Source organism: Oncorhynchus nerka, linkage group LG13 (genome assembly GCF_034236695.1).
Source record: "Oncorhynchus nerka isolate Pitt River linkage group LG13, Oner_Uvic_2.0, whole genome shotgun sequence".
Lineage (NCBI taxonomy): Eukaryota > Metazoa > Chordata > Actinopteri > Salmoniformes > Salmonidae > Oncorhynchus > Oncorhynchus nerka.
The window spans coordinates 93,388,993-93,533,171 of NC_088408.1; the positions used below are offsets into that span (position 1 = coordinate 93,388,993).

At 45.7% G+C, this 144,179-nt stretch overlaps 3 protein-coding genes across 3 annotated transcripts; 2 read left to right on the top strand and 1 right to left on the bottom strand.

Moving 5' to 3' along the window:
- Positions 1-39,128: 39,128 nt before the first annotated feature.
- Positions 39,129-76,905, top strand: LOC135574812 (uncharacterized). The gene is made up of 3 exons (XM_065027012.1): positions 39,129-40,939; positions 41,123-41,161; positions 76,749-76,905. Exons 1-3 carry the CDS (start codon positions 39,129-39,131, stop codon positions 76,903-76,905), a joined length of 2,007 nt encoding a protein of 668 aa, XP_064883084.1.
- Positions 76,906-80,099: 3,194 nt separating this feature from the next.
- Positions 80,100-107,054, bottom strand: LOC115140343 (protein prenyltransferase alpha subunit repeat-containing protein 1). The gene is made up of 7 exons (XM_029678684.2): positions 106,960-107,054; positions 102,350-102,519; positions 100,102-100,168; positions 94,277-94,381; positions 88,373-88,613; positions 84,691-85,061; positions 80,100-83,062 (listed from the first exon to the last, which is right to left on the bottom strand). The coding sequence occupies exons 1-7, from the start codon at positions 107,043-107,045 to the stop codon at positions 82,672-82,674; spliced, it is 1,431 nt and encodes a 476-aa protein (XP_029534544.2). The 5' UTR covers positions 107,046-107,054; the 3' UTR covers positions 80,100-82,671.
- Positions 107,055-107,166: 112 nt separating this feature from the next.
- LOC115140344 (cilia- and flagella-associated protein 95) lies at positions 107,167-118,634 on the top strand. The gene is made up of 6 exons (XM_029678685.2): positions 107,167-107,530; positions 107,626-107,737; positions 107,980-108,113; positions 110,568-110,639; positions 116,363-116,423; positions 118,257-118,634. Exons 1-6 carry the CDS (start codon positions 107,364-107,366, stop codon positions 118,440-118,442), a joined length of 732 nt encoding a protein of 243 aa, XP_029534545.1. The 5' UTR covers positions 107,167-107,363; the 3' UTR covers positions 118,443-118,634.
- Positions 118,635-144,179: the final 25,545 nt, after the last annotated feature.

The window sequence follows — 144,179 nt, forward strand, 5'->3', positions numbered from 1 at the left end:
GGTTAACTGGCCTAGGAACAGTGGGTTAACTGGCCTAGGAACAGTGGGTTAACTGGCCTAGGGACAGTGGGTTAACTGGTCTAGGGACAGTGGGTTAACTGGCCTAGGGACAGTGGGTTAACTGGCCTAGGGACAGTGGGTTAACTGGCCTAGGGACAGTGGGTTAACTGGCCTAGGGACAGTGGGTTAACTGGTCTAGGAACAGTGGGTTAACTGGCCTAGGGACAGTGGGTTAACTGGTCTAGGGACAGTGGGTTAACTGGTCTAGGAACAGTGGGTTAACTGGCCTAGGAACAGTGGGTTAACTGGTCTAGGAACAGTGGGTTAACTGGCCTAGGGACAGTGGGTTAACTGGTCTAGGAACAGTGGGTTAACTGGCCTAGGGACAGTGGGTTAACTGGTCTAGGAACAGTGGGTTAACTGGCCTTGGAACAGTGGGTTAACTGGCCTAGGGACAGTGGGTTAACTGGCCTAGGGACAGTGGGTTAACTGGTCTAGGAACAGTGGGTTAACTGGCCTAGGGACAGTGGGTTAACTGGTCTAGGGACAGTGGGTTAACTGGTCTAGGAACAGTGGGTTAACTGGCCTAGGAACAGTGGGTTAACTGGTCTAGGAACAGTGGGTTAACTGGCCTAGGGACAGTGGGTTAACTGGTCTAGGAACAGTGGGTTAACTGGCCTTGGAACAGTGGGTTAACTGGTCTAGGAACAGTGGGTTAACTGGTCTAGGGACAGTGGGTAAACTGGTCTAGGAACAGTGGGTTAACTGGCCTAGGAACAGTGGGTTAACTGGCCTAGGAACAGTGGGTTAACTGGCCTAGGAACAGTGGGTTAACTGGCCTAGGAACAGTGGGTTAACTGGCCTAGGAACAGTGGGTTAACTGGCCTAGGAACAGTGGGTTAACTGGTCTAGGAACAGTGGGTTAACTGGCCTTGGAACAGTGGGTTAACTGGCCTAGGAACAGTGGATTAACTGGCCTAGGAACAGTGGGTTAACTGGCCTAGGAACAGTGGGTTTACTGGTCTAGGAACGGTGGGTTAACTGGTCTAGGAACGGTGGGTTAACTGGCCTAGGAACAGTGGGTTAACTGGTCTAGGGACAGTGGGTTAACTGGCCTAGGGACAGTGGGTTAACTGGCCTAGGGACAGTGGGTTAACTGGCCTAGGGACAGTGGGTTAACTGGTCTAGGGACAGTGGGTTAACTGGTCTAGGAACAGTGGGTTAACTGGCCTAGGGACAGTGGGTTAACTGGTCTAGGGACAGTGGGTTAACTGGCCTTGGAACAGTGGGTTAACTGGTCTAGGAACAGTGGGTTAACTGGCCTTGGAACAGTGGGTTAACTGGCCTAGGGACAGTGGGTTAACTGGTCTAGGAACAGTGGGTAAACTGGTCTAGGAACAGTGGGTTAACTGGCCTAGGAACAGTGGGTTAACTGGCCTAGGAACAGTGGGTTAACTGGCCTAGGAACAGTGGGTTAACTGGCCTAGGAACAGTGGGTTAACTGGCCTAGGAACAGTGGGTTAACTGGTCTAGGAACAGTGGGTTAACTGGCCTTGGAACAGTGGGTTAACTGGCCTAGGAACAGTGGATTAACTGGCCTAGGAACAGTGGGTTAACTGGCCTAGGAACAGTGGGTTTACTGGTCTAGGAACGGTGGGTTAACTGGTCTAGGAACGGTGGGTTAACTGGCCTAGGAACAGTGGGTTAACTGGTCTAGGGACAGTGGGTTAACTGGCCTAGGGACAGTGGGTTAACTGGCCTAGGGACAGTGGGTTAACTGGCCTAGGGACAGTGGGTTAACTGGCCTAGGGACAGTGGGTTAACTGGTCTAGGGACAGTGGGTTAACTGGTCTAGGAACAGTGGGTTAACTGGCCTAGGGACAGTGGGTTAACTGGTCTAGGGACAGTGGGTTAACTGGTCTAGGAACAGTGGGTTAACTGGCCTAGGAACAGTGTTAACTGGTCTAGGAACAGTGGGTTAACTGGCCTAGGGACAGTGGGTTAACTGGTCTAGGAACAGTGGGTTAACTGGCCTAGGGACAGTGGGTTAACTGGTCTAGGAACAGTGGGTTAACTGGCCTTGGAACAGTGGGTTAACTGGTCTAGGAACAGTGGGTTAACTGGCCTTGGAACAGTGGGTTAACTGGCCTAGGGACAGTGGGTTAACTGGTCTAGGAACAGTGGGTTAACTGGCCTAGGGACAGTGGGTTAACTGGTCTAGGAACAGTGGGTTAACTGGCCTTGGAACAGTGGGTTAACTGGTCTAGGAACAGTGGGTTAACTGGCCTTGGAACAGTGGGTTAACTGGCCTAGGGACAGTGGGTTAACTGGTCTAGGAACAGTGGGTTAACTGGTCTAGGAACAGTGGGTTAACTGGCCTAGGGACAGTGGGTTAACTGGTCTAGGAACAGTGGGTTAACTGGCCTAGGAACAGTGGGTTAACTGGCCTAGGGACAGTGGGTTAACTGGCCTAGGAACAGTGGGTTAACTGGCCTAGGAACAGTGGGTTAACTGGCCTAGGAACAGTGGGTTAACTGGTCTAGGAACAGTGGGTTAACTGGCCTTGGAACAGTGGGTTAACTGGCCTAGGAACAGTGGGTTAACTGGCCTAGGAACAGTGGGTTAACTGGCCTAGGAACAGTGGGTTAACTGGCCTTGGAACAGTGGGTTAACTGGCCTAGGAACAGTGGGTTAACTGGCCTAGGAACAGTGGGTTAACTGGCCTAGGGACAGTGGGTTAACTGGCCTAGGAACAGTGGGTTAACTGGCCTAGGAACAGTGGGTTAACTGGCCTAGGAACAGTGGGTTAACTGGTCTAGGAACAGTGGGTTAACTGGCCTTGGAACAGTGGGTTAACTGGCCTAGGAACAGTGGGTTAACTGGCCTAGGAACAGTGGGTTAACTGGCCTAGGAACAGTGGGTTAACTGGCCTTGGAACAGTGGGTTAACTGGCCTAGGAACAGTGGGTTAACTGTCTTGTTCAGGGGCAGAACGACAGATTGTTACCTTGTCAGCTCGGGGATTCGATCTTGCAACCTTTCGGTTACAAATCCAACGCTCTAATCACTAGGCTATAGACTTATAGATTTATAGACTCTTTACTGTGTCCAGCATGATAAGTTAATTATAGTCTCTTTACTGTGTCCTGCTTGATAACAGTCATTATTTATAGTCTCTTTACTGTGTCCTGCTTGATAACAGTCATTATTTATAGTCTCTTTACTGTGTCCTGCTTGATAACAGTCATTATTTATAGTCTCTTTACTGTGTCCTGCTTGATAACAGTCATTATTTATAACAGTCATTATTTATAGTCTCTTTACTGTGTCCTGCTTGATAACAGTCATCGAAACGAAATTTAGACAGCCAGGGAGGATCGAAATTCCAAAAGCGATGGATAGAAGACAGTTTTTTGACGGCGAGGAAAGATAATACGACCCCTCCGGACCTCGATGAAGACCGAATGACCTCTGGGCAAAATTAGTTTGACACCCCTGTCCTAGAGGAAGGCAGGACTAAAGACATGTCACAGACACACACACACACACACCCCTAGAGGCACTTAGCTCAGGTTATATTCATGTCAACAGCTGGGATCAGATCTGAGGTGACTGATGACAGTAACACAGTGCTCTGCTCTGCCCTGCCACAACACACACTACCTATTAACAGTTTCAACTGTTCTGCCTTATTATTATACGACCATGCTGGTCATTTATGAACATTTGAACATCTTGGCCATGTTCTGTTATAATCTCCACCCGGCACAGCCAGAAGAGGACTGGCCATTTGATTTAACATCATTATCTTAGAGAAGCAGTTCCACAACTAGGGGTCGTGACCCCATGTGGGTCACCTGATATGAAAATGGGCTCCCCTCCAACCCCCCAAAATATATATTCAAAATATATATATATGTGTATATATGTACAGTGGGGAGAACAAGTATTTGATACACTGCTGATTTTGCAGGTTTTTCTACTTACAAAGCAAGTAGAGGTCTGTCATTTTTATCATAGGTACACTTCAACTGTGAGAGGCAGAATCTAAAACACATTTCTAGAAAATCACATTGTATGATTTTTAAGTACACAGCTCAAAAAAATAAAGGGAACACTTAAACAACACAATGTAACTCCAAGTCAATCACACTTCTGTGAAATCAAACTGTCCACTTAGGAAGCAACACTGATTGACAATAAATTTCACATGCTGTTGTGCAAATGGAATAGACAAAAGGTGGAAATGATAGGCAATTAGCAAGACACCCCCAATAAAGGAGTGGTTCTGCAGGTGGTGACCACAGACCACTTCTCAGTTCCTATGCTTCCTGGCTGATGTTTTGGTCACTTTTGAATGCTGGCGGTGCTTTCACTCTAGTGGTAGCATGAGACGGAGTCTACAACCCACACAAGTGGCTCAGGTAGTGCAGCTCATCCAGGATGGCACATCAATGTGAGCTGTGGCAAGAAGGTTTGCTGTGTCTGTCAGCGTAGTGTCCAGAGCATGGAGGCACTACCAGGCGACAGGCCAGTACATCAGAAGACGTGGAGGAGGCCGTAGGAGGGCAACAACCCAGCAGCAGGACCACTATCTCCGCCTTTGTGCAAGGAGGAGCAGGAGGAGCACTGCCAGAGCCCTGCAAAATGACCTCCAGCAGGCCACAAATGTGCATGTGTCTGCTCAAAAGGTCAGAAACAGACTCCATGAGGGTGGTATGAGGGCCCGACGTCCACAGGTGGGGGTTGTGCTTACAGCCCAACACTGTGCAGAATGTTTGGCATTTGCCAGAGAACACCAAGATTGGCAAATTCGCCACTGGCGCCCTGTGCTCTTCACAGATGAAAGCAGGTTCACACTGAGCACGTGACAGAGTCTGAAGATGCCGTGGAGAACGTTCTGCTGCCAACATCCTCCAGAATGACCGGCTTGGCGGTGGGTCAGTCATGGTGTGGGGTGGCATTTCTTTGGGGGGCCTCCATGTGCTCGCCAGAGGTAGCCTGACTGCCATTAGGTACCGAGATGAAATTCTCAGACCCCTTTGTGAGACCATATGCTGGTGCGGTTGGCCCTGGGTTCCTCCTAATGCAAGACAATGCTAGACCTCATGTGGCTGGAGTGTGTAAGCAGTTCCTGCAAGAGGAAGGCATTGATGCTATGGACTGGCCCACCCGTTCCCCAGACCTGAATCCAATTGAGCACATCTGGGACATCATGTCTCGCTCCATCCACCAACGCCACGTTGCACCACAGACTGTCCAGGAGTTGGCGGATGCTTTAGTCCAGGTCTGGGAGGAGATCCCTCAGGAGACCATCCACCACCTCATCAGGAGCATGCCCAGGCGTTGTAGGGAGGTCATACAGGCACGTGGAGGCCACACACACTACTGAGCCTCATTTTGACTTGTTTTAAGTGGGAGAACTTGCACAATTGGTGGCTGACTAAATACTTTTTTGCCCCACTGTATATGTGTGTATGTATGTATGTATGTATGTATGTATGTATGTATGTATGTATGTATGTATGTATGTATATATATGTGTATGTATATCAGCCATCTCACGTTTGTGTGGTAGGGGAGATCTGCATGACCTGACTCTGTCTCTTCCAACAGTGAGACAAACTGCCTGTGGTTTAAAGATTTTGCTCTTATGAAGTTAACCACTTTAGTGACTGTATCCACAAAATGGCTCATTTTCAGAACACATTTACAGAGCACCTCCTGATGCAACGCAGGAAAATGATTTTCTGTTCTGTATTCAGCCCAGCTACATGATCTTGTATCCTTTTCAAAAGGCCAATGTTTTTTCCTGTCTAGTTTGGGGACCATCAGTGTTCCCACTGGATAACTTCTCAAAACTCAGTCCCAGCTTTGCTACACACTTACTAACCTCCTCCAATAAATCTTTCCCTGCGGTTGTGCTCTTCATTGACTACACTGAAGCAAGCTCCTCTGTAATGTCATAGTCTGCGGTTATGCCTGGTAAGAATATCAACAACTGCACCGTGTCACATCACTGCTCTCATCCAGGGCCAAGGAGTAATAGGTGAAATCCTTTACCTTGTCTTTCAACTGTTGATCCATATTCTCTGCGGTGTCCTCAACACGCCATGTTACTGTTCGTCTTGACAGGGAAACATTTTCAAACAGCTCTTTCTTGTTGGGGCAAAGTATTGATGCAGAGTCAATTAAACATTCTTTAATGAATTCGCCCTCAGCGAATGGCTTGCTATGTTTTGCAATTTTGTGGGACAGTACATGGCTAGCTCTCGCAATTCTGTAGTTTGCTGAATACAGTTTTGTGAAAGGTCCAAGCTGCTTTTGGAACTGAGAACTCTTTCAATGCACTTGCCCTCTGCTCAGAATACATATTCCTGCTTCGCCTGGAAGTGTCGGGACAAGTTGTATTCTTTCAAGACAATTCTGCAGACAACGTAGTCACAGGTCACTACGGAATAGTGAGGGGGGCGACTAGCTCCAACTAGGACAAATCGTTTTGAATGGTCATCCTCTTTCTAGAGCTCCGACTTTCTAACCTTAAGATCGTTGATATCATGATTTGACGTCGTATTTTTCAGAGTTCCCAGTTGTCTTGAAAGCACCATAAAACGCATGGTAACCTTCGCCAGCTCATATCTATGTGAAGCTGTATTCAGTGCTCTTGTCTGCATTAAAAAAAAATATATATATATATATATATATTGATCCAGATTAGATGTGATCGCAGAGATGAGGTGCGCACTGTTGACCACACCCCTGACTTTGAGAAGCTCCTACACGACATGCATCAAGCCACGCCGATCTCATTAGTGGTGGTGAGATAAGAGACAATATGTCAGACTAATGGACTCACGTAGCCCCCAATTAAAAAAACAACAACATTGGGGTCTGCCAGAATTTTCAGATATCAGAATGGGGTCGTGGGCCAAACAACTTTGGGAACCCGTGTCGTTGAGTCTCCTACACACACACACACACACACACACACACAACAAACAATCTCAGAGAAACACACACACAGAGCATTTTGATGAAGAAGATTCTCCATTCTTCCTAATCTCCCAGCTCATAGTAAACCGGCTGTTCAGCTGTGCCCACTTTGACAGGATGACATCTTTGATTGAATACTTCTTCTAATGGGATTAGTGCTAGAGGATTTGTGTGTGTCGCTACAAACGAGGAGCATTACGTAAGGATAACACAAAACACAACAGATCATACACAGCTTTCCCCCGCTCAGCCAGGTCACTCCAGATCCAAGGTGATCTCTCTCTCTCTCTCTCTCGTGTCATGGATGGACACACAATTGTGTTGAATTTGGTCTCCTGCTACATTGACTATCGTGTATGTGTCATGTCTGACTGATGTACCCTGGTGTCCCAATCACTCAGCCATGACACACTCATATATAGATCTTCCCTACACAGACACACACACACATACACTCAAATAGATCTTCGCTCCTTCCTACACCCCTCCCCTCTCCAAGTCATTCTCCCGTGGACCAATCAAATCTGACCGGCATTTTATCATTCTAGGATTAGATTGGACAACACAGTCACACTTACACAAAGAATACTAAGTCAGGTCTAAGGACATTCTGTAGAAAAACAACTATTCCATTAGTGTAGAATATGAAAAATATGTAAATATGACACATAGGCATACAGCATAAAATACAGACATCAACCAATCAAATGTATTTTATAAAGCCGTTTTTACATCCGGAGGTGTCACAAAGTGCTTTACAGATACCCTGCCTAAAACCCCAAAGAGCAAGCAATGCAGGTGCAGTGGTATCTGTGGCTAGGAAAAACTCCCTAGAAAGGCTGGAACCTGGGAAGAAACCTAGAGAGGAACCAGGCTCCAAGGGGTGGAGATACTGACTATGTCATGTTTATAGCCACTTCATACACAAATATAAACATTCATTTCAACCTCTTACTGACAGTTGTGGCTGCTTTACGTGATGTATTGTTGTCTCTACCTTCTTGCTGTTGTCTGTGCCCAATAATGCTTGTACCATGTTTTGTGCTGCTACCATGTTGTGCTGGTGCCCTGTTGTGTTGCTACCATGTTGTGCTGCTGCCCTGTTGTGTTGCTACCATGTTGTTGTCATTTGTTGCTGCCTTGCTATGTTGTTGTCTTAGGTCTCTCTTTATGTAGTCTCTCTTTTCGTGATGTTTTGTCCTATATTTGTATTTATCCCATCTCCCCCGTCCAGGCAGGAGGTCTTTTGCCTTTTGGTAGGCCGTCATTGTAAATAAGAATTTGTTCCTAACTGACTTTCCATTCCAGTTTTGTCTAAAAATTAATAATTGATCTGATTTGATTTAGTCCTATTGTTGAACTCTGATATTTGGTGGAGAGTAGAATTGAATCCAACATATGGGGCGGCAGGGTAGCCTAGTGGTTAGAGCGTTGGACTAGTAACCGGAAGGTTGCAAGTTCAAACCCCCGAGCTGACAAGGTACAAATCTGTCGTTCTGCCCCTGAGCAGGCCTGTTCCTAGGCCGTCATTGAAAATAAGAATTTGTTCTTAACTGACATGCCTAGTTAAAAAAATATATATTTATAGACAAACTGTAATTAAATCCAGATTAAATATCCTGACTTTTTAAATCAACCGGAGCTGGAAACCTTAGGCCTACCTGTATGGTCTGTTTTTAGACAACAGCTGTTGATGACTTTGCAAATGGTAAATAGGCCTAAATAGCATAAATTGAAGATTTTTTAGTACCTTTATTTAAGCAGGCAAGTCAGTTAAGAACAAATTCTTATTTTCAATGACGGCCTAGGAACAGTGGGTTAACTGCCTGTTCAGGGGCAGAACGAAAGATTTGTACCTTGTCAGCTGGGGGGTTTGAACTTGCAACCTTCCGGTCACTAGTCCAACGCTCTAACCACTAGGCTACCCTGCCGCCCCATAAAGTATGGTTACATTTCAATGAATTCGATACCAACAGTGAATCTATTTAGTTGTTAAGCGGAGATCTCTCAATCATTCTCACGGTAGTACTTGGTAATAGTCAGTAACAAATAGTTCAGCAGAGCTGGATGGGAGAACAAAAGGTACCTGTAGATAGGTCAACTCTCCAGTAGGAGGTGCTGCCCAGACTAGGATACAAACATAGAAAAAATTGGACTATTTGAAATGTAGTGACATGATTTCAGGTACAGACAACATAGCTAGGGCTAAGTTTTTTATTTTCTTAAAAAAAAAATGTTTAAATACATTTTAAACCAAAAAACTTCTGTTAATTCCATCTTTGTTGGGGACATCCTCTTGCTAACGGATTAGCCAGGAAAGCTAAAGAAAAACCTGAATATGTCAGAACATAATGACGAACACATGGCAGTCCAACAGAAGCAGGAGAACATTTTCTCCATTTTCAGAAGCCGAATGCAGCAGCAGGACGGACGGTTTATTTGACTTGTGTAAGACTCCCTCTAGGCTCTACTAATTATTTCAACTGTTGTGAGAGCCGCTAGCAAAGGCTGTGTTTATCTGCCTTTAGGGCTTTTTCATTCAGCTTTTCTCACACAGCAGAGCACACTGCTAACCTCTGGGAATACTCTCTTCTTCTCACAGGGCTCTGTTCGCTGGTCTCTGTCTGAGGGAGATAGAGGCACCCAAACACACAGATCCATACTTCACTGCGTTCAGGAAGAAAAGTAAATGAAAACTCAACTTTCCTCAAGGGTGTGTTTGTTTGTGTGTGTGTGTGTGTGTGTGTGTGTACGTGTGTGTGTGCGTGCACATGCTTGCGTGTTTAAATGGAACATGCTATTAAGATATGCCTTTGTCTTTTTCTCTAACTAAACAACACAGTCAATATACCCTGAAGGAAAGTCAAATAACTCACTGACATTATCTGGTTATGTCAATAGCAGCCAGATTGTGGGATTGAGTCATCTGTACTAGGGGTTAATATTTTTCTGGCATTTTACAAATGTTCCATCCCGAGAATAAATCACTTTTCTCCCGGGTAACCTGGTATTTCCCTCCAAAACCGGAAGTGTCATTTCAAAAGAGTTATAATGCATTATAAAGTGTTATAAAGCATATTAATATGTCTAGATTTGATTAGAGCTTTGATCAGCATGAAAACTCCAAACTGATGCTACCTGAGCCTGATGAGACATATATTAAATACAATTAATGAGACATATATTAAATACATTTAATGACACATCTATCAAATACATTTAATGACATCTATTAAATTAATTTAATGAGACATATATTAAATTAATTTAATGACACATCTATTAAATACATTTAATGACATCTATCAAATACATTTAATGACATCTATTAAATACAATTAATGACACATATATTAAATTAATTTAATGAGACATATATTAAATGAATTTCATGAGACGTATATTAAATATATTTCATTAATCATTAATTAATGAATTGATGTCCATTAATCACGGTACTCCATTCTGTTTGTTTATTTATATATATATTTTTTTAAATCTGTCGGCCCCAGCCGCGAACTCAGGCTCTGTGTGTAGTTAACTGACCCTCTCTGCTCAGTCATCGCCATTTTACCTGTTGTTGTTTTAGCTGATCAGCTGTTGTTGTGTTAGTTAGCTCTCCAAATCAACACCTGTGATTACTTTATGCCTCGTTGTATGTCTCTCTCATATGTCAATATGCCTTGTATACTGTTGGTTAGGTTAGTTATCATTGTTTTAGTTTACTGCGGAGCCCCTAGTTCCACTCATTATTCCTCTGATACCTCCTTTGTCCCACCTCTCACACATGTGGTGACTTCACCCATTATAACCAGCTTATCCAGAGATACAACCTCTCTTATCATCACTCAGTGCCTGGGCTTACCTCTGCTGTACCCGCACCCCACCATACCCCTTGTCTGCACATTATGCCCAGAATCTACTCTACCACGCCCAGAAATCTGCTCCTTTTATTCTTTGTCTACAACGTTCTAGGCGACCAGTTTTGATAGCCTTTAGCCATACCCTCATCCTACTCCTCCTCTGTTCCTCGTATGATGTGGAGGTAAACCCAGGCCCTGCATGTCCCCAGGCACCTTCATTTGTTGACTTCTGTGATCGAAAAAGCCTTGGTTTCATGCATGTGAACATCAGAAGCCTCCTCCCTAAGTTTGTTTTACTCACTGCTTTAGCACACTCCGCCAACACTGATGTCCTAGCCGTGTATGAATCCTGGCTTAGAAAGGCCACCAACAATTCTGAGATTTCCATCCCCAACTACAACATATTCCGTCAAGATAGAACTGCCAAAGGGGGAGGAGTTTCAATCTACTGCAGAGATAGCCTGCAAAGTTCTGTCATACTTTCCAGGTCTATTCCCAATCAGTTTGAACTTCTAATTTTAAAAATGAACCTCTCCAGAAATAAGTCTCTCACTGTTGCCGCCTGCTATCGACCCCCCTCCGCTCCCAGCTGTGCCCTGGACACCATTTGTGAATTGATCGCCCCCCATCTAGCTTCAGAGTTTGTTCTGTTAAGTGATCTAAACTGGGATATGCTTAACACCCCGGCAGTCCTACAATCTAAGCTAGATACCCCCAATCTCACACAAATCATCAAGGAACCCACCAGGTACAACCCTAAATCCGTTAACATGGGCACCCTCATAGACATTATCCTGACCAACTTGCCCTCCAAATACACCTCCGCTGTTTTCAATCAAAATCCATCAATCGCTATGATGACACTGGCTCTCATGAGGACCGCCACAGGAAAGTAAGACCCAGAGTTACCACTGCTGCAGATGATAAGTTCATTATGGTTACCAGCCTCAGAAATTGCAGCCCAAATAAATGCTTCACAGAGTTCAAGTAACGGACACATCTCAACATCAACTGTTCAGGGGAGACTGTGTGAATCAGGCCTTCATGGTCGATTTGCTGCAAAGAAACCATTACTAAAGGACACCAATAAGAAGAAGAGACTTGCTTGGGCCAAGACACATAGCCAATGGACATTAGACCGGTGGAAATCTGTTCTTTGGTCTGGAGTCGAAATTTGAGATTTTTGGTTTCAACCACTGTCTTTGAGACGCGGTGTGTGTAAACGGATGATCTCTGCATGTGCGGTTCCCACCGTGAAGCATGGAGGAGGAGGTGCTATGGTGTGGGTGTGCTTTGCTGGTGACACGGTCTGTGATTTATTTAGAATTCAAGACACACTTAACCAGCATGTCTACCACAGCATTCTGCAGCGATGCTCCTTCCCCTCTGGTTTGGGCTTAGTGGGACTATCATTTGTTTTTCAACAGAACAATGACCCAACATACCTCCAGGCTGTGTAAGGGCTATTTTACCAAGTAGGAGAGTTATGGAGTGCTGCATCAGATGACCCGTCCTCCACAATCCCCTGACCTCAACCAAATTAAGATGGTTTGGGATGAGTCGGACCGCAGAGTGAAGGAGAAGCAGCCAACAAGTGCTCAGCATATGTGGGAACTCCTTCAAGAGTGTTGGAAAATCATTCCAGGTGAAGCTGGTTGAGAGAATGCCAATAGTGTGTAAAGCTGTCATCATGACAAAGGGTGGCTATTTTGAATCTCAAATATAAAATATATTTTGATTTGTTTTAGCCTTAGTCCCACCCATCTCTTTAATAATTAATGTGAGGCCATGTGGTAAACACGCTATATAAAGTAAAATCTACGTTTATTTGTCACATGCACAGCATACAGAAGCTGTAAACGGTACAGTGATAGTACTTGCATAGCAATACCAAAAACAGAAAAAGTGTCCAGATAAAGATATTTTATTAATATTTGATCGTTATTAGATGATGCTTACCCGAAACAGCCACATCTAGCTGAGTGGATGGGTCACTATTGTCTAGACATGTACACATGTTCATGAAATACAATCGATGTCCGTAATCACCCTGCTAATTTGATGGGTCATGCAATAATCCATCTGAAGTGGAATTCTTTGTTTAGACAGGTAGCTAGCTAGCTAAATAATGAACCGGCATAACCCCAACTCATACTACTACCAATACAAATATTGTCATAGCTGCAGGTAGCTAAAGCTAACAAAATAGAAAATGCCAATAACAAGCAATGCAAATGGATTTCTGATTCAAATAATATAACTACACAGATCATACATGTAGTGTTAGCTAGTGAGCCAGCCATCTAACGTTTTCTAGCTATCTAACAGTACACTTTAAATGACTTTCTGACTAAATTAGAAACTTACACTACCGGTCAAAAGTTTTAGAACACCTGCTCATTCCAGGGTTTTTCTTTACTTTACTATTTTCAACATTGTAGAATAATAGTGAAGACATCAAAACTATGAAATAACACATATGGAATCATATAGTAACCACAAAAGTGTTAAGACGGTGTGAACGATGCTGAATGGGTGTAGACAAAGAAGAGCTCTCCAGTAGGTGTACCAAAACATTCAAAGACCATTTTCTCAAAAGTGAGTTTACAAGTTTATCAACTTTCAAAGCAGAATTACTTTCCCATTGTTCTTCAACTGCAGTGTCTGATATAAAATGTTCTAGCTCTGATTCTCTAATTTTATCCAATGTAAAAAATAAAACAAAATTTTTAAATGTTGCTACATAAGACCGAATCGAGGCAGTCGGTCACATATAGGTCTATATATCAGTCTAGAACAGGATGCAATTTGAATGGAGTTGATGCAGAAAGAGAGACTGAGAGAGTGTTAGCGCCATGCACTGCTTTAAAGCAACAATATTTGTGCGATAGGCTGTTTCAAAACTCTGCTGCTGCAAATAAAACAATATCAATCTTTACCATTAAAAAAACAAGGTGAAGCAAGATGGAAATGGGTCAATTAGACGTGCATTCTGTCTTTATATTAGAATAAACTATGTTGTAGCAAATATAGACCTACCTGTCACAAGAAAAAAAGGTCTACATGTATTGTGAACTGCTCTCCATACTGAGATGGGCTGTCTGTCCCCACCCTGAGCGTTGATGAGTCATCATGCAGAGGCCGTAGAGAAGACAGATTTAGACATTGCATATAATTTAACAGTTCCATTTCACGCCATCTTGTTTATAAATAATGTATTATAATTTACTGGTTTCTTGCAGTTATTTATCCGGGGAAAAGGGAGTGGTTTTGGGCTGTAAATCTTGGGTTCCCGCAATTCAACTATAATCTGTATAAAAGCCTCTCGGCTTTTCTACTTTGGATGTTAAAAAGTAACTGGAGCATTGTGCTAAAATAGATCCAACCTCCACAAACACACTCAGACAGGAAACACACCATCAGCTCTTATGAAAGAATTTTGCACAATTTCATTAGTTAAAGATGTTCACTGTCTCGAATCCAAGCTGTGTGTACCGCTAAAGTACAACTCTGTCCACTGCACACATGATACACGGTGAATCAAACATTAATAAAAAATTACATTATTTTGGTATATCTTTTATGATTATTTATTTCCTATAACGCCAGGCAGGCTCTAGTGACTCAGACCCGCTGCTATCTCCTCACAGGATGATTCCCAGCATGCATTGCAAAAACAAATTGACTGCAGAGGCAAGAGAGATTGAGAATCAATATTTCACAACATCCATTCCTTATTCCTCCCCATGGCCACCAGGACAGATATGTCTCCTCTTGAGATGGACAAACTGGTGCATATTGTTTCCTCTCTCTTCCCTCTTGGTTTCCTCTCTCGGTTTCCTCTCTCTTTCTACTCGGTTTCCTCTCTCTTCCCATTCGGTTTCCTCTCTCTTTCTACTCGGTTTCCTCTCTCGGTTTCCTCTCTCTTCCCATTCGGTTTCCTCTCTCTTCCTACTCGGTTTCCTCTCTCTTTCTACTCGGTTTCCTCTCTCTTCCCATTCGGTTTCCTCTCCCTTTCTACTCGGTTTCCTCTCTCGGTTTCCTCTCTCTTCCCATTCAGTTTCCTCTCTCGGTTTCCTCTCTCTTCCCACTCGGTTTCCTCTCTCTTTCTACTCGGTTTCCTCCCTCGGTTTCCTCTATTTTCCCACTCAGTTTCCTCTCTCTTCCCATTTGGTTCCCTCTCTCGGTTTCCTCTCTCTTCCCATTCGGTTTCCTCTATTTTCCCACTCGGTTTCCTCTCTCTTCCCATTTGGTTTCCTCTCTCGGTTTCCTCTCTCTTCCCATTCGGTTTCCTCTCTCTTCCCACTCGGTTTCCTCTCTTTTTCTACTCTGTTTCCTCTCTCGGTTTCCTCTCTCTTCCCATTCGGTTTCCTCTCTCTTCCCATTCGGTTTCCTCTCTCGGTTTCCTCTCTCTTCCCATTCGGTTTCCTCTCTCGGTTTCCTCTCTCTTTCTACTCGGTTTCCTCTCTCGGTTTCCTCTCTCTTCCCATTCGGTTTCCTCTCTCTTCCCATTCGGTTTCCTCTCTTGGTTTCCTCTCTCTTCCCATTCGGTTTCCTCTCTCGGTTTCCTCTCTCTTTCTACTCGGTTTCCTCTCTCGGTTTCCTCTCTCTTCCCATTCGGTTTCCTCTCTCGATTTCCTCTCTCCTCCCACTCGGTTTCCTCTCTCTTTCTACTCGGTTTCCTCCCTCGGTTTCCTCTCTCTTCCCATTCGGTTTCCTCTCTCGGTTTCCTCTATTTTCCCACTCGGTTTCCTCTCTCTTCCCATTTGGTTTCCTCTCTCGGTTTCCTCTCTCTTCCCATTTGGTTTCCTCTCTCGGTTTCCTCTCTCTTCCCATTCGGTTTCCTCTCTCGGTTTCCTCTCTTTTCCCATTCGGTTTCCTCTCTCGGTTTCCTCTCTCGGTTTCCTCTCTCTTCCCATTCGGTTTCCTCTCTCTTCCCACTCGGTTTCCTCTCCCTTTCTACCCAGTTTCCTTTTGGTTTCCTCTCTCTTTCGCTCTGTTTCCTCTCTTTTTCTACTCTGTTTCCTCTCTTGGTTTCCTCTCTCGGTTTCCTCTCTCTTCCCACTCGGTTTCCTCCCTCGGTTTCCTCTCCCTTTCTACCCAGTTTCCTCTCTGTTTCCTCTCTGCAGATCAAATCAGATTAGGGGTCGTATGTATCAAACATCTCAGAGTCGGAGTGCTGATCTAGGACCAGGGCCCCCCTGTCCATGTAATATTAATCCATGTGTGATTTAAAAGTCAGCAATCGTAATATGAGATGCTTATTAAATACACCACCTGAAAAGCAGCTCAACCTCTCTGGATCAGAAGGAATATCCTACAATTCCATCTGTATTTATTTGGACAGTGAAGCTAAAACATTTAATTTGTCTCTATACTCCCGCATTTTGGATTTGAGATTAAATGTTTTATTTGAGGTGAGGTGACAGTCACATTCTGTTTCCTCCAGCATCTTCACAAGGTCCTCTGCTGTTGCTCTGGGATTGATTCGCACCAAAGTACGTTCATCTCTAGGAGACATAACGCGTCTCCTTCCTGAGCGGTATGACGGCTGCGTGGTCCCATGGTGTTTATACTTGTGTACTATTGTTTGTACAGATTAACATGGTACCTTCAGGTGTTTGGAAATTGCTCCCAAGGATGAACCAGACTTGTGGAGGTCTACAATTTATTTTCTGAGGTCTTGGCTGATTTCTTCTGATTTTCCTATGATGTCAAGCAGAGGCAATGAGTTGGAAGGTAGGCATTGAAATACATCCACAGGTACACCTCCAATTAACTCAAATGATGTCAATTAGCCTATCAGAAGCTTCTAAAGCCATGACATCATTTTCTGGAATTTTACAAGCTGTTTAAAGGCACAGTCAACTTAGTGTATGTAAACTTCTGACCCACTGGAATTTTGAGACAGTGAATTATAAGTGAAATAATCTGTCTGCAAACAATTGTTGGAAAAATTACTTGTGTCATGGACAAATTAGATGTCCTAACCGACTTGCCAAAACTATAGTTTGTTAACAAGAAATGTGTTGATGTCACGAGTCCCACTGAAGGTGTCTCCCCTGCCTGTTCAGGTGGCGCTCGGCGGTCGTCGTTGCCGGTCTACGAGCCGCCACCGATCCCTTTTTCCTTTTCTGTTCGTTTGGTTGCACCTGTTCCTTAGTTTGTTTCTTGATATATGTCTATTTATGCCTGTTAGGCCCACCTAGGTTTGTGCGGGATTGTTCCTCTGTTGGTTTGTGGATGTGTATTTTGTAAAGTATTTTTTTCCGGACTGTTTGGGTCCTGTGTTTGGGCCGGTCAGTTTTATGCGGCCAGTAGTTTGGCGTGACCGTTTGTACCAGAATAAAATACTTTTTTCCCGAACCCTCTGCTCTCTGCGCCTGACTCCAAACCCACTACTCCTAGAAGACTCTGACAGAATCCTGCACTGTTTTGGAATGGAGTCAGCAGGAGCAGCTGCACTTCCTCTCCCATCGATGGAGGAGCGAGTCCTCCATCATACGGCCATTCTCCACCGGATCGGGTCGGCAATGGACCGCTGGGAGAGGAGTGGCCTCCCTACCTCACCCCCAGCTCCTCTTCCACCAGCACCACCTACCCCTCCTCCGGCATCCGGATCCGGTGCCCTCCGTCTGGCGCTCCCCAGGGAGTACGATGGAACGGCGGCTGGGTGCCAGGGTTTCTTACTACAGCTTGAGCTGTACCTGGCTACCATTCGCCCGACTCCCTCAGGGGAGGAGAGCGTGAGCGTCCTCGTCTCCTGTCTGACATGTCGAGCCCTGGAGTGGACCAACGCAGTGTGGAATGGCCCAGTGTGGAATGGCCCGAGTTCACCCGCCGGTTCCGGGCCGTGTTCGACCACACACTGGAGGGCCGAGCGGCAGGTGAACGGCTGTTTCACCTGCGACAGGAGACGACGAGACGAGGAGCAAGCAGGATTTTACGCTGGAGTTCCGGACCTTGGCCGCCGGGGCGGGGGTGATGGACCACTATCGCTGTAGCCTCCAGGAGGACGTCCGCAGGGAGCTAGCTTGTCGGGGCGCCATCCTCTCCCTTGACGAACTGATCGACATGTCCATCCGACTGAACAACCTGCTGGCTGCCCACGGGCGTCCAGAACGGGCCCTGTTGGTTCCATCTCTAGGCCCTCCCGCTCCAATCCCCAAGGAGTTAGGGGGGCCGCATCGGGGGGACCGGAGGAAGAGGCTCCTCCTGCATCAGGTGTGGTCGGAGAAGACACACTGCCGATCGGTGCTGGAGGAGCTTGTCTGGGAGTCGGGATGGCAGGCAGAGCACTCCTCGTTCACCCCAGGTGAGTCAGCACCAGACTCACCCAGAGCTCCCTGTGGGTCATATGTTCTTACTCATTTATTTTTCTGAGTTTTCTCCCTCTCTACAGGCGCTAGTCGATTCAGGCGCAGCTGGGAACTTTATGGATCGTGGGCTCGCGTTAAGGCTAGGGATTCCCCTGGTGTTGTTAGACCAACCTTTCCCCGTGCACTCCTTAGATAGCCGACCATTAGGGTCAGGGCTGGTCGGGGAGGTCACGGTACCACTGGACATGGTGACGCAGGGGGATCATAAGGAGCGGATTAGTCTCTTCCATATTGATTCACCTGCATTTCCAGTGGTGCTGGGGGTTCCCTGGCTGGCTAATCACAATCCTGGATTTCATGGAGACAGGGGGCTCTTCGAGGGTGGTCAGAGGAGTGTTCAGGTAGGTGCATAGGAGTTTCCATCGGTGCGACGACGGTGGAGAGTCCAGACCAGGTTTCCACTGTGCACATTCCCTCGTTGAGTGGTTGAAAACTGAGTTTTAATGACTCCAACCTAAGTCTATGTAACCCTCCGACTTCAACTGTAGATGGGCAGATACTATAGGATGTTCAGTATGAGGCAGTAGAGTATGAGGCAGTAGAGGCTGCAGATGGCACCAACAGCAGGACTACAGAAAACACATTACTCTATAACATACTAAAACACTACGGCCAAGTACCATCTGTCCACTGAGTTAGAGCCAGAGCTAACGCTATAGGTGTGTGTGTTCCTGCGTGTGTGTGTGTGTGTGTGTGTGTGTGTGTGTGTGTGGTGTGTGTGTGTGTGTGTGTGTGTGTGTGTGTGTGTGTGTGTGTGTGTGTGTGTGTGGTGTGTGTGTGTGTGTGTGTGTGTGTGTGTGTGTGTGTGTGTGTGTGTGTGTGTGTGTGTGTGTGTGTGTGTGTGTGTGTGTGTGTGTGTGTGTGTGTGTGTGTGTGTGTGTGTGTGTGTGTGTGTGTGTGTGTGTGTGTGTGTGTGTGTGTGTGTGTGTGTGTGTGTGTGTGTGTGTGTGTGTGAGATCCCTTGACCAGTCATTTAACAGTTTATTAACTCTGAGGCTAGTTTGTCTCTAGTACCTCTAGTACACGTGAGTGTGTTGACCCTCCACAGTCAAGTTAATGAGGCATCACAGACACACACACACATTTACAGTATCTCTAGCTAAACATTTCTCTCTATCCAATCATTGGCTGGTGGAATTCCCTGGGTAAAGGGAAAAGTCTACATTATCATTGTTTCTATCTGGCAGAAAGTCCAACCAAGCTGTTTGATTGGAAGAACAAATTGAACGTGCAAGATATTTTCAGGACTATAAAGAGGTCAATAAAATATTTGTGCTTATTATTATTTTAAGTATTATTACTAAGTCCTTTGATGAAGGCTTTCATGTTGTTATTTGTTATTTTTTTTTAAATATAGAACCTCTATTTCCTTCCAGTAAACTCTCAGTAGGTAGCAGAGAAAAAGGTTTACGTTTTGTTCGTCGTATGTGCAGGATAAATACAGTACACGTCATCCAACGAAATGCTTACTTGCATGTTCATTCTCGACAATACGATCTAGAAGAAAAAGAAACGCACACCTATTAAGACGAGGTGCTGGCTAGCGGAGTAGAAACTTGAAAATAAAAGAGAGCCGCACACTCTAGGAGCTCAGATGCAAAAATGTAATACCAACGTTTCGACAGCCAAGCTGTCTTCATCAGGATATAATCACAAACACTGCGGGATGACTCGTTTATATAGTGTCAAAAGACACTTCTCGACAATACAACAGTAAATAATAATCAACTATTATAATACGAATATAAAGTAAATGGCTCAGTAGAATAGAATAAACATTTTAGTATAGTTATAATACAGGAGGGCACAATTTATAGTCCAATATTTACACATGTTTCGGGGAAGGGGGGGATTTGTGGGGAAAGTGTTTAAATTGTGCAGTATTCATCAATCATATTATGAAGAATAAGAGGAAGGAAGGAGGGAATTAGGGAAATAAGGAAGTAGGGAAATAAGGAAGAAAGGAAGGCAGGAAGGCATCTTCAGAGTATACCAACGGGAATGAGGTGGAAGACAGAGACTCACCTTCTAGAACCATCAATGGGTGTGGAGAGCGGTTAGGTGGCTCCTTGGAGCAGAGGCCAGGGTTGGACCCTATGGTTCTGTGGTAATGTGGAGATGGTGTGGTTGAAAGCAACTACTGGAGTCCTTAGACTGGTACAGGCATGTAGGGACAGTGCCTCAGATCACAGCAGCTCCAGCCTACAACACAGACAAGAGGACAACAGATTAGAGGAGAGAGGAAAGAGGATCTATTGAAAGAGAAGAGTGGATGGAAAAACAGATAAACAGATGAAAATGGGTGTACACACACACACACACACACGAAAGCACGACAATACAAACAATTGAAACAAGCTATACTGTATATCCCATCGGCAGAGACACACACAGAGAACAGCTCAAGTTTGTCTCTTAGATGTCCAATCTGCAGTAATCCTAGCAGAGCCATGGAACAGCAGTGAGAGGCAGAGAGGCCGGCGAGAATCAGCCTCTTCTGTTGTTGTTAAATCTCAGGCTTGATGATGTGACTTCTGTGGCTTTTTGACAGATGAAACAGTGTGACTCTGAACTAGAATTCACACACGCACACACACGCACACACACTCTCATCCAATTTGTCAAGGCAATATGTGATGTCTGTGACTCAATAGAGAGCCGTAACCTAGATTTCCACGGATAACAACAGAAAGAGACTAGTCTGGGCTTTGATAAAGTTCCCATCAATTAGATGAGTTGAGCATTCTTTAGATGAGTTGAGACCGAGAGGAGAGCATTCTTTAGATGAGTTGAGACCGAGAGCAGAGCATTCTTTAGATGAGTTGAGACCGAGAGCAGAGCATTCTTTAGATGCGTTGAGACCGAGAGCAGAGCATTCTTTAGATGCGTTGAGACCGAAAGCAGAGCATTCTTTAGATGAGTTGAGACCGAAAGCAGAGCGTTCTTTAGATGAGTTGAGACCGAAAGCAGAGCGTTCTTTAGATGAGTTGAGACCGAAAGCAGAGCGTTCTTTAGATGAGTTGAGACCGAAAGCAGAGCGTTCTTTAGATGAGTTGAGACCGAAAGCAGAGCGTTCTTTAGATGAGTTGAGACCGAGAGCAGAGCATTCTTTAGATGCGTTGAGACCGAGAGCATTCTTTAGATGAGTTGAGACCGAGAGCATTCTTTAGATGAGTTGAGACCGAGAGCAGAGCATTCTTTAGATGAGTTGAGACCGAGAGCAGAGCATTCTTTAGATGCGTTGAGACCGAGAGAAGAGCATTCTTTAGATGAGTTGAGACCGAAAGCAGAGCGTTCTTTAGATGAGTTGAGACCGAGAGCATTCTTTAGATGAGTTGAGACCGAGAGCAGAGAATTCTTTAGATGAGTTGAGACCGAGAGCAGAGCATTCTTTAGATGCGTTGAGACCGAGAGAAGAGCATTCTTTAGATGAGTTGAGACCGAAAGCAGAGCGTTCTTTAGATGCGTTGAGACCGAGAGAAGAGCATTCTTTAGATGAGTTGAGACCGAGAGCAGAGCATTCTTTAGATGAGTTGAGACCGAGAGCAGAGCATTCTTTAGATGAGTTGAGACCGAGAGCAGAGCATTCTTTAGATGAGTTGAGACCGAGAGCAGAGCATTCTTTAGATGAGTTGAGACCGAGAGAAGAGCATTCTTTAGATGAGTTGAGACCGAGAGCAGAGCATTCTTTAGATGCGTTGAGACCGAAAGCAGAGAATTCTTTAGATGCGTTGAGACCGAGAGAAGAGCATTCTTTAGATGAGTTGAGACCGAGAGCAGAGCATTCTTTAGATGCGTTGAGACCGAGAGTAGAGCATTCTTTAGATGAGTTGAGACCGAAAGCAGAATATTGTGAATCACTAACCACTTTGCCATCCACGTTTTTTATGCGAGTAAAGTCATACCGTATAAAACAAAAATCACAACATCTGTGATGGAAACAGGAAGTTTTGGTACAATTTTATGAATGCCGACAGAACAATTGTAAGTTTGACATGGTGGTATGTTTTCTTGGCAATAAAATGCAATGTGCAATAAATGGCGTTGGAAATGCCTTTATGTTAAAATATTGATATATTTGAGTCACGCGATGCTATGGTGTGTGGTCCTCCCACTACGACTCTGGAAACCATGCTGTTTATTAGGCTACAGATAAGTTGTGATGAATTTCACAGGGTTGTGAAAGTGCAAGATGACGCGCTTGATGCTCTTTTCCAATAAATATCGAGGGTCTTATTCTGGTGACATGATGATCGATGCTTGACTGCCGTTTGACAAAAAGCAAAGCGTCAGTACAGGACTAAGATTGAATCCTACTACGCCGGCTCTGACGCTCGTCGGACGTGGCAGGGCTTGCAAAATATTACGGACTACAAACAAAAGCCCAGCAGCGAGCTGCCCAGTGACACGAGCATACCAGACGAGCTAAATGACGTGTATGCGTGCTTCGAGGCAAGTAACACTGAAGCATGCATGAGAGCACCAGCTATTCCGGACGACTTTGTGATCATGTTCTCTGTAGCCTATGTGAGTAAGACCTTTAAAAAGGTCAACATTCACAAGGCCGCAGGGCCAAACGGATTACCAGGACGTGTACTAAAAGCATGCGCTGACCAACTGGCAAGTGTATTCACTGACATTTTCCTCCTGTCCCTGACCAAGTCTGTAATACCCACATGTTTCAAGCTGACCACCATAGTCCCTGTGCCCAAGAACGCCAAGTTAACGTGTCTAAATGACTACTGACCCGTAGCACTCATGTCTGTAGCCATGAAGTGCTTTGAAAGGCTGGTCATGGTTCACATCAACACCATCATCCCAGGAACACCCATGTGGGAATGCTGTTCGTTGACAACAGCTCAGTGTTCAACACCATAGTGCCCACGAAGCTCATTATTAAGTTAAAGACTATAGGACTAAAAACCTCCCTCTGCAACTGGATCTTGGACTTCTTGACAAGCCGCCCCCAGGTGGTAAGGGTAGACAACAACACATCCGCCTTGCTCAGGGGTGTGTGCTTAGTCCTCTCCTGTACTTCCTGTTCACCTATGACTGCATGGCCAAGCATGACTCCAACACAACAATTAAGTTTGCAGATGACACACCGGTGGTAGGCCTGATCACCGACAACGATGAGACAGCCTATAAGGAGGAGGTCAGAGACCTGGAAGTGTGGAGCCAAGACAACAACCTCTTCCTCAATGTGATCAAGACAAAGGAGATGATTGTGGACTACAGGAAAAGGAGAGAGCGAGTTCGTTGGTCCACATCACCAACAAACTACCATGGTCCAAACACACCAAGACAGTCGTGAAGATGGCACAACAAAGCCTATTCCCCCTCAGGAGACTGAAAAGATTTGGCATGGGTCCTCAGATCCTAAAAAAATTCTACAGCTGCACCATCGAGAGCATCCTGTCTGGTTATATCACCACCTGGTATGGCAACTGCTCGACATCGGACCGCAAGGCGCTACAGAGGGTAGTGTGTACAGCCCAGTACATCACTGGGGCCAAGCAGAGTAGCAGAGCACTCCACTTCACAGTAAAGAGTAGCAGAGCACTCCACTTCACAGTAAAGAGTAGCAGAGCACTCCACTTCACAGTAAAGAGTAGCAGAGCACTCCACTTCACAGCAAAGAGTAGCAGAGCACTCCACTTCACAGTAAAGAGTAGCAGAGCACTCCACTTCACAGTAAAGAGTAGCAGAGCACTCCACTTCACAGTAAAGAGTAGCAGAGCACTCCACTTCACAGCAAAGAGTAGCAGAGCACTCCACTTCACAGTAAAGAGTAGCAGAGCACTCCACTTCACAGCAAAGAGTAGCAGAGCACTCCACTTCACAGCAAAGAGTAGCAGAGCACTCCACTTCACAGCAAAGAGTAGCAGAGCACTCCACTTCACAGCAAAGAGTAGCAGAGCACTCCACTTCACAGCAAAGAGTAGCAGAGCACTCCACTTCACAGCAAAGAGTAGCAGAGCACTCCACTTCACAGTAAAGAGTAGCAGAGCACTCCACTTCACAGTAAAGAGTAGCAGAGCACTCCACTTCACAGTAAAGAGTAGCAGAGCACTCCACTTCACAGTAAAGAGTAGCAGAGCACTCCACTTCACAGTAAAGAGTAGCAGAGCACTCCACTTATCGCATGTTAACGTTTATTGTCATGAATCTTGTCCTGGAGGTAGAACTGAGCGATTTCAGCGAGATGGGTCAAAATTGGCTACATCGTAAAAATGTATGAAAACAAAACTGAGTTTTTTGGTCTTCATTTAAGGTTAGGGTTAGGTTTACTTTGTGACAAAGTAAACCTTTGTGATGATTTGATGACTTTGTGATGACCAATGAAGTGCTGCCTCCAAGGCAACATTCATGACAATAAATGCCAACCTGCCCTCTCCTCTCTGTCTCTTTCTGTCCCTACCAGTCCATGTTCCACCAGGCTGTGTATCAAATCATATCAAAGTTTGTCACATGCGCTGAATACAACAGGTGTAGACCTTACAGTGAAATGCTTACTTACAGTCTCTAACCAATAGCGCAAAAAAGGTATTAGGTGAACAATAGGTAGGTAAAGAAATAAAACAACAGTAAAAAGACAGGCTATATACAGTAGCGAGGATATAAAAGTAGCGAAGCTACATACAGACACCGGTTAGTCAGGCTGATTGAGGTAGTATGTACAGTGAGGGAAAAAAGTATTTGATCCCCTGCTGATTTTGTATGTTTGCCCACTGACAAAGAAATTATCAGTCTATAATTTTAATGGTAGGTTTATTTGAACAGTGAGAGACAGAATAACAACAACAAAAATCCAGAAAAACACGTCAAAAATGTTATAAATTGATTTGCATTTTAATGAGGGAAATAGGTATTTGACCCCCTCTCAATCAGAAAGATTTCTGGCTCCCAGGTGTCTTTTATACAGGTAACAAGCTGAGATTAGGAGCACACTCTTAAAGGAAGTGCTCCTAATCTCAGTTTGTTACCTGTATAAAAGACACCTGTCCACAGAAGCAATCAATCAATCAGATTCCAAACTCTCCACCATGACCAAGACCAAAGAGCTCTCCAAGGATGTCAGGGACAAGATTGTAGACCTACACAAGGCTGGAATGGGCTACAAGACCATCGCCAAGCAGCTTGGTGAGAAGGTGACAACAGTTGGTGGGATTATTCGCAAATGGAAGAAACACAAAAGAACTGTCAATCTCAGTCAAAAGTCAGAAGTTTACATACACCTTAGCCAAATACATTTAAACTAAGTTTTTCACAATTCCTGACATTAAATCCTAGTAACAATTCCCTGTCTTTAGGTCAGTTAGGACTACCACCATTTTAAGATTGTGAAATGTCAGAATAATAGTAGAGAATGATTTATTTCAGCTTTTATTTATTTCATCACATTCCCAGTGGGTCAGAAGTTTACATACACTCAGTTAGTATTTGGTAGCATTGCCTTTAAATTGTTTAACTTGGGTCAAATGTTTTGGGTAGCCTTCCACAAGCCTCCCCAATAAGGTGAATTTTGGCCCATTCCTCCTGACAGAGCTGGTGTACTGAGTCAGGTTTGTAGGTCTCCTTGCTCGCACATGCTTTTTCAGTTCTCCCTACAAATTTCCTATAGGATTGAGGTCAGGGATTTGTGATGGCCACTCCAATACCTGGACTTTGTTGTCCTGAAGCCATTTTGCCACAATTTTGGAAGTATGCTTGGGGTCATTGTCCATTTGGAAGACCCATTTGCAACCAAGCTTTAACTTCCTGACTGATGTCTTGAGATGTTGCTTCGATATTTCCATATAATTTCCCTACCTCATGAAGCCATCTATTTTGTGAAGTGCACCAGTCCATCCTGCAGTAAAGCAGTCCCTCCTGCAGCAAAGCATGGCCAAACAGTTCCATTTTTGTTTCATCAGACCAGAGGATATTTCTCCAAAAAGTACAATCTGGCTGTTTTATGGCAGTTTTGGAGCAGTGTCTTCTTCCTTGCTGAGTGGCCTTTCAGGTTATGTCGATATAGGACTCGTTTTACTGTGGATATAGATACTTTTGTACCTGTCTCCTCCAGCATCTTCACAAGGTCCTTTGCTGTTGTTCTGGGATTGATTTGCACTTTCCGCACCAAAGTACGTTCATCTCTAGGAGACAGAATGCGTCACCTTCCTGAGTGGTATGATGTCTGCGTGGTCCCATGGGGTTTATACTTGCGTACTCTATTGTTTGTACAGATGAACGTAGTACCTTCGGGCGTTTGGAAATTGCTCCCAAGGATGAACCAGACTTGTGGAGGTCTACAATTTATTTTCTGATGTCTTGGCTGATTTCTTTTGATTTTCCCATGATGTCAAGCAAAGAGGCACTGAATTTGAAGGTAGGCCTTGACATACATCCACAGGTACACCTCCAATTGACTCAAAATGTCAATTAGTCTATCAGAAGCATCTAAAGCTATGACACCATTTTCTGGAATTTTCCAAGTTGTTTAAAGGCACAGTCAACTTAATGTATGTAAACTTCTGACCCACTGGAATTGTGATACAGTGAATTATAAGTGAAATAATCTGTCTGTAAACAATTGTTGCGAAAATGACTTATGTCAAGCACAAAGTAGATGTCCTAACCGACCGATTTGTTAACAAGAACTTTGTGGAGTGGCTGAAAAAAACGAGTTTTAATGACTCCAACCTAAGTGTATGTATGTAAACTTCCGACTTCAACTGTCTCTTTAGAGTTTAAGTCGGGAGATGGTAACTCGGTAAACAACATCAGATTAGTGTCGTATCACGACAGGACTGATCGGAGGTCTAGTCTGAAGGCAGGGACTGAGTTAGAGCTGGGTCACTGGGCTGTACGGTAAGTCATTTAACCACATCCATCTACAGTGCTGCTCAGACTGGAGCCCTGAGTCAGGCAATGGGCAAAAACATTATGTCTCTCTGGTCGAAACAGTGTCACATAAGATAAGGTTGACGTTTTAAAGTGTCTTTAAGACACATATAGACTGTAAGATACTGTACTGACAAAGCAGAAAAAACATTTTATGGTGGGTTTGAGATTTCTGATTTCTATTGGATTCATATCTGCTTGAAGATAGTTGCATTCATGACATGTTGGACATAAAGGACCTAAAATACCTATATATTTTGTTTACTGTATACTGACCGTAACACTTCAGTGCCAATGTTTCCTTAATTTCCTATTTGTCTAAAAGAGTCAGTCGGGGTGAAAGAGAGAGAGAGTGTGTTATTGTTATCACTGATCCGGCCTGGCTAAATCTCCCCATGCAGGGCGAGCTGCTGCTGGGTTGTCATGGCGTTGTCATGGCATGCCGCTGGGTTGTCATGGAGACGCCTCAGTAATGACTCCCTCTGCGACGGCAGGTGAAGGAAGTGACCTTTACACGGGACGGATCTTAATAGTCTAAAATGGCCTCCTCTCCTTGTCTCCTCTACTTCCATCTCAATAGTCTACCAAGGCTTCCTCCTCATTTCAGGGATCTCAAGGAAAGGAGATGAGGTGTGGACTTTGAGATGCACCCATGAAGTCGAACACAGTCTGTCCACCAATGGGAATAAAGCACCTACTGTCTTCTCGACCAATGAAAAAGCAACCAAAGCAGAGGGCCATGTCTCTGAAGACAGACACCTCTGTCCACCAATGGGAATAAAGCACCTACTGTCTTCTCGACCAATGAAAAAGCAACCAAAGCAGAGGGCCATGTCTCTGAAGACAGACACCGTACAGATACTCCAGTCATTGTAAAAAAACAAACAACACTTACTGCTCACAAAAAGCCATTTAAATAGAGACTAGGTAGAACTGTGTTTCTTATCCTATTATATTATATATTATTATACACCCAATGGGATGAACATTCTGCCTTTGCAATACACACACAGCTTGATGATGAGAATCAGTGGTGTATTGCTAAGGCAAAATGTAAAATGTGCACCCTTTGGTTCCCCAGGATCAGTTTAACAGACAGTGACAGAGGATGAGAGGAATATAAAATGACAGAGTGATGTTTGTTCATCACATAGAGTATAGACCCATCCCAGTGGTATATATAATATGACTACTATACCTACTCTAGCTACTATCACTACTATAACTACTATAGCTACTATCGTTACTATAGCTACTATTGCTTCTATAGTTACTATCGCTTCTACCATTACTATAGCTACTATCATTACTATAGCTACTATCGTTACTATAGTTACTATAACTACTATAGTTACTATAACTACTACAGTTACTATAACTACTATAGTTACTATAACTACTATAGCTACTATCATTACTATAGCTACTATCGTTACTATAGCTACTATCGTTCCTATAGTTACAATAGTTACTATAACTACTATAACTACTATAGCTACCATAGCTAATACAACTGCTAGAGCTAATATAACTGCTATAGCTACTATAACTGCTTTAGCTACTATAACTGCTATAGCTACTATAGCTAATATAACTGCTATAGCTAATATAACTTCTATAGCTACTATAACTGCTTTAGCTACTATAACTGCTATAGCTACTATAACTACTATAGTTACTATAGCTACTATAACTACTAACTACTATAGTTACTATAACTACTATAGTTACTATAACTACTATAGTTACTATAGCTACCATAAATACTATAACTACTATAGTTACTAAAACTACTATGGTTACTAGAATTACTAGAACTACTATAGTTACTAGAACTACTATAGTTACTAGAACTACTAAAGTTACCCTAACTACTAGAACTACTAAAGTTACCATAACTACTATAGCTACCATAGTTACCATAACTACTATAGATACTATAACTACTAACGACTATAGCTACTATAGCTACTAAAGTTACCATAACTACTATAGATACTAACTACTATAGTTACTATAACTACTATAGTTTCTATAGCTACCATAACTACTATAGCTACTATAACTACTAAAGTTACCATAACTACTATAACTACTATAGTTACAAATACTACAACTACTTCTAAAGCTACTATAGCTACCAAAGCTACTAAAGTTACCATAACTACAATAGCTACTATAGCTAGTATAACTACTATAACTATTATAGCTACTATAGTTACTGTAACTACTATAGTTACTATAGCTACTATAGTTACTATAGCTACTATAACTTCTATAGTTACCATAGCTACTATAACTACTAAAGTTACCATAACTACTATAACTACCATAGCTACTATAGTTACCATAACGACTATAGCTACTAAAGTTACCATAACTACTGTAGCTGCTCACAGCAGGGCATGAATACTGTATAGAAAAACCCCCTCGGCATCTTCTAAGTACTATAAATACAGACGTGTAATCACACAGCGTAAACAGTGTGTGAAGGAGAAGATGACCTAAAGAGAGTGGCCTTGGGGACAAAGATATTCTGCCATTCTGCACTCGGTCCGCAGGTAGTATTACATTTCATTACATTTCATTACATTTCATTATAGTACAACGGTTTGATTTGTCTAATCTTATCAATTTCTTCTTAGCTAGCTACACAGCCGTCTTTGTATCATAGATAATTGCGTAATTATCGTATTTCGTCGTCCTAACGCAGTCTACACTGCCCTGCAGCTAGCCAGCTAGCTAACGTCCACCGTTAGCTAGTCCACCGTCTACCGATTAGCAGCACAACTATTACACTCAACTGAACGACTTGATTAGTGTAGTGTTAGCTAGCTACATAGTTGTCTTTGCTGTCTTCGTACCCAAGATAATTGTGTAGTTTAGAGTGTGTAGTTTTATGTCGTCCTTAACATAGGAGACTCTGCTAGCTAGCCAACAGCTAGCCAACGTCTACCGAACAGAACTTCTGCACTCAACAATCCGGTCGCATTTCGCTTCGCTCCACAGGTAGTATCACATTTTTCATTTCATTTCATTACAGTACAACGGCTTGATTTGTTTGATCGTAGCTAGCTACATAGCTAGCTACACAGCCGTCTTTGTATCAAAGATAATTGTGTAGTCTAGAGCGATTTCCTAGGTTAGTTAGCCAGCTATTGTCGTTCTTTTAACGCAACGTAACGTAATCAACACTGCTAGCTAGCCAGCTAGCCCCGAATAGCAGCACAGTAGAAACTATTACACTCAACGGAACGACTTGATTAGTGTAGTGTCAACAACGCAGCCAATGCCAACTAGCCTACTTAGTCAACAACGCAGCCTCTGCCAGCTAGCCTACTTCAGCAGTACTGTATCATTTTAATCATTTTAGTCAATAAGATTCTTGCTACGTAAGCTTAACTCTCTGAACACTCGTGACGTGTAGTCCACTTGTCATTCCAATCTCCTTTGCATTAGCGTAGCCTCTTGTGTAGCCTGTCAACTATGTGTCTGTCTATCCCTGTTCTCTCCTCTCTGCACAGACCATACAAACGCTCCACACCGCGTGGCCGCGGCCACCTAATCTGGTGGTCCCAGCGCGCACGACCCACGTGGAGTTCCAGGTCTCCGGTAGCCTCTGGAACTGCCGATCTGCGGCCAACAAGGCAGAGTTCATCTCCGCCTATGTCTCCCTCCAGTCCCTCGACTTCTTGGCACTGACGGAAACATGGATCACCACAGACAACACTGCTACTCCTACTGCTCTCTCTTCGTCTGCCCACGTGTTCTCGCACACCCCGAGAGCTTCTGGTCAGCGGGTGGTGGCACCGGGATCCTCATCTCTCCCAAGTGGTCATTCTCTCTTTCTCCCCTTACCCATCTGTCTATCGCCTCCTTTGAATTCCATGCTGTCACAGTTACCAGCCCTTTCAAGCTTAACATCCTTATCATTTATCGCCCTCCAGGTTCCCTCGGAGAGTTCATCAATGAGCTTGATGCCTTGATAAGCTCCTTTCCTGAGGACGGCTCACCTCTCACAGTTCTGGGCGACTTTAACCTCCCCACGCCTACCTTTGACTCATTCCTCTCTGCCTCCTTCTTTCCACTCCTCTCCTCTTTTGACCTCACCCTCTCACCTTCCCCCTACTCACAAGGCAGGAAATACGCTCGACCTCATCTTTACTAGATGCTGGTCTTCCACTAACCTCGTTGCAACTCCCCTCCAAGTCTCCGACCACTACCTTGTATCCTTTTCCCTCTCGCTCTCATCCAACACTTCCCACACTGCCCCTACTCGGATGGTATCGCGCCGTCCCAACCTTCGCTCTCTCTCCCCCGCTACTCTCTCCTCTTCCATCCTATCATCTCTTCCCTCTGCTCAAACCTTCTCCAACCTATCTCCTGATTCTGCCTCCTCAACCCTCCTCTCCTCCCTTTCTGCATCCTTTGACTCTCTATGTCCCCTATCCTCCAGGCCGGCTCGGTCCTCCCCTCCCGCTCCGTGGCTCGACGACTCATTGCGAGCTCACAGAACAGGGCTCCGGGCAGCCGAGCGGAAATGGAGGAAAACTCGCCTCCCTGCGGACCTGACATCCTTTCACTCCCTCCTCTCTACATTTTCCTCTTCTCTCTCTGCTGCTAAAGCCACTTTCTACCACTCTAAATTCCAAGCATCTGCCTCTAACCCTAGGAAGCTCTTTGCAACCTTCTCCTCCCTCCTGAATCCTCCTCCCCCCCCCCCCCTCCTCCCTCTCTGCAGATGACTTCGTCAACCATTTTGAAAAGAAGGTCGACGACATCCGATTCTCGTTTGCTAAGTCAAACGACACCGCTGGTTCTGCTCACACTGCCCTACCCTGTGCTCTGACCTCTTTCTCCCCTCTCTCTCCAGATGAAATCTCGCGTCTTGTGACGGCCGGCCGCCCTACAACCTGCCCGCTTGACCCTATCCCCTCCTCTCTTCTCCAGACCATTTCCGGAGACCTCCTCCCTTACCTCACCTCGCTCATCAACTCATCCCTGACCGCTGGCTACGTCCCTTCCGTCTTCAAGAGAGCGAGAGTTGCACCCCTTCTGAAAAAACCTACACTCGATCCCTCCGATGTCAACAACTACAGACCAGTATCCCTTCTTTCTTTTCTCTCCAAAACTCTTGAACGTGCCGTCCTTGGCCAGCTCTCCCGCTATCTCTCTCAGAATGACCTTCTTGATCCAAATCAGTCAGGTTTCAAGACTAGTCATTCAACTGAGACTGCTCTTCTCTGTATCACGGAGGCGCTCCGCACTGCTAAAGCTAACTCTCTCTCCTCTGCTCTCATCCTTCTAGACCTATCGGCTGCCTTCGATACTGTGAACCATCAGATCCTCCTCTCCACCCTCTCCGAGTTGGGCATCTCCGGCGCGGCCCACGCTTGGATTGCGTCCTACCTGACAGGTCGCTCCTACCAGGTGGCGTGGCGAGAATCCGTCTCCACACCACGTGCTCTCACCACTGGTGTCCCCCAGGGCTCTGTTCTAGGCCCTCTCCTATTCTCGCTATACACCAAGTCACTTGGCTCTGTCATAACCTCACATGGTCTCTCCTATCATTGCTATGCAGACGACACACAATTAATCTTCTCCTTTCCCCCTTCTGATGACCAGGTGGCGAATCGCATCTCTGCATGTCTGGCAGACATATCCGTGTGGATGACGGATCACCACCTCAAGCTGAACCTCGGCAAGACGGAGCTGCTCTTCCTCCCGGGGAAGGACTGCCCGTTCCATGATCTCGCCATCACGGTTGACAACTCCATTGTGTCCTCCTCCCAGAGCGCTAAGAACCTTGGCGTGATCCTGGACAACACCCTGTCGTTCTCAACTAACATCAAGGCGGTGGCCCGTTCCTGTAGGTTCATGCTCTACAACATCCGCAGAGTACGACCCTGCCTCACACAGGAAGCGGCGCAGGTCCTAATCCAGGCACTTGTCATCTCCCCGTCTGGATTACTGCAACTCGCTGTTGGCTGGGCTCCCTGCCTGTGCCATTAAACCCCTACAACTCATCCAGAACGCCGCAGCCCGTCTGGTGTTCAACCTTCCCAAGTTCTCTCACGTCACCCCGCTCCTCCGCTCCCTCCACTGGCTTCCAGTTGAAGCTCGCATCCGCTACAAGACCATGGTGCTTGCCTACGGAGCTGTGAGGGGAACGGCACCTCAGTACCTCCAGGCTCTGATCAGGCCCTACACCCAAACAAGGGCACTGCGTTCATCCACCTCTGGCCTGCTCGCCTCCCTACCACTGAGGAAGTACAGTTCCCGCTCAGCCCAGTCAAAACTGTTCGCTGCTCTGGCCCCCCAATGGTGGAACAAACTCCCTCACGACGCCAGGACAGCGGAGTCAATCACCACCTTCCGGAGACACCTGAAACCCCACCTCTTTAAGGAATACCTAGGATAGGATAAAGTAATCCCTCTCACCCCCCCTCCCCCTGAAAAGATTTAGATGCACTACTGTTCCACTGGAGGTCATAAGGTGAATGCACCAATTTGTAAGTCGCTCTGGATAAGAGCGTCTGCTAAATGACTTAAATGTAAATGTAAATGTAAAATTGATCTAATACAGTCATACAAGCGGCGATGAACAAACTGTCACTCACACACACACACACACACACACACGGCTGTCCAGGATCTCTGAAGTCAGCTCAGCTTAGCTCAGTGTGTGTTACAGCAGGGTGACAAGCACCGTCTCACTCATTCATATATACACACACACACACACCATCTGCGGGGTGACAGAAGAGGTTTGCCCTGCACTGTCTGACAGGAACAAACGCTGGGTTGTCTCAGACTGGGGTTGGAGATCAACACTGAAGAGATGCTTGAAGGGAACAACAACAGTGTTTCTTAGACAGCTACCAAGGACACGGTCTAAATAACACACCTACCTACCTACCTACCTACCTACCTACCTACCTACCTACCTAAAGAAACACACCTACCTACCTACCTACCTACCTACCTACCTACCTACCTACCTACCTACCTACCTACGGTCTAAAGAAACACACCTACCTACCTACCTACCTACCTACCTACCTACCTACCTACCTACCTACCTACCTACCTACCTACATACGGTCTAAAGAACACACCTACCTACCTACCTACCTACCTACCTACCTACCTACCTACGGTCTAAAGAAACACACCTACCTACCTACCTACCTACGGTCTAAAGAACACACCTACCTACCTACGGTCTAAAGAAACACACCTACCTACCTACCTACCTACCTACCTACCTACCTACCTACCTACGGTCTAAAGAAACACACCTACCTACCTACCTACCTACCTACCTACCTACGGTCTAAAGAAACACACCTACCTACCTACCTACCTACCTACGGTCTAAAGAAACACACCTACCTACCTACCTACCTACGGTCTAAAGAACACACCTACCTACCTACCTACCTACCTACCTACCTACATACGGTCTAAAGAACACACCTACCTACCTACCTACATACGGTCTAAAGAACACACCTACCTACCTACCTACCTACGGTCTAAAGAACACACCTACCTACCTACCTACCTACCTACCTACCTACCTACCTACATACGGTCTAAAGAACACACCTACCTACCTACCTACGGTCTAAAGAACACACCTACCTACCTACCTACCTACCTACCTACCTACGGTCTAAAGAACACACCTACCTACCTACCTACATACGGTCTAAAGAACACACCTACCTACCTACCTACCTACGGTCTAAAGAACACACCTACCTACCTACCTACCTACCTGCCTGCCTGCCTACCTGCCTGCCTACCTACCTGCCTGCCTACCTGCCTGCCTACGGTCTAAAGAAACACACCTACCTACCTACCTACCTACCTACCTACCTACCTACCTACCTACCTACGGTCTAAAGAACACACCTACCTACCTACCTACTTACCTACCTACCTACCTACCTACCTACCTACGGTCTAAAGAAACACACCTACCTACCTACCTACGGTCTAAAGAAACACACCTACCTACCTACCTACCTACCTACCTACCTACCTACCTACCTACCTACCTACCTACCTACGGTCTAAAGAACACACCTACCTACCTACCTACGGTCTAAAGAACACACCTACCTACCTACCTACCTACGGTCTAAAGAACACACCTACCTACCTACCTACCTACGGTCTAAAGAACACACCTACCTACCTACCTACGGTCTAAAGAATACACCTACCTACCTACCTACCTACGGTCTAAAGAACACACCTACCTACCTACCTACCTACCTACCTACCTACCTACCTACCTACCTACGGTCTAAAGAACACACCTACCTACCTACCTACGGTCTAAAGAAACACACCTACCTACCTACCTACCTTCTAAAGAACACACCTACCTACCTACCTACCTACGGTCTAAAGAACACACCTACCTACCTACCTACCTACCTACCTACCTACCTACCTACCTACCTACGGTCTAAAGAAACACACCTACCTACCTACCTACCTACCTACCTACCTACCTACCTACCTACCTACGGTCTAAAGAAACACACCTACCTACCTACCTACCTACCTACCTACCTACCTACCTACCTACCTACCTACCTACGGTCTAAAGAAACACACCTACCTACCTACCTACCTACCTACCTACCTACCTAAAGAACACACACACCTCCTAAAGAACACACACACCTACCTACCTACCTACCTACCTGTCTGTCTGTCCTCTGTCTGTCTGTCTGTCTGTCTGTCTGTCTGTCTGTCTGTCTGTCTGTCTGTCTGTCTGTCTGTCTGTCTGTCTCCTAGATACTGTCATTGGAAGATCGTTCATGTTCTAACCTCACTACCTCTGACATTCCTAATAACAAAAATATAACAATTAATTTAATCACAACAGCTAAAGAACTGTGAAGTTGAATGAATCTTAGCTGGAGTGATATTATTTATATTTGGTTTACGTGTTTCTTTCTGGTGGCTTACACTACAGCGCAGTACAATGTGACTGTTGAAAACAGACATTGAGCCTGAGTCTCCTTTATCTCCACAGTAATGATTAATGTCCGTGTCAATTACACTCTGCTATTTCAGCACCACCCGCCTCCATTTTATTCTGTGTTCTGATGTGAACGAGAAGCACAAAAAACAGCCTTGAAGTCAGGGAGAGAAAAGAACACCCAGGCAATCTGTGTGTGTGTGTGAGAGCAAAGAGCTCTCTCGTAGACTCCGTGTGTCCCTGAGCCACAGCTCCATCCTTCTGCCTCTATCTGCCAAGTAGAGTTCCCGAGTGGCACAGCGGTCTAAGGCACTGCATCTCAGTGCAAGAGGCGTCACTACAGCCCTGGTTTGAATCCAGGCTGTATCACATCTGGCCATGATTGGGAGCCCAATAGGGCGGCGCACAATTGGCCCAGCGTCGTCTGGGTTTGGCCGGGATAGACCGTCATTGTAAATAAGAATTTGTTCTCAACCGACTTTCCTAGTTAAATAAAGGTTAAATAAAATAAATAAATGAGAGAGCCTCTCCTAAAGTCACACCCCTATTGCTATTCTCCAGCACGGCCACAGCACCGCAGAGCACATTTCATGTGACTGACAGCCCCCTATTCTCCAGCACGGCCACAGCACCGCAGAGCACATTTCATGTGACTGACAGCCCCCTATTCTCCAGCACGGCCACAGCACCGCAGAGCACATTTCATGTGACTGACAGCCCCCTATTCTCCAGCACGGCCACAGCACCGCAGAGCACATTTGATGTGACTGACAGCCCCCTATTCTCCAGCACGGCCACAGCACCGCAGAGCACATTTGATGTGACTGACAGCCCCCTATTCTCCAGCACGGCCACAGCACCGCAGAGCACATTTGATGTGACTGACAGCCCCCTATTCTCCAGCACGGCCACAGCACCGCAGAGCACATTTCATGTGACTGACAGCCCCCTATTCTCCAGCACGGCCACAGCACCGCAGAGCACATTTGATGTGACTGACAGCCCCCTATTCTCCAGCACGGCCACAGCACCGCAGAGCACATTTGATGTGACTGACAGCCCCCTATTCTCCAGCACGGCCACAGCACCGCAGAGCACATTTGATGTGACTGACAGCCCCTATTCTCCAGCACGGCCACAGCACCGCAGAGCACATTTGATGTGACTGACAGCCCCCTATTCTCCAGCACGGCCACAGCACCGCAGAGCACATTTGATGTGACTGACAGCCCCCTATTCTCCAGCACGGCCACAGCACCGCAGAGCACATTTGATGTGACTGACAGCCCCCTATTCTCCAGCACGGCCACAGCACCGCAGAGCACATTTGATGTGACTGACAGCCCCCTATTCTCCAGCACGGCCACAGCACCGCAGAGCACATTTGATGTGACTGACAGCCCCCTATTCTCCATCACACCTCATTGTCTGTGGATGCATCCCAAAGTGCACCCTATTCCCTATATAGTGCACTACAACTGTCCAGAGCCTAATGAGGCTAAAGTAGTGTACTATGTAGGGAATAGGGTGCCATTTCCGACGCAACATGTGACATTCCTGTGCTGTATTTGTCTGCTAGCCGCTATGAGAAAGATAGATAGGTCGCGTTTCCAGTTTCAAGTGCAAAATAGTACAGTGACAGTAATAACACTATACACTGAGGGGACAAAACATTAAGAACACCTGCTCTTTCCATGACAGACTGTCCAGGTGAATCCAGGTGAAACCCTTATTGATGTCACTTATTAAATCCACTTCAATCAGTGTAGATGAAGGGGAGGAGACGGGTTAAAGAAGGATCTTTAAGCCTTGAGACAATTGAGACATGGATTGTGTCTGTGTGTCATTCAGAGGGTGAATAGGCAAGACAAAAGATTGAAGTGCCTTTGAACAGGGTGTGGTAGCAGGTGCCAGGAGCACCAGTTTGTGTCAAGAACTGCAACGCTGCTGGGTTTTTCACACTCAACAGTTTCCCGTGTGAAGAATGGTCCACCATCCAAAGGACATCCAGCCAACTTGATACAACTGTAGGAAGCATTGGAGTCAACACGGTCCAGCATCCCTGTGGAACGCTTTCAACACCTTGTAGAGTCCATGCCCTGATGAACCGAGGCTGTTCTGAGGGAAAAGGGGGAGAGTGCAACTCAATATTAGGAAGGTGTGATATGTGCCATGACAAACCTTTTAAAGCACTTCCTGATTACAGATGTGAGTGCTACAGGGTGGTAGTCATCACTTCCTGATTACAGAGGTGAGTGCTACAGGGTGGTAGTCATCACTTCCTGATTACAGAGGTGAGTGCTACAGGGTGGTAGTCATCACTTCCTGATTACAGATGTGAGTGCTACAGGGTGGTAGTCATAACGGCAGGTAACTTTAGAGTTCTTGGGAACAGGAACGATGGTGGTCATCTTGAGAAGTAGGGATTACAGACTGGCACATGGAGATATTGAAACTAACCGTGAAGATTCAGCTAGCTGGTCTGCGGATGCTCTGAGAATGCACCCTGGAAAACCGTCCTGTCCCCGTGGCCTTGCGAATGTTGACCAGATTAAAAGCCTTTACTTATGTCGGCCTTGGAGAGAGAGAGGGAGAGATCACCCAGTCCTCTGGGATGGCGGGCCCATCATGCATGGCTCTGTGTTTTTGTCGAAGCGTGCATGAAATGCATTGAGTTCGTCTGGTAGAGGAGCATGGTTGGGCAGATCACGATTGGGTCTTCCTTTGTAATCTGTAATGGACTCTAGCCCCTGCCACATGTGCCTAGTGTTGGAGCTGGTCTAATAGGATTCCACCTTGTCCCTGTATTGGAGTTTCTCCTGTTTGACGGCTCTGTGGAGGTCATTGGTGAGTGGTTGAGATGCATGTTTAGAGTATTACAGTCCAACTGCCTTCCACTCTGTCAACCTGGCTGCACTGTTACTGTCACTTCTCAAGCCAACGGAGCTACTCATCCAGCACTACATCTCTATTTACCTTCATCCTCCTCTCTCTCCCTCTCTGTATGTCTTCTTTCACCTTACAAATCTCCTTTCTGTCTCCCATCTTACCTGCCCCATCACCCTCTTCCCTGCCCCATCACCCTCTTCCCTGCCCCATCACCCTCTTCCCTGCACCATCACCCTCTTCCCTGCCCCATCACCCTCTTCCCTGCCCCATCACCCTCTTCCCTGCACCGTCACCCTCTTCCCTGCACCATCACCTTCTTCCCTGCCCCATCACCCTCTTCCCTGCCCCATCACCTTCTTCCCTGCCCCATCACCTTCTTCCCTGCCCCATCACCCTCTTCCCTGCCCCATCACCCTCTTCCCTGCACCATCACCCTCTTCCCTGCACCGTCACCCTCTTCCCTGCCCCGTCACCCTCTTCCCTGCCCCGTCACCCTCTTCCCTGCCCCGTCACCCTCTTCCCTGCCCCGTCACCCCTCTTCCCTGCCCCGTCACCCTCTTCCCTGCACCGTCACCCTCTTCCCTGCCCCATCACCCTCTTCCCTGCCCAATCACCCTCTTCCCTGCCCCAATCACCCTCTTCCCTGCCCCATCACCCCTTTCCTGCCCCCACCCCTCCCTGCCCCGTCACCCTCTTCCCTGCACCGTCACCCTCTTCCCTGCACCGTCACCCTCTGCCCTGCACCGTCACCCTCTTCCCTGCCCCGTCACCCTCTTCCCTGCACCGTCACCCTCTTCCCTGCCCCGTCACCCTCTTCCCTGCCCCGTCACCCTCTTCTCTGCCCCGTCACCCTCTTCCCTGCCCCGTCACCCTCTTCCCTGCACCATCACCCTCTTCCCTGCCCCATCACCCTCTTCCCTGCCCCATTGCCCCGTCACCCTCTTCCCTGCCCCGTCACCCTCTTCCCTGCACCGTCACCCTCTTCCCTGCCCCGTCACCCTCTTCCCTGCCCCGTCACCCTCTTCCCTGCACCGTCACCCTCTTCCCTGCACCGTCACCCTCTTCCCTGCCCCGTCACCCTCTTCCCTGCCCCGTCACCCTCTTCCCTGCCCCGTCACCCTCTTCCCTGCCCCGTCTTCCCTGCCCTCTTCCCTGCACCGTCACCCTCTTCCCTGCACCGTCACCCTCTTCCCTGCACCGTCACCCTCTTCCCTGCCCCGTCACCCTCTTCCCTGCCCCGTCACCCTCTTCCCTGCCCCGTCACCCTCTTCCCTGCCCCGTCACCCTCTTCCCTGCACCGTCACCCTCTTCCCTGCCCAATCACCCTCTTCCCTGCCCAATCACCCTTTTCCCTGCCCCATCACCCTCTTTCCTGCCCCCACCCCTCCCTGCCCCGTCACCCTCTTCCCTGCACCGTCACCCTCTTCCCTGCACCGTCACCCTCTTCCCTGCCCCGTCACCCTCTTCCCTGCACCGTCACCCTCTTCCCTGCACCGTCACCCTCTTCCCTGCACCGTCACCCTCTTCCCTGCCCCGTCACCCTCTTCCCTGCACCGTCACCCTCTTCCCTGCCCCGTCACCCTCTTCCCTGCCCCGTCACCCTCTTCCCTGCACCGTCACCCTCTTCCCTGCACCGTCACCCTCTTCCCTGCCCCGTCACCCTCTTCCCTGCACCGTCACCCTCTTCCCTGCACCATCACCCTCTTCCCTGCCCCATCACCCTCTTCCCTGCACCATCACCCTCTTCCCTGCCCCCACCTCTCCCTTCCCCCTCACCCTCCTCCCTGCCCCCACCTCTCCCTGCACCATCAGCCTCTTCCCTGCCCCCACCTCTCCCTTCCCCCCACCCTCCTCCCTGCCCCCACTTCTCCCTGCCCCATCACTCTTCCCTGCCCCCACCTCTTCCTTCCCCATCACCCTCTCCATGTCACTCGCTCCCCTCCCTTTTCTTCACTCTCCTCTCCTCTCACCCTCCCTCCTCTCCTCCCTCCTCTGCTCATCTCCCCATCCCCTCCTCCTCGCCCCTCCTCCTGAGCGGTCTTATAATGGTGTGAGCTCAGAGAAATACTCAAGAATTATCTCAGCGGGCTTCTGGTCAATGTGTTCCAGCAGTCGATGTGAGAGCCATCACTCGCTCAACTACCCATGGTACACTCCAGTCACAGTCACCTCCTCAACCGCTCACACTCTCTCTTTCATGCACACACACACACACACACACACACACACACACACACACACGGCAGAAGCACTAAATGGAAGTTAGGTTGTGTTTGTGTGTGGTGTGTGTGAACAAGAACAGTAAACAAACAAAAAGAGGGAGTGAGAGAGTGAGTGAAGGAATGAGACAGAAACGCTGCACTAACGAAAGGAGGTTGAGCTGTGGGATGTTATTAGCCTCATTTCAACAGGACATTCCAGATAAAACTCACTTTATTCATATTCTGTCAGTTTAACTTCCTCTGCAGGCATAAAGACCTGAATAACATGAATAGTCAATGGATTATTAATGTCCATGATCACACACACACACGTGTGCGCGCAACTCCACACAGCACATGTGACTCACAGCCAAGGTTAGTTGATCCAAAACTCCTCCCCGAACTCCAATGAACAATTTCACACAAATATCCAGACAGGCAGACAATGATCTGATCTTCACATAGAGGACTACCAGCTGACTGATCACATTACTATGCAGTAGCTAACACTAAGGTTTAGTGTGTATTAAATATCCCCTTTTTCACTGTAATAGCATTAGTGACAACACTGGCATAGACTGTGACTGTGTCCCAATTGGCACGCTATTTCCTATATAGTGCACTACTTTTGCACTATATAGGGCATAGGGAGCCATTTAGGACATACACTATGATTCATAATGAAGCCATGATAATGTATTCATAGAATCTTCCAAAAGGAAATAATGAACCAGGAGCTCAGAGACATCTGGTACACGACTGCATCCCTCCCTCCATCCCTCTCTCTCTCCATCCCTCTCTCTCTCTCTCTCTCTCAATCCCTCTCTCTCTCTCTCAATCCCTCGCTCTCTCTCTCTCTCACGATCCTGCTCTCTCTCCATCCCTCTCTCTCTCTCTCCATCCCTCCCTCTCTTCCTCCCTTTCCATCCATCCCTCATTCCAGCCATCCCTCTCTCCCTCTCTCTCCATCTATTTCTCCAGCCCAGACAAGGGTTCAAATAGTATTAATTTTCTTTCAAATACTTTATCTTGGCTTGATTGAGCTTGCCTGGAGGCTGGAGTAATGGAACCAATGGAATAATACCAAAAGTGCAAACCCAACCTATCTCGCACTCCAGGCGCAGGCTCATGCAAATACTCAGGCTCAAACAGATTACTATTTGAACAAATACAAATTGAACCCAGGTCTGATGCACAGGGGAGAGGTCATGTGTAGGTTACACAGGCCATATGTTTTCTGTCTACTTAATGACGTCGACATTACCACGCAGTAGAACCCTAGGCCTGTGGGATGGACTGTAAAGACGTAGCTTCACACCCTCACTACGACCCCTGACCTCAGCTGAACATCTCTTCAATGTAACCTATATGTTGAGAGGGATTAAGATCCAACTGAGAATATATAACTCCAGTCTATAGTCTCAGTATGTAACTCCAGTCTATAATCTCACTCTGTAGCTCCAGTCTCACTCTGTAACTCCAGTCTATAGTCTCACTCTGTAGCTCCAGTCTATAGTCTCACTCTGTAACTCCAGTCTATAGTCTCACTCTGTAACTCCAGTCTATAGTCTCACTCTGTAACTCCAGTCTATAGTCTCACTCTGTAACTCCAGTCTATAGTCTCACTCTGTAACTCCAGTCTATAGTCTCACTCTGTAACTCCAGTCCCACTCTGTAACTCCAGTCTATAATCTCACTCTGTAGCTCCAGTCTCACTCTGTAGCTCCAGTCTATAGTCTCACTCTGTAGCTCCAGTCTATAGTCTCACTCTGTAACTCCAGTCTATAGTCTCACTCTGTAACTCCAGTCTCACTCTGTAACTCCAGTCTATAGTCTCACTCTGTAACTCCAGTCCCACTCTGTAACTCCAGTCTATAATCTCACTCTGTAGCTCCAGTCTCACTCTGTAGCTCCAGTCTCACTCTGTAGCTCCAGTCTCACTCTGTAGCTCCAGTCTATAGTCTCACTCTGTAACTCCAGGCTATATTCTCACTATGTAGCTCCAGTCTATAGTCTCACTCTGTAGCTCCAGTCTATAGTCTCACTCTGTAGCTCCAGTCTATAGTCTCACTCTGTAACTCCAGTCTATAGTCTCACTCTATAACTCCAGTCTCACTCTGTAACTCCAGTCTATAGTCTCACTCTGTAACTCCAGTCCCACTCTGTAACTCCAGTCTATAATCTCACTCTGTAGCTCCAGTCTCACTCTGTAGCTCCAGTCTCACTCTGTAGCTCCAGTCTATAGTCTCACTCTGTAGCTCCAGTCTATAGTCTCACTCTGTAACTCCAGGCTATATTCTCACTATGTAGCTCCAGTCTATAGTCTCACTCTGTAACTCCAGTCTATAGTCTCACTCTGTAGCTCCAGTCTATAGTCTCACTCTGTAACTCCAGTCTATAGTCTCACTCTGTAACTCCAGTCTATAGTCTCACTCTGTAGCTCCAGTCTATAGTCTCACTCTGTAACTCCAGTCTATAGTCTCACTCTGTAACTCCAGTCTATAGTCCCACTCTGTAACTCCAGTCTATAGTCTCACTCTGTAACTCCAGTCTCACTCTGTAACTCCAGTCTATAGTCTCACTCTGTAACTCCAGTCTCACTCTGTAACTCCAGTCTATAGTCTCACTCTGTAACTCCAGTCTCACTCTGTAACTCCAGTCTATAGTCTCACTCTGTAACTCCAGTCTATAGTCTCACTCTGTAGCTCCAGTCTATAGTCTCACTCTGTAACTCCAGGCTATATTCTCACTATGTAGCTCCAGTCTATAGTCTCACTCTGTAACTCCAGTCTATAGTCTCACTCTGTAACTCCAGGCTATAGTCTCACTCTGTAGCTCCAGTCTATAGTCTCACTCTGTAACTCCAGTCTATAGTCTCACTCTGTAACTCCAGTCTATAGTCTCACTCTGTAACTCCAGGCTATAGTCTCACTCTGTAACTCCAGTCTATAGTCTCACTCTGTAGCTCCAGTCTATAGTCTCACTCTGTAACTCCAGTCTATAGTCTCACTCTGTAACTCCAGGCTATAGTCTCACTCTGTAACTCCAGTCTATAGTCTCACTCTGTAGCTCCAGTCTATAGTCTCACTCTGTAACTCCAGTCTCACTCTGTAGCTCCAGTCTATAGTCTCACTCTGTAACTCCAGTCTCACTCTGTAACTCCAGTCTATAGTCTCACTCTGTAACTCCAGTCTCACTCTGTAACTCCAGTCTATAGTCTCACTCTGTAGCTCCAGTCTATAGTCTCACTCTGTAACTCCAGTCTATAGTCTCACTCTGTAACTCCAGTCTCACTCTGTAACTCCAGTCTATAGTCTCACTCTGTAGCTCCAGTCTATAGTCTCACTCTGTAACTCCAGTCTCACTCTGTAACTCCAGTCTATAGTCTCACTCTGTAACTCCTGTCTATAGTCCCACTCTGTAACTCCAGTCTATAGTCTCACTCTGTAACTCCAGTCTATAGTCCCACTCTGTAACTCCTGTCTATAGTCTCACTATGTAACTCCAGTCTCACTCTGTAACTCCAGTCTCACTCTGTAACTTCAGTCTATAGTCTCACTCTGTAACTTCAGTCTATAGTCTCACTCTGTAACTCCAGTCTCACTCTGTAACTCCAGTCTCACTCTGTAACTTCAGTCTATAGTCTCACTCTGTAGCTCCAGTCTATAGTCTCACTCTGTAACTCCAGTCTATAGTCTCACTCTGTAACTCCAGTCTATAGTCTCACTCTGTAGCTCCAGTCTCACTCTGTAACTCCAGTCTATAGTCTCACTCTGTAACTCCAGTCTATAGTCTCACTCTGTAGCTCCAGTCTATAGTCTCACTCTGTAACTCCAGTCTATAGTCTCACTCTGTAACTCCAGTCTATAGTCTCACTCTAACTCCAGTCTATAGTCCCACTCTGTAGCTCCAGTCTATAGTCTCACTCTGTAGCTCCAGTCTATAGTCCCACTCTGTAACTCCAGTCTATAGTCTCACTCTGTAGCTCCAGTCTATAGTCCCACTCTGTAGCTCCAGTCTATAGTCTCACTCTGTAGCTCCAGTCTCACTCTGTAGCTCCAGTCTATAGTCCCACTCTGTAACTCCAGTCTCACTCTGTAACTCCAGTCTCACTCTGTAACTTCAGTCTATAGTCTCACTCTGTAGCTCCAGTCTATAGTCTCACTCTGTAGCTCCAGTCTCACTCTGTAGCTCCAGTCTATAGTCTCACTCTGTAACTCCAGTCTATAGTCTCACTCTGTAGCTCCAGTCTATAGTCCCACTCTGTAGCTCCAGTCTATAGTCTCACTCTGTAGCTCCAGTCTATAGTCCCACTCTGTAGCTCCAGTCTATAGTCTCACTCTGTAACTCCAGTCTATAGTCTCACTCTGTAGCTCCAGTCTATAGTCCCACTCTGTAACTCCAGTCTATAGTCTCACTCTGTAACTCCAGTCTATAGTCTCACTCTGTAAGTCATAGCTATTCCCAATGTGGTCATTGCCTCTCCTACATCCAGTCAACGGCAGTACAGGGTGTAATTCCTGTGTGTACACTGGTGTTGCCAGAGAACACAGTTGAGATAAGGAACGTCAGGTGGCTAGAGGAACCAATTCAAATATCTTCAAACAAAGTCACAACCTCCTCTCACCTCTCTACCCACAGGCCCCTCTCTGCACAATACACACATTCATGTCCGTGTCCTTGGACACACACACACACACACACACACACATGAGTAGCTTTATAAAACACCACACTGATAAACTACTAATCAGGTTCTGGAGTCTATATGGTAATGAGATTCCTCTTGAGTGGATGATATATCACTTAATGACTGCTGAGATTTAAAAGGTGGGTAATTAACAACAAATATTGTGGCTAAAAATATCATTAACGACTGAGTGAGTGTCAGTGTGTACTGGTGGGGATGGCTCATTGCTCCCGAGTGGTTCTCCCACAATCTGACAGCTCAGTAGCAGAGACTGGTTCTCCCACAATCTGACAGCTCAGTAGCAGAGACTGGTTCTCCCACAATCTGACAGCTCAGTAGCAGAGACTGGTTCTCCCACAATCTGACAGCTCAGTAGCAGAGACTGGTTCTCCCACAATCTGACAGCTCAGTAGCAGAGACTGGTTCTCCCACAATCTGACAGCTCAGTAGCAGAGACTGGTTCTCCCACAATCTGACAGCTCAGTAGCAGAGACTGGTTCTCCCACAATCTGACAGCTCAGTAGCAGAGACTGGTTCTCCCACAATCTGACAGCTCAGTAGCAGAGACTGGTTCTCCCACAATCTGACAGCTCAGTAGCAGAGACTGGTTCTCCCACAATCTGACAGCTCAGTAGCAGAGACTGGTTCTCCCTCAATCGGACAGCTCAGTAGCAGAGACTGGTTCTCCCACAATCTGACAGCTCAGTAGCAGAGACTGGTTCTCCCACAATCTGACAGCTCAGTAGCAGAGACTGGTTCTCCCACAATCTGACAGCTCAGTAGCAGAGACTGGTTCTCCCTCAATCGGACAGCTCAGTAGCAGAGACTGGTTCTCCCGCAATCTGACAGCTCAGTAGCAGAGACTGGGAGGTAGGAAGAGACAGCTCAGTAGCAGAGACTGGTTCTCCCACAATCTGACAGCTCAGTAGCAGAGACTGGTTCTCCCTCAATCTGACAGCTCAGTAGCAGAGACTGGTTCTCCCGCAATCTGACAGCTCAGTAGCAGAGACTGGGAGGTAGGAAGAGACAGCTCAGTAGCAGACTGGGAGGTAGGAAGAGACAGCTCAGTAGCAGAGTGGGAGGCAGGAAGAGACAGCTCAGTAGCAGAGTGGGAGGTAGGAAGAGACAGCTCATTAGCAGAGACTGGGAGGTAGGAAGAGACAGCTCAGTAGCAGAGTGGGAGGTCGAAGAGACAGCTCAGTAACAGAGACTGGGAGGCAGGAAGAGACAGCTCAGTAACAGAGTGGGAGGCAGGAAGAGACAGCTCAGTAGCAGAGACTGGGAGGTAGGAAGAGACAGCTCAGTAACAGAGACTGGGAGGTAGGAAGAGACAGCTCAGTAGCAGAGTGGGAGGCAGGAAGAGACAACTCAGTAGCAGAGTGGGAGGCAGGAAGAGACAGCTCAGTAGCAGAGTGGGAGGCAGGAAGAGACAGCTCAGTAGCAGAGTGGGAGGCAGGAAGAGACAGCTCAGTAGCAGAGTGGGAGGCAGGAAGAGACAGCTCAGTAGCAGAGTGGGAGGCAGGAAGAGACATCTCAGTAGCAGAGTGGGAGGCAGGAAGAGACAGCTCAGTAGCAGAGTGGGAGGTAGGAAGAGACAGCTCAGTAGCAGAGTGGGAGGCAGGAAGATACAGCTCAGTAGCAGAGTGGGAGGTAGGAAGAGACAGCTCAGTAGCAGAGTGGGAGGCAGGAAGAGACAGCTCAGTAACAGAGACTGGGAGGTAGGAAGAGACAGCTCAGTAGCAGAGTGGGAGGCAGGAAGAGACAGCTCAGTAGCAGAGTGGGAGGCAGGAAGAGACAGCTCAGTAACAGAGTGGGAGGCAGGAAGAGACAGCTCAGTAGCAGAGTGGGAGGTAGGAAGAGACAGCTCAGTAGCAGACTGGGAGGCAGGAAGAGACAGCTCAGTAGCAGAGTGGGAGGCAGGAAGAGACAGCTCAGTATCAGAGTGGGAGGCAGGAAGAGGCAGCTCAGTAGCAGACTGGGAGGCAGGAAGAGACAGCTCAGTAGCAGAGTGGGAGGCAGGAAGAGACAGCTCAGTAGCAGAGTGGGAGGCAGGAAGAGACAGCTCAGTAACAGAGTGGGAGGTAGGAAGAGACAGCTCAGTAGCAGAGTGGGAGGTAGGAAGAGACAGCTCAGTAGCAGAGTGGGAGGCAGGAAGAGACAGCTCAGTAGCAGAGTGGGAGGTAGGAAGAGACAGCTCAGTAGCAGAGTGGGAGGTAGGAAGAGACAGCTCAGTAGCAGAGTGGGAGGCAGGAAGTGACAGCTCAGTAGCAGAGTGGGAGGTAGGAAGCGAGGGAGAAATAAAAGAGTGACAAAGAATCTGCCTCTGAGACACATGGTCCTATACATCTAAGAATGAAGAAAAGACAAACATTTACCCTCAAATCCCATGTCTGCGTGACGTCAATTGAATCGATGGAAAAACACACTTTAAATCGCCTGCATTGAGAATAGTGACAGTAGAAAACTGCATCATGATTCTACCCTCAACAACAACATGTTGGCCACACTGTTTCACCCTGGCTGGAAAGTGATGTGATTGGGGGAATAAAAAAAAACACTACAAAGAGTATGCTTCAAATGACACACTACCATCCCTATGGACCCTGGTTACAAATAGTGCACTATAAAGGGAATGGGGTGCCATTTGGGACACAGGCATGCTGTGTTCTCAGCTCAATCTTCTACACCAATCACACCAACCAGACATCTGACCCATACAGTACACTACCTCCCCATACAGTACACTACCTCCCCATACAGTACACTACCTCCCCTACTGTCCTTTAGCCTGACAGCTCTTCACAACAACAACAACAAATCACACAAACGCAGCTCTTTCTCAGCACACGAGATGAAAACAGTTGAAGAGGCACAGAGCCTTTACTAGCTGCTGGTACAGATGACATTTCTAGGCCTCTGTGTGCCGTCTCTCCTCTGCACCCCAAATACACACCACCGGAGAGCGTTTACTGTAGAATTTACAACCAAATTCTCAGAGTTTTTAATGTAAACAAAGAGACAGCCACAACAATGTGCAGCATTGAGAGAAAGATTAAATGTGTCCACAGAGAGAACTGGGGTGAGGAAGAACAGCAAGACACAGAGACAGAGAGAGAGAGAGAGATACAGAGAGAGAGACAGAGAGAGAGACAGAGAGAGAGAGACAGAGAGAGAGAGACAGAGAGAGAGAGATACAGAGAGAGAGAGATACAGAGAGAGAGACAGAGAGAGAGAGAGAGAGAGAGAGAGAGAGAGAGACTGAGAGGACCCCAGGCAGGTCGGTTCATCCCCAGACAGATGTTAGCAGCCTCCCTCCCCTGGACCAGCAGAGACACTATATGACTATAATAAAGCAGAGGCAGAGCCCCCTAAGGCCCAGCAAAGCCCACCAAATACAATTGAGCTACAGTATAGACAGACTCTTATTGGTATACTGAACAACTCATCCACCAGGCAGGGAGACAGGGGTGGAGGGAGGGAGCAGGGAGACAGGGGTGTAGGGAGGGAGGCAGGGAGAGTGGAGGGAGGGAGGCAAGCAGGGAGCCAGGGAGAGTGCAGGGACGGAGGCAGGGGTGGAGGGAGGCGGGGAGGGAGACACGGGGGAGGGAGAGGGAAAGCGCAGGGAAGGAGGGAGAAGGGGAGGGAGGCAGGAGAGCGCAGGGAAGGAGGGAGACGGGGAGGGAGGCAGGGAGAGCGCAGGAAGAGCGGGGAGGGAGAGTGGAGGGAGACGGGGAGGGAGGCCGGAAGGTAGGGGGGAGGGAAACAGGGAAAGCACAGGGAGGGAGGGAGATGGGGAGGGACAGAGGGAGGCAGGGAGGCAGGGAGGGAGAGAGGCAGGGAGGGAGAGAGGCAGGGAGGGAGACAGGGATGGAGGGAGACAGGGATGGAGGTTGGCAGGCAGAGAGAGAGAGACAGGGATGGAGAGAGGGAGATGGAGGGATGGAGGGAGACAGGGATGGAGAGAGGCAGGCAGGGAGAGAAGCAAGCAGGTAGAGAGGGAGGCAGGGAGAGAAGCAAGCAGGTAGAGAGGGAGGCAGGGATGGAAAGAGGCAGGCAGGGAGAAGCAGGTAAGCAGAGAGGGAGGCAGGGATGGAGAGAGGCAGGCAGGGAGAGAGACAGGGATGGAGAGAGACAGGGATGAAGGTTGGCAGGCAGGGAGAGAGACAGGGATGGAGAGAGACAGGGATGGAGAGAGGCAGGCAGAGAGAGAGACAGGGATGGAGAGAGACAGGGATGAAGGTTGGCAGGCAGGGAGAGAGACAGGGATGGAGAGAGACAGGGATGAAGGTTGGCAGGCAGGGAGAGAGACAGGGATGGAGAGAGACAGGGATGGAGAGAGGCAGGCAGAGAGAGAGACAGGGATGGAGAGAGGCAGGCAGGGAGAGAAGCAGGCAAGCAGAGAGGGAAGCAGGGATGGAGATAGGCAGGCAGGGAGAGAAGCAGGCAAGCAGAGAGGGAGGCAGGGATGGAGAGAGGCAGGCAGGGAGAGAAGCAGGCAAGCAGAGAGGGAGACAGGGATGGAGATAGGCAGGCAGGGAGAGAAGCAGGCAAGCAGAGAGAGAGACAGGGATGGAGATAGGCAGGCAGGGAGAGAAGCAGGCAAGCAGAGAGGGAGGCAGGGATGGAGAGAGGCAGGCAGGGAGAGAAGCAGGCAAGCAGAGAGGGAGGCAGGGATGGAGAGAGGCAGGCAGGGAGAGAAGCAGGCAAGCAGAGAGGGAGGCAGGGATGGAGAGAGGCAGGCAGGGAGAGAAGCAGGCAAGCAGAGAGAGAGACAGGGATGGAGAGAGGCAGGCAGGGAGAGAAGCAGGCAAGCAGAGAGGGAGGCAGGGATGGAGATAGGCAGGCAGGCAGGGAGGGAGGCAGGGATGGAGAGAGGCAGGCAGGGAGAGAAGCAGGCAAGCAGAGAGGGAAGCAGGGATGGAGAGAGGCAGGCAGGGAGAGAAGCAGGCAAGCAGAGAGGGAAGCAGGGATGGAGAGAGGCAGGCAAGCAGAGAGGGAAGCAGGGATGGAGAGAGGCAGGCAAGCAGAGAGGGAAGCAGGGATGGAGATAGGCAGGCAAGCAGAGAGGGAAGCAGGGATGGAGAGAGGCAGGCAGGCAGAGAGGGAGACAGGGATGGAGAGAGGCAGGCAGGGAGGGAAGCAGGCAAGCAGAGAGGGAGACAGGGATGGAGATAGGCAGGCAGGGAGGGAAGCAGGCAAGCAGAGAGGGAGGCAGGGATGGAGAGAGGCAGGCAGGGAGGGAAGCAGGCAAGCAGAGAGGGAGGCAGGGATGGAGATAGGCAGGCAGGGAGAGAAGCAGGCAAGCAGAGAGGGAAGCAGGGATGGAGATAGGCAGGCAGGGAGGGAAGCAGGCAAGCAGAGAGGGAGGCAGAGAGAGAGACAGGGATGGAGAGAGGCAGGCAGGGAGAGAAGCAGGCAAGCAGAGAGGGAAGCAGGGATGGAGATAGGGAAGCAGGCAAGCAGAGAGAGAGGCAGGGATGGAGAGAGGCAGGCAGGGAGAGAAGCAGGCAAGCAGAGAGAGAGACAGGGATGGAGAGAGGCAGGCAGGGAGAGAAGCAGGCAAGCAGAGAGGGAGGCAGGGATGGAGATAGGCAGGCAAGGAGGGAAGCAAGCAGGCAGGCAGAGAGGGAAGCAACGCTGGCAGCTCGATACACCCTGCTTAAACATTAATATAGGCCAAGCAGCTTCTTCCCAACATAATGTTACTAACGCAGTGAAGTGTAAACTCTGGAAATGACCAATAGAGTCAGGGAAAATAAATAGGATGACTGGAAATGACCCGTTTGATTACCATTCTGTCTCAATTATGCTTATTTTCATGAATAGCTGTGGTATTATCTTTTCTCCTTGTTTTATGTTTCATAAATGACTGAAATACAAAATCATGTCTAGTTGAGCATCAACCTGTTTATTAATGGAAACAAACACAGCATACTGTATTGTGATAAACGTCATTTTCATAATTGTAACAGACTATATCTGATTGTAATCTCCAAAACATCCTCTCGCCACTGAAGTGTAAATTAAAAAGGAGTTATTTATGTTCACTTGCTAGAGAGGAGTGTGGGTAGCAGAGAGGAGTGTGGGTAGCAGAGAGGAGTGTGGGTAGCAGAGAGGAGTGTGGGTAGCCAGAGAGGAGTGTGGGTAGCAGAGAGGAGTGTGGGTAGCAGAGAGGAGTGTGGGTAGCCAGAGAGGAGTGTGGGTAGCAGAGAGGAGTGTGGGTAGCAGAGAGGAGTGTGGGTAGCAGAGAGGAGTGTGGGTAGCCAGAGAGGAGTGTGGGTAGCAGAGAGGAGTGTGGGTAGCAGAGAGGAGTGTGGGTAGCAGAGAGGAGTGTGGGTAGCCAGAGAGGAGTGTGGGTAGCAGAGAGGTGTGGGTAGCAGAGAGGAGTGTGGGTAGCAGAGTGTAGTGTGGGTAGCAGAGTGTAGTGTGGGTAGCAGAGAGGAGTGTGGGTAGCAGAGAGGAGTGTGGGTAGCAGAGAGGAGTGTGGGTAGCAGAGAGGAGTGTGGGTAGCAGAGAGGAGTGTGGGAAGCCAGAGCAGACGTTGATGGTGAGTAAACACCTGCTAGAAACAATTCCCTACTTTGTCAGCTGAGGTGACGAGACACTGACAGTAATTAAAATCCCAAGCATTTACAAGAGAGGCAGACGACCAGGCATTATGGTGAAAAATTAAAAATGCCTCCTCCGACATTGGACAATTTAATTTTCAAACCCTCTAAAAAAAATGTCATTATTAATTTAGTTGGCCACAGAACTTCAAATGGATCTAGAAGCTGTGTTTGTGTGTGTGTGTGTGTGTGTGTGTGTGTGTGTGTGTGTGTCTGTGTGTGTCTGTCCATCTCATGGATCAAATGAGATGGTTAATTAATTGAATTACTGTGTCAATTAACATGCTTATCTGGGCATCCCACTAAGACAGGGGTACTTACAGTTGAAGTCTGAAGTGTACATACACCTTAGCCAAATACATTTAAACTCAGTTTTTTACAATTCCTGACATTTAATCCTAGTAAAAATTCCCTGTCTTAGGTCAGTTAAGATCACCACTTTATTTTAAGAATGTGAAACGTCAGAATAATAGTAGAGAGAATGATTTATTTCAGCTTTGTCATGTTCTGAACTTAGTTCCTTTGTTTTGTCTTTTGTTTTAGTATGGTCAGGGCGTGAGTTGGGTGGGTTGTCTATGTTAATTTGTCTATGATTTTCTATTTCTGTGTTTGGCCTGGTTCTCAATCAGAGGCAGCTGTCAATCGTTGTCCCTGATTGAGAACCATATTTAGGTAGCCTGTTTTCCGTTGTGTTTTGTGGGTGGTTGTTTCCTGTTTAGTGTTTTTGTTTCACCTTTCAGGACTGTTTGTTTGTTGTTTTGTCTAGTGTTGCATATTTCATTAAATAATATGAACACTTCCCACGCTGCACCTTGGTCCTCCTCTCCTTCCCCAGATGACAAGTGTTACAAGCTTTTATTTCTTAGATCACATTCCCGGTGGGTCAGAAGTTTACATACACTCAATTAGTATTTGGTAGCATTGCTTTAAATTGTTTAACTTGGGTCAAACGTTTCGGGTAGCCTTCCACAAGCTTCCCCCAATAAGTTGGGTGAATTTTGGCCCATTCCTCCTGACAGAGCCGGTGTAACTGAGTCAGGTTAGTAGGCCTCCTTGCTCACACATGCTTTTTCAGTTCTGCCCACAACTTTTCTATAGGATTGAAGTCAGGGCTTTGTGATGGCCACTCCAATACCTTTGTTGTGCTTAAGCCATTTTGTCACATACTTTGGAAGTATGCTTGGGGTCAATGTCCATTTGGAAGACCCATTTGCGACCAAGCTTTAACTTCCTGGCTGATGTCTTGAGATATATATCCAATATATCCACGTCATTTTCCTGCTATTTATTTTGTTTAGTCTCCCCCTGTCCCCCCTGCAGCAAACCAGTGTTTTGGAGCAGTGGCTTCTTCCTTGCTGAGTGACCTTTCAGGTTATATCATACTCGTTTTACTGTGGATATAGATATTTTCCTCCAGCATCTTCTCAAGGTCCTTTGCTGTTGTTCTGGGATTGATTTGCACTTTTTGCACCAAAGTACGTTCATCTCTAGGAGACATAACGCGTCTCCTTCCTGAGTGGTATGACGGCTGCGTGGTCCCATGGTGTTTATACTTGCGCGCTATCGTTTTGTACAGATGAGCGTGGTACCTTCAGGCGTTTGGAAATTGCTTTCAAGGATGAACCAGACTTGTGGAGGTCTCCAATTTTTTCTGGGGTCTTGGCTGATTTCTCTTGATTTTCCCATGATGTCAAGCAAAGAGGCACTGAAGGTAGGCCTTGAAATACATCCACAGGTACACCTCCAATTGACTCAAATGATGTCAATTAGCCTATCAGAAGCTTATAAATCCATGACATCATTTTCAGGAATTTTCCAAGCTGTTTAAAGGCACAGTCAACTTAGTGTGTGTAAACATCTGACCCACTGGAATTGTGATACAGTGAAATAATCTGTCTGTAAACAATTGTTGGAAAAATGACTTGTGTCATGCACAAAGTAGATGTCCTAACTGACTTGCCAAAACTATAGTTTGTTAACAAGACATTTGTGGAGTGGTTGAAAAACAAGTTTTAATGACTCCAACCTAAGTGTATGAAAACTTCTGACTTCAATCGTATGATACTGAACAAAAATATAAACGCAACATGCAACAAGTTACAGTTCATATAAAGGAAATCAGTCAATTGATATAAATGAATTAAGCCCTAATCTATAGATTTCACATGACTGGGAATACAGATATGCATCTGTTGGTCACAGATACCTTAACAAAAAGGTGAGGGGCGTGGATCAGAAAACCAGTCAGTATCTGGTGTGACCACCATTTGCCTCATGCAGCACATCTCCTTCACATAGAGTTGATCAGGCTGTTGATTGAGGCCTGTGGAATGTTGTCCCACTTCTCTTCATTGGCTGTGTGAAGTTGCTGGATATTGGATGGAACTGGAACACTATCGTACACATTGATCCAGAGCATTCCAAACATGCTCAATGGGTGACATGTCTGGTGAGTATGCAGGCCATGGAACTGAGACATTTTCAGATTCCAGGAATTGTGTACAGATCCTTGCGACATGGGGCCGTGCATTATCATGCTGAAACACGAGGTGATGGCGACGGATGAATGGCACGACAATGGGCCTCAGGATCTCGTCACGGTACCCCTGTGCATTCAAAATGACATCGATAAAATGCAATTGTGTTCGATGTCTGTAGCTTATGCCTGCCCATACCATAACCCCACCGCCACGCCACCATGGGACACTCTGTTCACGACGTTGACATCAGCAAACCGCTCGCCCACACGACGCCATACACATGGTCTGCAGTTGTGAGGCTGGTTGGATGTACTGCAAAATTCTCTAAAATGATGTTGGAGGCGGCTTATGGTAGAGAAATTAACATCGAATGATCTGGCAACAGCTCTGGTGAACATTCCTGCAGTCATCATGCCAATTGCACGATCACTCAAAACTTGAGACATAGGGTGAATGGGCAAGAAATAAAATATTTAAGTGCCTTTGAACATGGTATGGTAGTAGGTGCCAGGCGCACATGTTTGTGTCAAGAACTGCCACACAGCTGGGTTTTTCACACTCAACAGTTTCCTGTGTGTATCACGAATGTTCCACCACCAAAAGGACCCTGTGGGAAGCATTGGAGTCAACATGGGCCAGCATCCCTGTGGAACGCTTTCAACATCTTGTAGAGTCCATGCTCAGACAAAATCGAGATTGTTCTGAGGGCAAAAGGGGGGAGTGCAACGCAATATTAGGAACATGTTCTTAATGTTTTGTCCGCTCAGTGCTTATACGAGCTGTAACATTGCTATTCACATCTTGTCACACTACTGAGCCCAGTCACTGGGCTGATTCTGGTTATGCAGGCCCTACAGTGTGAATCTGACAAGGTTAGAGGCTACACTAAGCTATAGCTTCGTGTACTATCTTCATTACCCCAGGACTCTGCTGCCTGTGAGCACGCAGCTCAATGAAGAGCACTGACTCAACACAATCCATCCCTAGGGAAGGAAGAGACTAGCTGAGAGAAACGCATGACAATTACTTACCCGCTAGATCTAGAAGTTTTTTTTGTATATTGTGTGTGTGTGGAGAGTGATATAGATACTAGCCAACAAATGGTATATCGCTCAACATGCAGGTCAATAACACAGACATTTTCATCTTAACACACACTCTGTCTGTCCTTGGAGAGAAGAGGAGTCCTGGAAACCATTTCACAACTCTGATTTCCATCTCGGAGGTAGGAAGTAGGAGGGGGAGGAGAGGTGGGAGGAGAGGTGGTAGGAGAGGAGGTAGGAGGGGGAGGAGAGGAGGTAGGAGAGGGAAGGAGAGGAGGTAGGAGAGGAGGTAGGAGGGGAGGAGAGGAGGTAGGAGGGGGAGGAGAGGAGGTAGGAGAGGAGGTAGGAGGGGGAGGAGAGGAGGTAGGAGGGGGAGGAGAGGGGAGGTAGGAGAGGGAAGGAGAGGAGGTAGGAGAGGGAGGTAGGAGGGCAGGAGAGGTGGTAGGAGGGGGGAGGAGAGGAGGTAGGAGGGGGAGGAGAGGAGGTAGGAGGAGGAGGAGGTGGGAGGAGAGTAGGTAGGAGGAGGGGAGGGAGGGGCAGGAGAGGAGGGAGGAGGGGAGGGAGGGGCAGGAGAGGAGGTAGGAGGGGAGGGAGGGGGGCAGGAGAGGAGGTAGGAGGGGCAGGAGAGGGGAGGAGAGGAGGTAGGAGGGGCAGGAGAGGAGGTAGGAGGGGGAGGAGAGAGGTAGTAGGGGGAGGAGAGGAGGTGGGAGGGAGGGGCAGGAGAGAAGGTAGGAGGGGAGGGAGGGGCAGGAGAGGAGGTAGGAGGGGGATGAGGGGAGGGAGGGGCAGGAGAGGAGGTAGGAGGGGAGGGAGGGGCAGGAGAGGAGGTAGGAGGGGCAGGAGAGGGGGTAGGAGAGGTAGTAGGGGAGGAGAGGAGGTAGTAGGGGGAGGAGGCGGTAGGAGAGGGGAGGAGGTAGGAGGGGCAGGAGAGGAGGTAGGAGGGGAGGAGAGAGGTAGTAGGGGGGAGGAGGGGAGGAGAGGAGGTAGTAGGGGGAGGAGGGAGGTAGGAGATGAGGTAGGAGAGGGAGGAGGTAGGAGGGGCAGGAGAGGAGGAGGGGGAGGAGGGGAGGAGAGGAGGTAGTATGGGGGAGGAGAGGAGGTAGGAGAGGGGAGGGAGGAAGGAGGGGAAGGAGGGGGAGGAGGTAGGAGAGAGGGCGGACAGGAGGTAGGAAGTAGGAGGTGAGATGGGAGGGGAGGAGAGGAGGTAGGAGAGGAGGTGGAACGGGGAGGAGGTAGGGGGGGAGATAGGAGGGGGAGGAGAGGAAGTATGAGGAGAGGAGGTAGGAGAAGAGGGAGGTATGAGGAGGTAGGAGGAGAGGGGGAGGAGAGGAAGTATGAGGAGAGGAGGTAGGAGAAGAGGGAGGTATGAGGAGGTAGGAGGAGAGGAGGCAGGAGGTAGGATGTAGGAGGAGAGGAGGTAGGAGGCAGGAGGAGAGGAGGCATGAGGAGAGGAGGTAGGAGGGGGAGGAGAGGAGGTATGAGGAGAGGAGGTAGGAGGTAGGAGGAGAGGAGGCAGGGTGCTGAAGGGTGCTGAAAAGGGGGGGGGGGCTGCTGACGGACATGATAGGCTACATTACTTGATGGACCATTTCAAATTGTCTAACTAATAACAGATCACGTCAATATGGCTAGTTATGAAGCTAACATTCAGGGGATAAACTAGATGGCTCTTTCCAAATATTTGATTTGCTTGTCATCTATAGTGGTGATGACAATAGTCTGACTGACAACTTTACCAGGACGAGGACTTGCTGATGTCAAGCTCTTTCCAAAAGCCTAATCTCTGATGAAGCAAGCTAACTGACATGTTTTTCTTAGCCAGCTACATGCCAAATGGATAGGCTCCCCTCACGTATCTGATAGGCTACCCTCACGTATCTGATAGGCTACCCTCACGTATCTGATAGGCTACCCTCACGTATCTGATAGGCTCCCCTCACGTATCTGATAGGCTCCCCTCACGTATCTGATAGGCTCCCCTCACGTATCTGATAGGCTACCCTCACGTATCTGATAGGCTCCCCTCACGTATCTGATAGGCTCCCTCACGTATCTGATAGGCTCCCCTCACGTATCTGATAGGCTCCCCTCACGTATCTGATAGGCTCCCTCACGTATCTGATAGGCTCCCCTCACGTATCTGATAGGCTCCCTCACGTATCTGATAGGCTCCCCTCACGTATCTGATAGGCTACCCTCACGTATCTGATAGGCTCCCTCACGTATCTGATAGGCTCCCTCACGTATCTGATAGGCTCCCCTCACGTATCTGATAGGCTCCCCTCACGTATCTGATAGGCTCCCCTCACGTATCTGATAGGCTACCCTCACGTATCTGATAGGCTCCCCTCACGTATCTGATAGGCTACCCTCACGTATCTGATAGGCTCCCCTCACGTATCTGATAGGCTACCCTCACGTATCTGATAGGCTCCCCTCACGTATCTGATAGGCTACCCTCACGTATCTGATTTACGTTTGATAGGCTACCCTGGCATATTCCCTCCCTCCCCTCATTCTGATAGGCTCCTCCGTCCCTCATTCTCCTCCTCCATCCTCATTCTACCCTCCTCCTCCCTTTACATTTAATGGCTCTTCCTCCCTCCCTCATTCTCTCTCCTCCCTCCCTCATTCTCTCTCCTCCATCCCTCATTCTCTCTCCTCCCTCCCTCATTTTCTCTCTCCTCCCTCCCTTATTCTCTCTCCTCCCTCCCTCATTCTCTCTCCTCCATCCCTCATTCTCCTCCCTCCCTCCCTCATTCTCTCTCCTCCCTCCCTCATTCTCTCTCCTCCCTCCCTCATTCTCTCTCTCCCTCCCTTATTCTCTCTCCTCCCTCCCTCATTCTCTCTCCTCCATCCCTCATTCTCTCTCCTCCCTCCCTTATTCTCTCTCCTCCCTCCCTCATTCTCTCTCCTCCTCCTCCCTCATTCTCTCTCCTCCCTCCCTTATTCTCTCTCCTCCTCCCTCCCTCTTCTCCTCCCTCCCTCATTCTCTCTCCTCCCTCCCTCATTCTCTCTCTCCCTCCCTCATTCTCTCTCCTCCCTCCCTCCCTCCTCATTGTCTCTCCTCCCTCCCTCATTCTCTCTCCTCCTCCCTCATTCTCTCTCCTCCTCCCTCCCTCATTCTCTCCTCCCTCCCTCATTCTCTCTCCTCCTCCCCCCTCATTCTCTCTCCTCCTCCCTTATTCTCTCCTCCATCCCTCATTCTCTCTCCTCCCTCCCTTATTCTCTCTCCTCCCTCCCTCATTCTCTCTCCTCCCTCGCTCCCTCATTCTCTCTCTCCCTCCCTCCCTTATTCTCTCTCCTCCCTCCCTCATTCTCTCTCCCTCCCTCATTCTCTCTCCTCCATCCCTCATTCTCTCTCCTCCATCCCTTATTCTCTCTCCTCCCTCCCTCATTCTCTATCCTCCTCCCTCCCTCCCTCCCTCCCTCCCTCATTCTCTCTCCTCCCTCCCTCATTCTCTCTCCTCTCTCCCTCACTCTCTCCTCCCTCCCTCACTCTCTCTCCTCCCTCCCTCATTCTCTCTCCTCCCTCCCTCCCTCCCTCCCTCATTCTCTCTTCTCCTCCCTCACTCTCTCCTCCATCCCTCATTCTCTCTCCTCCTCCCTCATTCTCTCTCCCCTCCCTCCCTCATTCTCTCTCCTCCTCCCTCTCTCTCCTCCCTCCCTCTCTCATTCTCTCTCCTCCCGCCCTCCCTCATTCTCTCTCCTCCCTCCCTCCCTCATTCTCTCTCCTCCCTCCCTCATTCTCTCTCCTCCCTCCCTCATCCCTCCCCATCCCTCCCTCCTCCCTCCATTCTCTCTCCTCCTTCCCTCCCTCCCTCATTCTCTCTCCCTCCCCTCCCTCCCTCCCTCATTCTCTCTCCTCCATCCATCCCTCCCTCATTCTCTCCTCTCTCTCTCCCTCCATCATTCTCTCTTCTCCCTCCCCCTCTCTCTCCTCCTATCCTTTACTCATCTCTCTCCTCCCATCCTTATTCTCTCTCCTCCCTCCCTCATTCTCTCTCCTCCTCCCTCATTCTCTCTCCTCCCTCCCTCATTCTCTCTCCTCCCTCCCTCATTCTCTCTCCTCCCTCCCTTATTCTCTCTCCTCCCTCATTCTCTCTCCTCCCTCATTCTCTCTCCTCCTCCCTCATTCTCTCTCCTCCCTCCCTCATTCTCTCTCCTCCATCCCTCATTCTCTCTCCTCCCTCCCTCATTCTCTCTCCTCCCTCCCTCATTCTCTCTCCTCCCTCCCTCATTTTCTCTCTCCTCCCTCCCTCATTCTCTCTCCTCCCTCCCTCATTCTCTCTCCTCCATCCCTCATTCTCTCTCCTCCATCCCTCATTCTCTCTCCTCCCTCCCTCATTCTCTCTCCTCCCTCCCTTATTCTCTCTCCTCCCTCCCTCATTCTCTCTCCTCCCTCCCTCATTCTCTCTCCTCCCTCCCTCATTCTCTCTCCTCCCTCCCTCCCTCATTCTCTCCTCCCTCCCTCATTCTCTCTCCTCCTCCCTCATTCTCTCTCCTCCCTCCCTCATTCTCTCTCCTCCATCCCTCATTCTCTCTCCCTCCCTCCCTCATTCTCTCCTCCCTCCCTTATTCTCTCTCCTCCCTCCCTCATTCTCTCTCCTCCTCCTCCCTCATTCTCTCTCCTCCCTCCCTCATTCTCTCTCCTCCCTCCCTCATTCTCTCTCCTCCCCCTCATTCTCTCTCTCCTCCCTCCCTCATTCTCTCTCCTCCCTCCCTCCCTCCCTCCCCTCATTCTCCTCCCCCTCCCTCATTCTCTCTCTCCCTCCCTCATTCTCTCTCCTCCCTCCCTTATTCTCTCTCCTCCTCCCTCATTCTCTCTCCTCCCTCCCTCACTCTCTCCTCCTCCCTCACTCTCTCTCTCCCTCCCTCATTCTCTCTCCTCCTCCCCCCTCATTCTCTCTTCCTCCTCCCTCACTCTCTCCTCCATCCCTCATTCTCTCTCCTCCTCCCTCCCTCATTCTCTCTCCTCCCTCCCTCATTCTCTCTCCTCCTCCCTCATTCTCTCCCTCCCTCCCTCTCTCATTCTCTCTCCTCCCTCCCTCCCTCATTCTCTCTCCTCCCCCTCCTCATTCTCTCTCCTCCCTCCCTCATTCTCTCTCCTCCCTCCCTCATTCTCTCTCCTCCCTCCCTTATTCTCTCTCCTCCCTCCCTCATTCTCTCTCCTCCCTCCCTCATTCTCTCCCTCCCTCCCTCATTCTCTCTCTCTCCTCCCTCATTCTCTCTCCTCCCTCCCTCATTCTCTCCTCCTCCCTCCCTCATTCTCTCTCCTCCTCCCTCACTGTCTCCTCCCTCCCTCTCTCATTCTCTCTCCTCCCGCCCTCCCTCATTCTCTCTCCTCCCGCCCTCCCTCATTCTCTCTCCTCCCTCCCTCTCTCATTCTCTCTCCTCCCTCATTCTCTCTCCTCCCTCCCTCATTCTCTCTCCTCCCTCCCTCATTCTCTCTCCTCCCTCCCTCATTCTCTCTCCTCCTCCCTCATTCTCTCTCCTCCCTCCCTTATTCTCTCTCCTCCATCCCTCATTCTCTCTCCTCCATCCCTCATTCTCTCTCCTCCCTCCCTCATTCTCTCTCCTCCCTCCCTCATTCTCTCTCCTCCCTCCCTCATTCTCTCTCCTCCCTCCCTTATTCTCTCTCCTCCCTCCCTCATTCTCTCTCCTCCCTCCCTCCCTCATTCTCTCTCCTCCCTCCCTCATTCTCTCTCCTCCCTCCCTCCTTCTCTCTCCTCCCTCCTCCCTCCCTCATTCTCTCCTCCCTCCCTCATTCTCTCTCCTCCCTCCCTCATTCTCTCTCTCCCTCCCCTCCCTTATTCTCTCTCCTCCATCCCTCATTCTCTCTCCTCCCTCCCTCATTCTCTCTCCTCCCTCCCTCATTCTCTCTCCTCCCTCCCTCCCTCATTCTCTCTCCTCCCTCCTCCCTCTCTCTCTCCCTCCCTCATTCTCTCTCCTCCCTCCCTTATTCTCTCTCCTCCCTCCCTCATTCTCTCTCCTCCCTCCCTCACTCTCTCCTCCCTCCCTCATTCTCTCTCCTCCCTCCCCCTCCCTCTTCTCTCTCCCTCCCTCCCTCACTCTCTCCTCCATCCCTCATTCTCTCCTCCCTCCCTCATTCTCTCTCCTCCTCCCTCATTCTCTCTCTCCTCCCTCATTCTCTCTCCTCCTCCCTCACTCTCTCTCTCTCCCCGCCCTCCCTCATTCTCTCTCCTCCTCCCTCTCTCATTCTCTCTCCTCCCTCCCTCTCTCATTCTCTCTCCTCCTCCCTCAATCTATCTCTCTTCTCCTCCCTCATTCTCTCTCCTCCCTCCCTCATTCTCTCTCCTCCCCTCCCTCATTCTCTCCTCCATCCCTCCCTCCTCCCTCCATTCTCTCCTCCCTCCCTCCCTCCTTCATTCTCTCTCCTCCATCCATCCCTCCCTCATTCTCTCTCCTCTCTCTCTCCCTCCATCATTCTCTCTTCTCCCTCCCCCTCTCTCTCCTCCTATCCTTTACTCATCTCTCCATCCTTTACTCATCTCTCTCCTCCCATCCTTATTCTCTCTCCTCCCTCCCTTATTCTCTCTCCTCCCTCCCTCATTCTCTCTCCTCCTATCCTTTACTCATCTCTCTCCTCCCATCCTTTTTTTTTTTTTTTTTTCACCTTTATTTAACCAGGTAGGCTAGTTGAGAACAGGTTCTCATTTGTAACTGCGACCTGGCCAAGATAAAGCATAGCAGTGTGAACAGACAACACAGAGTTACACATGGAGTAAACAATTAACAAGTCAATAACACAGTAGAAAAAAAATGGGCAGTCTATATACAATGTGTGCAAAAGGCATGAGGAGGTAGGCGAATAATACAATTTTGCAGATTAACACTGGAGTGATAAATGATCAGATGGTCATGTACAGGTAGAGATATTGGTGTGCAAAAGAGCAGAAAAGTAAATAAATAAAAAATAAAACAGTATAAAAACAGTATGGGAATGAGGTAGGTGAAAATGGGTGGGCTATTTACCAATAGACTATGTACAGCTGCAGCGATCGGTTAGCTGCTCGGATAGCTGATGTTTGAAGTTGGTGAGGGAGATAAAAGTCTCCAACTTCAGAAACCTCCCTCGTCTCTCTCAGCTCCTGTAGTGTTATTCCTCTTGACAACCTCCACCGCAGCAGGAAGGCTGCCATGTATAGCTACGTCTGCTGTCCAAACAATCACATCTCATTCTGCCTGCTGTTCAACTAATAGCATCTCATTTGGCCTGCTGTTCAACCAATAACATCTCATTTGGTCCGCTGTCCAACCAATAACATCTCATTTGGCCTGCTGTTCAACCAATCACATCTCATTCGGCCTGCTGTCCAACCAATAACATCTCATTTGGCCTGCTGTCCAACCAATAACAACTAATTCGACCTGCTGTCCAACAATCACATCTCCTTCGGCCTGCTGTCCAACCAATAACATCTAATTCAGCCTGCTGTTCAACCAATCACATCTCCTTCGGCCTGCTGTACAACCAATAACATCTAATTCAGCCTGCTGTTCAACCAATCACATCTCATTCGGCCTGCTGTCCAAACAATAACATCTCATTCGACCTGCTGTCCAACCAATCACATCTCATTCGGCCTGCTGTCCAACCAATAACATCTCATTCGGCCTGCTGTTCAACCAATCACATCTCATTCGGCCTGCTGTCCAACCAATAACATCTCATTCGGCCTGCTGTCCAACAATCACATCTCATTCGGCCTGCTGTTCAACCAATCACATCTCATTCGGCCTGCTGTCCAACCAATAACATCTAATCCGGCCTGCTGTCCAACAATCACATCTCCTTCGGCCTGCAGTACAACCAATAACATCTCATTCAGCCTGCTGTTCAACCAATCACATCTCATTCGGCCTGCTGTCCAAACAATAACATCTCATTCGACCTGCTGTCCAACCAATAACATCTAATTTGGCCTGCTGTTCAACCAATCACATCCCATTCGGCCTGCTGTTCAACCAATCACATCCCATTCGGCCTGCTGTCCAACAATCACGTCTCATTCTGAAACAGGGACAACGTGTCTCATTTGAAAAAGCTCAGCAGCAGTTTGTAGCTGTAGGTTGCCAATGTGAAGGGCTGGAGAGATGAGGGGACAAGCAATCAATGGCTGACATGTTGAGAGGCAGGCCAAGGCAATCAGGGTTGGGGGAGAAGAGGAGAGGCACACACACACAGAAAGCTTTCAGAAATCCAATGCACGCGGAGTAAACCGTAACAGTCAATGACGACCACACGTCTTGATTTACCCCACTTTGACATCATCAAATACAGTACAGCACTAACACACCTGATTCAACGAATCACCAAAACCTTGATTACTGAATCAGGAATGTCAGTCTGTGCTGGTCTGGAACAAAAGCCTGCAACCCCTGCAGCTAGCTCTCCAGGACCAGGTTTTATGACCACTGGGCTAAACCCCATTTCAATTCAATATCTGCCCTGCCTGTTTATGGCCATTTCCATGGTGATCAACCCTTTTATTAAGCATTTACACAGTTTACTGGCCCAACAAGGAAGGAGGATCAATAATTCTGTTTGATCCTATTACAGCATTAGTATTCAATTCTATTACAGCATTAGTATTCCATCCTATTACAGCATTAGTATTCAATCCTATTACAGCATTAGTATTCCATCCTATTACAGCATTAGTATTCCATCCTATTACAGCATTAGTATTCAATCCTATTACAGCATTAGTATTCCATCCTATTACAGCATTAGTATTCCATCCTATTACAGCATTAGTATTCAATTCTATTACAGCATTAGTATTCCATCCTATTACAGCATTAGTATTCCATCCTATTACAGCATTAGTATTCCATCCTATTACAGCATTAGTATTCCATCCTATTACAGCATTAGTATTCCATCCTATTACATCATTAGTATTCAATTCTATTACAGCATTAGTATTCCATCCTATTACAGCATTAGTATTCAAGCCTATTACAGCATTAGTATTCCATCCTATTACAGCATTAGTATCCCATCCTATTACAGCATTAGTATTCCATCCTATTACAGCATTAGTATTCAATTCTATTACAGCATTAGTATTCCATCCTATTACAGCATTAGTATTCAAGCCTATTACAGCATTAGTATTCCATCCTATTACAGCATTAGTATTCCATCCTATTACAGCATTAGTATTCCATCCTATTACAGCATTAGTATTCCATCCTATTACAGCATTAGTATTCCATCCTATTACAGCATTAGTATTCAATCCTATTACAGCATTAGTATTCCATCCTATTACAGCATTAGTATTCCATCCTATTACAGCATTAGTATTCCATCCTATTACAGCATTAGTATTCCATCCTATTACAGCATTAGTATTCCATCCTATTACAGCATTAGTATTCAATCCTATTACAGCATTAGTATTCCATCCTATTACAGCATTAGTATTCAATCCTATTACAGCATTAGTATTCCATCCTATTACAGCATTAGTATTCCATCCTATCACAGCATTAGTATTCAATCATATTACAGCAATAGTATTCCATCCTATTACAGCATTAGTATTCAATCCTATTACAGCATTAGTATTCAATCCTATTACAGCATTAGTATTCAACCTATTACAGCATTAGTATTCCATCCTATTACAGCATTAGTATTCAATCCTATTACAGCATTAGTATTCCATCCTATTACAGCATTAGTATTAGTGGTCATATAGCCTCTCTGTCCCGGACTGCACAGCTGTGTTTGAATGCCAATAGCCTAAACAAACACATACGAGCTCGTCTCAATGACTATAGGATTAATTGTGGGAAAGTAAGATTTATTTAGCAACACTACAGTATCTGTGGCATAAACATTATGTACAGTAACAAACAGCAGGATAACGTAACATGAATGGCACGTGACACACAGCATTCATCTCTATATCCCTTTGGATGGGTTTGACTAGGCTACTGTCATCACATCAAACCCGTTTTGACACAATCCTCTCGTGTAGCCTATATCACGCTGCGATATGAGCATCAATTTACAAACGCAGTAAGATGTTGCCTACAATAAAACTATTATTCAACGGCTTAGTTTGTTCTTTATTATATTTGCCAAGATCTTGCGAAGGATTAAAAAGCACGACCGTCCATTCGCCAATCAATCGATACCCATATAGACATGCCTGTATGATGCAGGCTGGGTACATCTTCTCTGCTGCACCGCAGCAACATCGGTCGGATGTCAGAGGTGTGCCGCAACTAGATGTGCTGGACGAAACACACAAACCGAGAGCTCTGAGTTGGGAAAACCCCAAAAGACAACTCCGAAAACCCAAAACATTTACGTAAAATATTTCAACCTTAATAAGGTCGCTTGTTTTTTTCCCCTTGCCACCTGCTCCGAAACCTACAAGCCGAGGGGACAATTGGGACGAATATTTGTCAGGAAGGCAAAATCTGGAGCACATACGGCGCTTGCGTATTCCGGGTCGGTGCCGCCATTCATCAGCTCACAGACCGTAGCGCACTACTGAGCAAGAACACCGACCGAGCCCCGGTCCCCGTGGAGGCAGCTGCGGCAGCAACAATTATCCCAGGGACACTCGTCGTAATGAATGCTCACTTGTTACAGAAGCCAAGCTGCGTGTCTGCAAACAGGATGAATCAGCCCAGAGTAGACCAGAGCCCAGCCATATCAATAGGACTGATGTGGGGAGGTTTAGGAGGGGCTGCCCTGGGGGAAAAAACAACTCGTTGTTGCCATCAAGTTACGAGATGTAGCATATCCCATGGCACCTGAAGCAAAGCCAACGTGTTATAGCCGAACTGTCATGCAGACACGTATGATCTGTATTGATAAACAGAGAATAGAATCACAACGAATGCACTTGGTGCGCAACTCAAAGCATCATCTCCGCAATAACTTCACTATGTTTAATCTCCTTGAAAGTTAGAAAATAATCTCGTCCGTAAATCAATTGTTATATTTTATTCTATGTAGTATTTTCTGTTGTTGTAAAATGATCGAATCCGATCAATGCGTTCTGAACACCTGCCAATGATCGGGCCCAGAACAGATTCTAGAATATATTCTATCCCCCGCATAGAACGTTTCATGTTATTGAATGTCATGTTTTCCTTCCGATACATTCTAACTAACTATTTTTCTATTTCTTATCTGGAACAGCATAATCTCCTGCTGGCCATGACAAACTCAGCAGCAAGATCACAGACTAGGTTGTCCTGGCCCCTCCTCAAGTGGCATTCGATTAGAGTCTATCTCTGCTACTGTTCGTTCAACAAAACACTCGTAGAAAAGTGTCTCCTTGTTCATAACACCATAATATAGCATGAACGCGCAGCGATGTGTTCAAAAGCAATCAACGCAATTCATCTCACCTCAGGTGTTTCAATATCGGTGTTTCTACTAGAGTGCGGTGAGTCTTCCATGCAATTCCACCGTCTGTCGTTTCGTTCCCCACCTCTCCCTCTCGCTCTACCCGGCTGGGCTAGTCAGCTGTCGGTTGGTCTGTGTGTGCTGTGCGCGCGCTGCCTCAGCCCTTCCTTCCTAGCCACCGGGCGTGACATCAGAAGGGGATTAGAAACAATGCCTGCAAAAAGCATCTTTAAATGGGGGGGATTGTATCCAGCACTGACCGGCTGCTCCAGCTGTCTTGAACGGGTTCTATTGTCTTCAACTCGACTTCACACATAAAATCCCTAGTCTGTTTAATCTATCCATGCTATTCTGGATGCCAGTTCAATTTGACCCCATTCTTCTTATAGACGAAACTCTCTATATCCATGTCATTTCTGTACTAAATTATGGGGAAACAATGGGATTCCATTTATCATTGGTATAAAGTACTTATGTAAAAGTACTTTAAAGTACTACTTACAGTTGAAGTCAGAAGTTTACATGCACCTGAGTTTAATATGTGTAGAGTCCATCTCTGCAACTGTTCGTTCTACAAAACACTCTTATAGAAAAGTGTCTCCTTGTTCATAACACCATAATATAGCATGCACGCGCAGCGGTGCGTTCATCTCACCTCAGGCACAAGATCAGATTCGATCATTTCAGAACAATTGATCTACGGACAAGATTATTTTCTGAGTTTAATACATTTAAACTCAGTTTTTCACAATTCCTGACATTTAATCCAAGTAAAAATTCCCTGTCTTAGGTCAGTTAGGATCACCACTTTATTTTAAGAATGTGAAATGTCAGAATAATAGCAGAGGGAATTATGTATTTCAGCTTTTATTTCTTTCATCACATTCCCAGTGGGTCAGAAGTTTACATACACTCAATTAGTATTTGGTAGCATTGCCTTTAAATAGTTTAACTTGGGTCAAACATTTCAGGTAGCCTTCCACAAGCTTCCCACAATGAGTTGGGTGAATTTTGGCCCATTCCTCCTGACAGAGCTGGTGTAACTCTGTTGTCCTTAAGTCATTTTGCCACAACTTTGGAAGTATGCTTGGGGTCAATGTCCATTTGGAAGACCCATCCTGACTGATGTCTTGAGATGTTGGTTCAATATATCCACATAATTTTCTTCCTTATGATGCTATCTATTTTGTGAAGTGCACCAGTCCCTCCTGCAGAAAAGAACCCCCACAACATGATGCTGCCACCCCTGTGCTTCACGGTTGGGATGGTGTTCTTCGGCTTGCAAGCATCCCCCTTTTTCCTCCAAACATAATGATGGTCATTATGGCCAAACAGTTCTTTTTTTGTTTCATCAGACCAGAGGACATTTTTCCAAAAAAGTACGATCTTTTTCTGAGGTCTTGGCTGATTTCTTTTGATTTTCCCATGACATTAAGCGAAGAGGCACTTCGTTTGAAGATGGGCCTTAAAATACATCCACAGGTACACCTCCAATTGACTCAAATTATGTCAATTTGCCCACCAGAAGCTTATAAAGCCATGACATCATTTTCTGGAATTTTCCAAGCTGTTTAAAGGCACAGTCAACTTAGTGTATGTAACTTCTGACCCACTGGAATTGTGATACAGTGAATTATAAGTGAAATAATCTGTCTGTAAACAATTGTTGGAAAAATGACTTGTGTCATGCACAAAGTAGATGTCCTAACTGACTTGCCAAAACTATAGTTTGTTAACAAGAAATGTGTGGAGTGGTTGAAAAACAAGTTTTAATGACTCCAACTAAAGTGTATGTAAACTTCTGACTTCAACTGTAAGTAGTTTTTGGGGATATCTGTACTGTACTTTACTATTTAGATTTTTGACAACTATAATATTTACTTGACTACATTCCTAAAGAAAATAATGCTCCATATATTTTCCCTTACACACAAAAATAGCTGTTTTCAATGCTTAACAGGACAGGATCTTATCAAGAGATTCATGGTCATCCCTACTGCCTCTGACCTGGCAGACTCACTAAACAGAGAACATCCCTACTGCCTTTGATCTGACAGACTAACTAAACAGAGAACATCCCTGGTCATCCCTACTGCCTCTGACCTGGCAGACTCACTAAACAGAGAACATCCATGGTCATCCCTACTGCCTTTGATCTGGCAGACTCACTAAACAGAGAACATCCATGGTCATCCCTACTGCCACTGATCTGGTGGACTCACTAAACATCCCTGGTCATCCCTACTGCCTCTGACCTGGCAGACTCACTAAACAGAGAACATCCCTGGTCATCCCTACTGCCACTGATCTGGCGGACTCACTAAACATCCCTAGTCATCCCTACTGCCTTTGATCTGGCAGACTCACTAAACAGAGAACATCCATGGTCATCCCTACTGCCACTGATCTGGTGGACTCTGGTCATCCCTACTGCCTCTGACCTGGCAGACTCACTAAACAGAGAACATCCCTGGTCATCCCTACTGCCACTGATCTGGCGGACTCACTAAACATCCCTAGTCATCCCTACTGCCTTTGATCTGACAGACTCACTAAACAGAGAACATCCCTAGTCATCCCTACTGCCTTTGACCTGGCAGACTCACTAAACAGAGAACATCCCTGGTCATCCCTACTGCCTCTGACCTGGCAGACTCACTAAACAGAGAACATCCCTAGTCATCCCTACTGCCTTTGACCTGGCAGACTCACTAAACAGAGAACATCCCTGGTCATCCCTACTGCCTCTGACCTGGCAGACTCACTAAACATCCCTAGTCATCCCTACTGCCTTTGATCTGACAGACTCACTAAACAGAGAACATCCCTGGTCATCCCTACTGCCTCTGACCTGGCAGACTCACTAAACAGAGAACATCCATGGTCATCCCTACTGCCTCTGACCTGGCAGACTCACTAAACATCCCTAGTCATCCCTACTGCCTTTGATCTGACAGACTCACTAAACAGAGAACATCCCTGGTCATCCCTACTGCCTCTGACCTGGCAGACTCACTAAACAGAGAACATCCCTGGTCATCCCTTCTGCCTCTGACCTGACAGACTCACTAAACAGAGAACATCCCTGGTCATCCCTACTGCCTCTGACCTGGCAGACTCACTAAACAGAGAACATCCCTAGTCATCCCTACTGCCTCTGACCTGACAGACTCACTAAACAGAGAATATCCCTAGTCATCCCTACTGCCTCTGACCTGGCAGACTCACTAAACAGAGAACATCCCTAGTCATCCCTACTGCCTCTGACCTGACAGACTCACTAAACAGAGAACATCCCTAGTCATCCCTACTGCCTCTGACCTGACAGACTCACTAAACAGAGAACATCCCTGGTCATCCCTTCTGCCTCTGACCTGACAGACTCACTAAACAGAGAACATCCCTGGTCATCCCTACTGCCTCTGACCTGGCAGACTCACTAAACAGAGAACATCCCTAGTCATCCCTACTGCCTCTGACCTGACAGACTCACTAAACAGAGAACATCCCTGGTCATCCCTACTGCCTCTGACCTGGCAGACTCACTAAACAGAGAACATCCCTGGTCATCCCTACTGCCTCTGACCTGGCAGACTCACTAAACAGAGAACATCCCTAGTCATCCCTACTGCCTCTGACCTGACAGACTCACTAAACAGAGAACATCCCTAGTCATCCCTACTGCCTCTGACCTGACAGACTCACTAAACAGAGAACATCCCTAGTCATCCCTACTGCCTCTGACCTGACAGACTCACTAAACAGAGAACATCCCTGGTCATCCCTACTGCCTCTGACCTGGCAGACTCACTAAACAGAGAACATCCCTAGTCATCCCTACTGCCTCTGACCTGACAGACTCACTAAACAGAGAACATCCCTGGTCATCCCTACTGCCTCTGACCTGGCAGACTCACTAAACATCCCTAGTCATCCCTACTGCCTCTGACCTGACAGACTCACTAAACAGAGAACATCCCTGGTCATCCCTACTGCCTCTGACCTGGCAGACTCACTAAACATCCCTAGTCATCCCTACTGCCTCTGATCTGGCAGACTCACTAAACAAAGAACATCCCTAGTCATCCCTACTGCCTTTGACCTGGCAGACTCACTAAACAGAGAACATCCCTGGTCATCCCTACTGCCTCTGACCTGGCAGACTCACTAAACAGAGAACATCCCTAGTCATCCCTACTGCCTCTGACCTGGCAGACTCACTAAACAGAGAACATCCCTAGTCATCCCTACTGCCTTTGACCTGGCAGACTCACTAAACAGAGAACATCCCTGGTCATCCCTACTGCCTCTGACCTGGCAGACTCACTAAACATCCCTAGTCATCCCTACTGCCTTTGATCTGACAGACTCACTAAACAGAGAACATCCCTAGTCATCCCTTCTGCCTCTGACCTGACAGACTCACTAAACAGAGAACATCCCTGGTCATCCCTACTGCCTCTGACCTGACAGACTCACTAAACAGAGAACATCCCTGGTCATCCCTACTGCCTCTGACCTGACAGACTCACTAAACAGAGAACATCCCTGGTCATCCCTTCTGCCTCTGACCTGACAGACTCACTAAACAGAGAACATCCCTGGTCATCCCTACTGCCTCTGACCTGGCAGACTCACTAAACAGAGAACATCCCTAGTCATCCCTACTGCCTCTGACCTGACAGACTCACTAAACAGAGAACATCCCTGGTCATCCCTACTGCCTCTGACCTGGCAGACTCACTAAACAGAGAACATCCCTGGTCATCCCTACTGCCTCTGACCTGGCAGACTCACTAAACAGAGAACATCCCTAGTCATCCCTACTGCCTCTGACCTGACAGACTCACTAAACAGAGAACATCCCTGGTCATCCCTACTGCTCTGACCTGACAGACTCAAAACAGAGAACATCCCTAGTCATCCCTACTGCCTCTGACCTGACAGACTCACTAAACAGAGAACATCCCTGGTCATCCCTACTGCCTCTGACCTGACAGACTCACTAAACAGAGAACATCCCTGGTCATCCCTAAACAGAGAACATCCCTGGCATCCCTACTGCCTGACCTGACAGACTCACTAAACAGAGAACATCCCTGGTCATCCCTACTGCCTCTGACCTGGCAGACTCACTAAACAGAGAACATCCCTAGTCATCCCTACTGCCTCTGACCTGGCAGACTCACTAAACAGAGAACATCCCTGGTCATCCCTACTGCCTCTGACCTGGCAGACTCACTAAACAGAGAACATCCCTGGTCATCCCTACTGCCTCTGACCTGGCAGACTCACTAAACAGAGAACATCCCTAAATCCCTAGAGACTCACATCCCTAGTCATCCCTACTGCCTTTGATCTGACAGACTCACTAAACAGAGAACATCCCTGGTCATCCCTACTGCCTTTGATCTGACAGACTCACTAAACAGAGAACATCCCTGGTCATCCCTACTGCCTCTGATCTGGCAGACTCACTAAACAGAGAACATCCCTAGTCATCCCTACTGCCTTTGACCTGGCAGACTCACTAAACAGAGAACATCCCTGGTCATCCCTACTGCCTCTGACCTGGCAGACTCACTAAACAGAGAACATCCCTAGTCATCCCTACTGCCTCTGACCTGGCAGACTCACTAAACAGAGAACATCCCTAGTCATCCCTACTGCCTTTGACCTGGCAGACTCACTAAACAGAGAACATCCCTGGTCATCCCTACTGCCTCTGACCTGGCAGACTCACTAAACATCCCTAGTCATCCCTACTGCCTTTGATCTGACAGACTCACTAAACAGAGAACATCCCTGGTCATCCCTACTGCCTCTGACCTGGCAGACTCACTAAACAGAGAACATCCATGGTCATCCCTACTGCCTCTGACCTGGCAGACTCACTAAACATCCCTAGTCATCCCTACTGCCTTTGATCTGACAGACTCACTAAACAGAGAACATCCCTGGTCATCCCTACTGCCTTTGATCTGACAGACTCACTAAACAGAGAACATCCCTGGTCATCCCTACTGCCTTTGACCTGGCAGACTCACTAAACAGAGAACATCCCTAGTCATCCCTACTGCCTCTGACCTGGCAGACTCACTAAACAGAGAACATCCCTGGTCATCCCTACTGCCTCTGACCTGGCAGACTCACTAAACAGAGAACATCCCTGGTCATCCCTACTGCCTCTGACCTGGCAGACTCACTAAACAGAGAACATCCCTAGTCATCCCTTCTGCCTCTGACCTGACAGACTCACTAAACAGAGAACATCCCTGGTCATCCCTACTGCCTCTGACCTGACAGACTCACTAAACAGAGAACATCCCTGGTCATCCCTTCTGCCTCTGACCTGACAGACTCACTAAACAGAGAACATCCCTGGTCATCCCTACTGCCTCTGACCTGGCAGACTCACTAAACAGAGAACCCTATCATCCCTACTGCCTCTGACCTGACAGACTCACTAAACAGAGAATATCCCTAGTCATCCCTACTGCCTCTGACCTGGCAGACTCACTAAACAGAGAACATCCCTAGTCATCCCTACTGCCTCTGACCTGACAGACTCACTAAACAGAGAACATCCCTAGTCATCCCTACTGCCTCTGACCTGACAGACTCACTAAACAGAGAACATCCCTGGTCATCCCTTCTGCCTCTGACCTGACAGACTCACTAAACAGAGAACATCCCTGGTCATCCCTACTGCCTCTGACCTGGCAGACTCACTAAACAGAGAACATCCCTAGTCATCCCTACTGCCTCTGACCTGACAGACTCACTAAACAGAGAACATCCCTGGTCATCCCTACTGCCTCTGACCTGGCAGACTCACTAAACAGAGAACATCCCTAGTCATCCCTACTGCCTCTGACCTGACAGACTCACTAAACAGAGAACATCCCTAGTCATCCCTACCCTCTGACCTGCAGACTCACTAAACAGAGAACATCCCTGATCCCTACTGCCTCTGACCTGACAGACTCACTAAACAGAGAACATCCCTGGTCATCCCTACTGCCTCTGACCTGGCAGACTCACTAAACAGAGAACATCCCTGGTCATCCCTACTGCCTCTGACCTGGCAGACTCACTAAACATCCCTAGTCATCCCTACTGCCTCTGACCTGACAGACTCACTAAACAGAGAACATCCCTGGTCATCCCTACTGCCTCTGACCTGGCAGACTCACTAAACATCCCTAGTCATCCCTACTGCCTCTGACCTGACAGACTCACTAAACAGAGAACATCCCTGGTCATCCCTACTGCCTCTGACCTGGCAGACTCACTAAACACACATGCTTCCTTTGTAAATGGTTTGTTGGGAGTGTGCCCGTGGCTATCCGGTACATTAAAACATAAAACATTGTGTTTTCTGGTTTTCTTAATATAAGGAATTTGAAATTATTCATACTTTTACGTTTGATACTTGGGTATATTTTAGCAATTCATTTTACTCAAGTAGTATTTTACTGGGTGACTTTCACTTTTACTTTAGTCATTTTCAAGTATATATTTCAGGTATCTTTACTTTTACTCAAGTATGGCAATTGGGTACTTTTTCCACCACTGATATTTATAACCTGTCATGTGAAGTCCAAACATTTAGCTAGAAGTGAAAGAGGTCCTCTATGGCAATAACATTGCATGGAAGTTTTAGTCAGAGGCACTGTAATAAATAGTATCTCTTAACTTTTTGTCATTTTAGTGCACACTTTTTTAATGGAGATTAATCAGTCTGAAAGCGTTGAAATACATTGAAACATCCAGTCTATGCTGCTAAAATCTACATTGCCATGTAAACAAAAATGGTTGACATTGAGGTTAAAGGTGTAGCTAATTCTGCTAACCATTACTGTAGACAAAATCAAGATACCAATATTCTTGTAACGTTTTTTGTATAAAAACAATTACAGCTCACTGAGCAAAAATAAATAAATTCACAGCAAATCCTGTGATTAACTAAATTAAAATGTTTCATCATTTGACTGCCCTATTTATTATATCCAGGGCATTTGGAAAGTATTCAGACCCCTTGACTTTTTCCAAAATATTGTTATGTTACGGCCTTATTCTAAAATGGATTATTGTTTTTTTCCTCTCACCACACAATACCCCATAATGATAAAGCAAAAACAGTTTAGATTTTCTTTTGCAAATGTGTTAAAAATACAAAACTGAAGCATCACATTTACATAAGTATTCAGACCCTTTACTCAATACTTTGTCGAGTCTTCTTGGGTATGATGCTACAAGCTTGGCACACCTGTATTTGGGGAGTTTCTCTTATTCTTCTCTGTCAGGTTGGATGGGGAGCGTTGCTGCACAGCTATTTTCAGGTCTCTCCAGAGATGTTAGATCAGGTTCAAGTCCTGGTTAGGACATTCAGAGACTTGTCCCAAGCCACTCCTGCATTGTCTTGGCTCTGCGATTAGGGTCGTTGTCCTGTTGGAAGATGAACCTTCGCCCCAGTCTGAGGTCCTGAGCGCTCTGGAGCAGATTTATATCAAGGATCTCTCTGTACTTTGCTCCGTTCATCTTTCCATCAATCCTGACTAGTCTCCCAGTCCCTGCCGCTGAAAAACATCCCACAGCATGATTCCACCACCATGCTTTACCGTAGGGATGGTGCCAGGTTTCCTCCAGACGTGACGCTTAGCATTCATGGCCAAAGAGTACAATCTTGGTTTCATCAGACCAGAGAATCTTGTTTCTCATGGTCTGACAGTCTTTGGGAGACTTTAGGCAAACTCCAAGCGGGCTGTCATGTGCCTTTTACTGAGGAGTGTCTTCCGTCTGGCCACTCTACCATAAAGGCCTGATTGATGGAGTGCTGCAGAGATGGTTGTCCTTCTGGAAGGTTCTCCCATTTCCAAATATACAAGAGTCCTTAGGGTTCAGCCCTGCTGACCTTGTGTTTGGACACACCCCAGGGGGTCCGCTGAAAGTTTTGAAGGACCATATCTTATCTCCTACACCCAGTAGCACCCCTAAAAATGTGTTGGATTATGTCAGTAAGATACGGGAGAGACTGCACACCGCATGTGCGTTAGCCCAAAAGTCTCTCTCCTCGTCTCAAAAAACGCATGAAGTTGCATTATGACAAAAAGGCTGTTGGCCGTTCTTTTGCACCAGGGGATCAAGTTTTAGTTTTGTTGCCAATCCCTGGCTCATCTCTGTCAGCACGTTTTTCTGGACCATATCTGGTGGAAAAGAAACTCAAAGACACCAGATCGAAGGCGTTCTTCCCGTGTGTCATGTTAACATGCTGAAAACATATTATGTGCGTGATTCTCCCGACAGTTCCTCAGGTAAGCCGGTCCAGCCCGCCGTCTCCAGTGTGGCTGCGGTGGTGCTGAAGCCTGGCTGGGACCTAGAGGAGGATAAGGAGGACGGGTTGGAGTTACAGCAGTGTGAACGCTTATGTAAATCAGAGATGAAAATAATGATCTCCTATTGATAAATAGTTTTCTCAATGTGTTTCAGGACATTCAAAGTCGCACGTCCATCTTGGAACATGACGTGGATGTTGGGGAACGCTGCTCCTATACGTCAGCATCCATACCGGGTTAATGCTAAGAAAAGGGAGGTAGCTTATTTATTACAGAATGACATGGCAAAACCCAGTAACAGCTCTTGGAGTTCCCTGTGTATTCTTGTTCCTAAGCCTGGCGGTACGGCTTGCTTATGTATGGACTATCGTCGTGTAAATGCAGTTGCAAAGTCTGATTCTTTTCCTCTACCTCGCTTAGATGACGGAATTGATAGAATTAGATTTGCTAAAAGGTTATTGGCAGGTGCCTCTGACCTCTCGAGCTTTGGACATCTCGGCTTTCGTTACGCCTGATAACTTCGTAAAATACACTGTGATGCCCTTTGGATGTGCCAAATTGTACTGCTTATCTTGACGATGTGGTGATTCATTCATCTACTTGGTCTGATCATCTCTCTACCTTGAAAAGGATGTTTCAGTGGTTGGAGAATGCTTCTTTAACCCTCAATTTGGCCAAGTGTGAGTTTGGGAAGGCTACTGTGACTGACTTAGGGAAACAAGTGGGACGAGGTCAAGTGCGCCCAGTAACTGGCAAAGAGGAAGCAATTGTTGCTTTTCCTGCTCCCACGACTCGCCGCCAGTTGCGCCGATTCCTGGGGATGGTAGGGTACTATCAAATGTCTTGTATTAAGTAAAGCAGACGGCATCAATTTCTTGATTTAAAAATGTACGGATAGCAAGGGGCACAACTCCAACACAGCCATTACTTACAAAAGATGCATGTGTGTTAAATGAGCCAGAACATAGGCAGAAGGGATGACCACATGTTCTCTTGATAATTGCGTGAATTATGGGTTGTCAAGGAAACTTTTATGGAGTTAAAAAGTACAATATTTTCTTTAGGAATGCAGTGAGGTAAAAGTTGTCAAAAATGTAAATAGTAAAGTATATAAACTAATTTTCAGCAAACTTAACATATGTAAATGTTTGTATGACCATAAGATTCAACAACAGACATGTGACCAACAGAAATTGAATAATGTGTCCCTGAACAAAGGGGGGGTAAAAATAAAAAGTAAGTCAGTATCGGGTGTGGCCACCAGCTGCATTAAGTACTGCAGTGCATCGCCTAATGGACTGCACCAGATTTGCCAGTTCTTACTATGAAATGTTACCCCACTCCTGGATATTTCTGCGGGGAATGGCCCAAGCCCTCACCCTACGATCCAACAGGTCCCAGATGTGCTCAATGGGATTGAGATCCGGCCTCTTCGCTGGCCATGGCAGAACACTGACATTCCTGTCTTGCAGGAAATCACGCACAGAACGACTGGTGGCATTGTCATCCTGGAGGGTCATGTCAGAATGAGCCTGCAGGAAGGGTACCACATGAGGGAGGAGGATATCTTCCCTGTAACGCACAGCATTGAGATTGCCTGCAATGACAACAAACTCAGTCCGATGATGCTGTGACATACCACCCCAGACCATGACGGACCCTCCACCTCCAAATCGATCCCGCTCCAGAGTACAGGCCTCGGTGTAATGCTCATTCCTTTGACGATAAACGCAAATCCGACCATCACCCCTGGTGAGACAAAACCGCGACTCGTCAGTGAAGAGCACTTTTTGCCAGTCCTGTCTGGTCCAGCGATGGTGGGTTTGTACCCATGGGCGACGTGGTTGCCGGTGATGTCTGGTGAGGACTTGCCTTTACAACAGGCCTACAAGCCCTCAGTCCAGTTGTTACACATGGTCTGCCACTGCGAGGACGATCAGCTGTCCGTTCTGTCTGCCTGTAACGCTGTCTTAGGCGCCACACAGTACGGACATTGTAATTTATTGCCCTGGCCACATCTACAGTCCTCATGCCTCAGGCACATTCACGCAGATGAGCAGGGACCCTGGGCATCTTTCTTTTTGGTGTTTTTCAGAGTCAGTAGAAAGGCCTCTTTAGTGTCCTAACTTTTCATAACTGTGACCTTAATTGCCTATAGCTTAGGTATGATAATTTTCTTGTCCCTAAGAAGCTTAATCAATTGGGGCGATGTTCGAGCCGGAGCACACTATCCTAGTCTACCGGTCATTCCATAATCTGATTATAAAATCAATAGCTTGTGTACAATTAATTTGAGCATTTTATTTACTAGCCTATCAAGGAGAGATTCCAGAGACAGCGAGAGCGTGCGATCAAGATACACAAAAGTCCTGTCCTCGGAACCAGAAGTATGTGGACATCTGCTCGTGGAACATCTCATTCCAAAATCATGGGCATTAATATGGAGTGGTCCCCCCCCCCCTTGCTGCTATAACAGCCTCCACTCTTCTGGGAAGGCTTTCCACTAGATGTCACCACAGCAATGATCCAACTTGCTTCCATTCAGCTACAAGAGCATTAGTGAGGTCGGGCGTTCCAATTCATCCCAAAGGTGTTTGAGGGGGTTGAGGTCAGGGCTCTGTGCAGGCCGGTCAAGTTCTTCTACACAGATCGAAAACCATTTCTGTATGGACCTTGCCTTGTGCACGGGGACATTGTCATGCTGAAAAACAGGAAAGGGCCTTCCCCAAACTTTTGCCACAAAGTTGGAAGCTCAGAATCATCTAGAATGTCATTGTATGCTGTTGCATTAAGATTCCCCTTCACTGGAACTAAGGGGCCTAGCCCGAAGCATGAAAAACAGCCCCAGACCATTATTCCTCCACCAAACTTTACAGTTGGAACTATGCATGGGGCCTGGCATCCGCCAAACCCATATGTGTGTAGCCAAACTGAGTGGATGCTGCAGATGTTTGTGAGAAAGATTTTCGGGATGTCTCCTGGTCTGTAAAAAAACGCTGTAGCTTGGCCACCTTCCACCGCAGAAGTCCGACATTGGTGGATGGATTTTGACAGGGATGTAAAAAAAAAAAAAAAGAGGCATAATATGCCTCAAGTGGAGAAATGCATTTGTTTTATGCCCAGCTCACGAGACCCCTTGATGAGGCCCGAGGCAATTACCTCTTCTACCTAATGGTAAGTCCGCCAGTGCAAACAGGCTGGTCATAAATTCTATTATGCTTTGACTCAGTCGTTCATTCTATTCATTCCACTTTGCTATGTTAAACAAATCAATGGCATGTAGCTAGCTAGCAGAGGTTCAAAGACGACAAGAGACAAGAACTTCAATAAATAATGATTTTAATAAATATTTTATAAATAGGCAACAACCAGCTGATTGTCGAGTCAATAAGATATTTATGGGATAGCTAGGCTAACGTTACTTCTCCTTATGGGATAGCTAGGCTAACGTTACTTCTCCTTATGGGATAGCTAGGCTAACGTTACTTCTCCTTATGGGATAACTAGGCTAACGTTACTTCTCCTTATAGGATAGCTAGGCTAACGTTACTTCTCCTTTGTTAGCCAACAAAAGCTAACACAGTCACATCAAGCAGCTGAAATGATAAACTATGTGCACTTTCATTGGTTTCAACTTTGTTTATATTGGCATATCTTTGGATATATTAATTTTAAATAGTCATGATAAATTAATTTGCCCTGGATCAGAGAAGCTGTCAGTATCGTCACGTTCATATATGCGTGACACGGTGGAGATCACAAAAAAACTGCAACATGTTGCACAAGTCAGATAGTCACACAGCGAGACTTAGCTATTACCCCGCTGTACCCAAACCAATGCTAGGCTAGTAGCATGGGGAAATATTGTCTAGACGCTTTTTTCGAAGGTTGATTGACTGGCTGGGCTGACCATGTAATAGAAATCATTATGATCTAAGGGCCAAACTGATCCTATATAAGGACTCGTAATATAACACTGTGAATACAATCCCAGGTATCATTGACTCTGTACCCTGTATATAGCCTCGTTACTGTTATTTTGTGTTACTTGTATTTTTTACTTTAGTTTATTTGGTAAATATTTTCTTAACTCTTTCTTGAACTGCACTGTTGGTTAAGGGCTTGTAAAGTAAGCATTTCACAGTAAGGTCTAAACCTGTTGTATTCGGCGCATGTGACTGATAAAGTTTGATTTGATCACTAAGAGTAAGTACCACTAACAGGTTGAAATGGAACAGACAGAAACAAAGCAGCAACCACTCCTGGAGAGTCAATAGGGTGCCTCCCAAATGACACCCTATTCTCTATATAGTGCACTACTTTTAACCCTATAGTAGTAGTGCACGAAGAAGGGAATAGGGTGCCATTTGGGACACAACACAATTAAGCTCAACCCTATAAAGGGCAATTCCACAGCAGCAGGTGTGTGAAATGTTTTTTTGGTATCTCAGATTGGTCTCACATAGGAACTCCACTGGGAGGAAGTATGTTTATTAACATTTGTATCACAAACCATTTTTTTTTTTTGAAAATCAGGATATGATTGAATAAGGCCCTTTTTAGACTTCTACATGCCTCCTGTAAGAACCTATGATCTGTGAACCGTACACGATACAGACATCTTGATGTCGTTATAGTCCTTCGTGTTCTGAAATACACATTTTCACATTCATTTATTCAACATAAAAAATATTAATCTCAACTACTACCCTTATTGATTTTTCAACAATAAAAAAATAACAATATACTCTTCAAACATCACATTTCCATAGTTGGATCTCTGGTACTTTTAATAATAAGACTCATTTTACACAGAAATTGACATAGGTCATGAACCAATCACAGCCCTTCTTTGGGATTGCACATTCAGCAAGTCACCAGCAGAGGGCGTTCCCTTTGAATCCATTTCCCATTCAATGTGCTGGTGGTGATAATAACATTGCTAAATTTGAAGGTATGATCAGAGAGCCCACTCTGGAAATGTGATGTACTAGTAGAGTATATTGTTCCAAACACATCTTAACATGAACTAAAAGGGGGTAGTTAATGTTGAATAAATGAATGTGAAAATTGTATTTTAGAATCTAGTCATACTCCATATTTTAGAGCACACTATAACACTATGACGGCTAACTTGTACGGTTCACGGATCATAGGGTCTTAGAGTTTGGTTGGTTCATGATTGTGCTCTGTCTTAAGGTTTTATAGTTGTACGGTTGTCCGTAGCGACAAATCAGTAATGGCTTGACTAGTTTTTCCTTCTTTGTTTTTGTATGTTGACAATTCATTATTTGCTGCACTGCTCATCTCAAAGTAGTCAGCAGAACTGGCTAGAAAACGACAAGATTAGTGATGGATAACCATGGCAGCTTCACATAGGCTATACTTCTACAGTTAGTGGGAGAACAAAAGGAATGACACGATGAATGAAACCGAGACATGGATCTCATAAGTGAAACAACTAAAAGGACTGACAGAATGGTTGTTCTAGTCCCTAACATTGAGAGAGACCTGAACTACAAACAGACAAACAGGCCAAGGTGACACACTGTACTATTCCAGAGAATAGCCCTTCTCAGATATCCATTCCCAGACAAAGCTCTGTGGATGAATCAGAGTCCAGGCATTTTTGGGAGGGGCCACAAATTACTTGACCTATCAGAGACCCCCAGCCCCCTTCACGACTATTGAAGAATAGGATGAATTGACCAGCCACTAGACGCTGATCTAGGGACAGTTCTTAGTAGTTCTCGCCCTAATGGTTAAGGTTAGGGGTTGTGTAAGGGTGAGAGGATGCTAGATCTGTGCAGGTGGGCAACTTCTAACCGCTGCCCATCTCCGGTGGAACAGGAAGTATATCCTCTCACTGACCAATGACAGAGTTAGTCTATATCTCACTGACCAATAACAGAGTCCAACCACTTCCTGTATGCGAGGGCGAAGCGTCCCTGCTCGGGGGAGCGGCAGCTGTCCAGGACACTGGTTACGAAGCTGTGCTCTGAGGGCAGAGCAGGGGGGCAGGGGCCAGGGGGACCCCTCTTCAGGCGCTTGGTGTCACGGGGGTCCAGGACCCCAACCCCGTCCACTTCCATGGCATCCTGACCCTCCTGAGCCTGTCCATTCCTGCGCTGCACCCGGTCTAGACCCACACCTCCAGGGCAGGCCGTGTGAGGGTGGCTGCTCAGCCCAGCATCGGTGTGGTTCAGTTGGGGAGACTCGCTGCCGAAGCCCTGGCCGTAGTGGTGGTCCCTCCTCCAGTGGTGCCAGAGGTAGAAGACGTGTCGCCTTGAGAAGATAGTTGTAATGAAATACTGCATGAGCATTAGACTGGAATCATGTCAATGTGAACCAGTACGCTACACTGCAAAGCCTTCATTATTTATTTATCTGTATGGAATGAGAAGCTTAAAAAATAAATAAGCACTTGATGTTTTTAAAGGGGGAAAAGATACAAAACTATGTAGGCTAAAAAACAATATCCTTATTAATAAAGTATTTGAGGAAGAGCACAACTGTTGTGATATAAACATTTTTTTTAAACTAATCTACTTTTCGACAATCATCTTTAAAACCTAAGATAGATCTATCTATACGTGTCTCACACATTCAACAAGGATGTGAACACTGTTGCCATGGCACCACTCACTTCTCCCTATCACAACAAAGCTGGTCAGGATAAACACTCGACTGTGCAGCTGGTCTTTAGCCTCGGGGCAAAACATCTCTCCCTCCCTCATCTATCTTCTCTCTTTTCTTTTTCTCCCTTGCGCTCTCCCTTTGTTTTCCCCCTCTAGAAGGAAGAATGTTCCACAGCAAAACAACATCAATGTCATGATAACCCCCAACACATCTACTCCTGAGAACATTGTCATGGTCTAACAGATTATAAACTGGGTGGTTCAAGCCCTGAATGCTGATTGGCTGACAGCCGTGGTATACCACGGGTATGACAAAACATTTACTTTTAACTGCTCTAATTAGGTTGGTAACCAGTTTATAATAGCAATAAGGCACCTCTGGAGTTTGTGGTATTTGGCCAATATACCACGGCTCAGGGCTGTATCCAGGCACTCCGCGTTGCGTCCTGCGTAAGAACAGCCCTTACCCGTGGTATATTGGCCATATACCACACCCCCCCGCACCTTATTGCTTAAATAAACATGATTGTCATAATAAAGCATTTGCCACCAATATGGAAGGTAGAGAGACAAACTCTGTACAGTATCTATGACTAAGGCTATGGCTGGAGTTAGGCCACACTCTAGATAAATAGACATGGAGTTCCTGTATGCTCTTACCTGTGACGCCAGAGCATGTCAATATAAAATGTGTTCTTTTATTGGCTAACATTGTAGTCCCAGGTTGAGTGACAGTAATATCTAAAAGACACTAATAACTAACCCAAGATTGGTGTCGTATTGGTGTCGTTTCCAATGGATGGAAATTAAGCATAGATCATAGACCAAGAAAGGAGGTGGGCACAGCCAAGGACGAGCTTGTGAGATATCCAATTGGCCTGTTTTAGCATGCATTTGCACATTTCCATTAGGCAAAGTCTACTCTGAAGTGTGTGTGGGAAATAACTCAATTCACCCTCACACTCCTTCTAAACAATGCAATTCTTTCAAACTTGTAAAAAGGGGCAAGTCTCCAAAGTGCACTGTTCGTAACAGATTATAGTTTTGGAAACAGAAAATGGTATTGAGATCAAATGTTTCATTGATGACAATTTGCAGAATGTCGGACAGGTTTTTATCTAGCTCCATTTTATCCCACTTCCTGCCACTGGACTTCCTCTCATGACCATATTTGGTGGTGAGTGGAAGTTCTAAACGCATGCTTCATATTTATGCCCCGTGACATGTCTGGGTTTCCCTTTTGGTCTGTGGTAATATGGTCCTTTAGGCTCGTACCTGTGACACCAGAGTGTCTCGTGTCCCGGGAAGGACTTGATGAGGTCAGTACATAGTTCCACCTCCTGGTGGAAGAGCTGGGGCAATGCCGGCACCGAGGCCAGGTCCTCTGGGGAGGGGGGAGAGGGGCAGGGGGCTGCTGCTGTGGCCTCTCCGTTGGCCTGGTGGTGGGGGTTGGCTTTGTGGGGGCTGTGGCTAGGGTTAGAGCTGGGCTGAGGATGGTAGTGCTGGGGAGAGGAGGAGGAGGACAGGGACTGGCTGAGCTCCCTGACCAGGGCCTTGAGCAGGAACTGGCGGTAGTGGAAGCCACTGTGGTCCGACACGTGCATGGAGACCCACTGACGCATAGAGGAGAGCTCATCATGGAGGACCTGGAAGGAGGAGACAGGTCTTACAGCACTAACCATATGCATAACCATTCATCTCATGGTATATGTTCATCATCATGGGTGATTTCATTCACATGGGATTTTTTTTTTTACAAGCGAAGGGCACAGCATTATTCTGGAGCAGAACACAATAGCAAATTCACAGAGAAGAGAAGGAAATTAAAGATTACGTTTGACGATATTTGGATGAAACCAGATCAAAGTATGACAAAATTATAAAAAATGTATGTTGGTTCTAAACTGATAAAGTTGATCATATAGTTACACACACACCCCCCCCTTAACTCACCCTTAGCTCTCATTTTAATACACCAATGGTAACATGATATTCTATTACCTAGTTTAAATACCGCTTCGTAACCAACATCGGACATGGGCGTGGTTAGGGCTGTGGCGGTCATTACATTATGTCAGCCAGTTATTGTAATGCAAATAACTGCCGGTTTCACAGTTACTGACCGATAATTAACATAAACATGTTTAGCATCTGCGGGCCTTGGAAAATACACATACAATTCTATATGATATCCACCGTCACAATAAATCCATTATTTTAGGCAGAAACATTATGATATGAAGAAAATGCACTTGAGAAGAACAGAATATGAGTTTGCCTACTGCATGTTATCTGGCTATGTTCCGTGCCCTTGGCTGTAGGATTATTCATTTACCTGACAAGATATGCTTGTAAATCCCAGGTCATTCTTTTATATTATATGATAGTAAGAAGAACATACCGTAACTGAATAAAATAGAAAGGATATTTTTTCCCCATTCTGGAGAGAGTGCACATATGAAGTGGCTGTTATTTAAAAAATATATATTTTTTAAATGATTCTTTCCAATTTCGTGGTATCCAATTGGTAGTAGTTACAGTCTTGTATCATCGCTGAAACTCCCGTATGGACTCGGGAGAGGCGAAGGTCGAGAGTCATGCGTCCTCCGAAACACAACCCAACCAAGCCGCACTGCTTCTTGACACAATGCACATCCAACCCGGAAGCCAGCTGCACCAATGTGTCGGAGGAAACACCGTACACCTGGCCAGCATGCACCGCGCCCAGCCCGCCACAGGAGTCGCTAGTGCGCGATGAGACTGCGATGCAGTGCCTGAAGTGGCTATGTTGAGCATTAAAGTGATCATTAGAAACAGGTCCTATATGCTATATTTAGAGTTATTTGGCTACTTAAGTTGTGAATGATACAAACCTTAGAATGTCTTAGAAATCTAGGCATATATGGGCTGCATGATGCGACTACAGGATATTGATGATTTTAGAAGGTTGCAGGGGAAAAAAAGAAAAAAAGCTTTTCTCTCCGTTCTTCGCCTCAGGCTGCACAGCTGTTCTCTCATCAAGTGATCACATTTTTACCCATCAGACTATTCTCACCGTAATCTTGTCTTTACTAATATGTAAAATGAGTTTTGATTTAGTATGGCCTGTGATCAAATAGACAGGATCAGAGGCAGGGGACAAATACATGTCACCCGTGTGCACTCGAATAGCGACTGGGTGTTTGATGTGGTTTTCCATTGCATTTGCATTGATGTCAGAGTGGTTAGAGGGACAATAGAGCCCCGAGTACCAGGCCGTCAGGACCTGATGGTCATTAGCAAGAAAGACCTAGATCTATCCAACCCTGCCTTTCTAAGGTCATCGAAAGCCAAGTAAAACAGATCACCGACCATTTCGAATCCCACCGTACCTTCTCCACTATGCAATCTGGTTTCAGAGCTGGTCATGGGTGCACCTCAGCCACGCTCAAGGTCCTAAACGATATAACAGCCATCGATAAAAGACAGTACTGTGCAGCCGTATTCATCGACCTGGCCAAGGCATTCGACTGTCAACCACCGCATTCTCGTCGGCAGACTCAGCAACCTTGGTTTCTCAAATGACTGCCTCGCCTGGTTCACCAACTACTTCTCAGATAGAGTTCAGTGTGTCAAATCGGAGGGCCTGTTGTCCGGACCTCTTGCAGTCTCTACTGGTTTCAATCCTCGGGCTGACTCTCTTCTCTGTATACATCAATGATATGGCTCTTGCTGATGGTGAGTCTCTGATCCACCTCTACGCAGACGAAACCATTCTGTATACCTCTGGCCCTTCTTTGGACACAGTGTTAAAAAACCTCCAGACGAGCTTCAATGCCATACAACTCTCCTTCCATGGCCTCCAACTGCTCTTATAATGCAAGTAAAACTAAATGTATACTCTTTAACCGATCGCTGGCCACACCTGTAAATAATTTAAAAATAATTAAACATCTACCCTATTTGTTTACAGGCAAAGATTTAAAAAAATATTTGGTTGATTTTGAGAATTTCTAACCCACAGAATATTATTGTAGATATTTTAGCCACTCAAAAGGCTATTTTACATGGGAATCAGAATGACTGTTCAAACCTTTAAGACAATGTAGAGACATTCGACCAATCAAATGTCATCAGCCATTACATAACCCAAACACCAATGGCTGATCAGAGAGCAGGGCATCTTACCAATAACAGGAAGTGCCTATTGCAGCTCCATTTCCCTGGCCCTACCGTCGCTCCATATCCCTGGCCCTACCGTCGCTCCATATCCCTGGCCCTACCGTCGCTCCATATCCCTGGCCCTACCGTCGCTCCATATCCCTGGCCCTACCGTCGCTCCATATCCCTGGCCCTACCGTCGCTCCATATCCCTGGCCCTACCGTCGCTCCATATCCCTGGCCCTCCCGTCGCTCCATATCCCTGGCCCTACCGTCGCTCCATATCCCTGGCCCTACCATCGCTCCATATCCCTGGCCCTACCATTGCATCACTCCACATCCTGGGAATGCCACTGCGGCTTAAAAACAAGCCATGTGTTCACTGAGGAACAACAAAACACTCTCCATACACCTTTAAATCCCTAGGGCTCAGTCCAGAGGGGTTGGCTGTTCCCAGATCAGTTCAATGGACCAGAAAGGTCCCATCGTCATGGTCACACAGCGACAGGCCAGAGAGAGATGAGACGTGAGGCAGAGAGGCTGGAGACACACTGTCCTTGTTGGTGATACACTATAGACCCTACTGACTGACACACAGAGCGGCCGGTCAGGATTCCTTACCTTCCTGGCAGTATAAGACCTGCTAGCTGCCTGCCTTGCTAGAACCCAGAGAAGTTACATTTGAAAGAGCAGTTGTTTTAACAGAGACCGTGTACAATTAACATAAATATAGCCTAAGAGGCTGAGAGAGATGAAGATAGAGAAAGAGACAAGGGAGAGAGAGACATATGTAGAGCCCATCTCGTTCAACTCCTACCTTGAGGTTGCCCGGGGCCATGTTCTGCAGAACCCAGATACGATGCGACCAGGCATTGTAGTTGCTAGGGTAACGGCCGGCGGCGTCGGCACACACCTTCATCTCTTCGTGTAGGACCCTGTGGAGGTGCTCACTCAGACGTGTCTTCTCTGCTGCGTCATGCCGATCACCGTCCTCCTGCTCCTTCCTGTCCGGCCCGGGGGAAGAGCACTCCCGTAACACCTGCTGTAGTATCCAGCGTCTGAAAACACAGGGGACAGGTTGGAGTCACGCAGGCACACACACACACACGCACTTCAATCACCCTCGGCTGGCTCCCAATACAACAGCCCTAAACACAGAACCAACCACAACCTAAGCATCTGGTTAAACAACAGAGCCAGGACACAAACACAACATGGATAACACCAATACAAGATGGCTACTTCAGTGAAACATCAACTCCCATAGCATTTCTCTGTATACATCTCTGTATACATCTCTGTATACATGGGGCAATCGCAGTCTTCTCACGCTGCTAAACCCTTTGCTGGTAAGATGAGGTGTCGTTTGGAGTTCGGGCTGACCCCAATTAGTCGACTCGTCAATTGTTTGGTGATAGGCTGTTGGTTTTTGCTTTGACATTATGGGGTATTGTAGATTGATGAGATTTGTTTCATTTTTTTAATCAATTTTAGGAAAAAGGCTTTAACGTAACAAAATGTGGAAAAGGTCAAGAGGTTTGAATACTTTCTGAAAGCACTGTGTGCGCGTGTGTACACACACACACACACTACCAGTCAAATGTTTCGACACCTACTCATTCAAGGTTCTCTATTTTTACTATTTTCTACATTGTAGAATAATAGTGAAGACATCCAAACCATGAAATAACACATATGGAACCATGTAGTAACCCCCCAAAAAGTTTTAAATCAACATTTGATTTTTCAAAGTAGCCACCCTTTGCCTTGAGATCTCTGCACATTCTTGGCATTCTCTCAACCAGCTTCACCTGGAATGCTTTCCCAACAGTCATGAAGGAGTTACCACACATGCTGAGCACTTGTTAGCTGCTTTTCCTTCACTCTGCGGTCCAACTCATCCCAAACCATATCAATTGGGTTGAGGTCAGTTGATTGTGGAGACCAGGTCATCTGATGCAACACTCCATCACTCTCCTTCATAGTCAAATAGCCCTTACACAGCCTGGAGGTGTGTTTTGGGTCATTATCCTGTTGAAAAACAAATGATAGTCCCACTAAGCCAAACCAGATGGGATGGTGTATCGCTGCAGAATGCTGTGGTAGCCTTGCTGGTTAAGAGTGCCTCGACTGTCACCAGCAAAGCACCCCCACACCACCTCCTCCAAACTTCATGTGGGAGCCACCGGAGGTTGGAACCAAAAATCTCAACTTTCCACTGGTCTAATGTTCATTGCTCAAGTTTCTTGGCCCAAACAAGTCTCCTCTTCTTATTGGTGTCCTTTAGTAGTGGTTTCTTTGCAGTAATTTGACCACAAATGCCTGATTCACGTAGTCTCCTCTGAACAGTTGATGTTGAGATGTGTCTGATACTTGAACTCTGAGGTGCAATCTGCGGTGCGGTTAATTGCTGATTTCTGAGGCTGGTAACTGTAATGAACATATCCTCTGCAGCCAGGGTAACTCTGGGTTTTCCTTTCCTGTGGTGATCCTCATGAGAGCCCATTTCATCATAACGCTTAATGGTTTTTGCGACTGCACTTGAAGAAATGCTGACATTTTCTGAATTAACTGACGATGTCTTACAGTAATGATGAACTATCATTTCCCTTTGCTTATTGAGCTGTTCTTGCCATAATATGGACTTGGTCTTGTCATGACTTTGGCCTGTTGGGGGAGGTTTTTGACCCACATAAATACCCCCATTTCTCACTCTCTACTCTATATAGTTGACTCTTGAAAAGCCCTTTGTTAACATAGAGATTCTGGTAACATCAAAAGGTGGGAAACGGAACCATATTTCAGTAATCTAACCAGTTGAAAATATGCGTTGGTACTTAATGAATATGATGTCCAATCAGTTGGCGTCTGAGATGATTACTGATGATAGGACGACAAACTGTATCTTGGAAAATCTACACATTCTAGTTATCAGATTCACATGGAATTGTTATGTAATCTAAATGTTTAAATATGAAACTATTTGTGAAAAGATTAAATGTAATTTTAGCTTGGTTTGTCATAGAGAAACTCTGCTCACTCAGAGGCCCCGCCCAAGTGAACAGACATGGGTTGTAAACTATGAAACACGCCCTTCTTTCACCACTATATAAACCCGTTGACGAAAATTCAACTTCCTGTTCCGAGGATGACGGTCCTGTGTTAAAAGGGCTCAGATAATAACCTAACGAAATTAGCATCGTGTTCAATGTGAAGGTGATGATCGACATGCCGAAAGGATGAATTTAGACTATACCAGCCAGAATATAGCACGAGCTTAAAAGTATGGCAACTTGGTATGAACTTTGAACTCTTACTCACTCCAGAAGTGATACCTCCTAGTCGTTGAGTTAGCCGCTGTAAACGTGGGCTAGGAGAGGACGGACAGAGGATCCATTCTACCACCCTCCAGTTCACCATTAGACATTCTTCAGAGGACAAGAAATCCATGCTGGACAACCCAAACCCGGGCTTCTATCTAGGACCAATCTACCGAAGCTCAGCTCAGAGTAAATATTTATTGCATTTTCTTTTTTCAAATGGCTGGTTATTTAGAATGCATAAGATACTGTATTTAAGATAGCATAGCTGCCTACCGCCCGATAGAGAGGCAAAATACTTTTGATCCTCAGTCTTCCCCGCTCTTTCATTCAAAACCCAGCCGCCTTTTCTTTGTGTAACCAGCAGTCATATCTGTTCCGTCCGCTAGGGACTTTTTCCTTTATGACATATATTGATTACAAATTATGATCCATTCTGTGTAGATTTAATTCTGTGTAATTATTTAGGTATTTAGTAAATAAATAATTAAACCACATTTTGTATTGCTGATTCAACTTGTTAGCCAGGGTTCATGAAGATAACCAAGAATTTACAACTTTCAGATGAGACTGAATAAATTGACAATTAAATATTGACTGCTACTGATGTAAAAGATTACTAGGTCTTTAAGAGTTTATTCGGAAGGTAACAGCTCTAAACATTCTTTTGTGGTGCCCCGACTTTCTAGTTAATTACATTTACCTGAATAGCTTAATCAGGTAATATTAATTACAGAGAAATTATTTTATAGAATAGCATGTCATATCACTTAATCCGGCATAGCCAAAGACACGTCAGTCTTTTACCAAATAGGGATGGTATACAGAAGATTGCCCTACCTTGTCACAACACAACTGATTGGCTCAAACACATTATGAAAAAAAATCCACAAATTAACTTTTAATAAGGCACACCTGTTAATTGAAATGCATTCCAGGTGATTACCTCACGAAGCTGGTTGAGAGAATGCCATGAGTGTGCAAAGCCGTCATCCAGGCAAAGGGTGGCTACTTTGAAGAATCTCAAATATAAAATATATTTTGATTTGCTTAAGACTTTTTTTTGGTTCCTACATGATTCCATATATATGTTACTTCAGTTTTGATGTCTTCACTATTATTATCCGATGTGGAAAATAGTAAAAATGAAAAATCCCTGGAATGAGTAGGTGTGTCCAAACTTGACTGGTACAGTATGTGTTCGTCCTCCATTACTATGACATAATAATCCCTCTTCACATGCTACTGCTAGATCAGTGGTAGTCAAACTTCTTATTTTCCCTCGAAATTACGAGGACCCCATTCTTTGGGCAAAAACAACCCCGCCGCAAATCTAATGACAACCTTAAAAATTGTACATTTAGATTTTTACATCAGCAAATAACCTTCAATTCAATAGATTTTCATCTCTTATTAAAATGAAAATAAACCAAATAAATACATTGACTTGATAAGTTGTATTTTTATAATTATCTTTAAAAAATATATATATATTGTCACATGCCTTAAAATTATGGTAACTTTTTTTGTTTGAGTTTTTTGGGGGCGACCCCACTACAGACCTGACATGGAAGACCACTGAGCTAGAGGTGGAACCCCCATCTAGGAACCTCCTCACCGTCAGGCAGCACACAATGACAGGATGTAACAATTCCCACACAACAGCCACGCCATGACCTTGCATGGCACAGATGTTTGGGGGTAATATAGCTCTACCTCTCTCTCTCTGGTAAACTGTGGGAATTAGGCTGACCTGCTCCATTCAGTCTCAAAATAAATATCTTACTCATCGCCCTCTCCCTCTTTTTATTCTCTGTCCTTCTCCGCCCTTTTTCTCTCCATCACCCCCTCTCCCATCTGTTGCTTACGAGCTCTTTCCAACAATGCAGAGTTCAAAGAAAATTTGGACAAAATAAAAACAGGTACGAGGTAGTTGAGGTAATATGTACATTTAGATAGGGGAAAAAGTGACTAGCCAATCAGGATAAATAATTAACAGAACAGTATCAGCTGCGTGTGAAAGAGCGTCTGTGTGTCATATATATATATATATACACATACACAATATAGTGTGTCTATGTGGAGTCAATATAAAATATAGTGTGTGTGTGTGTGTGTGTGTGTGTGTTGGAGTGTCAGTGAAGCATGTGTGAGTCGAGTTCAGTGCAAGAGTCAGAGTGTGTATATGTGTGTATTTACAGTGGAACCTTTAAATACCATCACTTTAGAGGCACTGAAGTACACTACATGCCCAAAAGTATGTGGACATACGGGGGCATTGTCATGCGGAAACAGGAAAGGGCCTTCCCCAAACTGTTACCACAAAGTTGGAAGCACAGAATCGTCTAGAATGTCATTTTATGGTGTAGTGTTAACATTTCGCGTCACTGGAAATAAGGGGCCTAGCCCGAACCATGAAAAACAGCCCCAAACCATTATTCCTCATCCACCAAACTTTACAATTGTTACTATGCATTCTGGCAGGTAGCTTTTACCCTGGCATCTGCCAAACTCAGATTCGTCCATCAGACTGCCAGATGGTGAAGCGTGATTGATCACTCCAGAGAACGTGTTTCCACTGCTCCAGAGTCCAATGGTGGCGAGCTTCACATCACTCCAGCCGACGCTTAGCATTGCGCATGGTGATCTTAGGCTTGTATGCAGCTGCTCGGCCTTGGAAATTCATTTCATGAAGCTCCCATCGGTAGTGAGTGTTGCAACCAAGGACATTAATTTTTACGCTGTACGCGATTCAGCACTCGGCGGTCCAGTTCTGTGAGCTTGTGTGGCCTACCACTTGGTGGCTGAGCCGTTGTTGCTCCTAGACATTTATACTTCACAATACCAGAACTTACAGTTGACCGGGGCATCTCTAGCAGGGCACAAATTTGACAAACCGACTATGACGGTGCCACATTGAATGTTACTGAGCTCTTCAGTAAGGTCATTCTACTGCCAATGTTCGTCTATGGAGATTGCATGGCTGTGTGCTTGATTTTACACGCTTGTCAGCAACAGGCGTTGCTGGAATAAACAAATCCACTTATTTGAAGGGGTGTCCAAATACTTTTATATATATACTCTATTTTGGTCCACTGGCGACGAGACGTCACAGTTAAATCGCCACAGTTACTAGGACTGGGAATTACCAGGGACCTCACGATACCATATCACAATACTTGTGCATTGCGATTCTATATACGTATTACGATTTGATACTGCGATTCAATGTTCCAAACATATTGCTCCCCATACGCTGAAAACATAAATTGCTTCATTTAAGAAGATGAGAACAACCTATGAATGAAAAATCCTGGAGATTTAGTGCCAGTACAGCTAACTAGCTAAAAGTTACCAAAAAGGATGGTAACCATGGAAACTCCACCCCCCACCAGTCCTACCTGTGTATCCATGTCTCAGGGCTCTTGGGGAACTTGGTGAGGGCCAGTTTTCCCAGGTACAGGTCTCTCTCTGGACTCAGGGCTCCACATTGTAGCAGTTCCTTCCTGCCAGAGCAGACAGAGGAACTATTTAATGACATTACATCTAAATGCTCCTGATGTGAATCTTATGTTACCGCACTGTAGTTGTGTGTGTGTGCTATTTGCGTACTTCTGTTTGTTTTATGAAACACTGCATAAAAGAAATTCCCAAAAGAATAGATCAATCATCTCACTCACACACACACACACGCGCACGCGCACACACACCCCCCAAAGATGGTTAGGAGGTCGAAAACAGAAAAATTGTCTCGTTATTTTTGAATATATTTGAATATACTACATAGACCATGGCAGGGCTGCTGACTGTGGTTACATTCTCTGGACAAGGTCTTGGTTTAATCAAATACAACAGGCACAGATTAGGTTGTGACCTTGACAGTTGGATACGGCATTTGCTATGACAGAATGATTTGACCCGGGCGTTGTCTTTGAAGGGAGGACCTGTGTCTTAACGGTGTTGGTTCACTCTGAACTCAGGGGAACACGTAGCTGAGCTGACTGGTGTTAAGACACAGGGCAGTGGAGAGTGTTGGGAGTCAGGTCAATGTGTTACAGGAAATGTCATCAACAGAACAACAGGTCAGGAGACACAGATTAAACCTAGTCCTGGTCAGTTGATAATCTCCTTTGAGCCTATTCCAGGACTAAATTTAATCTGTGTCTGGGAAACCGGTCCAGAGTCACACACCCTTAAAATACCTCCCTGGAATAGTCTTCAACCCTAGTATTATAACCCAACACTGCCGTTATGTTGAGCCACAAACCACTGCATGTGGTTAAAATATGATATTTAGCTCCATCTCCTGGCCAAAACTGGAAGCACAAGTTGCAACAGCTGCTTCACGTCTTGCATCCCCTTGATATAAAATCAACTGCATTTATGAACTTAAGTACTAAGCTTATAACGACAACTGCCTGAAACAAGAATCAACTACCAAGTCAAATATTGGGGCCAGGCTAGTCTAGTTAAAGAAAGTCTACTGTGACAAAATATATGAATCAAATCAAAGTTTATTTGTCACGTGCGCCGAATACAACAGGGCCTTACAGTGAAATGCAGAATACAACAGGGCCTTACAGTGAAATGCAGAATACAACAGGGCCTTACAGTGAAATGCAGAATACAACAGGACCTTACAGTGAAATGCAGAATACAACAGGGCCTTACAGTGAAATGCAGAATACAACAGGGCCTTACAGTGAAATGCAGAATACAACAGGGCCTTACAGTGAAATGCAGAATACAACAGGGCCTTACAGTGAAATGCAGAATACAACAGGGCCTTACAGTGAAATGCAGAATACAACAGGGCCTTACAGTGAAATGCCGAATACAACAGGGCCTTACAGTGAAATGCCGAATACAACAGGGCCTTACAGTGAAATGCAGAATACAACAGGGCCTTACAGTGAAATGCAGAATACAACAGGGCCTTACAGTGAAATGCAGAATACAACAGGGCCTTACAGTGAAATGCAGAATACAACAGGGCCTTACAGTGAAATGCAGAATACAACAGGGCCTTACAGTGAAATGCAGAATACAACAGGGCCTTACAGTGAAATGCAGAATACAACAGGGCCTTACAGTGAAATGCAGAATACAACAGGGCCTTACAGTGAAATGCAGAATACAACAGGGCCTTACAGTGAAATGCAGAATACAACAGGGCCTTACAGTGAAATGCAGAATACAACAGGGCCTTACAGTGAAATGCAGAATACAACAGGGCCTTACAGTGAAATGCAGAATACAACAGGGCCTTACAGTGAAATGCAGAATACAACAGGGCCTTACAGTGAAATGCAGAATACAACAGGGCCTTACAGTGAAATGCAGAATACAACAGGGCCTTACAGTGAAATGCAGAATACAACAGGGCCTTACAGTGAAATGCCGAATACAACAGGGCCTTACAGTGAAATGCAGAATACAACAGGACCTTACAGTGAAATGCCGAATACAACAGGACCTTACAGTGAAATGCCGAATACAACAGGGCCTTACAGTGAAATGCAGAATACAACAGGGCCTTACAGTGAAATGCAGAATACAACAGGGCCTTACAGTGAAATGCAGAATACAACAGGGCCTTACAGTGAAATGCAGAATACAACAGGGCCTTACAGTGAAATGCCGAATACAACAGGACCTTACAGTGAAATGCCGAATACAACAGGACCTTACAGTGAAATGCAGAATACAACAGGACCTTACAGTGAAATGCAGAATACAACAGGACCTTACAGTGAAATGCAGAATACAACAGGACCTTACAGTGAAATGCCGAATACAACAGGACCTTACAGTGAAATGCCGATTACAACAGGACCTTACAGTGAAATGCCGATTACAACAGGACCTTACAGTGAAATGTCGAATACAACAGGACCTTACAGTGAAATGCTTACTTACAGGCTCTAACCAATGATGCGGGGAAAAAAGTATATATATATATATGTGTGTGTGTGTGTGTAGGTAAGTAAAATAAATAAAACAACAGTAAAAAGAAATGTGAAAATAACAGTAGCAAGGCTATATACAGACACCTGTTAGTCAGGCTTATTGAGGTAGTATGTACATGTAGGTATCGTTAAAGTGACTATGCATATAAGATGAACAGAGAGTAGCAGTAGTGTAAAAGAGGGGTTAGCGGGTGGTAGGACACAATGCAAATAGCCCGGTTAGCCAATGTGCGGGAGCACTGGTTGGTCGGGCCAATTTAGGTAGTATGTACATGAATGTACAGTTAAAGTGACTATGCATATAAGATAAACAGAGAGTAGCAGCAGTGTAAAAGAGGGGTTGGGGACACACACACACAATGCAAACAGTCCAGGTAACCATTTGGTTACCTGTTCAAGGAGTCTTATGGCTTGGGGGTAAAAACTGTTGAGAAGTCTTTTTGTCCTAGACTTGGCACTCGGGTACCGCTTGCCATCGGGTGTAGAGAGACCAGTCTATGACTGGGGTGGCTGGGGTCTTTGACCATTTTTAGGGCCTTCCTCTGACACCGCCTGGTGTAGAGGTCCTGGATGGCAGGAAGCTTTGCCCCCGTGATGTACTGGGCCGTATGCACTACCCTCTGAAGTGCCTTGCTGTCGGAGGCCGAGCAATTGCCGTACCAGGCAGTGATGCAACCGGTCAGGATGCTCTCGATGTTGACAAATATTTTTGAATAGGGAATAGGCTTTGTCGTGCCCTCTTCACGACTGTCTTGGTGTGTTTGGACCAATCTAGTTTGTTGTTGATGTGGACACCAAGGAATTTGAAGCTCTCAAACTGCTCCACTACAGCCCCATCGATGAGAATGGGGACGTGCTCGGTGCTCCTTTTCCACAATCATCTCCTTAGTCTTGGTTACGTTGAGGGATAGGTTGTTATTCTGGCACCACCCGGCCAGGTCTCGGAGCAGCTAGCAAGAGTATAGGCAACCAGAGACCTACAGCAGGGAAGAGAGAGGCTCTGAAGATGATGGGCCATATCGGGGAGGCAGGTAGCTTAGTGGTTAAAGAGTTGGGCAGGCAACCGAAAGGTTGCTAGATCGAAACCCCGAGCTGACAAAGTAAAAAATCTGTCAATACCATGCACTGCCTTGTTAGTTTCTCTGATCCACCTCTACGCAGACGACACCATTCGATATACTTCTGGCCCTTCTCTGTGTTAACAAACCTCCAGATGAGTTTCAATGCCATACAACACTCCTTCCGTGGCCTCCAACTGCTCTTAAAATGCAAGTAAAACTAAATGCATGCTCTTCAACCGATCAGTGCCCGCACCTGCTCGCCCGCCCAGCATCACAACTTTGGACGGTTCTGTGGACAACTACAAATACATGTTTGGTTAGACTGTAAACTCTCCTTCCAGACTCACATTAATCATCTCCAATCCAAAATTAATTATAGAATTGGCTTCCAATTTCACAACAACTCATGCTGCCAAAAATACCCTCGTAAAACTGACTATCCTACTGATCCTTGATTTCGGCAATGTAATTTACAAAATAGCCTCCAACACTCTACTCAGCAAACTGGATGTAGTCTATCACAGTGCCATCGGTTTTGTGACCAATGCCCCATATACTACCCACCACTGCGACCTATATGCTCTTGTTAGCTTGCCCTCGCTTCATATTCGTCACCAAACCCACTGGCTCCTGGTCATCTATAGGTCTTTGCTAGGTAAAACCTTGCCTTGTCTCAACTTACTGGTCACCATAGCAGCACCCACCCATAGCACGCGATCCAGCAGGTATATTTCACCGGCCAAAACCAATTCCTCCTTTGGACGCCTTTCCTTCCAGTTCCTCTGCTGCCAATGACTGGAACTAATTACAAAAACCACTGAAGCTGGAGACTCATATCTCCCTCTCTAACTTTAAGCATCAGCTGTCAGAGAAGCTCACAGATCACTACACCTGTACATAGCCCATCTGTAATAATGTGCCATCAGAGACTCTGGGTTCGAGCCCAGGCTCTGTCGCAGCCAGCCGTGACCGGGAGGTCCATGGGGCGACGCACAATTGGCCTAGCGTCGTCTGGGTTAGGCCGGTAGGGATATCCTTGTCTCATCACGCACTAGCGACTCCTATGGCGGGCCGCTAACCAAGGTTGCCAGGTGCACGGTGTTTCCTCCAACACATTGGTGCGGCTGGCTTCCGGGTTGGATGCGCGCTGTGTTAAGAAGCAGTGCGGCTTGGTTGGGTTGTGTTTCGGAGGACGTATGACTTTCAACCTTCGTCTCTCCCGAGCCCGTACGGGAGTTGTAGCGATGAGACAAGACTGTAACTACTAACAATTGGATACCATGAAATTGGTGAGAAAAAGGGGGTAAAAAGTCAAAAAATTAAACTCTGGGTTACACACATTTATCTTAACTCTGAATCAGGCCCGAACTAACAGACTATAGCTCCAGCATTTATGATGGTAGCTCCAGCATTTATGATGGTAGCTCCAGCATTTATGATGGTAGCTCCAGCATTTATGATGGTAGCTCCAGCATTTATGATGGTAGCTCCAGCATTTAAAGGCTTGTGTGGGGTATGAGAACACTGTGAAATAAGAAAAAATTCCTGAGAGGATAATCAAATATATCATTTACATGGAGTAACTCAGAGTTCACCCTGTCCAGATACAAGTTACCACAGAGATCATACATCCATATTGACAGCATCAGAGTTACAGTGCCTTGCGAAAGTATTCTCAAGTACCCTTGAACTTTGCGACCTTTTGCCACATTTCAGGCTTCAAACATAAAGATATAAAACTGTATTTTTTTGTGAAGAATCAACAACAAGTGGGACACAATCATGAAGTGGAACTACATTTATTGGATATTTCAAACTTTTTTAACAAATCAAAAACTGAAAAATTGGGCGTGCAAAATTATTCAGCCCCTTTACTTTCAGTGCCACAAACTCTCTCCAGAAGTTCAGTGAGGATCTCTGAATGATCCAATGTTGACCTAAATGACTAATGATGATAAATACAATCCACCTGTGTGTAATCAAGTCTCCGTATAAATGCACCTGCACTGTGATAGTCTCAGAGGTCCGTTAAAAGCGCAGAGAGCATCATGAAGAACAAGGAACACACCAGACAGGTCCGAGATACTGTTGTGAAGAAGTTTAAAGCCAGATTTGGATACAAAAAGATTTCCCAAGCTTTAAACATCCCAAGGAGCACTGTGCAAGCGATAATATTGAAATGGAAGGAGTTCTTACCTGACATTCCAAGCAGTGGTGAAGTCTGGGTTGAGCAGCAGCAGAGTGCAGGTGATGTCTACCAGAGCTTGAAGAGGGAGAGACAGGGCAGTATATCAACTGATTATTTTCAGTAAAAGTAAAGTCATTTATAATGCCCATTTTGTTAGGTACAAAAATTCTGTCTGTCCAAAATGGTAACGAAAGGATTTCGCCACATCCCCAAAAAGCTCATTTATACGAAGTAGACTGAGTTCATCCTTCCTCTAGAAACCAACATGTTTTAGGTATAGGCCAGAGCTGTGTTCGAATAATCATACTAACCGTACTATTTGTGGGGTAAATTGAGTATATAGTATTGCTTATTGGTCAGTGTTGGTAGGCCAAAAGTTCCCGAATGTCGTACTACATTCGCCAAAATACGAAGAATACAAGCAGCGGACACTATTTTCGTGCTTTTAGGACCCATAATGCAATTCTTTGGAAAATGGGCGTGGCTTCACATCATCAAGAAAATTGTGTTAAATATGCAGCCGAAGTCCAACGAGAGCCCCTACAAATTCATTGCTTTAACTAATTATGACAAATGTTAAGAAAACGTTGGGAAATGTAATAAAGTAATTACTTTTCAAATAAGTTACCTTACACGTTATGTTGGCTGACAATTTGTTAGCAAAGCTATCCTTACGAACCACAGAGCATTATAGCAGTATGTACCAGTATGTTAGCTAGCTACCTAACGTTAGTTGGCTACTAATACATCGAACTTGCCAATATATTAACTATAGACTAACTACCCAACATTTATTTACTTGATTATTCCTGTTATTCTTAGCTAAGTGGTATAGTCGTTGGGCGTTCTCAATGGACATTCGGGTGCTTTCGTAAATAAAGTGTACCAGAGCGCAGAATAACTGATGAATTTACGAAGGCTCAACACCCGTTGAATATGGCCTGTGTCAGTAAACGGCTGCAAAAAGTGTAATTAAATTGTTGCCAGCAGCAGTTACAGTCACCAACGTTCTGGATAACATGAAAACAGCCTAACCAGCTCTGCTAGGGCGGGTAAAATGGTCAGAGTGGGGTGTTCTCTTATTTGTCTGGAAGTAGCTAGTAAGTTAGCTTGGGTGCCGTTGTGAGGTCAAACGTTGGAATCTGGACGCTCCCAAAGCGGAACACTATGAATTTACAAATGGACAATCTGACAACACTCTGAATTGACGAACGCCCAGAGTGCACTCTAGCACTCCAGATTGAATTTAAGAACACACCCGAAGTCGTAAAATGTCTAGCTAGTAATTTGTTATGCTAACAAGCTAGCAAGAGGTTGCATAGCAACAGCATCAACTTCCGGTAGACCGGCAAAGCGCTAGTACTCTCAACTGAAAGGATACCGTTTGTTTACAGTATACTAAAATGAACTAATAGTATGTAGTATATAGTCATTAAGTATGTGGTATACAGTATGTTAGTATGGGTATTCAAACACAGCTCAGGACTTCAGAGTACAGTAAGCCTTGCAATCTACAGTGAGGAGTCTCCAAGCCAGCAGCTGTACAAAAGGTTACTTTCCCTGTCCTAAAAGCAGCAGCTATGAAAACGTGTTGATGCCATCACCAACCGTTGAGCCCTTGAGCAAGGAACTTAACCTCAAACTGTTCCAGAGGGCCTCCCGAGAGGTGCAGTGGTCTAAGGCACTGCATCGTGGTGCTAGCTGTTCCACTAGAGATCCTGGTTCGAGTCACAGCCGGCCGCGACCGGGAGACCCATGGGGCGGCGCACAATTGGCCCAGCATCGTCCGGGTTAGGGTTTGTCCGGCCGGGATGTCCTTGTCCCATCACGCTCTAGTGACTCCTGTGGCAAGCCGGGTGCATGCACGCTGACACGGTCACCAGGTGTACGGTGTTTCCTCCGACACATTGGTGCGGCTGGCTTCCGGGTTAAGCAGGCATTGTGTCAAGAAGAAGCAGGGTCGTATTTCAGAGGACGCACGGCTCTCGACCTTCGCCTCTCCCGAGTCCGTACGGGTGTTGCAGCGATGAGACAAGACTACCAATTAGATACCACAAAATTGGGGAGAAAAAGTGGAAAAAATAAATAAAAATAATCACTGAAAAACTGTCCCAGAGGGTAGAGCTGCACCATGCCTGACCTGTGCTTCCAACCCCTCGGGGGAAATGTGTGTGTATCTTGGAGTGTTGGACTAAATAAAAAAATAAAAAAGACATTTCTGAGGACAGTAAGGAAACTGGACAATAAAGTTCTTACCTTCCCTATCCAGCCACTGTTTGCGCTGCCTGTAGAGCAGTAGCTTGTTGTGGACGTAGGGTAGCAGGTATTTGACACACCAGCTCTCCACCCCCAGCTTGTTCTCTACCAGCACAATGGGGCTGCGGTTATACCTGACCTCTGGACACGGGATCAGACCTATTTCATCACTGAGGGAGGGAGGAAGAAAGGTGAGTGAAAACCTGCATGCTAATTGCTAACACTACAAGGGCACAACACTCCACTCTCGTTGGGATAGGCAGAAAACAAATGTTTTCAGGGATACAGTATTTCAACGTAACTTCCGTTTCCCCTGAAAAACTGGATGGGGGGGGGGACTCTGCTCAGGCGTCGTTTTACGGCTGCAACGTCAAGTTAGACAGACACACAGTAATAACAACCCTCCAGCCCAGTCTAATGAGGGCTTTATTGACTGTCTGGTGTAGGGTTGTATTTAGCCCAAATGGGTCTCTAGTTGAAAAATCTTTTATATGCACAACTAACACTGGTCTGGACGGGAGACAAGCCTTGTAGAGAGCAACCTAGTTCGCACACATGCATCTCCAGAGAGTATACGCCGTGAGCACACAGCAAAACTGCAGCACGCACACACAGAGTCCCTTTTGCATTAGAGTCATGTAAAGTAGAGGTCGACCGATTAATCGGAATGGCCGATCAATTAGGGCCGATTTCAAGTTTTCATAACAATCGGAAATCGGTCATTTTGGACGCCGATTTTGACGATTTTCTTTACAACTTCATTTAATCTTTATTTAACTAGACAAGTCAGTTAAGAACACATTCTTATTTTCAATGACGGCCTAGGAACGGTGGGTTAACTGTCTTGTTCAGGGGCAGAACGACTGATTTTTACCTTGTCAGCTCAGGGGTTCTAATCTTGCAACCTTACGGTTAACTAGTCCAACGCTCTAACCACCTGTCTCATTAGGAGACTGCCTGTTACGCGAATGCAGTAAGAAGCCATGGTAAGTTGCTAGCTAGCATTAAACTTAATCAATCATAATCACTAGTTATAACTACACATGGTTGATGATATTACTAGTTTATCTAGCGTGTCCTGCGTTGCATATAATCGATGCAGTGCGCATTCGCGAAAAATGACTGTCGTTGCTCCAACGTGTACCTAGACATAAACACCAATGCCTTTCTTAAAATCAATACACAGAAGTATATATTTTTAAACCTGCATATTTAGCTAAAAGAAATCCAGGTTAGCAGTTACCAGGTGAAATTGTGTCACTTCTCTTGTGTTCATTGCACGCAGAGTTAGGGTATATGCAACAGTTTGGGCAGCCTGGCTCATTGCGAACCAATTTGCCAGAATTTTACGTAATTATGACATAACATTGAAGGTTGTGCAATGTAACAGGAATATTTAGTCATATGGATGCCACCCGTTAGATAAAATATGGAACCGTTCCGTATTTCACTGAAAGAATAAACGTCTCGGTTTCGAGATGATAGGTCATTATGGTCAAATTCGGAAACTAAGGCTCGTATTTCTGTGTGTTATTATATTATAATTAAGTCTATGATTTTATAGAGCAGTCTGACAGTGATGGTAAGCACCAGCAGGCTCATAAGCATTCATTCAAACAGCACTTTCGTGCATTTTGCCAGCAGAGCTGCTGTTTATGACTTCAAGCCTATCAACTCCCGAGATGAGGCTGGTGTAACGATGTGATGTGAAATGGCTAGCTATTTGGCGGGGTGCGCACTAATAGCGTTTCAAACCCCATTCGCTCTGAGACTTTGAGTAGTTGTTCCCCTTGCTCTGCATGGGTAACGCTGCTTCGAGGGTGGATGTTGTCGTTGTGTTCCTGGTTCGAGCCCAGGTAGGAGCGAAGAGAGGTACGGAAGCTATACTGTTACACTGGCAATACTAAAGTACCTATAAGAACATCCAAAGGTATATGAAATACAAATGGTATAGAGAGAAATAGTCCTATAATTCCTATAATAACTACAACCTAAAACTTCTTACCTGGGAATAGTGAAGACTCATGTTAAAAGGAACCACCAGCTTTCATATGTTCTCATGTTCTGAGCAAGGAACTTAAACGTTAGCTTTCTTACATGGCACATATTGCACTTTTACTTTCTTCTCCAAACACTTTGTTTTTGCATTATTTAAACCAAATTGAACATGTTTCATTATCTATTTGAGGATAAATTGATTTTATTGATGTATCATATTAGGTTAAAATAAGTGCTCATTCAGTATTGTTGTATTTGTCATTATTACAAAAAAATATATATATATTTTTATAATCGGCCGATTAATTGGTATTTGCTTTTTTTGTCCTCCAATAATCGGTATCGGTATTGAAAAATCATAATCGGTCGACCTGTAATGTATAGTACGAAAAATGGCACAAATAGAACTGAAGTGATTTCTAATTCTATATGCTAGAGAGGAATATTCTACACAGCTATATCTGAATGTTCCACAATGTTGTTATGCTGAATACAAGCCCAGCTCTGGCACAGGCAGAGAGGGACACAGAACAAGGGTGGAATTTTAACTTTTGAGGGTGTGTGTGCGTAGTCTAGCTATGCATCAACATGAGTCAGGTGAATGGAATCAAACACAGACAGTCTCAAAGCACTGCACTCAGTGCAGCTGAGCACAGCACAGGTCACTTCCAATAACACCAGAGGGTTGGAGAAGCCTATGCAACATTATACACACTAACACTACAAATCAAGCTTAGATGTTGTTTTTTTGCCTCTTAACCTTATCATATAAAGTAGAAATGTAGGTTATCAATCAGAGAAGTTCAGGCATGGTCTGACATCATAATAATCATAATAATTATTATTTGGTGGTTGCTATGGTACTTGATATTTGTTCTATTTCATGTATCAGTGTGCATCAAACATGTGATGATTGGAAATGTGTTTTTTTTGCATTTCCCAACTCTCCCTGAGACACTCTTGGAGAGTGGCAGACCTGGGTCTCAAGAGAAGACAAACTAGGTGCACACTGCCCACAAAATATAGTGGAAACTGAGCTGCACTTCCTAACCTCCTGCCAAATGCATGAGCATATTAGATACACATATTTCCCTCAGATTACACAGACCTACAAAGAGTTCGAAAAACAAACCCAATTTTGATAAAACTCCCATATTTATTTGGTGAAATACCACAGTGTGCCATCACAGCAGCAATATTTGTTATCCGTTGCCACAAAAGGGCAACCAGTGAAGAACAAACACCATTGTTTATTTATATTACAATGGTGACCTACCCGAAACACGGGTCTGAGTGACGCCTCTAGCACGGAGATGCAGTGCCTTAGACCGCTGTGCCACTCGGGAACTTATTGTAAATACAACCCAGATTTATTTCTGTACTTTAATTCTTTGCACATCGCTACAACACTGTATATAGATATAATATGACATCTGAAATGTCTTTATTCTATTGGAACTTTTGTGTAACTGTTCAATTTGATTGGTTATCTATTTTACTTGCTTTGGCAATGTTAACATATGTTTCCCATGCAAATAAAGCCCCTTGAATTGAAAAGCGTCACAGCCAAGGTCTGGATAAACTAACTGAACTGTATCAAATGAAAAGTTATTTTCCCACATTTTGTTGTGCGGCATACAGCATTCTCTCTCTTTCTTTTAAATATGTGTATAGGCTTGTTTATAATGAGCTCTGAGCGGACTGTCAAAACAAACACAAACGAAAGAAAAGGTCTGGGATGTTCAGCATTAAAGTAAAAGCATCCACACCCTGTTCTTAAATGAGAATGTAGGCCAGTTCTAATTTAGAACACTCACTCAAGGACGCTTCTACACAGAAGCTAGTTACATTCCAGTTCTATTCTGCATTCTACATCTGGGTTCCCAACTGGTGGCCAGCAGGTGATTTTATTGTCCCCCAAGTTTTCTGAGCAAAGAAAATAAAAAAAACACATGTTACTATTTAAAAAAATAATAATAATAAAAAACATTGTTGGACATAAGAATAAAAACACCACGAAATCAGCTCCAAGTGATTTTGATTTTGGAAATATGTTCCCAACAGAACTGAGGAAACACTGACAAAGCTACCCTGCTATGACATGGCATGTTAGAGTCGCAAGCCGAGGAAGGTGTGACTCTTCCAACAATATTTGGCTGACTGGTTAAGTTACTTGTATGTGGTGAAAAGCGCTTTCTGATCACATGATTTGTGCATACCATTCCAGAAATAGGAAAAACAACAAGGCTGTGTTATCCGTTTCTGCTAATCAAGCTAGATAGCTATGGCGAATAGCTACTGTAGATAGCTAACTAGGTAAATGGCAAACAAATTCAGCAGCAAAGTCAAATATATTTCCTCAGCGATTTGTGGCTCAATGTAAGCAAAGACACTAGCTAGCTACCTTGCTATTTTTGCAAGCCTATACTGCCCTGGCTAGCCTTTTATCCTGCTAGCTAGTTAACGGTAGCTGACCAACAATCTGTGATGACTAACGTTAGCTAGCTAGCTAGCTTGCTAATGTAATGATATAGCTTGTTAGCACACCACGCAATGATTCATTTGATGTTATAGTGTAGCTAGCTTATCTTCGATAAAGTGGATATACGTACATATTGGGGTTTCTCTTGAAGGCGTTATTGATATCTTTTACAACTCTCTGAACCAATACCTCCACCTCGTTCTCCGTCTCTGCCATTTTTGTACACTGATGACGTCAACGGATTATCTCAAATTCATCCGGGTCATTAAAAATGAACACACTTGGCTAGGCAAAGTGCGCATGTGTAAAACAGGTTTCACCATGGTAACGTTGTTGCAACATTTGTAAAAAATTGAAACGCCACTCCGCCTACAATGTTTTTACAGTCCACAGTAATTAATTAATTCATTAGTTAATTTCATACAATTTGCGGGACTATGCTACACTCTTCCATCGATCGAATGTTTTACTGCTGTGGAATGTTACTCACGTTCTAATCTAATTGTCCCGTTCTATGACGTCACAGTAATTGGAATGGAATTTGGAAGCCTCTTAATTTTGTTCGCTGAGAATCCTGAGTGCAAAAGGCTTCATTCAGTTCAGTGGAAGTTTTATTGGCGAATCACGGTTCAGTCTTCAAACTCAGTCACCATGTCTGATACCAAGATGTATTACAGCAGACCAACTCTTATTTCCAATTGGTAAGTAGACTAGCCAACTATTCATTTTAAAATATCTCTCAACATCACAGCTATCTGCAGATCACATGAATGATGTACATATTATTTCCATCTAGGCATAAAAACAGAGAGGCAGAACCCAAAGACTATGACTTCACTCTGTGTCCAGATGGAAAGAAGAAACTCAGTAAATCTACCTACAAACACTTTGGAACCTACATGGATGCTGTGAGCAATACCTCTCCTTTGTGAAACAATAGGAGATTATATATCAAGGCTTTTTATTTGGTCTTGGTTGTTCATGTATCAGTTGGCCTTTAAAAAATATATATATATTTTGTTGTTGTTGCTGCTGTAACATAATCTCTTTACCGAAGTTCCCTTTGGGGAAAAACAACAAAATATTCTAAGAGTTCTATTCTATGCTATTCTATTCTATGCTATTCTACTCTATTCTGTTTAACCTCCAGGATTGGAGCACAAGCACAGAAACACAAATGTCACAGTATCTACTGAAGAGAGATTATGAGCCCAAGAAGATTCTCAAGTCTATGGTAGAGGCTGACCACTTCCAGTCTGCAGACTTTGACAAACGTACCGTCAGGTAGGCTGTAACTGTAGAACTGTAGCATGGTGCCATCAGGTACAGTAGCTGGCTATAGGAGGACTGTAGCATGGTGCCATCAGGTACAGTAGCTGGCTATAGGAGGACTGTAGCATGGTGCCATCAGGTACAGTAGCTGGCTATAGGAGGACTGTAGCATGGTGCCATCAGGTACAGTAGCTGGCTATAGGAGGACTAAGCATAGTGCCATCAGGTACAGTAGCTGGCTATAGGAGGACTGTAGCATAGTGCCGTCAGGTACAGTAGCTGGCTATAGGAGGACTGTAGCATAGTGCCGTCAGGTACAGTAGCTGGCTATAGGAGGACTGTAGCATGGTGCCATCAGGTACAGTAGCTGGCTATAGGAGGACTAAGCATAGTGCCGTCAGGTACAGTAGCTGGCTATAGGAGGACTGTAGCATAGTGCCGTCAGGTACAGTAGCTGGCTATAGGAGGACTGTAGCATAGTGCCGTCAGGTACAGTAGCTGGCTATAGGAGGACTGTAGCATAGTGCCGTCAGGTACAGTAGCTGGCTATAGGAGGACTGTAGCATAGTGCCGTCAGGTACAGTAGCTGGCTATAGGAGGACTGTATGCATAGTGCCGTCAGGTACAGTAGCTGGCTATAGGAGAACTGTAGCATGGTGCCGTCAGGTACAGTAGCTGGCTATAGGAGGACTGTAGCATAGTGCCATCAGGTACAGTAGCTGGCTATAGGAGGACTGTAGCATGGTGCCATCAGGTACAGTAGCTGGCTATAGGAGGACTGTAGCATAGTGCCATCAGGTACAGTAGCTGGCTATAGGAGGACTATAGCATGGTGCCATCAGGTACAGTAGCTGGCTATAGGAGGACGGTAGCATAGTGCCGTCAGGTACAGTAGCTGGCTATAGGAGGACTGTAGCATAGTGCCGTCAGGTACAGTAGCTGGCCATAGGAGGACTAAGCATAGTGCCATCAGGTACAGTAGCTGGCTATAGGAGGACTGTAGCATAGTGCCGTCAGGTACAGTAGCTGGCTATAGGAGGACTGTAGCATAGTGCCATCAGGTACAGTAGCTGGCTACAGGAGGACTGTAGCATAGTGCCATCAGGTACAGTAGCTGGCTATAGGAGGACTGTAGCATAGTGACGTCAGCTCCAGTAGCTGGCTATAGGAGGACTGTAGCATGGTGCCGTCAGGTACAGTAGCTGGCTATAGGAGGACTGTAGCATAGTGCCGTCAGGTACAGTAGCTGGCTATAGGAGGACTGTAGCATGGTGCCTTCAGGTACAGTAGCTGGCTATAGGAGGACTGTAGCATGGTGCCATCAGGTACAGTAGCTGGCTATAGGAGGACTGTAGCATAGTGCCGTCAGGTACAGTAGCTGGCTATAGGAGGACTGTAGCATGGTGCCGTCAGGTACAGTAGCTGGCTATAGGAGGACTGTAGCATAGTGCCGTCAGGTACAGTAGCTGGCTATAGGAGGACTGTAGCATAGTGCCGTCAGGTACAGTAGCTGGCTATAGGAGGACTGTAGCATAGTGCCGTCAGGTACAGTAGCTGGCTATAGGAGGACTGTAGCATAGTGCCGTCAGGTACAGTAGCTGGCTATAGGAGGACTGTAGCATGGTGCCGTCAGGTACAGTAGCTGGCTATAGGAGGACTGTAGCATAGTGCCGTCAGGTACAGTAGCTGGCTATAGGAGGACTGTAGCATAGTGCCGTCAGGTACAGTAGCTGGCTATAGGAGGACTGTAGCATAGTGCCGTCAGGTACAGTAGCTGGCTATAGGAGGACTGTAGCATAGTGCCGTCAGGTACAGTAGCTGGCTATAGGAGCACAAAAAACACAAGCACTAAAAGCTAAATCTACTTTGTCATTCTCACTGACCATTCAGGAGCACATTCTCACTGACCAATTAGGAGCACATTCTCACTGACCATTAGGATTATATTTTCACTGACCAATTAGGAGCACATTCTCACTGGCCAATCAGGAGCACATTCTTCTCCTTCATGGGGAAACTCATAGCAAGGCTGAACCTTGTTTTTACGCTCACAGACTCTTTATTCAATTTATTTCAAATTACCTTTGTTTCCCGAGAGTGAACTTCATGTGTGGTAAAGGATTGGTACGTACAAGACACATAACACTGAGTACACAAACTTAATATACTTGTATGCCGTTACAGGCTATACACCAGTGGAGGCTGCTAAGGGGAGGACGGTTCATAATAATGTCTGGAACGGAGCGAATGGAATGGTATTTGATACCATTCCACCTTTTCCGCTCGAGCCATCACCACGAGCCCGTCCTCCCAAACTAAGGTGCCACCAGCCTCCTGTGCTAGACACATACAGTATATTCTTGATGTTGCAGTAGAATGTTGAGATGCTATGTATGCTATGTGCAGAGATTTACAAATGACATTTAGGTGTACACAATGTGTTGATCCAGTGTTGTTTTACTGCAGAGACACAGCAGGACATGTGACTGGTGTGACCAATAGCATCCTGCCACATCATCGCCCCGGGCATGACAAGATGTAAGAGGCTGTTCTCTGTTCTTCTTGCTTCTACACACACTCAGTAACCAGTTTTCTCGTGTACTAGAGGACAGTGAGAACGGTGAACTCACGCTGTGTGAACTGTCGACTCCAAATGGTGTCGCTACTACTCTCTGCCAAAAGAGGGCGATATGACTGTTTGGTCGTTGAGGCCCCATTCTTCTTGTTGAATAAATCACATTATTTTACACAACAACAACAATCTCAAATGTTGATATTGACAAGTTTCAAATATGATAACAGCAGAGAACACAGTGTTATAAGCAAAGTTGGAGAGGTTTTGAACATCCTTTGTTTAGAGGGCAGGAGCAAACACTTGACTTTTTACACCAATGGAATCCCTTTGTTTCCAACTTAAAGCAGTCAAATAGGCCTGTAGTTAACATTCATTTCAAACACAACTGCATAAGACATGGAGAGCGCCTGTGGAAACAGTGATGTATTCCTGATGTCGTCGTCCATCCTTACTGTGTGGGAGGCTAGGGCTACAGCTCACGGCAACATTTGAAGTGTGTCTCACACACCACTCCGTTTTTAGAAGGCTTGGCAACACTTAACACAACATTCACTTAACAACATTTGAATCATGCCAAGAGACCTTTCATGAACATCTGTCTGTATTTTTTGGTGTAGGCTATAAAAAATCTCCCATTCACACACAGTCTGGGCATAGCGGCAATTTTATTTTACCTTTATTTTATTTTTTTATTTAACCAGGCAAGTCAGTTAAGAACAAATTCTTATTTTCAATGACGGCCTGGGTTAACTGCCTGTTCAGGGGCAGAACGACAGATTTGTACCTTGTCAGCTCGGGGGTTTGAACTCGCAACCTTCCGGTTACTAGTCCAACGCTCTAACCACTAGGCTACCTGCTGGTTACTAGTCCAACGCTCTAACCACTAGGCTACCTGCTGGTTACTAGTCCAACGCTCTAACCACTAGGCTACCTGCTGGTTACTAGTCCAACGCTCTAACCACTAGGCTACCCTGCCACCCCAGGGAGTCATACTGAGACCAATGTCTCTTTTACAGATGAGCCCTGAATTACATAAATGACTGAAAATACACACATCAATATAAATACAAAATGTAAGCAGAAATAAAACAATACACTCAGTTGTTTATCAAATCAAACTTGATTTAAAGTTCATTTCAAATCAGAATAGACTTTACAGGAGAACAACAAATTGAAGGAGACAAGATGCATTAATAATGGACAGCACATGTAACAGATGATAAACACCATGTTGACTAGAGCCTGGGAGTTTGCCTCTGGGGGTCTGCCCAAAGAGAGTTATTCAGCAGTAGATTCTTTCAGGTTTTCCTGTGAGGGTACCCGTAGACCGATGGAGACTGCTGAGGGGAGGACAGCTCATAACAACAGCTGGAACGGAGCAAATGAAATGGCATCACACCATGTGTTTGATGTATTTGATACTGTTCCACTGATTCCCTTCCAGCCATGAGCCCGTCCTCCCCAATTAAAGTGCCACCAACCTCCTGTGCTTTAGACCTAATAGGATGTAAATCAAATCATATCAGTCAAATTAAATGTTATTGTTCACATACACAGGGTTAGCAGATGTTAATGTGAGTGTAGTGAAATACTTGTGCTTCTAGTTCCGACAGTGCAGTAAAATCTAACAAGTAATCTAACAATTTCACAACAACTACCGTATACACACAATGTAAGGGGATGGAATAAGAATGTGTACATATAAATATATAGATGAGCGATGGCCGTGCGGCATAGGCAAGATGCAGTAGATGGTATAAAATACAGTACATACATATGAGATGAGTAATGTAAGATATGTAAACATTATTAAAGTGTCATTATTTAAAGTGACTAGTGATACCATTATTAAATCAATTTATTAAAGTTGCCAGGGATTTTAGTCTATGTTGGCTGCAGCCTCTCTATGTTAGTGATGGCTTTTTAACAGTTTGATGGCCTTGAGATAGAAGTTGTTTTTCAGTCTCTCAGTCCCAGCTTTGATGCACCTGTACTGACCTCGCATTCTGGATGATAGCGGGGTGAACAGGCAGTGGCACGAGTGTCCTTGATGATCTTTTTGGCCTTCCTGTGACATCGGGTGCTGTAGGTATCCTGGAGGGCAGGTAGTTTGCCCACGGTGATGCCTTGTGCAGACACACAATCCTCTAGAGAGCCTTGCGGTTGAGGGCTTTAGAAGTTTGTGAGTGCTTTTGGTGACAAGCCATATTTCTTCAGCCTCCTGAGGTTGAAGAGGAGCTGTTGCACCTTCTTCACCACGCTGTCTGTGTGGGTGGACAGTTTCAGTTTGTCTGTGATGTGTACGCCGAGGAACTTAAAACTTTCCACCTTCTCCGCTACTGTCCCGTCGATGTGGATAGGGGGGTGCTCCCTCTGCTGTTTCCTGAAGTCCACGATCATCTCCTTGGTTTTGTTGACGTTGAGTGAGAGGTTATTTTCCTGACACCACACGCCGAGGGCCCTCACCTCCTCCCTGTTGGCCGTCTCGTAGCTGTTGGTAAACAAGCCTACCACTGTACTGTCGTCTGCAAACTTGATCATTGAGTTGGAGGCGTGTATGGCCTCGAGGTCATGAGTGAACAGGGAGTACAGGAGAGGGCTGAGAACACACCCATGTGGGGCCCCAGTGTTGAGGATCAGCGGGGTGGAGATGTTGTTTCCTACCTTCACTGCATGGGGGCGGCCCACCAGAAAGTCCAGGACCCAGTTGCACAGGGCGGGGTCGAGACCCAGGGTCTCAAGCTTACCGATGAGTTTGGAGGGTACTATGGTGTTGACTGCTGAGCTGTAGTAAATGAACAGACAGCATTCTTACATACAGTTGAAGTCGGAAGTTTACATCCACTTAGGTTGGAGTCATTAAAACTCATTTTTCAATCACTCCACAAATTTCTTGTTAGCAAACTATAGTTTTGGCAAGTCGGTTAGGACATATACTTTGGGCATGACACAAGTAATTTTCCCAACAATTGTTTGCAGATAGATTATTTAACTTATAATTCACTGTATCACAATTCCAGTGGGTCAGAAGTTTACATACACTAAGTTGACTGTGCCTTTAAACAGCTTGTAAAATTCCAGAAAATAATGTAATGGCTTTAAAAGCTTCTGATAGGCTAATTTACATAATTTGAGTCAATTGGAGGTGTACCTGTGGATGTATTTCAAGGCCTACCTTCAAACTCAGTGCCTCATTGCTTGACATCATGGGAAAATCAAAAGAAATCAGCCAAGAGCTCAGAAAAAAGTCTGGTTCATCCTTGAGAGCAATTTCCAAACTCCTGAAGGTACCACGTTCATCTGTACAAACAATAGTACGCAAGTATAAACACCATGGGACCATGCAGCCGTCATACCGCTCAGGAAGGAGACACGTTCTGTCTCCTAGAGATGAACATACTTTGGTGCAAAAGTGCAAGTCCATCCCAGAACAACAGGACCTTGTGAAGATGCTGGAGGAGACAGGTACAAAAGTATCTATATCCACAGTAACACGAGTCCTATATCGACATAACCTGAAAGACCACTCAGCAAGGAAGAAGCCACTGCGCCAAAACCGCCATAAAAAAAGCCAGACTACGGTTTGCAACTGCACATGGGGACAAAGATTGTACTTTTTGGAGAAATGTCCTCTGGTCTGATGAAGCAAAAATAGAACTGTTTGGCCATAATGACCATCGTTATGTTTGGAGGAAAAAGGGGCAGGCTTGCAAGCCGAAGAACACCATCCCAACCGCGAAGCGTGTGAAAGGAATGAGGCCTACAAACCTGACTCAGTTACACCAGCTCTGTCAAGAGGAATGGGCCAAAATTCACCTAAGTTAAACCCAAGTTAAACAATTTAAAGGCAATGCTACCAAATACTCAATTAGTATATGTAAACGTCTGACCCACTGGGAATGTGATGAAAAAATGAAAGCTGAAATAATAAGTCTCTCCACTATTATTCTGACATTTCACATTCTTAAAATAAAGTGGTGACCTAAAACAGGACATTTCTACTAGGATTAAATGTAAACTGTAGGTATTCCTCTTGTCCAGACGGGATAGGGCAGTGTGGTGGCGATTGCATCGTCTGTGGACCTATTGGGGTGGTAAGCAAATTGGGGTGGGTATAGGGTGTCAGGTAGGGTGGAGGTGATATGGTCCTTGAATAGTCTCTCAAAGCACTTCATGATGACAGAAGTGAGTGCTACGGGGCGATAGTCATTTAGTTCTGTTACCTTAGCTTTCTTGGGAACAGGAACAATCTTGGCCATCTTGAAACATGTGGGGACAGCAGACTGGGATAGGGATTGATTGAATATGTCCGTAAACACACCAGCCAGCTGGTCTGCGCATGCCCTGAGGACGCGGCTAGGGATGCCGTCTGAGCCGGCAACCTTGTGAGGGTTAACACGTTTAAATGTTTTACTCACGTCGGCCACGTTGAAGGAGAGCCCGCAGTCTTTGGTAGCGGGTCGTATCGATGGCACTGTATTGTCCTAAAAGCGCGCAAAGAAGTTGTTTCATTTGTCTGGGAGCGAGATGATATCCATGACGCGGCTGGTTTTATTTTTGTAATCCGTAATTGTCTGTAGACCCTGTAGACTATACTTTGTCTATATACAGACGCTTTGCTTGTTTGATTGCATTGCGGAGGGAATAACTCAACTGTATTCGATCATGTTTCCAGTTGCCTTGCCATGATTAAATGCGGTGGTTCGTGCTTTCAATTTTGCGCGAATGCTGCCATCAATCCACAGTTTCTGGTTAGGGCAGGTTTTAATAGTTACAGTGGGTATAACATCTCCAATGCACATCCTAATAAACATACTCACCGAGTCAGCGTATACGTCAATGTTATTGTCTGAGGCTACCCGAAACATATCCCAGTCCACGTGATCGAAGCAATCTTGAAGTGTGGAATCTGATTGGTCAGACCAGCGTTGAATAGACCTAAGCACGGGCGCGACCTGTTTTAGTTTCTACCTATAGAATGGGAGCAACAAGATGGAGTCATGGTCAGATTTGTCGAAGGGAGGGCGGGGGAGGGCCTTGTATGCATCGCGGAAGTTAGAGTAGCAGTGGTCCAATGTCTTGCCTGTTCTCAAATTCGCTTTGTTAAAATACCCAGCTACAATAAACGCAGCCTCGGGATATATGGTTTTCAGTTTACATAGTCCAATGAAGTTCTTTCAGGGCTGTCGAGGTGTCTGCTTAGGGGGGGGGGGGATATACACGGCTGTGACTATAATCAAAGAAAATTATCTTGGAAGATAATTCGGTCGGCATTTGTTTGTAAGGAATTCTAGGTCAGGTGAACAAAAAAACTTGAGTTACTGTATGTTGTTGTGATTACACCATGAGTCGTTAATCATGAGGCATACACCCCCGCTCTTCTTCTTACCAGAGAGATGTTTGTTTCTGTCGGCGCAATGCATGAAGAAACCCAGTGGCTGTACCAACTCTGACAACATATCCTGAGCGAGCCATGTTTCCGTGAAACAGAGAATGCTACAATCTCTGATGTCTCTCTGGAAGGCAACTCGTGCCCTAATTTCATCCACCTTGTTGTATAGAGACTGGACTTTGCAGAATAATATGCTCGGAAGCGGTGGACGGTGTGCTCGTGCTGTATGATGTAATGAGTCCTTTCACTCTGCAACTTTCAAACCTGTTTTAAAGTGTCGGTCTCCAATTCCAGGAAGTTGGACTCCACATATGCAGTGGATTACCTGCCCCCATGGGACTCCAGCAAAGAGGCGGTGAGTTTGAGTGTCAAACATAATCAGTGGACACCCCGTTCAAACCTCAAAAACACCTTTTCAAACGGACATCACCATTTCATAGTCTTCTGCTATTATTATTCGATTACTATTCCTTACTTCTTCTCCTCCTGTACATACCGTTTCCTCTCATCTGACACACATCAACCATGTGATGAAATATACATTTTCGTGTACCGTCATGCATAGAATTTTATTAGCCGTCCCAGAAGCACTTGTGATAGGCTGCTCTGTCAGCAGTGGCAGGTTTCTAGTGTTATGTGTTTAATGTGTGGTTTTATTTTTTTCCTCAGTATAACTGTTCCCAGATGTGTAATATAGTGTCTAATGCTCTACAGGAGGACTAGTCTCTAGGATTCTGAGCTCTGGGCTTACCCTGCAGGGAGCTGCATACGTTTCATATTCAACTTTTCATTCCATTATTATTATTTTTTTATTTCTCATTTTCAACAGGAAATAAAAACAAAGTATGGATTATAGTGCAATAGGTTTCCCATGTGGAGAGATTGTTGTGTGGATTTCTGATTCCCCTATTTTGTAAACTTTTGTGAACTTTTTTTTTTAGATGAATCCATTTGAGGACATGTGTGTGCTGATTTCTGTTATCAATGTCCACCTGTTGCAGAGGTTGGCTACCTGTTCTTAGAAGGCTATACCGCTGTTCAAGAATCTTGACAATACTTTGAAAAGGGACCAAATCTGAAACTTTTATATTTTAAGCTTTGATAAATGTAACTCCATAGAACCATGTTGAGGCCCACATTATTAAGCTAGTTTGCGATCAAAGCATAACATTTCCACAACTCTTTGTCTTGGGCAAAGAACTAGTGATAGACTCAAACCTTGTCACATTTATACCCCAGGGTTTTACACTGGTGTCTGGCCTACCCAAGGGTTTTACACTGGTGCCTGGCCTACCCCCAGGGTTTTAAACCTGTGCCTGGCCTACCCCGAGGGTTTTACACTGGTGCCTGGCCTAACCCAAGGGTTTTACACTGGTGCCTGGCCTAACCCCAGGGTTTTAAACCTGTGCCTGGCCTACCCCCAGGGTTTTACACTGGTGCCTGGCCTAACCCCAGGGTTTTACACTGGTGCCTGGCCTACCCCCAGGGTTTTACACTGGTGCCTGGCCTACCCCCAGGGTTTTACACTGGTGCCTGGCCTACCCCCAGGGTTTTACACTGGTGCCTGGCCTAACCCAAGGGTTTTACACTGGTGCCTGGCCTAACCCCAGGGTTTTACACCGGTGCCTGGCCTACCCCCAGGGTTTTACACCGGTGCCTGGCCTAACCCCAGGGTTTTACACTGGTGCCTGGCCTAGCCCCAGGGTTTTACACTGGTGCCTGGCCTACCCCCAGGGTTTTACACTGGTGCCTGGCCTACCCCCAGGGTTTTACACTGGTGCCTGGCCTACCCCCAGGGTTTTACACTGGTGCCTGGCCTAACCCCAGGGTTTTACACTGGTGCCTGGCCTACCCCCAGGGTTTTACACTGGTGCCTGGCCTACCCCCAGGGTTTTAAACCTGTGCCTGGCCTACCCCCAGGGTTTTACACTGGTGCCTGGCCTACCCCCAGGGTTTTACACTGGTGTCTGGCCTACCCCCAGGGTTTTACACTGGTGTCTGGCCTACCCCCAGGGTTTTACACTGGTGTCTGGCCTACCCCAGGGTTTTACACTGGTGTCTGGCCTACCCCCAGGGTTTTACACTGGTGCCTGGCCTACACCCAGGGTTTTACACTGGTGCCTGGCTTAAAGCCTTGATCCTGTGAAAAAGCAGCATCTACATCCACACATTGTGTCTCCCCCTCCAGAGGACCATGAAGAGCCGAGCAGCAGACAGCATTCCTGACTACAGGAAGCCCCAGTCCCAGTTCACAGACACCGCCGACTACCGTCGCGGGGGAAGGAACACCTGGCAGGATGAGAGCGGGGTCTATGGTACACTGGGGGCCACATCCAGGGCCCAGGCTCAGCCATCCAACCCTATCTGCCCCTAGAACCCTCACCCTCCCTGGGGAACCACCACAGCATGGCCTCCTTAACCTGGTTCTCACTGACCAAGACTCTTCTTCTCACTACAGACTTTACTGTAGCAACTTTTTACCTAAGTATTTCTCTTTCTTTCACCTCGAGCTATTGCTGTTTTGTCATTGTTACATGAATAAAGCAAGTATTGCATGTCCAACGTTTATGTTTTCCTACAACAGTGTTTCATAGGAGTGGTGTCAGTGGAAATGGATACACTGCTGTGCTCAGTATTGGTGTTGCATCCCTCAGTGTTCAGTCTTTTAGCATCTGGTGTCTCTCTGTGAGGTTTATAAAACTCCTGGTGTTTTCCCCTCCCATCTCCCAGGGCTAGGGTTGTCCAGTCATTTATAATGTGTATCTCCCAGGGCTAGGGTCGTCCAGTCATTTATAATGTGTATCTCCCAGGGCTAGGGTCGTCCAGTCATTTATAATGTGTATCTCCTAGGGCTAGGGTTGTCCAGTCATTTATAATGTGTTTCACCCAGGGCTAGGGTAGTCCAGTCATTTATAATGTGTATCTCCCAGGGCTAGGGTCGTCCAGTCATTTATAATGTGTATCTCCCAGGGCTAGGGTCGTCCAGTCATTTATAATGTGTATCTCCCAGGGCTAGGGGTGTCCAGTCATTTATAATGTGTATCTCCCAGGGCTAGGGTTGTCCAGTCATTTATAATGTGTATCTCCCAGGGCTAGGGTCGTCCAGTCATTTATAATGTGTATCTCCTAGGGCTAGGGTCGTCCAGTCATTTATAATGTGTATCTCCCAGGGCTAGGGTCGTCCAGTCATTTATAATGTGTATCTCCTAGGGCTAGGGTTGTCCAGTCATTTATAATGTGTATCTCCCAGGGCTAGGGGTGTCCAGTCATTTATAATGTGTATCTCCCAGGGCTAGGGTTGTCCAGTCATTTATAATGTGTATCTCCCAGGGCTAGGGTCGTCCAGTCATTTATAATGTGTATCTCCTAGGGCTAGGGTCGTCCAGTCATTTATAATGTGTATCTCCCAGGGCTAGGGTTGTCCAGTCATTTATAATGTGTATCTCCCAGGGCTAGGGTCGTCCAGTCATTTATAATGTGTATCTCCCAGGGCTAGGGTCGTCCAGTCATTTATAATGTGTATCTCCCAGGGCTGGGGGTGTCCAGTCATTTATAATGTGTATCTCCTAGGGCTGGGGTCGTCCAGTCATTTATAATGTGTATCTCCTAGGGCTGGGGTCGTCCAGTCATTTATAATGTGTATCTCCTAGGGCTGGGGTCGTCCAGTCATTTATAATGTGTATCACCCAGGGCTGGGGGTGTCCAGTCATTTATAATGTGTATCTCCCAGGGCTGGGGGTGTCCAGTCATTTATAATGTGTATCTCCCAGGGCTAGGGTAGTCCAGTCATTTATAATGTGTATCTCCCAGGGCTAGGGTCGTCCAGTCATTTATAATGTGTATCTCCTAGGGCTAGGGTCGTCCAGTCATTTATAATGTGTATCTCCCAGGGCTAGGGTCGTCCAGTCATTTATAATGTGTATCTCCTAGGGCTAGGGTCGTCCAGTCATTTATAATGTGTATCTCCCAGGGCTAGGGTCGTCCAGTCATTTATAATGTGTATCTCCCAGGGCTAGGGTTGTCCAGTCATTTATAATGTGTATCTCCCAGGGCTGGGGTCGTCCAGTCATTTATAATGTGTATCTCCCAGGGCTAGGGTCGTCCAGTCATTTATAATGTGTATCTCCCAGGGCTAGGGTTGTCCAGTCATTTATAATGTGTATCTCCCAGGGCTAGGGTCGTCCAGTCATTTATAATGTGTATCTCCCAGGGCTGGGGGTGTCCAGTCATTTATAATGTGTATCTCCCAGGGCTAGGGTTGTCCAGTCATTTATAATGTGTATCTCCCAGGGCTAGGGTTGTCCAGTCATTTATAATGTGTATCTCCTAGGGCTAGGGTCGTCCAGTCATTTATAATGTGTATCTCCCAGGGCTAGGGTCGTCCAGTCATTTATAATGTGTATCTCCCAGGGCTAGGGTTGTCCAGTCATTTATAATGTGTATCTCCCAGGGCTGGGGTCGTCCAGTCATTTATAATGTGTATCTCCCAGGGCTAGGGTCGTGTCATTTATAATGTGTATCTCCCAGGGCTCCAGTCATTTATAATGTGTATCTCCCAGGGCTAGGGTCGTCCAGTCATTTATAACGTGTATCTCCCAGGGCTGGGGGTGTCCAGTCATTTATAATGTGTATCTCCCAGGGCTAGGGTTGTCCAGTCATTTATAATGTGTATCTCCCAGGGCTAGGGTTGTCCAGTCATTTATAATGTGTATCTCCCAGGGCTAGGGTCGTCCAGTCATTTATAATGTGTATCTCCCAGGGCTGGGGTTGTCCAGTCATTTATAATGTGTATCTCCCAGGGCTAGGGTCGTCCAGTCATTTATAATGTGTATCTCCCAGGGCTAGGGTCGTCCAGTCATTTATAATGTGTATCTCCCAGGGCTGGGGTTGTCCAGTCATTTATAATGTGTATCTCCCAGGGCTAGGGTTGTCCAGTCATTTATAATGTGTTTCACCCAGGGCTAGGGTTGTCCAGTCATTTATAATGTGTATCTCCTAGGGCTAGGGTCGTCCAAGTCATTTCTTTCTTTTGTTATTTCTACATCCCATCCTATTACCTCATTGTTCTAAGTTCCTCCAACAAAAGCGTCTGTGTTCGTTTTCTCTCAGCAGGGGCAGAAAAGAACAAACCAATAATTCAAAAATAACAGTCCAAGCAGGGTTGAATGCCTCTAGGTGTGACGCTTTCAGACTCCTCTGGGTCTCTCTTCAACTTTTAAAACGTTCTTATTGAATTACACAGGTTGTTAGGCTGAACGTGAGCGAACTACCCTACCTCCCTCCTGGGGTTTGACCTGCACGTGACCTGGAAACAAACCCTTCTGTCAACCCTTAAAGCGTGTGTGTGTGTGCGCGTGCATGGAGTGTGTGGGAGCCTGTTCACACGTCCCTATACACCATGGACATGGCGGTGCTTTGTGTAAATTTTATTTACATTAAATTGTGAACACCCCCCCTCCTCCCCATGGGATCTGAACCATTTCCGTTGGCCTGTAAAGCACATGTGTGTGTGGGTGTCTGCTTACTGTGACCCTACCTAGCCGACACCTTGGACATGAGAGAAAACACAACACATCCTGCCGTGTCTTCTTCTTGTCTTCTTCCAATGTGCAGTCAGTGGAACTGTGCTCATTATACTGTCTGTATAATGTCTATACTGTCAGTGGAACTGTGCTCGTTATACTGTCTCTGTATAATGTATATACTGTCAGTGGAACTGTGCTTGTTATACTGTCTCTGTATAATGTCTATACTGTCAGTGGAACTGTGCTCGTTATACTGTCTGTATAATGTCTATACAGTCAGTGGAACTGTGCTCATTATACTGTCTCTGTATAATGTCTATACTGTCAGTGGAACTGTGCTCGTTATACTGTCTCTGTATAATGTCTATACTGTCAGTGGAACTGTGCTCATTATACTGTCTGTATAATGTCTATACTGTCAGTGGAACTGTGCTCGTTATACTGTCTCTGTATAATGTCTATACTGTCAGTGGAACTGTGCTCATTATACTGTCTGTATAATGTCTATACTGTCAGTGGAACTGTGCTCGTTATACTGTCTCTGTATAATGTCTATACTGTCAGTGGAACTGTGCTCGTTATACTGTCTCTGTATAATGTCTATACTGTCAGTGGAACTGTGCTCATTATACTGTCTCTGTATAATGTCTATACTGTCAGTGGAACTGTGCTCGTTATACTGTCTGTATAATGTCTATACTGTCAGTGGAACTGTGCTCATTATACTGTCTCTGTATAATGTCTATACTGTCAGTGGAACTGTGCTCGTTATACTGTCTCTGTATAATGTCTATACTGTCAGTGGAACTGTGCTATACTGTCTCTGTATAATGTCTATACTGTCAGTGGAACTGTGCTCGTTATACTGTCTGTATAATGTCTATACTGTCAGTGGAACTGTGCTCGTTATACTGTCTCTGTATAATGTCTATACTGTCAGTGGAACTGTGCTCGTTATACTGTCTGTATAATGTCTATACTGTCAGTGGAACTGTGCTCGTTATACTGTCTCTGTATAATGTCTATACTGTCAGTGGAACTGTGCTCGTTATACTGTCTCTGTATAATGTCTATACTGTCAGTGGAACTGTGCTCGTTATACTGTCTCTGTATAATGTCTATACTGTCAGTGGACCTGTGCTCGTTATACTGTCTCTGTATAATGTCTATACTGTCAGTGGAACTGTGCTCGTTATACTGTCTGTATAATGTCTATACAGTCAGTGGAACTGTGCTCATTATACTGTCTCTGTATAATGTCTATACTGTCAGTGGAACTGTGCTCGTTATACTGTCTCTGTATAATGTCTATACTGTCAGTGGAACTGTGCTCATTATACTGTCTGTATAATGTCTATACTGTCAGTGGAACTGTGCTCGTTATACTGTCTCTGTATAATGTCTATACTGTCAGTGGAACTGTGCTCATTATACTGTCTGTATAATGTCTATACTGTCAGTGGAACTGTGCTCGTTATACTGTCTCTGTTATACTGTCAGTGGAACTGTATAATGTCTATACTGTCAGTGGAACTGTGCTCGTTATACTGTCTCTGTATAATGTCTATACTGTCAGTGGAACTGTGCTCATTATACTGTCTCTGTATAATGTCTATACTGTCAGTGGAACTGTGCTCGTTATACTGTCTGTATAATGTCTATACTGTCAGTGGAACTGTGCTCATTATACTGTCTCTGTATAATGTCTATACTGTCAGTGGAACTGTGCTCGTTATACTGTCTCTGTATACTGTCTGTATAATGTCTATACTGTCAGTGGAACTGTGCTCGTTATACTGTCTCTGTATAATGTCTATACTGTCAGTGGAACTGTGCTCGTTATACTGTCTGTATAATGTCTATACTGTCAGTGGAACTGTGCTCGTTATACTGTCTCTGTATAATGTCTATACTGTCAGTGGAACTGTGCTCGTTATACTGTCTGTATAATGTCTATACTGTCAGTGGAACTGTGCTCGTTATACTGTCTGTATAATGTCTATACTGTCAGTGGAACTGTGCTCGTTATACTGTCTCTGTATAATGTCTATACTGTCAGTGGAACTGTGCTCGTTATACTGTCTCTGTATAATGTCTATACTGTCAGTGGAACTGTGCTCGTTATACTGTCTCTGTATAATGTCTATACTGTCAGTGGAACTGTGCTCGTTATACTGTCTCTGTATAATGTCTATACTGTCAGTGGAACTGTGCTCATTATACTGTCTCTGTATAATGTCTATACTGTCAGTGGAACTGTGCTCATTAGTGGACTGTCTCTGTATAATGTCTATACTGTCAGTGGAACTGTGCTCATTATACTGTCTGTATAATGTCTACTGTCATAATGTCTATACTGTCAGTGGAACTGTGCTCATTATACTGTCTGTATAATGTCTATACTGTCAGTGGAACTGTGCTCGTTATACTGTCTCTGTATAATGTCTATACTGTCAGTGGAACTGTGCTCGTTATACTGTCTGTATAATGTCTATACTGTCAGTGGAACTGTGCTCGTTATACTGTCTGTATAATGTCTATACTGTCAGTGGAACTGTGCTCATATATGTCTGTATAATGTCTATACTGTCAGTGGAACTGTGCTCGTTATACTGTCTGTATAATGTCTATACTGTCAGTGGAACTGTGCTCGTTATACTGTCTGTATAATGTCTATACTGTCAGTGGAACTGTGCTCGTTATACTGTCTCTGTATAATGTCTATACTGTCAGTGGAACTGTGCTCGTTATACTGTCTGTATAATGTCTATACAGTCAGTGGAACTGTGCTCATTATATATAATGTCTATACTGTCAGTGGAACTGTGCTCGTTATACTGTCTCTGTATAATGTCTCTGTCAGTGGAACTGTGCTCATATACTGTCTGTATAATGTCTATACTGTCAGTGGAACTGTGCTCGTTATACTGTTATACTGTCAGTGGAACTGTGCTACTCTGTATAATGTCTATGTCAGTGGAACTGTGCTCGTTATACTGTCTCTGTATAATGTCTATACTGTCAGTGGAACTGTGCTCGTTATACTGTCTGGAACTGTATAATGTCTATAATGTCAGTGGAACTGTGCTCGTTATACTGTCTGTATAATGTCTATACTGTCAGTGGAACTGTGCTCGTTATACTGTCTGTATAATGTCTATACTGTCAGTGGAACTGTCTCGTTATACTGTCAGTGTGGAACTGTGCTCGTTATACTGTCTCTGTATAATGTCTATACTGTCAGTGGAACTGTGCTCATTATACTGTCTCTGTATAATGTCTATACTGTCAGTGGAACTGTGCTCGTTATACTGTCTCTGTATAATGTCTATACTGTCAGTGGAACTGTGCTCGTTATACTGTCTCTGTATAATGTCTATACTGTCAGTGGAACTGTGCTCATTATACTGTCTCTGTATAATGTCTATACTGTCAGTGGAACTGTGCTCATTATACTGTCTCTGTATAATGTCTATACTGTCAGTGGAACTGTGCTCATTATACTGTCTGTATAATGTCTATACTGTCAGTGGAACTGTGCTCATAATGTCTATACTGTCATAATGTCTGTCATAATGTGTGGAACTGTGCTCATTATACTGTCTGTATAATGTCTATACTGTCAGTGGAACTGTGCTCATTATACTGTCTCTGTATACTGTCTCTGTATAATGTCTATACTGTCAGTGGAACTGTGTCTCTGTATAATGTCTATTAGTGGAACTGTGCTCATTATACTGTCTCTGTATAATGTCTATACTGTCAGTGGAACTGTGCTCATACTGTCAGTGGAACTGTGCTCATTATACTGTCTCTGTATAATGTCTATACTGTCAGTGGAACTGTGCTCGTTATACTGTCTCTGTATAATGTCTATACTGTCAGTGGAACTGTGCTCGTTATACTGTCTCTGTATAATGTCTATACTGTCAGTGGAACTGTGCTCTGTCTGTATAATGTCTATACTGTCAGTGGAACTGTGCTCGTTATACTGTCTCTGTATAATGTCTATACTGTCAGTGGAACTGTGCTCGTTATACTGTCTGTATAATGTCTATACTGTCAGTGGAACTGTGCTCGTTATACTGTCTGTATAATGTCTATACTGTCAGTGGAACTGTGCTCGTTATACTGTCTCTGTATAATGTCTATACTGTCAGTGGAACTGTGCTCGTTATACTGTCTCTGTATAATGTCTATACTGTCAGTGGAACTGTGCTCGTTATACTGTCTCTGTATAATGTCTATACTGTCAGTGGAACTGTGCTCGTTATACTGTCTCTGTATAATGTCTATACTGTCAGTGGAACTGTGCTCATTATACTGTCTGTATAATGTCTATACTGTCAGTGGAACTGTGCTCATTATACTGTCTCTGTATAATGTCTATACTGTCAGTGGAACTGTGCTCATTATACTGTCTCTGTATAATGTCTATACTGTCAGTGGAACTGTGCTCATTATACTGTCTGTATAATGTCTATACTGTCAGTGGAACTGTGCTCGTTATACTGTCTCTGTATAATGTCTATACTGTCAGTGGAACTGTGCTCATTATACTGTCTCTGTATAATGTCTATACTGTCAGTGGAACTGTGCTCGTTATACTGTCTCTGTATAATGTCTATACTGTCAGTGGAACTGTGCTCGTTATACTGTCTGTATAATGTCTATACTGTCAGTGGAACTGTGCTCGTTATACTGTCTCTGTATAATGTCTATACTGTCAGTGGAACTGTGCTCGTTATACTGTCTGTATAATGTCTATACTGTCAGTGGAACTGTGCTCGTTATACTGTCTCTGTATAATGTCTATACTGTCAGTGGAACTGTGCTCGTTATACTGTCTGTATAATGTCTATACTGTCAGTGGAACTGTGCTCGTTATACTGTCTCTGTATAATGTCTATACTGTCAGTGGAACTGTGCTCGTTATACTGTCTGTATAATGTCTATACTGTCAGTGGAACTGTGCTCATTATACTGTCTGTATAATGTCTATACTGTATATCTCTGCTGCTGGGTGAAAAACGACAGTCGGAATTGTTCACGTTAAAATAAAACGTTTTGAGGGGACAAATCGGTGTGTGGGTCTCCTTTATGCATTTAGAAAAGCAGTAGATGTGTGATAGTGTAACTAGAGAGAGAGAGAGAGAGGCAGAGACAGAGAGAGAGAGAGACAGAGAGAGACAGAGAGAGAGAGAGAGAGACAGAGAGAGACAGAGAGAGAGAGAGAGAGAGAGAGAGAGAGAGAGAGACAGAGAGAGAGAGAGAGAGAGAGACTGCATGCAGAATTCTGCTAAAATATCCTCTGTGTACAACATAAAACACCAAATAGTGCATACAGAGCAGAATTAGGACGATACCCGCTAATGATCTAAATCCAGAAAAGAGACGTTCAATTCTACAACCACCTGAAAGGAAGCGATTCACAAACCTTCCATAACGAAGCCATCGCCTACAAAGAGATGAACTTTGAGAAGAGTCCCCTAATAAACAAGCTGGTCCACAATTAGACCAAACAAAATCATGAAAAAACAAAAAGATAATTACTTGACACAGTGGAAAGAATTAACAAAAAAACAGAGCAAAGTAGAATGCTATTTGGCCCTAAACAGAGAGTACACAGTGGCAGAATACCTGACCACTGTGACTGACACAAACTTAAGGAAAGCTTTGACTATGTACAGACTCAGTGAGCATAGCCTTGCTATTGAGAAAGGCTGCCGTAGGCAGACCTGGCTCTCAAGAGAAAACAGGCTGTTTACACTGCCCATAAAATGAGGTGGAATCTGAGCTGCACTTCCTAGCCTGCCAAATGTATGACCATATTAGAGATACATATTTCCCTCAGATTACACAGACCCACAAATAATTTGAAAACTAATCCAATTTTGATAAACTCCCATATCTACTGGGTGAATTACCACAGTGTGCCATCACTGCAGCAAGATTTGTGACCTGTTGTTGCCACAAGACAAAGGCAACCAGTGAAGAACAAACACCATTGTTATCAGGTTTCAGGTAAGACCCAGATGCAGACAGTGTCGAAGAAACAACAGTTTATTTCTAGTACAGGGACAGTCAGGGTCAGGCTCAGGGTCAGGGTCAGGGGCAGGCAGAAAGGTCAAAACCGGCAAGGACTAGAAAACAGGCGCAAGACCAGACAGGCGCAGGGGCACAAATGCTGGTAGGTTTCATGAAACAAACTGAACTGGCAACAGACGAACACAGGTACAAATACACTGGGGAAGATGGGGATGATGGGGAAGATGGGGAAGATGGGGATGATGGGGAAGATGGGGATGATGGGGATGATGGGGAACACCTGTAGGGGGGTGGAGACAAGCACAAAGACAGGTGAATCAGATCAGGGTGTGACAATTGTAAATACAACCCATGTTTATTTTCCCTTTTGCACTTTAACTATTTGCACATCGTTACAATACTGGACATAATATGATATTCGAATTGTCTTTATTCTTTTGTAAATTTGTGAGTGTATTGTTTACTGTTAATTTTTTATTGTTTATTTAACTTTTGTTTATTATCACCTTCACTTGCTTTGGCAATTGAAACATATGTTTCCCATCCCACAGCCCCTTAAATTGAAATGGAATTGCTAGAGAGGGAGAGGGAGAGAGAGAGAGAGGGAGAGAGAGAGAGAGACAGGCAGACAGGCATATCTACAGTATATTGATCTGATAAACATGTTTTCCATCGACCGCTTTTTGAGTTCTCAACCAACGCAACGTTGTCTTTAACTCCTGGGGTGAGTGACATCATGTCCCCATGGTAACTCTTTTTTTTCATGTGAAATAACAGGGCTGTGAATGTGATATAATTGTGGAGAGGGACATCCACAGAACACAAGGCTGAACTTATATCATCACTCCCCTAGAGCTGTGATAAGAGTATTTTGAGGCTTGTGTCTGTTAAACACATCATGAAAAACATAACGGTCAGTTTGGTTGACAGAAACATTCTGTGCTGGATGTGTAATACGTTTTGTCTTTACGAGTTACTATGAGAAACGGTTCACTTTGAAGCTGAAGCACTCAGTTGAAAGCTTAATAAGGGCTTCACTATACATTCAGTAATTGAATACATACTGTATTGAACTTCCATGTTGTTAAAAATATTTGTTAGTCTGATGTGATTAATAAGGAGCATCCAGACTTGATGAATTTATGAAATTACTTCTTCCAATTATTGATAAACATGCACCTGTTAAGAAACTGACTGTTAGAACTGTTAAGGCTCCATGGATTGATGAGGAATTGAAAGACTGTCTGGATGAAAGAGATGGGGGCAACAGGAAGTGGATGGATGAGGAATTGAAAGACTGGATGAAAGAGATGGGGGCAACAGGAAGTGGATGGATGAGGAATTGAAAGACTGTCTGGATGAAAGAGATGGGGGCAACAGGAAGTGGATGGATGAGGAATTGAAAGACTCTGGATGAAAGAGATGGGGGCAACAGGAAGTGGATGGATGAGGAATTGAAAGACTGTCTGGATGAAAGAGATGAGGCAAAAGGAAGTGGCTGATAAGTCTGGCTGCACATCTGACTGGCTGACTTACTGCAAATTGAGAAATGTTGTGACTAAACTCAACAACAAGAAGAAACTATATTATGAAGCCAAGATCAATGATATAGAGAAGTAAGGAAGAAAACTTCTGAGTACTTTAAATGATATTATGGGCAGAAAGACAAATGTAACTTTTATTGAATCAGATGCCTTATTCATCACACAACCATTTGATGTTGCCAATTATTTTAATGCTTACTTCATTGGCAAAGTGGGCAAACAGGCAGGAAAACAAGAAACAGTGAGCCATCGTAGTCATGCATAAAAAAAACTAATAATGAAAGGAAAGCAGTGCAATAATGACAATCCTCCTGGCATTGACAACTTAGATGGAAAACTACTGAGGATGGTAGCTGACTCTATAGCCACTCCTACCTGTCATATAAACTCAGCGAATAAAGAAATGTCCTTTATTTTCAGCAAACTTAACATGTGTAAATATTTGTATGAACATAAGATTCAACAACTGAGACATAAACTGAACAAGTTCCACAGACATGTGACTAACAGAAATGGATTAATGTGTCCCTGAACAAAGGGTGAGTCAAAAGTAACAGTCAGTATCTGGTGTGGCCACCAGCTGCATTAAGTACTGCAGTGCATCTCCTCCTCATGGACTGCACCAGATTTGCCAGTTCTTGCTGTGAGATGTTACCCCACTCTTCCACCAAGGCACCTGCAGGTCCCCGGACATTTCTGGGGGGAACGGCCCTAGCTCTCACCCTCCGAGCCAACAGGTCCCAGACGTGCTCAATGGGATTGAGATCTGGGCTCTTCGCTGGCCACGGCAGAACACTGACATTCCTGTCTTGCAGGAAATTACGCACAGAACGAGCAGTATGGCTGGTGGCATTGTCATGCTGGAGGATCATGTCAGGATGAACCTGCAGGAAGGATACCACATGAGGGAGGAGGATGTCTTCCCTGTAATGCACAGCGTTGAGATTGCCTGCAATGACAACAAGCTCAGTTCGATGATGCTGTGACACACTTCCCCAGACCATGACGGACCCTCCACCTCCAAATCGATCCTGCTCCAGAGTACAGGCCTTGGTGTAACACTCATTCCTTCGACGATAAACGCAAATCCAACCATCACCCCCGGTGAGACAAAACCGTGACTCATCAGTGAAGAGCACTTTTTGCCAGTCCTGTCTGGTCCAGCGATGGTGGGTTTGTGCCCATAGGCGATGTTGTTGCCGGTGATGTCTGATGAGGACCTGCCTTACAACAGGCCTACAAGCCTTCAGTCCAGCTTCTCTCAGCCTATTACGGACAATCTGAGCACTAATGGAGGGATTGTGCGTTCCTGGTGTAACTCGAGCAATTGTTGTTGCCATTCTGTACCTGTCCCGCAGGTGTGGTGTTCGGATGTACCAATCCTGTGCAGGTGTTGTTACACGTGGTCTGCCACTGCGAGGACGATCAGCTGTCCGTCCTGTCTCCCTGTAGCGCTGTCTCACAGTATGGACATTGCAATTTATTGCCCTGGCCACATCTGCAGTCCTCATGCCTCCTTGCAGTATGCCTAAGGCACATTCACACAGATGAGCAGGGACTCTGGGAATCGTTATTTTGGTGTTTTTCAGAGTCACTAGAAAGGCCTCTTTAGTGTCCTGCGTTTTCATAAACTGTGACCTTAATTGCCTGCCGTTTGTAAGCTGTTAGTATCTTAACAACCATACACAGATGCATGTTCATTAATTGTTTAAGCAGGGGAAACAGTGTTTAAACCCTTTCCAATGAAGATCGGTGAAGTTATTTGGATTTTTACCAATTATCTCTGAAAGACACGATCCTGAAAAAGGGACGTTTCTTTTTTTGCTGAGTTTATTTAATCTCAGCCTAGAGGAACGTTTTTGTCCTCAGGCCTGGAAGGAAGCCAAAGTCATTTGTGTTTTGACCAAATACAACGCAACTCTGTAAACAAATTAACAACAGACTCTCAGCATGCTTATAGAGAAAGGCACTCAACATGTACCCTATTGACACAAATGACTGATGATTGGTTGAAAGAAATTAATAATAAATAGATTGTGGGAGCACTTCCTAGATTAGATTTCCGTGCAGCCTTTCATATTATTGACCATAACAGGTTGTTAAGAAAATCTGTGTTATGACTTTTCAACCTCTGCCATATCGTGGATTCAGAGCTTCTAAAAGAACTCAGAGGGTTTTCTTTAAATGCAAGCTTCCGCAAGGCAAATCACTAGGCCCTCTACTCTTTTCTATGTTTACCAATGACCTGCTGCTGGCATTAAACAAAGCATGTGTGTCCATGTATGTAGGCATCAACAACCAACAACAACCAGCTAATGAAGTCACTGAAACCCTTAACAAAGAGTTGCAGTCTGTTTTGGAATGGGTGGCCAGTAATAAACTGGTCCTGAATATCTCTAAAACTAAGAGCATTGTATTTAGTACAAATCATTCCCTAAGTTCTAGACCTCAGCTGAATCTGGTAATGAATGGTGTGACTGTTGAACAAGTTGAGGAGACTAAATTACTTGGTGTTGCCTTAGATCGTAAACTGTCATGGTCAAAACACCTGTCTATATAAGGTCCAACAGTTGACAGTGTATGTCAGAACAAAAACCAAGCCATGAGGTTGAAGGAATTGTCCGTAGAGCCCCGAGACAGGATTGTGTCGAGGCACAGATCTGGGGGAGGGTACCAAAAAATGTCTGCAGCATTGAAGGTCCCCAAGAACACAGTGGCCTCCATCATTCTTAAATGGAAGAACTTTGGAACCACCAAGACTCTTCCTAGAGCTGGCCGTCCGGCCAAACTGAGCAATCGGGGGAAAAGGGCCTTGGTCATGGAGGTGACAAAGAAACCGATGGTCACTCTGACAGAGCTCCAGAGTTCCTCTGGGGAGATGGGAGCATCTTCCAGAAGGACAACCATCTCTGCAGCACTCCACCAATCAGGCCTTTATGGTAGAGTCAGACAGAAGCCACTCCTCAGTAAAAGGCACATGACAGCCCACTTGGAGTTTGCCAAAAGGCACCTAAAGACTCTCAGACCATGAGAAACAAGAATCTCTGGTCTGATGAAACCAATATTGAACTATTTGGCCTGAATGCCAAGCGTCACATCTGGAGGAAACCTGGCGCCATCCCTACGGTGAAGCATGGTGGAGGCAGCATCATGCTGTGGGGATGTTTTTCAGCGGCAGGGACTGGAAGACTAGTCAGGATCGAGGGAAAGATTAATGGAGCAAAGTACAGAGAGATCCTTGATAAAAACCTCCTCTAGAGTGCTCAGGACCTCAGCCTTCCATCAGGACATAAGCACACAGCCAAGACAACACTGGAGTGGCTTCGGGACAAGTCTCTGAATGTCCTTGAGTGGTCCAGCCAGAGCCTCTAGTTTTGTCTTATCTTGATTATTGTCCAGTTGTGTGGTCAAGTGCTGCAAGGAAATACCTAGTTAAACTTCAGCTGGCCCAGAACAGAGCAGCACATCTTGCTCTTGATGTAATCAGAGATCTGATAGAAATACTATGCAGGCGAATCTCTCTTGGCTAAGAGTTTAGGAGAGACTGACTGCATCACTTCTTTTTATAAGAAATATTGATGTGTTAAAAATTCCAAATTGTTTGCATAGTCAACTTACACACAGCTCTGACACACACACTTATCCCATCAAACATGCCACCAGGGGTCTTTTCATATTCCCCAAATCCAGAACAAATTTAAGAAAGCGTACAGTATTATATAGAGCCCTTATTGCATGGAACTCCCTTTAATCTCATATTGCTCAAATGAAATGTTATGTCATGTTTCATGTTGGACCCCAGGAAGAGTAGCTGCTGCTTTCACAACAGCTAATGTGGATCCTAATGAAATACCAAATCAGTGTAGATGAAGGGGAGGAGACAGGTTAAAGAAGGATTTTTAAGGATTTTTAAGCCTTGAGACAATTGAGACATGGATTGTGCATGTGGGCCATTCAGAGGGTGAATAGGCTAAACAAAAGATTTAAGGGAACGGGGGTATTGTAGTAGGTGCTAGGCGCACCGGTTTGTGTCAAAAACTGCTGTGTTTTTCACGCTCAACAGTTTGCTGTGTGTTTCAAGAATGATCCACCAACCAATGGACATCCAGACAACTTGACACAACTGTGGGAAGCAGTGGAGTCAACACGGGCCAGCATCCCTGTGGAACGACACCTTGTAGAGTCTATGACCTGACGAATCGAGGATGTTCTGAGGGGAAAGGGGGAGATGCAACTCAACATTAGGAAGGTGTTCTTAATGTTCAGTGTAGAAACTGGATAATTAGTTAATTAATTATAATTATTCTTGCAAAGCATGTAGACACTTTAAACTATTATAGTAATCGGTGCATGAAACCGTGCTCACTACTGTTTCCCCCAATTCCACAGAAATCACATTCAACAGATGTGTATTACTTCATTGTGTAATAATTCATTTCACTTTGGTCTGGACAGTTGTTCCGAAGACGTAAACCAACAAGATTCAGTTCAACTCTTTTCTGCACAAACCATTTCCATTAATGCAGATGGAGAGAAAATAAACTTATGTCTGGGAAAAGTCACTCAGTCTGAAACTAACTACAGACACACACGCATGCACATTCACACACACAGTACAGTACAGTGGAAAACTTGCAAAACACAGAAGCCTGCCCTGGACCAGCCATGGACCAGCCCTGGACCAATCAGAGTAATCTGAATAATACAGTAGTTCCTGTGAGCCCTTTATTCTGTCTTCTAACCACTATGTCATCATGCCTCCACCTGTAGAGACTCACTGTCTGTCTTTCTGACTGACTGTCTGTCTCCCCGTCTGTCACCCCCGTCCGTCTCCCTGTCAGTCTCCCTGTCAGTCTGTCTCCCTGTCAGTCTGTCTCCCTGTCTGTCTGTCTGTCTCCCTGTCAGTCTGTCTCCCTGTCTGTCTGTCTGTCTGTCTGTCTGTCTGTCTGTCTGTCTCCCTGTCTGTCTGTCTGTCTGTCTGTCTGTCTGTCTGTCTGTCTGTCTCCCTGTCTGTCTGTCTCCCTGTCTGTCTGTCTCCCTGTCTGTCTGTCTCCCTGTCTGTCTGTCCTGAGGAATAAAAGTGAGATTGGATTGTTGGCATGGCATTTTGGCATACCCACAAACCCTTGCTAAAGATCCAAAGCAAGGGTACATATACAGTGCCTTCAGTAAGTATTTTTCCACATTTTGTTACGTTACAGCCTTATTCTAAAATTGATTAAATAGTTATTATTATTCCCTCATCAATCTACACACAATACCCTATAATGACATCACAATACCCTATAATGACAAAGCAGAAACAGGTTTTTAGACATTTCTGCTTATATATATATTTTTTAATGACTTAAATAATACATTTACATTAGTATTCAGACCCTTTACTCAGTACTTTGTTGAAGCACCTTTGGTAGCGATTACAGCCTGGAGTCTTCTTGGGTATGATACTACAAGCTTGGCACACCTTTATTTGGGGAGTTTCTCTTATTCTTCTCTGCAGATCATCTCCTGCTCTGTCAGGTTGGATGGGGAGCGTTGCTGCACAGCTATTTTCAGGTCTCTCCAGAGATGTTTGATCGGGTTCAAGTCCAGGCTCTGGCTGCGCCACTCAAGGACATTCAGAGACTTGTCCCGTAGCCACTCCTGCTTTGTCTTGGCTCTGCGATTAGGGTCATTGTCCTGTTTAAAGGTGAACCTTCGCCCCAGTCTGAGGTCTGGAGCAGAATTTCATCAAGGATCTCTCTGTACTTTGCTCCGTTCATCTTTCCCTCGATTCTGACTAGTCTCCCAGTCCCTGCCGCTGAAAAACATCCCCACCACCATGCTTCACCGTAGGGATGTTGCCAAGTTTCCTCCAGATGTGACACTTGGCATTCAGGCCAAATAGTTAAATATTGGTTTCATCAGACCAGAGAATCTTGTTTCTCATGGTCTGTGAGACTTTAGGTGCCTTCTGGCAAACTCCAAGCGGACTGTCATGTGCCTTTTACTGTGGAGTGGCTTCCGTCTAGCCACTCTGTCATAAAGGCCTGATTGGTGGAGTGCTGCAGAAATGGTTGTCCTTCTGGAAGGATCTCACAACTCCACAGAGGAACCCCACAGAGGAACTCTAGAGCTCTGTCAGAGTGCCCATTTGGTTCTTGGTCACTTCCCTTACCCGATTGCTCAGTTTGGCCGGGCAGCCAGCTCTAAGAAGAGTATTGGTGGTTCCAAACTTCTTCCATTTAAGAAAGATGGAGGTCACTGTGTTCTTGGGGACGTTCAATGGGGCAGACATTTTTGGTACCCTTCCCCAGATCTGTGCCTCGACACAATCTTGTCTCGGAGCGCTACAGACAATTCCATTCACCTCATGGCTTGTTTTTTCTCTCTGACATGCACTGTCAACTGTGGGACCTTATATAGACAGGTGTGTGCCTTTCCAAATCATGTCCAATCAATTGAATTTACAACAGGTGGACTTAGATCAAGTTGCAGAAACGTCTCAAGGATGATCAATGGAAACAGGATGCACTCGAGCTCATAGCAAAGAGTCTGAATACTTACAGTACCAGTCAAAAGTTTGGACACACCCACACAAGGGTTTTTCTTCTTTATTTTTTACTACTTTCTACATGGTAGAATAACATCAAAACTATGAAATAACACATATGGAATCATGTAGTAACCAAAAAAGTGTTATTATATTTTAGATTCTTCAAAGTAGCCACCCTTTGCCCTGAGGACAGCTTTGCACACTCTTGGCATTCTCTCAACCAGCTTCACCTGGAATGCTTTTCCAACAGTATTGAAGGAGTTCCCACATACGCTGAGCACTTGCTGGCTGCTTTTCCTTCACTCTGCGGTCGAACTCATCCCAAACCATCTCAATTGGGTTGAGGTCGGGGGATTGTGGAGGTCAGGTCATCTGATGCAGCACTCCGTCACTCTCCTTCTTGGTCAAATAGCTCTTACACAGCCTGGAGGTGTGTTGGGTTATTGTTCTGTTGAAAAACAAATGATAGTCCCACTAAGCACAAACCAGATCGGACGGCATATCGCGGCAGAATGCTGTGGTAGCCATGTTGGTTAAGTGTGCCTTGAATTTTAAATAAATCATTGACAGTGTCACTAGCGAAGCACCCCCACACCTCCTCCTCCTTGCTTCACGGTGGGAACATGCGGAGATCATCTGTTTACCTACTCTGCGTCTCACAAAGACACGATGGTTGGAACCAAAATTCTCAAAAGGAAAGATTTCCACCGTTTTGCTCGTGTTTCTTGGCCCAAGCAAGTCTCTTCTTCTTATTGGTGCATTTTATTGGTGTTTTCTTTGCAGAAATTCGACCATGAAGGCCTGATTCACACAGTCTCCTCTGAACAGTTGATGTTGGGATGTGTCTGTTATATGTGCTGCATTTATCGGCAATTTCTGAGGCAGGTAACACTAATGACCATATCCTCTGCAGCAGTGGTAACTCTGGGTCTTCCTTTCCTGTGGCGGTCCTCATGAGAGCCAGTTTCATCACAGCGCTTAATGGTTTACTTGACGAAACTTTCAAAGTTTTTGAAATTTTCAGAATTGACTGACCTTCATGTCTTACAGTAATGATGGACTATCATTTCTCATTGCTTATTGGAGCTCTTCTTTTTTTTGTTGAATTTTACCCCTTTTTCTCCCCAATTTCGTGGTATCCAATTGTTGTAGTAGCTACTATCTTGTCTCATCGCTACAACTCCCGTACGGGCTCGGGAGAGACGAAGGTTGAAAGTCATGCGTCCTCCGATACACAACCCAACCAAGCCGCACTGCTTCTTAACACAACGCGCATCCAACCCGGAAGCCAGCCGCACCAATGTGTCGGAGGAAACACCGTGCACCTGGCCACCTTGGTTAGCGCACACTGCGCCCGGCCCGCCACAGGAGTCGCTGGTGCGTGATGAGACAAGGACACCCCTACCGACCAAGCCCTCCCTAACCCGGACGACGCTAGGGCAATTGTGCGTCGCCCCACGGACCTCCCGGTCGCGGCCGGTTACGACAGAGCCTGGGCGCGAACCCAGGGACTCTGATGGCGCTGCAGTACCGCCCTTAACCACTGCGCCACCCGGGAGGTCATTGGAGCTCTTCTTGCCATAATATGGACTTCGTCTTTTACCAAATAGGGCCATCTTCTGTATACCAACCATACCTTGTCACAACACAACTCATTGGCTCAAACGCGAAGGAAATAAATTCCACAAATTAACTTTTAAAAAGGCACAACTGTTAATTGAAATGCATTCCAGGTGACTACCTCATGAAGCTGGTTGAGAGAATGCCAAGAGTGTGCACAGCTGTCATCTAGGCAAAAGGTGACTACTTTGAAGAATCTTAAATATAACATATTTTGATTTGTTTAACACTTTTTGGTTACTACCTGATTTCATATGTGTTATTTCATAGTATTGATGTCTTCACTATTATTCTACAATGTAGAACATAGTAAAAATAAATAAAAACCCTGGAATGGGTAGGTGTGGCCAAACCTTTGACTGGTACTGTATGTAAATAAGGTATTTCTGTTTTTTTTGGGAAACTACTTTTACATCAATGTTCTCTCTCTATCTTTCTCTATATCCCAACTCTCTCGATCTTTCTCTTTATCCCAACTCTCTCAATTCAATTCAAGGGGCTTTTTTAAAACTCTCTCTCTCTCTCTCTCTCTCTCTATATCCCAACTCTCTCTCTCTATCTTTATCCCAACTCTCTCTCTCTATCTTTCTCTTTATCCCAACTCTCTCTCTCTATCTTTCTCTATATCCCAACTCTCTCTCTCTCTTTATCCCAACTCTCTCAATTCAATTCAAGGGGCTTTTTTAAAACTCTCTCTCTATATATATATATATCCCAACTCTCTCTCTCTATCTTTATCCCAACTCTCTCTCTCTATCTTTATCCCAACTCTCTCTCTCTATCTTTCTCCCAACTCTCTCTCTCTATCTTTCTCTTTATCCCAACTCTCTCTCTCTCTCTCTTTTCTCCCAACTCTCTCTCCCAACTCTCTCTCTCTATCTTTCTCTTTCTCCCAACTCTCTTTCTCTTTCTCCCAACTCTCTCTCTCTCTATCTTTATCCCAACTCTCTCTCTCTCTCTCTCTTTATCCCAACTCTCTCTCTCTATCTTTATCCCAACTCTCTCTCTCTATCTTTCTCTTTATCCCAACTCTCTCTCTATCGTTCTCTTTATCCCAACTCTCTCTCTCTCTCTCTTTCTCCCAACTCTCTCTCTCTCTCTCTTTCTCCCAACTCTCTCTCTCTCTTTCTCCCAACTCTCTATATTTCTCCCAACTCTCTTTCTCCCAACTCTCTCTCTCTCTATCTTTATCCCAACTCTCTCTCTCTCTCTCTTTATCCCAACTCTCTCTCTCTCTCTTTCTCCCAACTCTCTCTCTCTCCCATATAAAAGAGTTTCCTCCACTGTTGTGCCTGAGCATCCACTGAGCCATTGGGTCCTGGAGAGCAGATATCGTCCTTGCATGATGCCTGGCTCAGCTGCCACGGGGCATAACTAACCCACCACGGGGCATAACTAACCCACCACGGGGCATAACTAACCCACCACGGGGCATAACTAACCCACCACGGGGCATAACTAACCCACAGGCTCTCCGTCATGCTGCTGTGAAGCCCTGACAGTTAGAGGTCAGGGAACAAAGTTGCTTCAGGGAGCATCTGCAAGACATTTGAGCATAAATATATCAGTGCAATGATGTTCTTTACCCTCAGCACATCTCAGAGTTAGCTAGTCACTGAAATCGTGTTCTGACTGTCTCTTTTTCCATCCGACAGAGTTTAACTGTCTTTATTGGCCTGACAGAACACATTCACAGCCAATGTAACGTTGCCATGCAATAAAACAACTCAAATCATTCATTTGGGATTTTAACAGATAGTAAACAAAACAGCAATTAAGGATACACAGACATGGAATTACAGTATGTGTGAAATCTTTGTTTATCAAAGATGATGAATTATTCTCTGCTCACACTGCAGACATCCCTCCCCGCTGCCTGTCTCTGTGTCCTACTCCTCTCAAAGCCTATAGAAAATCTGGTCACAGGATGGAATTTCACTGGATATTTGTGGTTGTCAGATTATTTCTCTCAATTTCTTAATTAAAGACTGTGGATTTTGAATGACTATTTTGATGGATATTGTGACTGCTTTCTATAGGCCAACTAGATGAATAGATGTAATACAAATTCTGTGTCTGTCTCAACCCCTACACACATCTCGCTCTCTCTGCTACATACACATTAATCTGTCTCATCCAATCTCTCTCTCTCTCTCTCTCTCTCTCTCTCTGCTACATACACATTAATCTGTCTCATCCCATCTCTCTCTCTCTCTCTCTCTCTCTGCTACATACACATTAATCTGTCTCATCCAATCTCTCTCTCTCTCTCTCTGCTACATACACATTAATCTGTCTCATCCAATCTCTCCCTCTCTCTCTCTGCTACATACACATTAATCTGTCTCATCCCATATCTCTCTCTCTCTCCTACACACTCATTAATCTGTCTCATCCCATATCTCTCTCTCTCTCCTACACACTCATTAATCTGTCTCATCCCATATCTCTCTCTCTCTCCTACACACTCATTAATCTGTCTCATACCATATCTCTCTCTCTCCTACACACTCATTAATCTGTCTCAACCCTACACATCTCTCTCTCTCTCTCTCTCTCTCTCTCCTACACACTCATTAATCTGTCTCAACCCTACACATCTCTCGCTCTCTCTCTCCCACACACTCATTAATCTGTCTCAACCCCTCTCTCTCTCTCTCTCCTACACACTCATTAATCTGTCTCATCCCATCTCTCTCTCCTACACACTCATTAATCTGTCTCATCCCATCTCTCTCTCTCTCTCCTACACACACATTAATCTGTCTCTCTCTCAATTCAAAGGGCTTTATTGGGATGGAAAACATATGCCAAAGCAAATGAAATATATAATAAGAGAAATAAACAATCTCTCTCCACCTCCATTAGTCTCTTCCTTTCTATCTCTCTCTCCCTCTTTCCCTCTCCATCCCTCCAGCTGTGTGTGTGGAACTGATCTGTAGTCAGAAATCAGGCTGAGGATCAGAGTGGAACTGATCTGTAGTCAGAAGTCAGGCTGAGGATCAGAGTGGAACTGATCTGTAGTCAGAAATCAGGCTGAGGATCAGAGTGGAACTGATCTGTAGTCAGAAATCAGGCTGAGGATCAGAGTGGAACTGATCTGTAGTCAGAAGTCAGGCTGAGGATCAGAGTGGAACTGATCTGTAGTCAGAAATCAGGCTGAGGATCAGTGGAACATCTGAAGAAGTCAGGCTGAGGATCAGAGTGGAACTGATCTGTAGTCAGAAATCAGGCTGAGGATCAGAGTGGAACTGATCTGTAGTCAGAAATCAGGCTGAGGATCAGAGTGGAACTGATCTGTAGTCAGAAATCAGGCTGAGGATCAGAGTGGAACTGATCTGTAGTCAGAAATCAGGCTGAGGATCAGAGTGGAACTGATCTGTAGTCAGAAATCAGGATGAGGATCAGAGTGGAACTGATCTGTAGTCAGAAATCAGGCTGAGGATCAGAGTGGAACTGATCTGTAGTCAGGCTGAGGATCAGTGGAAGTGCATACAGCTGGTCTGCAGATCCTCTGCCCACACACACACACACACACACACACGTAGATCGATAGTATGAGCGACTTCTTCAAGAAAGCCAAAGAAACTAAAACTATTGCAGCCAGCCAAACGTACATGAGAGAGAGAGTTGTGTTAATGTTTCCACTGCTCTGCCGGGACTGTACTCTATGTCCACTGAGGGAAGAGGTCAGGTCAGCCACTAATGATAAAAGCACCAAAGCCTCAGAGAGAGAAAGAAAGAGAGAGAACTCCTGGCTCTAATAGAAACAGGGGTACACGTTTCCACTCACTGAAAGAAGTGTGTGGTTTGGGGGATTTGACCCCTTCATCCCAACAACACCTCAGCTTTACGTAGAGACTGAGTGTCTCTGGGGCCCTACACCATGTTTACATTATGAGAGGGAGACAGAGAGGAGACCAAGCTGACATTGAGAGAGGAGACAGAGAGGAGACCAAGCTGACATTAAGAGAGGAAACAGAGAGGAGACCAAGCTGACATTGAGAAGAGGAGACCAAGCTAACATTGAGAGAGGAGACAGAGAGGAGACCAAGCTGACAATGAGAGAGGAGACCAAGCTGACATTAAGAGAGGAGACAGAGAGGAGACCAAGCTGACAAAGAGAGAGGAGACAGAGAGGAGACCAAGCTGACATTAAGAGAGGAGACAGAGAGGAGACCAAGCTGACATTAAGAGAGGAGACAGAGAGGAGACCAAGCTGACATTAAGAGAGGAGACAGAGAGGAGACCAAGCTGACATTAAGAGAGGAGACAGAGAGGAGACCAAGCTGACATTAAGAGAGGAGACAGAGAGGAGACCAAGCTGACATTGAGAGAGGAGACAGAGAGGAGACCAAGCTGACATTAAGAGAGGAGACAGAGAGGAGACCAAGCTGACATTGAGAGAGGAGACAGAGAGGAGACCAAGCTGACATTAAGAGAGGAGACAGAGAGGAGACCAAGCTGACATTAAGAGAGGAGACAAAGAGGAGACCAAGCTGACATTGAGAGAGGAGACCAAGCTAACATTGAGAGAGGAGACAGAGAGGAGACCAAGCTGACAATGAGAGAGGAGACAAAGAGGAGACCAAGCTAACAATGAGAGAGGAGACAAAGAGGAGACCAAGCTGACAATGAGAGAGGAGACAGAGACAGAGAGGAGACCAAGCTGACAATGAGAGAGGAGACAGAGAGGAGACAGAGAGGAGACCAAGCTGACATTGAGAAGAGGAGACAGAGAGGAGACCAAGCTGACATTGAGAGAGGAGACAAGAGGAGACAAACATTAGGAGAGACCAAGCTGACAATGAGAGAGAGACAAAGAGGAGACCAAGCTGACAATGAGAGAGGAGACAAAGAGGAGACCAAGCTGACAATGAGAGAGGAGACAAAGAGGAGACCAAGCTGACAATGAGAGAGAGACAAAGAGGAGACAGGAGACAGAGAGAGACCAAGCTGACAATGAGAAGAGGAGACAGAGAGGAGACCAAGCTGACAATGAGAGAGGAGACAGAGAGAGAGACCAAGCTGACATTGAGAGAGGAGACAGAGGAGAGGAGACCAAGCTAACAATGAGAGAGGAGACAGAGAGGAGACCAAGCTGACAATGAGAGAGGAGACAGAGAGGAGACCAAGCTGACATTGAGAGAGGAGACAGAGAGGAGACCAAGCTGACATTGAGAGAGGAGACAAAGAGGAGACCAAGCTGACATTGAAGAGAGGAGACAGAGAGGAGACCAAGCTGACATTGAGAGAGGAGACCAAGCTAACATTGAGAGAGGAGACAGCTGACAATGAGAGAGACAAAGAGGAGACCAAGCTGACAATGAGAGAGGAGACAAAGAGGAGACCAAGCTGACATTAAGAGAGGAGACAGAGAGGAGACCAAGCTGACAATGACAAAGAGAGAGGAGACAGAGAGGAGACCAAGCTGACATTAAGAGAGGAGACAGAGAGGAGACCAAGCTGACATTGAGAGAGGAGACAGAGATTGAGAGAGGAGACAGAGAGGAGACCAAGCTGACAAAAGAGAGGAGGAGACAGAGAGGAGACCAAGCTGACAATGAGAGAGGAGACAGAGAGGAGACCAAGCTGACATTAAGAGAGGAGACAGAGAGGAGACCAAGCTGACATTGAGAGAGGAGACAGAGAGGAGACCAAGCTGACATTAAGAGAGGAGACAGAGAGGAGACCAAGCTGACATTGAGAGAGGAGACAGAGAGGAGACCAAGCTGACATTAAGAGAGGAGACAGAGAGGAGACCAAGCTGACATTAAGAGAGGAGACAAAGAGGAGACCAAGCTGACATTGAGAGAGGAGACCAAGCTAACATTGAGAGAGGAGACAGAGAGGAGACCAAGCTGACATTAAGAGAGGAGACAGAGAGGAGACCAAGCTGACATTAAGAGAGGAGACAGAGAGGAGACCAAGCTGACATTAAGAGAGGAGACAGAGAGGAGACCAAGCTGACATTAAGAGACAGAGAGAGACAAGCTGACATTGAGAGAGGAGACAGAGAGACCAAGCTGACATTAAGAGAGGAGACAGAGAGGAGACCAAGCTGACATTAAGAGAGGAGACAGAGAGGAGACCAAGCTGACATTGAGAGAGGAGACAGAGAGGAGACCAAGCTGACATTAAGAGAGGAGACAGAGAGGAGACCAAGCTGACATTAAGAGAGGAGACAAAGAGGAGACCAAGCTGACATTGAGAGAGACAGAGACCAAGCTGACATTGAGAGAGGAGACAGAGAGGAGACCAAGCTGACAATGAGAGAGAGACAAACAATGAGAGGAGACAAAAGCCAAGCTAACAATGAGAGAGACAAAGAGACCAAGCTGACAATGAGAGAGGAGACAGAGACAGAGAGGAGACCAAGCTGACAATGAGAGAGGAGACCAAGCTGACATTAAGAGAGGAGACAGAGAGGAGACCAAGCTGACATTGAGAAGAGGAGACAGAGAGGAGACCAAGCTGACATTGAGAGAGGAGACAAAGAGGAGACCAAGCTGACAATGAGAGAGGAGACAAAGAGGAGACCAAGCTAACAATGAGAGAGGAGACAAAGAGGAGACCAAGCTGACAATGAGAGAGGAGACAGAGAGGAGACCAAGCTGACAATGAGAGAGGAGACAGAGAGGAGACAGAGAGGAGACCAAGCTGACATTGAGAAGAGGAGACAGAGAGGAGACCAAGCTGACAATGAGAGAGGAGACAGAGAGGAGACCAAGCTGACATTGAGAGAGGAGACAGAGAGGAGACCAAGCTAACAATGAGAGAGGAGACAGAGAGGAGACCAAGCTGACAATGAGAGAGGAGACAGAGAGGAGACCAAGCTG

What these genes read in the sequence shown, in the direction of transcription:
- LOC115140344 (XM_029678685.2), top strand. Translation starts at nt 107,364, where the DNA reads ATGGAATTTGGAAGCCTCTTAATTTTGTTCGCTGAGAATCCTGAGTGC. An exon ending in CCAACTCTTATTTCCAATTG is followed by an intron (nt 107,531 to 107,625) that starts GTAAGTAGACTA and finishes ATTTCCATCTAG; the next exon opens with GCATAAAAACAGAGAGGCAG. An exon ending in TTGGAACCTACATGGATGCT is followed by an intron (nt 107,738 to 107,979) that starts GTGAGCAATACC and finishes TTTAACCTCCAG; the next exon opens with GATTGGAGCACAAGCACAGA.
- LOC115140343 (XM_029678684.2), bottom strand. Translation starts at nt 107,045, where the DNA reads ATGGCAGAGACGGAGAACGAGGTGGAGGTATTGGTTCAGAGAGTTGTA. An exon ending in TTCAAGAGAAACCCCAATAT is followed by an intron (nt 102,520 to 106,959) that starts GTACGTATATCC and finishes TCCCTCCCTCAG; the next exon opens with TGATGAAATAGGTCTGATCC. An exon ending in GAGACACTCTGGTGTCACAG is followed by an intron (nt 83,063 to 84,690) that starts GTACGAGCCTAA and finishes TATCTTCTCAAG; the next exon opens with GCGACACGTCTTCTACCTCT.
- LOC135574812 (XM_065027012.1), top strand. Translation starts at nt 39,129, where the DNA reads ATGTCTTCTTTCACCTTACAAATCTCCTTTCTGTCTCCCATCTTACCT. An exon ending in TTCCCCATCACCCTCTCCAT is followed by an intron (nt 40,940 to 41,122) that starts GTCACTCGCTCC and finishes AATGTGTTCCAG; the next exon opens with CAGTCGATGTGAGAGCCATC. An exon ending in CACTCGCTCAACTACCCATG is followed by an intron (nt 41,162 to 76,748) that starts GTACACTCCAGT and finishes TTCTCCCGACAG; the next exon opens with TTCCTCAGGTAAGCCGGTCC.